At 44.3% G+C, this 143,233-nt stretch overlaps 2 long non-coding RNA genes across 9 annotated transcripts; both read right to left on the bottom strand.

Annotated features, from left to right (window-relative positions):
• Window positions 1–21,912: 21,912 nt before the first annotated feature.
• LOC124691768 lies at window positions 21,913–36,061 on the bottom strand. 8 transcript variants are annotated; one of them, XR_006999146.1, is made up of 14 exons: window positions 35,951–36,061; window positions 35,698–35,856; window positions 35,224–35,330; window positions 34,114–34,670; window positions 32,120–32,185; window positions 31,231–31,409; window positions 28,697–28,811; window positions 28,367–28,588; window positions 27,849–28,079; window positions 25,823–25,939; window positions 24,253–24,384; window positions 23,909–24,030; window positions 23,620–23,823; window positions 22,694–23,224 (listed from the first exon to the last, which is right to left on the bottom strand). It is a non-coding gene; the product is annotated as an uncharacterized LOC124691768 (long non-coding RNA). The 8 variants fall into 8 exon arrangements; XR_006999144.1 differs by lacking the exons at window positions 34,114–34,670; window positions 35,224–35,330; window positions 35,698–35,856; window positions 35,951–36,061 and adding exons at window positions 21,913–22,311; window positions 33,744–33,894 and having other exon boundaries at window positions 22,996–23,224; XR_006999145.1 differs by lacking the exons at window positions 34,114–34,670; window positions 35,224–35,330; window positions 35,698–35,856; window positions 35,951–36,061 and adding an exon at window positions 33,744–33,894 and having other exon boundaries at window positions 22,694–22,927; window positions 22,996–23,224.
• A 22,008-nt stretch (window positions 36,062–58,069) lies between these two features.
• On the bottom strand, window positions 58,070–71,437 carry LOC124691769. Its single transcript, XR_006999147.1, has 13 exons — window positions 71,327–71,437; window positions 71,074–71,232; window positions 70,600–70,706; window positions 69,490–70,046; window positions 67,496–67,561; window positions 66,606–66,784; window positions 64,072–64,186; window positions 63,742–63,963; window positions 61,198–61,314; window positions 59,629–59,760; window positions 59,285–59,406; window positions 58,996–59,199; window positions 58,070–58,600 (listed from the first exon to the last, which is right to left on the bottom strand). It is a non-coding gene; the product is annotated as an uncharacterized LOC124691769 (long non-coding RNA).
• Between the last annotated feature and the right edge of the window lie 71,796 nt (window positions 71,438–143,233).

Raw genomic sequence — 143,233 nt, 5'->3', positions numbered from 1 at the left:
GGCAAGCGGTAGGCTGGGGAAGCCTTAAGTCCCCACGGCACAGTCCGTAGACACTTGTCGTTCGAAGAACAAGCGGTAGGCTAGGGAAGCCTTAAGTCCCCACGGTATTTCGGTCTATGAGGGATTGTAAGGTGTCCGGAACGGTCTATCCATGATGATAGGGGAAGGCATATGAATGCCCGGAACGGTCTCATCATGGATATAGGGGAGGACAATCTTACAAAAGGGTGGGTGTTCGAGGTAGCGGAGGAACATGATTGGCTAGACCTTATACCGGGCCTCACACCGAAGGAAGTGTGAACGGGAAAGCTGCCCGGTTGGCACCAAGGTTAAGATCTCTTATGGGTAAAGCAACACACCTCGCAGAGTGTAAAGAACCGTGACTGTCACTCCCGTTCCGGGATTGAGGAACTGCGAACGCGGCCGGAAAGGAGCTCCATGAAGTTCTAGTAAACCGGTGAAGGCTGACGGACATAGCTCTTTGAAATAAAAGCAATCTCTTGAAGAAATGTTTACCAAAACTTGCATTGGTATTAGACTTTCTGGTCTAATATCGTAGCTAGTGCATTAAACACCTCTTATCTATAATGAACTTGTTGAGTACGCTCGTACTCATACCACTCTTAAATCCCATGCTTAGATTGTCCGAACCGTCCGGAGGAGGACTACGACAACAATGAAGGAGCCGAGGTTATCGGCTATGATGCACCCGACCTCTCGGGAGGAGTTGAAGGCGTAGACTACATCATCGTCTACGGATCCGGAGAGGCTTCCGGGAGAAGAACAAGCCTAGTGATATCTGAGAAGTAGTAGTAGCCGAGCAACACAAACTCTTACCATGTGGCTGCTCGATTAAATAAATGTTTGTTTAATGAGACAATGGTATTGTAAGTTAAGTTGGGTTCACCTCGAACCCGGGAGATATCCTCTTAGGACCCAAGAGGAGCTCCGAGACGACTTGTGTATATGTATTGTAATAATATGTGAATGAGTTATGGACCTTGCTATGTTCTGTTGTACTACTCTGAGGGATGTGATATTTGCGGAATGGTACTTCGCGAATGTTATATCAACGACTGGCATACTACAACATGCAGTGGTATGCAGGGTCACCACACCGGGCCTCAAGGGAATCTACTGGATATTAAGGTACTCCTTTTAATAGAGCACCGGAGCAAAGCATTAACACTCCGTGAAAACATGTGATCCTCATATATAAGCCTTCCCCTCCAGTTGTCCCAATTTCTGTCACTTTGGGGCCTTTGGTTCCGGACAGCGACATGTGCATACAACTTGTAGATACAATCTAAGCAATAAGTATAGAGCTTAAATCTAAGATCATGCCACTCGGGCCCTAGTGACAAGCATTAAGCATAACAAGATTGCAGCAACAATAACTTCATAAACTTTGTAGATAGACAATCATAACGTAACAATCCATCGGATCCCGACAAGCACAACACCGATTACATCAGATGAATCTCAATCATGTAAGGCAGCTCATGAGATCATTGTATTGAAGTACATGGAGGAGAGAATACCAACTAGCTACAGCTAGAACCCGTAGTCCATGGGGGAACTACTCACGGAGCATGATGGAGGCGATGGCGTTGATGGAGATGGCTTCCGGGGGCACTTCCCCGTCCCGGCAGGGTGCCGGAACAGAGACTTCTGTCCCCCGAATTGGAGTTTCGCGATGGTGGTGGCGCCCCTGGAGTCTTTCTGGAGTTTCGTCAATTGGTATCGAGTTTTTAGGTCGAAAGGGCTTATATAGGCGAAGAGACGGAGTCGGAGGCCGGCCGAGGGGGCCACACGCTAGGGCCGCGCGCCCCCCTCCTAGGCCGCGCCGCCCTAGGGTGTGGGGCCCTCGGGCCTCCACCTGACTTGCCCTTCTAGCTCCGTGAGTCTTCTGGGAAAATAGGGCCTTCTGTCTAAATTCCGAGGTTTTTCCTGAAAGTTGGATTTCTGCACAAAAACGAGACACTAGAACAGTTCTGCTGAAAACAGCGTTAGTCCGTGTTAGTTGCATCCAAAATACACAAATTAGAGGCAAAACAATAGCAAAAGTGTTCGGGAAAGTGGATACGTTTTGGACGTATCAGTACTCAACATGCCTTTTATGGAGTAGCACAACATAAATGCTAGGACACCTTCAAAGTTTAGAGGGTGACTAGATACAAGTAATTTAAAAACAAGCAATATCACAATCATGAATCAATCAATAATAATTTTGGGACTATACGCATTGCACTAAGAATGACAACTATGCTCTCTTAATCGGTGCATAAAGTAGAAGATGAAGACTCGACATAATAGTAAAAGAGAGACTCTTTGCATAGTAAGCAAGATTTATAAACCTTCCAAAAAGTATGGTACTTATTAGCTTTGAGCTCTCATTGCCTCTATCATAAGCATTTTTAATGGTTAAAGTTAATGTGAGTCAAATATGAGCTATATGCTTGCAAATCACAAGTTGAAAATCGCATGCCACTTGAATGCGAGTACCTAAACCTCATGGTACTCAACTTAGGTCCCAAATAAGTTCTTGTCATTGTAAGTATATATGTATCACTGAGAACCGCCAACAGGGTACCTCTTGCCCGATGATATGGAGGTACTCTTGTAGGAGCAATCCCATGCCAAAATGACAAGACAAACAAACAATGACTATGTGTATAGCTTTTTATTGCAAATCCTTCATAGAATGCTCACTATGGTTTAGCTGTAAATTTCCACCATGAATGATGCATGGCTTAGATTAGCGGCCCAGGCGTTTCTCTAACTCATATACAAACTCCATGGACTTACAAGTCTCAATTTTATTTCGCACCACTAGGCATCCATAAACAAAAGAACATGACATCAACTAAATATAAGTGCAATGTCGAAAGTATTTCCCATGAAAGCATGGTTATACTAACTCCCAACTTGAAATTTGCAAACATATAAACTTCATAAGATAGGCACAATGATCAAATTTATTAAGTGCAAGAAATTAAATATGCCATCAAGTTCATGAGAGCTTTACTGACTAATTTTCTCATGCCAAATTTTAATTTGGAAGATAAATAAAAACATGATGAATTACTTGGAATAACAATAATGCTCTAGGTAGATATGGTGGACACAATTGGCAAACTTTGTTTCATGGTGGTTGGATGTACGAGTAGAGATCATACTCAGCACAGGCGAAGGCTAGCAAAAGACTGGGAGCGACTAACTAAGAGAGAAATATATAATGGCCATAATCATGCATATCGACAAAACATTATCAATCAAAGCATAAAGTGATATTACAAGTCAAAAACTAAATGATCATAGAGGCTTTTGTTGACTTGTTATAGTCTTAGCATGATATAAGCATGTGCCAAGTCAACCCAATAAAGCATCAAAAGAGAATACCACAATATTATGCTTTTATGATGGAAACAACACATGATTCTTTCAATAGCACATTATGCACTCTCAACTATTTGAGACAAGTCATGCTACAACAATAAATTCTAAGCATATGACAAGAATAACATCCAACATGACATGCCAAAGTCTATACCACAGTCTAGACAAGCTTCATTTTGCATCACTATAAGCATGAAATATTTTACTCGTATCCAACACCAATCAACTTATTTGCAATATCTCTTAGAGATGAAAAATAAATATGGACCAGAGATCTAATCATACATAAATAAAGAATACGAACAAGCTCTGAACAAAATAAGAATCGAAAACCAAGAGCTAAACGCAGTACTAGAAAACTAGAACACTCGTAGAACAATAAGAGTGAAAACTAGAGCGTTCTATGCAATTAAAATGGAGCGTGTCTCTCTCCAAAACAAATATGTCGGGATCCAACCATATGCTACAATAAACAAAACAAATCTAAACTAAACTAAAAACAAAAATAAAGACGCTCCAAGAATAACACATAGCATATGAAGCAATAAAAATATAGCGCATAGAAAGATAACCTGTTGCTTTGTTGATGAAGAGGGGATGCTTTGGGCATCTCCAAGCTTTGACTCTTTTACATCTTGGATATTTCTTGGGGTGCAGGGCATCCCCTAGCTTGAGCTTTTATCCATACCTCATCTCATCACATCATTCTTCTCTCCCTACACTTGAAAACTTCATTCATAACGAACACTAATTCATTGCGTAGGGCTGCAAAAGCAAACCTTAAAGATGTATTACCAAGTAGTAATGAACACCCCACTCCGTCACTTTGAGCATTCATAGGAGGTACTAACACACCACAATTTCATAGAGACATCCAACTCAAATCATAATCCAGTGAACAAGTATTCTGTGAAATATAGCCTAACAAACCCACACGTTGCAAACACCGTCACCTTTACGCACGTGGGACAATGAGTCTCCGGAGATCACTGATGACGCGTGAAGCACACGTCCGTTGGGAACCCCAAGAGGAAGGTGTGATGCGTACAACAGCAAGTTTCCCTCAGTAAGAAACCAAGGTTTATCGAACCAGTAGGAGATGAAGGCCACATGAAGGTTGTTGGTGAAGGAGTGTAGTGCGGCGCAACACCAGGGATTCCGGCGCCAAGGTGGAACTCGCACAACACAATCAAAATACTTTGCCCCAACTTAACGAGTGAGGTTGTCAATCTCACCGGCTTGCTGTAAACAAAGGATTAAACGTATGGTGTGGAGAATGATGTTTGTTTGCAAAGAACAGCGAGAGAACAATGATTGCAGTAGATTGTATTTTAGATGTAAAAGAATGGATCGGGGTCCACAGTTCACTAGTGGTGTCTCTCCAATAAGATAAATAGCATGTTGGGTGAACAAATTACAGTTGGGCAATTGACAAATAAAGAGGGCATAACAATGCACATACATATCATGCTGACTACTATGAGATTTACTTAGGGCATTACGACAATAAACATAGACCGCTATCCAGCATGCATCTATGCCCAAAAAGTCCACCTCCGGGTTAGCATCCGCACCCCTTCCAGTATTAAGTTGCAAACAACAGACAATTGCATTAAGTACTGTGCGTAATGTAAACAATACAAATATCCTTAGACAAAGCATTGATGTTTTATCCCTAGTGGCAACAAGCACATCCATAACCTTAGAACTTTTTGTCACCGTCCCGCATTCATTGGAGGCATGAACCCACTATCGAGCATAAATACTCCCTCTTGGAGTTACAAGTATCAACTTGGCCGGAGCCTCTACTAGCAACGGAGAGCATGCAAGATCATAAACAACACATATATGATAGATCGATAATGAACTTGACATAGTATTCCATATTCATCGGATCCCAACAAACACAACATGTAGCATTACAAATAGATGATCTTGATCATGATAGGCAGCTCACAAGATCTAAACATGATAGCACAAGAGGAGAAGACAACCATCTAGCTACTGGCTATGGACCCATAGTCCAAGGATGAACTACTCACGCATCGGTCCGGAGGGCCGGCATGGTGATGTAGAGCCCTCCGGTGATGATTCCCCTCTCCGGCGGGGTGCCGGAGGCGATCTTCGAACCTCCCGAGATGAGGTTGACGGCGGCGGCGTCTCAGTATGTTTTCTCGTATCGTGGCTCTCGGTACTAGGGTTTTCGCGATGGAGAGATTAAATAGGCGAAGGGGCAGAGTCGGGGGACGCTCGAGGGGCCCACCCCATAGGGCGGCGCGGCCAGGGGTGGGGCCGCGCCCCCTAGGGTGTGGCTGCCTCATCGCCCCTCTTCGTCTCCTCTTCGGATCTGGAAGGCTCCATGGAAAATAAGACCGTGGGCTTTTGTTTCGTCCAATTCCGAGAATATTTCCTGTGTAGGACTTCTGAAACCAAAAACAGCAGAAAACAGGAACTGACGCTTCGGCATCTTGTTAATAGGTTAGTGCCGGAAAATGTATCAAAATGATATAAAGTGTATATAAAACATGTGAGTATTGTCATAAAGCTAGCATGGAACATAAGAAATTATAGATACGTTTGAGACGTATCAATCACATAAGTAAAATCTACTTGAATAGCATAACGCCATCTAGATTACAAAGCTCATGGTCACATAAAGATCACGCCATGGGGGGAGAGAGATAAACCACATAGCTACCGGTAGAGCCCTCATCCCCAGGGGAGAACTACTCCCTCCTCATCATGGGAGTCAGCAACGACGATGGAGAGGGCTCCGGGGAAAATTCTCCGTCCCGGCAGGGTGCCAGAACAGAGACTTATGTCCCCCGAATCTTGTCTGCGGCGGTGGCGGAGCTACGGAACTTTTCGTGGATGGAGGCCGATTCGTTTAGGGTTTTCGCGTCAAAGGGAATTTATAGGCGGAAGGGCAAGGTTGGTGGAGGCCAAGTGGCCCCACACCATGCCTAGGCGCGGCCAGAGGTGGGCCCGCGCCTAGGGGTGGTTTGGCCTCCTCGGCGCCCCCTCCGTCTCTGCTTTGGACTCCGTCTTCGTTACGGTGAAACGTTAACTTCAGATTTTGTTTCGTCCAATTCCGAGAATATTTCCTGTACAAATTTTCTGAAATACAAAACAGCTGAAAACAAGAAACTGGCACTATGGCATCTTGTCAATAGGTTAGTGCCGGAAAATGCATAGAAGTGCCACGAAGTGTAAACGAAACATGTATAAATTGGTAAAACAAGTATGGAGCATCAAAAATTATAGATACGTTTGCAACGTATCACTTATCACACTTCAATGATCTAGCAGCAAACAACAAAGGCCTGATGTCTGGATGAACAACTTCAGCATACTGAAAATGCCACACATTCAGAGCTTGTGCGAGGCACAACATGTTGCACAACTTCCACTCCACCAACATCATGATCCATATTCACCACTTGAGAAACGAGAGGAAGCGAGTGTCAAGAGAACCATCCAGAACAATTTCATCATGCACAATTTCCTCCACAACAGGGTCAAAAACCACTTCATTAAATTGTGCATTGTCTTGCTGTGGTGGAATAGGAGCTGCATGACCCCGATTAGGCCACTCATTCCAGCCCAACTCAGGGAAAGGTGGTAGAACAAAGTTATGCATCATGGGTTGCAGATTTCGTGGCAAGGGGCGAGGATTACCATCCATCGGTTGGATCCTCGTCAGCAGGTGCAGCATCAGCAAAATCAGCCGTGAGTACATAACAAGCTATTGTCCAACCTTGCCTACTCCCACCAACAGTTGCATAATCACCAAAGACTACATCACGAGGAACTGTATGTGGGGAAGGGAACGCTGCATAAAATAGCATTCTCAACTTGAGCGGGTCATGACGATGCAGTCAGTGTATTTCCCAAAGGATGCAACCGCATTAGATATATCAAAATCGTTCCTGAAATCTTGGTGCATTCCCAGAAACATAAGCCACCCTCTTCTGAATCCTTGCACCCCTCTATGATTACCACTTTCATCATGGTTAACAAAATGAACAAAAACCCCCTCATCCATCTGACGCAGCGGGTGCTGATCTAAGATCTGACGCGTGGCAGAACTGCGCATCTCCAACAGAGCAACTCCAAACAGCGATGGCTGACAATCCATGACATCTAGACCCAGATTCTCTTGGACAAAGTCTCTAACCCGATCACGCCAGAAGGCTTCACCTCCAGGTTGCGACCGCTCAATGTGCACGATGCAATAGTTGTCGTGGCGGCGAGGAGGAGGAACCGCCGGAGTGTAATACGTCCTCGGCAAACATGTGGGGCCGCCGTCAATGATCTGATGGCCGAGCGGCAGCCAAGGCGTGGGGTATACGATTGGAGGGTTTTCTTTGGCTGGTGGAGGTGCTTGTGGCGAGCAGGTCGGTGGAGGCGGAGCTACATGTGGAGATTGTTTTGGGTTGCTTTTATATGAATCATCGCTAGAGGACAAGGCAGGCGATTTGCGCTAATCGAGGAGTCCAGTATCTCCACTTGCCTTCTTTGGAACCCAAACACAAGATTTTTTGTCGAGTTTGTTGAGACATTGCTTGGTAATATGACCATAACTGAAACAGGTCCGACAACGTATGTCATTAGGACAGTCCTTGGAATTATGGCCCATACGCAGACAACGGCCACATTCCCAAACCTTGTAGACCATGTCATCAATCATTTTTTCGAATTCCTGGAGCCCATCCGCTGATGCTTCGGCCCAGTAGGAACATCTTGGCCCAAATACAAATTAAAACCTGAATTCAAACTAGACAAGGGCGCCTGATGAACAGGAGTATGCACATGATCCGAGGTAGACGAGCTAGTAGACAGCTACTCAATCGGATGATTCATACTGAACTGAATGGCAGGCTCTATTCGTGTGCAATGTAGAATTGGAACAACGGGCTTGACAATATTCCAAGTGACAGCACTGCCAAATTGAATCATGGGTTCCGCATCAGTCCAATGAGTCACAGGTGCAGGTGGTGCAGGTATCTTTTCAGCTTCAGTCAAAACATAACCCCCTTGCTGCAGGTCTTGAATTTGCTTGGCAGATGCAGGATACCTATACCCTTTACAAGCAGGGTAATTTTCAATCGTTGCAAAGTGCAGCTTTTTACGTGCCAAGGAGCTAGAGCGGATTGCCTATTTCGGTTTGCCTGCTACACGCATTACATTGAATCCCAACTGAACAGTTCTCTTGGAAGGGCTGACAAGAGTCCACTCTTGCTGGCAGTACCTTTTGCCAAGCATCAAATTCACGGCCCCAGTTAGGTCCACCTCTACCCCAAAGATGAAAGTAACACTTGAAATGTGCACAGGAGTAGGACTGTCTTTCAAGAATCATGAACCCTATCTGCTTGCATGAAACAGTGAAAGAGAAAACCCTATCACGTAGAATTGAGACCTTAAGCTCATCACACAACCCTCCAATTACTGATTCCATAGCAAGAGACACATTATCCTCAGATAATCTAAATTTAGATCGACCAAAGGACACCACCATCGTGAAGTGCAGAGAGTTCCTTGTTGGATGAACTGTGGTATAGAACTCAGATCTGGCCTTCCTTGCAAAATTTAAACCCGGAGAAAAATCTAGCCCTAATGCCAACACATCATGGACTGAGGATGAGGGAGCATCACTGATAATCTCATGTTGAGGCAGCACTGAGGCTGAGGACGTAGATCTGACCTCCATCATGGAGGTAGAAGATGGTGCCAAGGAGGGATTAAGCCCTCTAGCCATTTCAGCTGGGTCACTTGTAGGAGATGCGATGCAAGATAAAATCAGGACTCGATGATTTGGAAATTTTACCTCTGATCCATCTCTGATCCATTCCCCCTCTTTTATGCCACGACCAACCAGAGGAGCATGCTTGGCATTCATCAGCAGCAGCCATTCCTTGACCTTCCAGAATTACAGAGTTCCATCGTAGGACTTAGGGCATCCACGATCTTGATCACGTGCAGTGGTGTAGGAGATCTTCCACTTCCAGTCCGAAGGGATCGCCATGCAGATCCAGCGAGCCCAACGTGGAGGCCCCTACAAGCTCGATGCAAAGGCTCTGGCGAGGAAGCCCCGACGGATCTAGGGTAGGAAACCCTAGATCACCAGGAGAGTCGCCGAGATTGGTATACCTCACTCTAGCTCCTAGATTATAGTTTGTAGATGTAGTGGATTTGCTTCTGCTGTTGTTTATGTTGAGCTTGTCCTTCTCCTCCTAGCTTGTACTACTGTTGGTGCTTGATTTATGGCCCCATTTGAGTTGGTGTGAGTTGTTCTTGATGAAGAACAACTACGAACAACTAATGTTGTTCCCGGTGGTTTTTGTTCTGGTGGTTCTGTGGGGTGTGTTGATGGATGAGTTGGTATAAAATGCAATTTATAGGGCTGGTTGGATTCTCCCTTGGTCGACACACAAGTCTGTGAGTCACTTGTTGACTAAGTTGTGTGTAAGTGTTGTCAGACATGCACTGGCCTGAGTAAACTGTGTGGATGTGTCGATACTCGATAGACGCTAGAAGGGGACTCGTCAGTAGGAGTGGCATGCTCACCTCGCTTGGGAACGTGGGACTTAGCGCCAGCAGGCCTTGAATGGGCTGATTTTGGGCACCCTGATGCCCGCACCACATCCAACCCACCTTGATGCACATGCCTTTATAGGATGGTAAGGTGTTCTAAGTTTTTCTTCCGACCCGTATGCGTGTGCATCAGGGTCGGCCTATTGGGCTCCGCCCCTGGGTAGACAACGTTGTAACGTAAGTGTCTTACGGTCTGAAGATGGAAAACAACAAACTTAGCTTGAGCTACATGTAGCTCGTTTTTAAAAAAAGTTAAAAAAATGATATTTTTAAGTTTCAAAAAAAATCTGAAAATAAATTTTGATGTAGACAATCTTGTGTTCTACCAGCATGCAAATTTGCAACTCGAAATATCTTATATTCAAGGCTATGAAAAATGACAAATTCTGATATCTATAATAGTGAATAGTACAAACTCTCACAATCTCAAAATCTTTCTGATTTTGTCATTTTTCTGCTGCCTTGAATATATGGTACTTGGGGTTTAAATTTTACACAATGGTAGAACTCAACATTGTCTACATCTAGATTTTTTGTCAAATTTTTTTGAAATTTAGAATGCCATTTTTGAAATTTGAAAAAAAACGACCTATGTGTAGCCCGTCCTACAAAAGTACACAATCGTCTGAAGATGCCCTATTTAAATTTCTTTAAAATGTTCTACAATATGAACAACAACCGGTCTTGAATGACTTCAGTGAATTGATTTTTTTTTTTTGAGGATACTTCAGTGAATTGGTGTGCATGTTATGTGGAACTATACTTTTTTTTAAAGAAAAAGATGTTTTTTTTTTGAAAATGTGTTACTAGGCTGAAGTAATGCTGTCCATCGAGCCGGGTGTCACGATGAGGCTCGATAACATTTCATACCTCTGTCTTGCTCAAAAAAAAAAAACCCAGCCCGTATAGCTAGGCTGGAGTAACACGTTTTCTTATCAAACATGGGTCGAGCGCTTGAGGAGGCCCACACAAAGGCCCAATCCGTCAACGACAAGCACCGCCCATCATCCTCCTCTAGCCATCGCGGTCCGCCTCCTGTCTAGCGCCGCCCGCCGCCGCCGCCGCCGCCGCCGCCGTCGATCCATGTCCATGTACAACCACTGTTTGGACGAATCCCCGCAGCTTTGCCCTCGGTGACGCCTGGTTAGAGGAAGCCGTCGACGAGCTCAACCGCACCACCGCCGTCAGCAGGGACGGAGATGCAGGTCACCTTGTTCCTCTCCCCGTCTTCGATCGTCTCCTGCTTCGAACTCCCACTCCCCCTCCTCATTGACTTCCTTTAGATCCACCCCGGTTCGCTGATTCTACCCGACGACTAGAACTCCGGCCCTCCCGATTGATTCTCCGAGTCAAACTCCAGTACGGTCCAGATATATCCTCTTCTCCCGGCTGCCTAGATATCACGCGCAAGATTCTGATCAAGTCACAAAAGGATCCATGTTAAGGAAGGGCTATCTGGAAGCCTCCCTGCGGCTGCCGGCTCCGGGGCCCAAGCTCAGCGACGCTTCCACCGTGGAAGAAGCCCTCGTCGACAAGTCCGCCTACATCGTCGACGAGCAGAACCACACCACGGCCTATTCCCTCGCCGGGGACGGCAGGGAGGTGCAGGTGACCTTCTTCCTCGCCCAACCGCCGCGGGTTTTCCATTTCTGCATATCCTGCACCAACAACACGCCCACCGTGTTCAGTTCCGAGCCTAAGCTGGTCGCCACGGAGGGTAACCTCGCGCTGATTGTCTCGTCGCACGGCTATAGCCCCGCCAAGGATGACTACTTCGTCTACCAGGCTGCGTCCGTCGCCGGCGGGGATCCACCGACGCTGCAGCGTATCCCGCATCCTGAACCAGGCCTGTTCCTTCACAATGGCTCGTGCTATTTCGACGACTACGAGGTTGGCTTCCTGCGCTACCGCACCAAGGGCTGTGACGCCTTCAAGATCGCCGCACTCCGTACTCACGATCTGAATCGCCGAGAGAGCCGGTACAATCTCTACACCTACGACTCTCAGACCAACACCTGGGACCGCAAGACTGTTGTCTTTGCGGACCATGACGAGGACCAACTTGCAGCACATCATTGCCTGAGGGTGATCACCATCGGAGGGGATGCTGGCACCATGGGCTGGGTTGACCTTGGGCAGGGCATCATCCTCGGCGACGTCTTAGGAGGGAAGGAGGACAGCTCCACCAGGCGGCTGGTTCGCTACATACCGCTGCCGGACACGGAGCAAGTTGAGGAGGAAGATATTCTTTGTGGCCCTTCCCGGCGTTATCGGACCGTTGAAGCAGTCCATGGCCGCATTGAGTATGTTGAGGTGCAGATGCACGTCAGGCCAGGCCCTCGCCCGAGGCGGCTTCATGGCACCTACTTCTCAGCTGGCTGGACGGTTGTCAGGTGGAGCACGACGGCGGCAGCTGGCAGTTCCGGGCCGGCACATGCACTCTAAGCTCGGTTCTTCCGATATCACCGTCCTCGCGGACATGGCAGCGATGCTGCCTACGTTGCCAAAGGACATTGATGATGACGCCACAACCTTGGAGAGGCTCCACGTTGGTCACCCCACAATCAGCTTGGGTGATGACAGTGACATCGTCTACTTCATGGCCAAGATCGATGAGATGGAGAAGGAGGCATGGGTGATTGCTGTGAACACAAAGACGAAGGTGCTGCAAGGAGTGGCAGAATTCACACCACGGAGTTTGTACAGCATGGAGTTCACCTACATGCCCACTACCATTTCCAAGTATCTTACTCCAGCTCGTACAGAGGTTGTTGACATGTAAAGACCAGTGATGTTGTTTTACGATGGATCCTCTGTAAAGAAGCTGCTTCCTGTGAGCCCTTTGACCAGATATGGCAGTGCATCTGTAAAGAACCTTCATAATGCCCAAGTGGAACGAGGGGACAGAGAATGGAATACTTTTTTTTTCTTTCAACCTCCGGCAAGTATTGCTGCACAAGTAGACATTGCCTAGAAACAGTACGTGCTTCTTAATTAGATGCCTGTTTTTTGTCCAACTCCTGTGTACAAAACGGTACTGAATTTGTTTTCCAGCCTTCCAGGCTGGCCCTTGAAAGAGGCATTTGGATAGCCGGTAAATGCCCGATGTTTATGTCTTACTTTTTTCCTTGATAATAATGACCTTTCGAAGAATTTATATGCTCCCTTCCAGTTATCTTGTTCATGCTTAAGTTTAGTTATTACATTTTTAACATGCAAATGCTATTGAATGGTGCTTGTGGTGCTTTTGTAATTGTATCATTTGGTTGATGTTTCCTTTCAGTAGAAATTCTAGAGTTATTTATCCAGTTGTATCCTTGAATCTGTAGATCATCCAGTGATATTTCCCCTCAAAGGAGCAGGAAGAGGATGGAAAAGGCACTATGCGTGCCGACAGAGGTGTTGACTGGGAAGAGTCAGTTAGGCTTTTCTGACAGTACCAGTCTTCTCTTTGCCTTTTGCATTGTTTGCTGTTACTGATTCAATCACCCTACTTTGATTTCCTTCTGTAATTTGCATGCATGTTTTCAGGCTGCATATTGTGTGTGTGTGGGCATTCAGTAACTTGGCAGTTCTTATCGTCAATACAAACACAACCAAATTTAGTAAGGATACACTGCTAACAAACTAATGGTCATACAGTTGGTTTGCAAGCTATTTACGGCCATGATGAAATCAGCATCAGGGAGCTCTTTACAGCTATATGCTTTTTCCCTCAAATTATTGCCGTATAAGTTTTCTTTCAGATACGTTGCACATGAATTTGTGTGAGTAGGTAGACACTATGTTTGTTTCGTAAATTGTGCTTGCATGATTGTATGTTTTCTTCCTTTGGCTGCTATCGCCCATGGCTTACACATGCGCGGTTACAAGTCGCATTGTCCGGTGGCGCTTCAGTTGGAGATGGCATGCACAAATTCTATTCTATCACAGCATCTACCAAAATATGATCTTTTAGTTCCTAATTTTGTGATCACTCATACTGTGATTAGCTTCTGGCCGTGTAGAAAGTGAGAGGAGATAGACCTGTAAATTGCGGGAAAATACATAAACTGAAGAGGATTCATGTGAAAATAGGGGAATTCCCTCTTGGAATGCTAATTGTTGATTGCTTTCTCTTGCTACACAACGACCTCCTCAATAACTCAATCTGCAGAATGTACCATTATACTTATGTGGCTTTCATACTTAGTGCCTTAGCTTTCCTCGCAATCAAATAGGATTCAATATGATTTTTTTGTCACATATTTTCTGCAAAATAGAAGGTGAGCTATATTAGATCACAAGGTGTCCAGTTACTTTCTTTTCTTTCCGCTATTGATTTTATTTATTTATTTTTACTCACGGGCTGCTGTGTCAGATTAGAAGGTTTAATTAGTTACTTTTGATGGGGATATGCCCATAGGGGGTGGGTCGCCAGTCCCACTCGCCGTGAAGACGAAGGCCCAGGTGGACTGCCAGTCGCCCAAGCGACTGGGCCCAAAGGCGACTGGGCCGCGATCCTAAGGAGAAGATCTGTGCGACTCGGATTAGAAGATTACTTGCAAGGGGGTTAACGAATCCCGGATTAATAGCAACGAATATGATTCGGAGTTATCGCCATGTAACCCTAGGTCGGGGGTGTCTATATAAACCCCCGAGCTTAAACCCTAGAGGACACTTGATTTGAGATCTAATCTCTCTTTGTAAGCTCACGGCGTAGCCGCCGACTGAGCCCCCCATTGTAATTCTCCACTGAGCAATAAGATCTAGCGAGACGTAGGCCTTTTACTCTCCGGAGGGGCTGAACCTGGGTAAAACCCTTGCGTCTCTTGCACCTCGACCCGTAGATGGCGATGTTCCCTTCCCCTCGCATCAACGAAGTGCTACCCCCTGTAGCATCTGCCGTGGCCACATCCACGACAGTGGCACCCACCGTGGGGCATGGGACATCAAGCCTCCGAGCTACGGCGAGGCCCTACTCGCCAGTGCGGCGGCCGGTTGCTTCCGGCAGGATGATCGCCACCGGCAATTTCTTCCACATCCAGCCCGAGCACCTACCGACCCGCCTCGTCGCCTCTCAAGCACGCCCGGATGGTGCCGATCGGCTCCATCAACCTCTTCGTTGGGCTCGCCGGCGTTAGCGACCCCTCCGAGCCTCGCCCCGGCCGCTCGCACGACCCCTTCGCGCCGGGGCAGCTCCTCACCGCTACTCGCCCGGCCACCGGCGAGGTATACGCGGAGGCTGAGGCGGCCCTGGAAGACGATGCCGAGTTGGCGGTCGTGGCACCGACTGCCAACTCCAACATTGCCTCGGCAGCCGCCGACTCCGCCGACACTGCTCCAACCGCCGACTCCATCGACACCATCCCAGTCATCGACTCCGTCATCGCCGCGATCGACGCCGACTTCACCGACATCATCGCTATAACGTCGGTTGCAGGATCCACCGCTGCGTCCCCGACTGCTCGCTCCATAGCCACAGCGTCAACCAAGGACTCTATCTCCATGGTCTCCCACCCGAGTGACTTCGAAGGTGGCTTCGAGGACGACTCCATCCTCTCCCTCTTCGGCACCGACTCCGACTCGGACTCCGTCGAGGCCCCGCGCTACCGCTACCCAACCGCAGTCTTCATGGCAGGGGGTGAAGAAGAGCATCCAGCCGACGCCTTCACCACTCCCCTCCCTGCAACCGCCACCGCAACCGAGATCGAGGCGCACCGGGCGGCCCTCGAGGAGCAAAGGAAAAAGGAGCTCGCCGAAAGGCAGAAATTCCGCCTCGAGCAAGACGAAGTGAGAGCTGTATCCCACTATCGCCGGCAGCGAAACCGCCGGCGCATGGAGCGCGCCCGTGCGAACGACTTTCCCGCAGCGCACGCCTTAACTTCGACGACCCAGACGGAGAAATCCGGGTCGCCCGAGTCCAAAACCCTGACATCCCGGAAGGAAGTCGGGCTGCTGCAGATAGAGCGGCGCACGAAGCACCTCCGCCACCCCCACCACCACCACCCGAAGTTCCTCGGGCAGAAGTCGACGCCAATGGCCTACCACTGCACTCGTCTCCGGCCGACAACGTTGCAGCTGCGCAGGCTGTCCTCGCAAGAATCCCCGAAACGGGAGACGGTGCAATCCTCGTCCAGCACGCCAAGGCTTTGGTAGCCAAGGCATTGGAGCAGCAACACGCCGCAGCCGACTCGCAAGGGCGACTCTATTCGCGCACATCCGCCAGTCGCGCGGCGTCGTTAGATGCGGCAAACCGCGCAATCGTCAACGCCAACAATGGCCCGCCCCCAGCACCGCGCGCGGCCCACTCGTCTAACAACCGAGTCGAGCCGCGCCCGCGCGGGTGATGGTCGCCGCCAACGGGCAGCCGGCCGACGCCCGAACCCACATCGTCAACGATCAAGAATGGCGGGCGCGCAACCGATTGAACGACCGCCACGCCGATGAAGCCCCGCGCCGAGCGCGTTCACCCGAATCGGCCCCGCTTGCTTCGGACCGATGATCGAGGCGAGCCGTACCCCGTGGGGTTCAAAGGACCCCGCGACATCGAGAAGTACGACACACACATCGACCCTACCGTCCGGATCGACTCGTACGCCATGGCAATGGGGATCCAGGGCCACTCCGAGCTACTCGCAAGCACGCTACCTCGCCTCTCATGATGGACGGCGTCAATCGCCACCGGTTCAACACCCTCACCGTCAACGAGCATCGACTCTCGGGAAGAAGCTCGCGCCGCATTCATCCGAGCACTTCGCCGCCGCATACACCCGTGCCACAACCATAGAAGACCCGGATCGCTGCGTCCAAGGCCCGCGCGAGTCGACCCGCCGGTGGGTGCAACGCCGGCGGGATATGTGGACGACCTCCGGCGGCATCAGCACGGACACGGCAATCTATCGCTTTCGACGCTGCTGCCGGTATGAACCATTAAGCGCCAAGCTCCGTCGCGTCGGCCAGGGATAATATCTCAATCTCCGAACTCTTCGACATCGCCACCCGCTACGCCGACGAAGACCCTACAGTCGACTCGGACGACGAGTACGGTCAACGACGCAATCGCCGCCCTGCACACACGGAGCCCCGGCGTGGCGACTACCGATTCGCCGGCCGGTCCAACAACGGCAAGCGTCGCAGAGAGGGAGGACACAACGAGCTGGTCGCCACCACCGACTACGAGCAGCGCGAGCCAAAATCATTCCGGCGCGACACTCGCGCACCTCGGGAGGACCGGCCCCAACCCAAGCGCTTCGACGCCCGCAGCCTCCTAGACGCACCATGCATCTATCACAGGAAGGAGGGCAAGCCCGCCAATCACACGACGGGAAATTGCTACTCCCCGAGCAGATAGAAAGAGCTCGCCGCGCCAAGGAAAACGACGGCGGCAATCAGCACAAAGACCGCGCCAAAGACCAAGATCAGCACAAGGGAGAAGGCTTCGGTCGCAGCGCCGGCTCGCTCCACACCTTCATCGGGGTCGGCGACCGGCGGGACAGGAAGGTCCTCGCAAGGGCTGTGGCGGTACACGCAGTCATACTTTCTGACGTGCCCCGGTGGCTCAACTGGTCCGAGCAAAGCATCACCTGGAGCCGCGAAGACCACGCCCCCGCATCGAGTACCCCGGGCGAGTGGCGCTAGTCGTCGAGCCTAAGGTCGCCGACTACCGGCTACCAAAACCCCGATGGACGGGGAAGCTCCATCAACATTATGTACTACGAAACCTTCCGGCGGCTTGGCCTACCAGACTCACGCCTCGAGAACACCAAGGTTACGTTCCACGGCATCGTCCCTGGGCGGAAGGCCTTCCCGATCGGCAAAGTGACGCTGCCAGTCACCTTCGGCACGCCCGTGAACTACCGCACCGAGCGGATAACGTTCGAAGTGGTGAACTTCCGCAGCTCCTACCACTGCGTACTCGGCCGGCAGGCGTTCGCCCGCTTCATGGCGACCCCACACGCCGCCGGCCAGATCGACGCTGCTCCATGGTGCTCGTCGACGAGGACGGAGCAGGCGATCTGATCAACCCAACTGGACAGAGTGCCTCCTCTCCTCTCCTCTCCGAGCAAGAGTCAAAGTCTAAGTCACACGCGACGCACGCGTAAGATATACCCCTACCTGTATTTATAGACGGGAGGCAGTGATTTTCGTTCGTATCTGGGCGCCAGTTTTGAACTTAGGCGCTAAATTTTCGTCTATAGCCCTTACTTCGGTGGGTCTATATTCATCTTCGTTTGTTTTATTACCATGATATAGAGAATGGACAGTAAAGATGGGTGCTACCACGGATTGGTGACGTGGTATTATTGGCATATGTTCCCGTCAATCAACCTAATTAACCGAATGCATGCGGGGCGGCTCACTTTCTATTCCTCTGAAACATAACTGGCGTCCACTAATGTCTCCACAATCCCTGTATACATATCTGCATTGATTCTCCACTTAAATAGCAGGTTACAGTTGCGCCATGCATGATCATACGTCACTTTTGCATAATGAAAGCATGCTGGCCGTGAAATCCATGCATATACATGCTTCTAATCAGCTCATAAATGACTTTCTCTCAAACCAACTAGGCACAAAAGGGCGTTGGGATGTGGAAAATAGAAAGACATAACTGGAGCGGCAAAAGATGAAAAGTTGGCGCCTAATTTCAAAATTTGAGCGAGCAATCATCCCCGTTCCCAGTGTATAAATAGTAGAGGCAGTCTAAATCACACGCGGCGCACGCGTAATACACACCCCTACCCGTATTTGTAGGCGGGATGCTGCGTTTTTCTTTCGAATACAAGCGCCAGTTTTTGAACTTAGGAAAGCGCCTCTTCTTTCGGTGGGTCTGTAAGACACACCTCTCCGTTCGTTCTGTTGCTTGGCACAGAAAATGGATGGCAAAGATTGATGATACCATGGATTGATGACAAGGCATATGTTTTCCGTCAATCAATCCAATTAACCTAACGTGGGACTAGCTCACTTCCTATTCTTTCGGATCCTGGATACATAACTTTCGCCTATAATCTCTCCACGGTCCCTCAATACTAGCTGGCTTGACTTTCCACAAAAACAGCACGCTACGGTTGCGCCATGCATGCTGCATAATGGCCGTGAAATCCATGCATATGCATGCTGCAATCAGCTCATAGATGATTTTCCTTACTTCTTCTAATTTGTGAGATCAGTCGATCAATTTGGTGCTTAGGATTAACCTCAATCAGCTAGTGCATGACAAATGCCACAAAACCAAATCAAATGTAAAATGGAGCCGAAGCTTCATACATAACAAATGCTAACTAGCAGGTCTCAACTCTGAACGGAATCTAATTTTTTCTGTTCCATTAGGAAGTATTGAGTTTTAGTTCAAACCTCAAATTTAGGTGGGAGGAAGCGTTTTTCTTTCGAATCTAGGTGCCGGTTTTCAACTTAGCAGCTATTTTTGTCCATAGCGCCCCTTGCTTCGGTGGGTCTGTATCCTCTCCATTTGTTTGTTGCTTGACACAGAGATTAGACGGCAAAGATGGGTCATGGGTGCTACCACGGACTGATGACATGCATATGTTTCACGTTAATCAATCCAATTAACCCACCGCGGGACGGCTCATTTCCTATTCTTTCTAGTTCTGGATACATAACTTTCGCCTGTAATTTCTACACAGTCCATGAATACTAGCTGGCTTGACTTTCCACAAAAACATCAGGTTACTGCGCCATGCATGCTGCATAATGGCCGTGAAATCCATGCATATGCATGCTACAAATCAGCTCATATATGATATTCCTTAGACTAGTCACAATGCATAGTATCATATAAAAGTATCATGTGTATGATACTACTACATGTTACTATGTCCACAATACATGGTATCATGTACTAGTATCATAATTTTCTTATATTAATTGATTTGTAGAATCTCAATGTAGATCTATGTACAAGATGTATTTGACATTAAATTTTCTAGTACTACGTCTATGATACGGTATCATCCTATGATACTACAATCTCTCTCATTTTTAATTGCACTGTTTTTGCATGCATGAGATGCATGATACTCCCATTGTGGGTAGTCTGACTCCCTCTAATTTGCTCGATCAATCAATTCATTAGGTACTAAGGATTTACCTCGATCAACTCGTGTTTGAAAAATGACGCCAAAAGAAGACAAATGTAAAATGAAGCCAAAGCTTCACGAAATCTAATTTATTTCTATTCCATTATGCAGTATTGGGTTTTGTTTCCAACCTCGAATTTTATTGACCAATTTTTTTCAACCTTTCCAGGGAGTAATTTGAGCAAAATTACTTGATTTTTTACCCCGTAACTACTGGTGTTAGGCGAGGCCCATGCATGGCCGTAACTTCTCCTCCAACAAAAATTATATTATTGGAAACATTTTTTGAATATGAATCCAGTGGTATAACTTTTGTGGCATATATCTCATATTTTGTTGATCAAATTTGTAGTCAACCTTATTATTTCTTGAAGTGCACAATTGCTCCATAAACCGGTATGGAGGGAGTAGCTGGGTTGATTTTCCTTGTAAATAGAAGGCTACTGTTGCGCCATGCATGTTCATACGAAAAGGAGATTCGTGGCAAAGGGGTAAGATGTTAGAATCAGAGTTATTTTGGAATGCATCAGTTATGTTCGACAAGGTGTCAATGAGGAATCGACGGGAATTTCTAGATATAGTACTCAAAAGAATCGCCACAATCACGTTTGCATAATGGCCGTGAAATCCATGCATATGCATGCTGCAAATCAGGTCATAAATGATATTCCTTACTTAATTACTTCCTCTAATTTGCTGGATCAATCAATTCATTTGGTGCTTAGGATTTGCCTTGATAACCTCGTGCTTGACGAATGACGCAAAAGAAAAAGACAAATGTAAATGAAGCCAAAGCTTCATACGCAAAAGAAAAGGACAAATGCTAGCAAGCAGGTCTCAGATCTGGACGAAACCTAATTTATTTCTGTTCCATTAGGCAGTATTGGGTTTTGCTTCTAACCTCGAATTTTATTGACCAATTTTTCTCAACCTTTCCGGTGAGTAATTTGAGCAGAACTATTTCATTTTTTACCCCATAACTACTGGTGTTAGGCGAGGCCCATGCATGGCCGTAACTCCTCCAACTAATTACGGAAGGAGCTCTCCATTAATGACCGATTCCAACGGAGTCTCTCCCATGGTTTGTTTTTCTTCCAATGGTTGAAATAGTATGTATGGCTTTGTTTCCAAAAGGGATGAATCTGTTCCTTTTCTAAGCAATTGCCGCTTCGGTCCCATGGCCAATGAAACAATAGAATTTATTGACCAATTTTTTTCAGCTTTTCCACGGATTAACCTGAGCAAACACTATTTCTTTTTTCACCCTCGAAACAGTCAAGTCGCATGCATGGCGGTACCTATTCTACGAACTAATTACGGAAGGAGATATATACTCATTAAAGGCCTATTTGTTATGTACACAAACCGAGTCTCCCCATGCATGGTTTGTTGTCGAGAAGATATCTACGGCGTCTTGGTGTGCTACCAGTTTCCCTAGCAATCCAGGCCATTTAATCTGATTCAAGGATAGGATCAAACACACATTTATTTCTATTGACTGCCATGGCACATTTGCATGTCAGTTCTTGTATTGTTTCAAACTGTGGCACTCGGTCCTTGCTTTTTGACCCTTTTGTCTCTCTCATGGGAATCAGTTCAGCCCCAAATGTCCATGTATTTGCTTTACTTTCAAAAAGGCAGATGACCACATGCGTTAAACCTAGGTTACAAGCGATCTGCATTTTATAACATTGTGACCTCAATTTTCCCACTTGTTATCAGTGGAAAAAACATACAATTTCAGTTAGTGCATAACTGCATATGCTGTGAAACAGATGAAGAACATCTCAGTTTCAGAGAAGAACACTAAGCTGACACAACACCCAATCAGGAATACCTCAATCTACATATGGGTGGTGCTTACATGATGAATTAAGCAATTCACTGACCATGTGTCGAGATCAGTTGTTTAGAATGCATGCACATAGTACAATTCGAAATAAAAAGAAAACGAGGGGCGAAAGAAAATTGCCAACAAATACCACCAGGCTTCGTGAAACTCTAGCTGCGGTTTCCAGCTGAAGTTCCATCAGTACTTTCTTCGGCTGTCGGTACACGAGCAGGGATGGGGCTGCCTTGTCAAGCTAGGGTTCAGCGGCGCTGCAGTGACCTTATAGCCTGCAGCTGGTGCATCAGTGGACGCCTGTATTGTCTAACTCGGCGGCGGATCAACCTGCGCTGCATCACTCTTTCCACGAGTCGAGGCCATTGTAAAGGTGGTGCTCCCCTAGTTCTGTTTGGAGACCACTCATGTGATAATAAAGTACTGAAGCAGTCTATGATGCAATAAGAAAGTTCTATTCGTATGACATATGCTACAGATCTAATTTGACAAAGAGAGTGTGGACTGACCGATTGTTGACCTTCACATGTGTTCTATTCCAAGAAGGGGGTTGTGACTACTAGAGCTTTTCTCGCACTTTCGTTTCTTTTCCCCAAAATGAGGTAAGATAATTATTTTTCCATGTGAAGAATTATCTTTGCATGCGATTCTTCATTCATTACCCAGCAACCAAAACACTTGAACCAAGGATGCATTGAAAGCAATTTGTATTGATTGAATCAAAACAGGGATTATCATCATCCATCACAGAAAGCTTCTAATGGTGAACTTATAAATAGAACCAACAAATTTTTTTGGATGACCACAAATATAGTATGTGCACTACAATTAGGAATTCAGGATACAAGCGAGAACACACTCGAGAGCAAGCATACCCTAATTATTACCATCACAAAAAAGTGCTAAAATGTCACTTTTGGTACCATAACCAAATCTTTGTAACTAGTACCACTAAACCTAACCAGTAGGTCATCTGCCCAACGGCCAGAACAAAGTGTAGTGACAGCTGTAATGAAACTTCCCAGCGTCATCACAGAGCACATAGATGAGAAAAATGGGAACTTGAGGACTCACCTATAACACCGAGCCATGTAACAAGGCCCACCATTGCCACGGTTGCGGCCATTATGCACCAGCATGAGCCCAAGAGATAGTCGAGGTAGTCGAAGTCATGGGGCGGCCAGGCCTACCACCTTTGTGTGAGGCGAGGGAAGCAGCCCAGCACCACCACCACCACCAGAGCCAGACAGCCAAATCCGGAGGCTATTGTGACCTCCGGGTCAGATCCAACGCCACTTAACCACTGCTGCCCAGCAAAGTCAAAAAAGATGTCAATAAGCTACAAAACTTAAGTTAAAATGTTACTAGCATCATATAGTGACAGAGGAGAATAAGGATCAACTAGAGGTCCTCATGCATAACACAACGTTTAGAGTTGCCAGTGAGAACTGCATGACTATTAAGTATAATGATTAAATGATTCCAAATAAAGTAAAACTGCCATTAGAAAACATATGCCAACTGTCAAGTATTTTTGCACCGCGGTACATGAGCATCGGTGCTGTGACGCTAACCATTCTCTTACACACTCAGAGTGTTGTCCGCCATGACCTCATGGTCACCAAATGCTGCCATCAGGTTTCTTCACTAGGTTACAAGGAAGACAAATAAAAAGATATGTGGTGGTCAAGCACTTACATATAGGATGACATCCATACCGATAGTACCGGGAGCAACTCCAGCTCCAGGCATATCACCGCCCATTCTGCGAGGCATACCATCTCCCAGTCCTCCAGCAAAGCCATGCCTTCCACCACGCATGCCTCATGGGAAGCCCCTGGAGGCATCTCCTGATGAGCGGCTTGAAAATTGCACCTTCTAGGCCTTCTCATAATTAAATTACTGCAGAAGCACAGGGCATGAATACAGATCTAACCATGCAAAATAGTATGCTAGTAAACTCCACAAGAAGTGGGAATTTTAGTACCAAAATCGCTTTTCCGTCGGCACACCAACAAAGCTAGTCACACTCAAACTTATTTCTTCCGTCTACAGCAGCCTGTCAAGCTTCCTGCGGTGCTCCACATTCTTCAGTGCATTCGGCTCCACCTGCAAGATCACCAAAATCGCAACATATAAGCATTAACTTACATCATGGTCACCTACAAGACATAACCATAAACCATAACGAAAAGAAACAATAGAAAGGTTTCACACCCTCACAACCCCTTTCTGATTTAGGCAAGGATTTTTCTATCATGCAACAGACCAATGTATCTCACCGACAATATTAGTATCTTGCATCTCATGAAGAAAACCTCAAGAAATTACCTTATCTCCTGGCTCGTCTTGGTTCTTGGGGGCTCGGAGACCTCAACATCAGCGGCGCCTTAGTCCTTTGCAGACCTCAACCTTGTCTCAAATTTTTGGACAGCAATGCTACTCCTCCTCGACATCTCACAACTTGTAAAATATTAATAGAATACAATCAGCCCGAGAATTTAAGGGTTTCCCAGAGCAATGCAAGTGAATAGCTACAAAATAAGATACAAACAAGACATACCGCTCTGTATTTTTTTAGCTAATAATTAACTTTGTGGTAAACTAGGAACAAAATGTGAAGGTACAGGAATCACATTGTACACAAACATCTCATAATAATAAACTATAAAATGAAGTGTGAGAAAGACAGAACTGGCCTACTACATAAACAACTAAATACATCTTGCTTGTTGCAACAGTGAGCAATGAACCATTTTTCAGACTATATTTTAAGGTTGGCTTGCACATGAGACAGCCAAGTGCATCGTCCATTTCTGCTGCAAGCAACTTAAACTACTAAATCCAAGCTGTAGCTGATACACTAGACTTCAATACTCTAATATATTCCAGTAATTTGCACTAACATGATTTTTTAGATAGAATTTGATTTTATATGTAACCAACATAACACAACAAAGTGAACATTTTTAACTATCAGCAAGATGAAAGTTGATGGACTATGCGTGGATAACAACATTCTCATGAACCAAGAAGATAAAAAAAGAAGTAAGCTCATATATTTCATCTGGAGTCTATTAACATAACAGTCAAGGTGTGACGTGACGGAGGCCATGGCTCCCTCCTGGCAAGCTCTAATTCTCCCCTGCTGCTCTCCGTAGGATGGATAAATATAACGATCCACTAATGTAAGATTGTGGACAGAGATGAAAAGACAAGCATAGTAAGAATGAGTACCTCCCAAATAATAGCTCGCAAACATAACAAACAACTAGTAATATAATCCCTGACTTGCTCTTGTCGTTTGTTTTATTAAGATCTATATTTGAATCAAGTTTGATCTAATGGTTTATATTTTTCATGGCAATGTGTTTTACAGTGTAATGGAGCTTTTAGAAGAAGCAACATGAAGAAAATTTGTAATGTCATTCACAGCATTGCAACACCACAAGTACTAAACGTACACTTCTCAACTTGCACGGACTTGAAACTCCAAGTAATCAAATGAGTACCTAACTCAAAGACCAAAACACTCCTGCTGAGTGTCATCACTGCATGTTGCTTGTTTAGCCTCTCCATTAATAATATTAAGAATGAGTTCCTCCCAATTAATAGCTCGTAAACATAACAAATAACAAGTAATATCATCCCTCACTTGCTCTTGTCGTTTGTTTTATTAAGATCTATATTTGAATCAAGTTTGATCTAATGGTTTATATTTTTCATGGCAATGTGTTTTAAAAGAAGTAGTTATGGATTAGAACGCGTAATGCAGCTATTAGAACAAGAAACATGAAGAAAATATGTAATGTCATTCACTTCAGCATTGCAACACCACGAGTACTAAACGTACACTTATCAACTTGCATCGACTTGAAACTCCAAGTAATCAATTGAGTACCTGCCTCAAAGGCCAACACACTCCTGCTAGGTGTCATCACTGTCTATTGCTTGTTTAGCCCCTCCATTGTGCAAGAGAATGCCGCAAAGGTGGCGCAGCTCTGATCTTGAGGTGATCCTGTACTAAGAGAAGCAACCACGTAAAAAATGGTGCAACAAAAGTTACACTAACTGACACAAATAGTGATTAATATCCACAAGGGATTCTAAAACAGCTCAGGGTACACACACAAATAATCTCAATGAGCAGAAGTACGAACTTTAAATATCATTTAAGTGTTGGTGCACATCTATCTTCTTACACGATTATGATAATCGATCCTGATCTCAATGAACACTGGGTACATGTGCAAGCAATTTACGATACACGATTACATTAGCCATCAATGCTACTGATATTTCCAGCAAGTGAATTATGCACGAGCACAACATGAAACTGAATAGTGCACTACATCTATAATACACGATTATACTAGCAACATAAATTGTCCTAAGTAAAGTGTGCGAACCAGGAGCACAAGATGCATGAGCAATTCAGCTTCACTGGACCATACAAATGCACATGATGTGCAATCATATATATAGCTGAGATATTTTTCCAATGGGGACCTATCAGTAGGACTCAGTGGGTATAACTAGGTTTATCCCTATTTTGTGAATTTCGTAGATATGATACCCGTCAACAATAGAATTTACTGAAATACTACAACAACCACAAGAAGCAAATGAGTTAAGTATGTGCGGACAAACTGCAGCTTTTGTACACACACCAGCCCTCTAAATAGGGTTTGCCTCAAACCAAATCAATATAACTGGACGCACACCCAAAATAGAACACCCACTCAGCCGACAACATGGATTACAAAGTCCACCAATTACAATCGATTATCCTTATCATAATGTTAAGGAAGGAAGTGGCAGGCATCATGCAAAAACCATGCATAACAAGTCAAAATTGCCAACAGAAATCAGAGATGATGTACTTAAGCAACCCATGAGCATGTAATATGCATACCAATATAATTAACAAAAGTTGTACACAAAACAAATAATAAGTCCACAACTACTGACCAGAAATATCATGATATGTTTCCCAATACCTCGTAGCCCAACAACTGACAGAAATATCAAGAATGTGCAACAGTGGGCTGTGAAAATCAATGAGTGTAATGTAAATATACCTGGAAAGCTTAAAGCAAGGCCAGTGCAAAAGCTAGCGCAATTCTAGCGTTGACAACTGCCAAAGGAACGTGTCAGTTCACACTGCATATTTAAGAGTGTAATAATTGGACAGTGGTAAAGCCGATTTGGTTCTTTCCTGGAGACCATCACTTTGTTTTTTCCAAGTGAAATAAAGTACTGAAGCAGTCTATGATGCAATAAGAAAGTTCAATTCCTATGACATATGCTACATATCTAATTTGACACAGAGAGTGTGGACTGGCCAAATGTTGACCATGACCTGTGTTCTATTCCAAGAAGGGGGCTGTGACTACTAGAGCTTTTCACGCACTTTCGTTTCTTTTCTCCAAAATGAGGTAAGATCATTATTTTTCCATGTGAACAATTATCTTTGCATGCGACTCTTCATTCATAACCCAACAACCAAAACACTTGAACCAAGTATGCATTGAAAGTAATTTGTATTGATTCAATCAGAACATGGATTATCCTCATCCATCACAGAACGCTTCTAATGGTGAACTTATAAATAGAACCAGCGCACAGCAAATTTTGGATGACCGCAAATATAGTATGTAGACTACAATCAAGAATTCAGGATACAAGCAAGCACACACTCGAGAGCAAACAGACCCTAATTCTTACCATCACAAAAAAATGTGCCACAATCATTTTTTGGTGCCATAACCAAATCTTTGTAACCAGTACCAGTAAACCTAACCAGTAGGTCATATGCTCAACAGCCAGAACAAAGTATACTGATAGCTGTAATGAAACTTCCCAGCGTCATCACAGAGCAATCACAGAGAACATAGGTGAGAAACAAGGGGAACTCGAGGACTCACCGAACACACCGAGCGATGTAACAAGGCCCACCATTGCCACATGTGCGGCGATTATGCACCAGCAGGAGCCCAAGTGATAGTCGAGGTAGTTGAAGTCGTGGGGCGGCCAGGCCTACCACCTCGTGTGAGGCGAGGGAAGCAGCCCAGCACCACCACCACCACCACCAGAGCCAGACAGCCAGATCCGACGGCTATGGTGACCTTCGGGCCAGATCCAACGCCACTTAACCCCTGCTGCCCAGCAAAGTCAAAAATGATGTCGATAAGCTACAAAACTTGTAAGTTACAAATGTTACTAGCATCATATAGTGACAGAGAAGAATTAGGATCAACTAGAGTTCATCTCATGCATAACTCAATGTTTAGAGTTGCCACTGAGAACTGCATGGCAATTAAGTATAATGATTACATGATTTCAAATAAAGTAAAACTGCCATTAGAAAACATATGCCAACTGTCAAGTATTTTTGCACCGCGGTACATGAACATCAGTACTGTGACGCTAACCATTCTCTTACCCAATGCGAGTGTTGTCCGCCATGACCACATGGTCACCAAATCTTTGCCATCAGGTTTCTTCACTAGGTTACAACTCCAACTCCAGGGATACCACCGCCCATTCTGCGAGGCATACCACTTCCCAGTCCTCCAGCGAAGCCATGCATTCCACCACGCATGCCTCATGGGAAGCCCCTGGAGGCATCTCATGATGAGCGGCTTGAAAATTGCACCTTCTAGGCCTTCTCTAATCAAATTATTGAAGAAGCACACGGCATGAATCCAGACCATGGAAAATAGTATGCTAGGAAAGCTCCTACAAGGAGTGGGAATTTGAGTACCAGAATCACCTTTCCGTCGACACACTGACAAAGCCAGTCAGGCTCAAAATTATTTCTTCCGTCTACAGCAGCCTTTCAAGCTTCCTGTGGGGTGCTCCACATTCTTCAGTGTATTCGGCTCCACCTGCAAGATCACCAACATCGCAACATATAAGCATTAACTAACATGCATATAGATTTAACATAGCTAATGAAGCAATGCTCCACCTTCTATGAAAACCGAAATGAGAGATAGGCATACAACCAGAATAAAGCAACCAAGATAAAGCTAAATCATGTCCATAATAATGCCAGATCAGCCATACATAATGAAACCTAGCCACGCATCAAGACTGGGATAACAATGCTAAATGTCAAAAGTTATAATACAAAAGGGCACCAAACAGCCAGCCAAGCACATTATATAAATTACCTATTCCATTATCTAAAAACAGCAAGATAACATAAATCGCCATACATAATATGAACGCAGTAAACTGCTTGACAGAGAGTACACGTGGCTAAACATGGTGATTAGTTAATTAGTTCTAGGAAAAGATTTCTTTGCATGCGACTCTTCATTCATAACCCAGCAACTAAAACACTTGAATCAAGCATGCATCAAAAGAAATATGTATTGACTGAACCAAAACAGGGATCAGCCTCATCCATCACAGAGCACCTATACCGGTGAACTTATAAACAGAACCTGTAGCAAATTTTGTATACATACACAATATGTAAACTACAATCAGTATACAAGCTAATACACAGTCGAGATCAAGCATACACTAATTCTTAGCATCACACAAGAATGTGCTACAACAACACTTCTTAGTGCCATGACCAAATCCTTTTAACCAGTGCCACTAAACATAACCAGTAGGTCATGTGCTACAGCTGTAATGATACTTCCTAGCGCCTCACAGAGCATGTAGAAGAGAAACAAGGGAAACCCAAGGACTCCCATAAAATACCAGAGGAAATTTAGGAGGAAAAGTAGCAGTTTAACTAAAAAATATATTAAATTTGAACTACAAACTTTTGACATGACCTTTGTCATTGTTTGGACATTTACATCACACATCAAATATTTGTCAGAGATTTCAATGTATAATTCAATCTATCGCAGGTTTAATTAAAAAGAAAGACAAGCTAAAGATTGGTGGCATCTCTAGCTACCATGCTTATTCACAAAAAGAGATGCAACTGGACTTGAGCGTGAAGCAACACACCACGCAGCGTCACAACAAACACACTCAACCTTCCATGACACCACATCTCTTCATCAAGAAACAAAATCAGCTCAAATAAAAAAGAATACGTTCGGCTGGCAAGATCTTGCTCCACTTCTCTCCCTTGCTGCTGCCTATATGAGTGTGAGCCTAAAGCAACACAACAGTATAACACACACAGGTAGACAGCTATTAACTATGTTAAAGCACAGCATAAGTAACCGCAACCTCAAACTTCCACAACATGCTGCAACACCAGACAAAGAACAAAAGCAACAAAAAAGCATATTCAGCTTGCCGGCTGGATCCGACTCCCTGCCTCGTTCAGGCACCACCAGTTCCCAATTTCTCATGTACAATATCACGGCGTAAATTCCCAGTCACAACACCCAGTCATTCTAATTTTATTTATAAGTAAAGGCTCGAGGCCAGTCTATTAAATAAAAAAAGTTGTATATAAAAAATGAGTGCTATCTTATTCAAGTACAAGCTGAAAGCAATGGCTGGACACAGGAGAAGTTTTATATTGCTGAACATTTTGTTCTTTTAAGTGTCTATTTATTGCTGCAATTAAAGCTGCAGCTAGAAATGAACATGACTAGAATCCTACATAAAATTAGATCCAGGCAAGAGGAAACTGGACAACAACATGGATAACTAAATAAATGATAAACATAGTGTGAAACCATGCACGTAGATCCATTAGCTGCAATCAGGAACCAAATGTTCTATTTGCTAATCTACTAGTGTTTGCACGTGGTAACACAATGAAACAGAGCAGACTAGATCAGAACATGATCATCTTCTCCAAACCAATTAGTGGATATGAAACGACATAGTATCCCTTTTAGACTGATGCCATAACTCAAAAATAAAGTAGGCATTTTGTGATGTATGCGATAGTCAGACTGACTACACTAAAGATAAAACTGATTGTTCTGAATTAATAATATGATGGAAGTAAGCATGGACTATCAAATTAGCATCATATGTGGTTTATTACTTTGCTGTTTAACAGAGATATGAGTTATACCAATTCAAAGCTAGCTCACGTAGCAAAATAGCTACAACAGCAGATAACCAAAAAATGATTAACAAAATAGTGTAAGAAAATACAAATAGCAGTATATCTAATCAATAAGTTGCACTAATTACCTTCACAATTTTGGCTATTTTTAGGACAACCAGATGACACAACAAACAGTAAATGTGCGTAAAACACAACAACTCATGAGACATTCACATATACGATTCAACTCCAGCACAAGTGAAAATAAGAAAAAACATCACAAAGGAAACAAGATTACTGCTTCTGGTTTAGAATGGTACCTATAAATGATGTAGACTATTGAATATTGCAACCGAAACAACATTACATAGACCCTTGCACAACAGCAGCATAAGCACCACCGAGGACCAAAGCAGCTAGAGGCACACGTAGTCGGCCCGGGAGGGACTTCAGTGAATCGGGTGGAGCTACTCGGGAGGCCGAGCCATGTCAACCTACCCTGCACAAGATAAACAAATTTTTAAGACACAAGTCTTCATCATGACAAAAACAACAATACATGCCAATATCATCACCACAACTCGCAAGAAATAGTGACACACTTTACAAACAACTGACAGAAACACCAATATTACTAGTTCAAGGAACAAAGCCGGATAGTATATTCTCAAAGAGGGAAATGACCAAACAAATGACACTTGGTAAGTGGCCGAAACTATTAAAGCCGGATAGTATTATTCTCAAAGAGGGAAATGACCAAACAAATGACACTTGGTAAGTGGCCGAAACTATTAAACAAAAGAGTAGGTAAAATAGTTAGTGACAAGACAATGTAACTAGACTGCCGATTTCTTCAAACTTCAGAAATGAGGTCGGTGAGAACAATGAACCTTCAATACTCGATTCAAATATACAACATGGTATTGAGTACAGTGCTGGCGCATCTTTATCATCAAGAGAGGGACCAGTAAAATCTAGCACAACCTAACCCAATTTACACAAGATTAGAAGGTGCTTGTCTGTATGATTGTGCATGGAAATAAGAGCTATGTTGAAACAAAATAAATAGCATTCAACCAATATCCAGCAAATGCAGTCAAATACACCTAGTGTATATACTCAACCAGACCACCTAGTGTATATACTCAAGCAGACCAAGTCAATAACCGGCAGGCATTATATCCATAACCACTAAAGTTGGAAGCCCACCTAATAAGCCTGGGACCAATGTAGTCAGAGGCCTCCGTAGCCAGTCGGCGAGGGACTTCGGCTGAGCTGCAACCAGATGTAGAAGCAACTTTGTGAAAACGAGTCTACAATAATCCTTACTTGATAATGACAGTAAAACAACAAATGCATGACAATATCATCACCACGGCTCAACAAGAAACAATGACACACTTCACAGACAACAACAGATAGGATCATGAATACTAGTTCAACCAACAAGGTTGAATGGTATATTATCAAAGAGGAAGAGGCCAAAACTATTATGCAAAAGAGTTGGTAATTAATAAATATTAAGAGGTGCTGATAAGGTAATCTAATTAGATTGCAGATACAAGTTACATGACTCCACCCTCGACATCTTCAGACTTAAGAAATGAGGTCAGTGAGAACAAGGAATGTTGCAATACTCGATTTGAATCAACCAACCATAGTACTGAATATAGTGCTAAATGCCCCTCTTTATCATCAATAGAGGGACCATTAAATCTTGCACAACCTAACCCAATTTACACAAGATTAAATTGTGCTTCTGTTTTTGGTGTGACCAAAAACCAATGACACGATGGTGCAAACAAATGAATGTTATGTTGAAACAACATCATGGACAGTGTCCAACTCAGGCTAGCATAGATAAGATAAACTAGAACATAACATCATTGAGATATAGCAATAATTAACCATCCATATCATGTCATTGAACTTATGCGATTACTGGGTATTAGTACATATGGTAAATTACTATCCAGGAACAAGAGGAATGACCAATAACCAGCAGCTACTGGCAAATACACCTAGTTTATATACTCAACCAGACAAAGACAAAGCTAACGGAAGCACGGCATTATATTCACAACCTCTAAAGCCAGAAGCTCACCTAATACGCCTAACTAGTCTAATTTACCACATCAATCAACACTGAATCATAACAAGCATAAGTGCATGTCTAACACGAGATCATGATTAATACGTAGAAGAAAACAATCATGGAATCGATGATCTTGAACATGATATAAATTGTGCCAATCACTAGAAGCCTCCATGCATGAAAACACAGAACTTTCTATACATGGACCCTCCCAACACCTAAAATATCAATTCAACAAAGGACAACACAAATTTTAAAACAATGACATCTTAAAACCCAGTAGGAAATATAGCATATTATATTTGAAAATCATACTTGGAATACAAGTCATCCTAAAATAGAAAGCTCAACCACAAGTCCATTTTATGGCAAGTAGGCAAGTAAATCCATCTTTATTAGATTTAAATAAACGCCTGAGCTAAAGCTCCCACATTCCCTACATATCCTCCGAAAATGAAGTATATCACATCCTAGCTAAACTTGCACAAGAGCAAACTCATACAGCAGACAAGCATTTCGCCAATTAAAATCTTAACCATCACTAAAAAATAGTAAAATGCATACAATGGCATGTAAATTCTAAGTATGCAAAGTAAATACAAAGTGGCGTTAGATGCTAAACAACCAAACACAAAAAAATTACAAGAAAGGAGAGATGACACCTTGTTACCACAAGCATAATGAGCCGATAACCGAAAATATCATATTTTGATTAATAGCCATGCAGTAGGTTTTCACCTTCACTTGGCTTGAACCCGATTGTTGTATGAAGTGCCACGACATGATGAGGTCTTGACAAAGACCTCGTAGTATATCCCAATCCACTAGAGTGCCTCCCCGTGACTCTTGCTCGAGGACAGCAACACTAGAGGCGAAGGTCTCAATCTTGAGCTGCCCCAAAGAAGATGTCACCCACAGACTACCTGCGGAACAGGAAAAAGAACATGAGTTGGAAAAACTCGAATCAAGAAAATCGGCGGTGCATTTATTTTTTTCCCTACATTTGTACAACTAAATTTGTCCTACATCTTCTACACGAGAACAGAAAGTCAGCCCAATTGGCAGTGCATCTTAACAGAGGAAGAAAATCGCTGGGCAAGACGCGGACCTGAGTTGATGTTATCCTGCGGTAGTTGTAGAAGAGGTAGGCAAGCTCCAAGTAGAGGGTAGTACTCCAGTGTCACCAAGAGAACAAAAAACGTGCTTGCATCAGTATATGCATATTGTGAAAAAACTTGTACGGAATATCACAGCAAACTGAACTTTAAGTTTCCTCAACAGTTCTCCAATAGCCAATAATGAGCCACGAATGCAATGAACAGAAGCATAATCCTGAACTAAACATCATGTAGGATGTATGATTTAAAAAGCGAAGGAAAATTATAGAAAATGCAAAGAAGAAAACATGTAACTCATGGAGACCAGGTGTCTAACCTAAATCACCAAAGAACATTCCAGTACCAGAAAAAAAACCTCTTGTTCCTAAACAAATGGACGACTAAGCCATGTTGCCAGAAACAGGGCATGGACTCATTTGCCGAAATAGGAAGCCACAGCTCGAACGAAGGGGAACCTGAGGAATCACCTGAGATAATTGTCGCCGATTCCGAGATAGCACCACCACGGCATGTCCTCGTACAGCTCCAATTCCTCTTCCCTTAATGCCTGCATATAGCAAGATACTTGGACTTAAGAAACAAATTTAACAATTGGGGTTTTCAAGTTTTCATATACAAACGTAGCTGGTTCTGAAGTTGAACAGCTTTTCAATATTTGACAAATGAGGTTCTCGATGATTGTAGTTACATAATTATTACAAGACATATGTAGAGGATAAAATAGGTCTCCAATTCTGAAATTTCACTTTGAAATCCTAGCGAGAAATTTCAAAGCATGGGATGTGCTCAATATAAGGCAAGCCATAAGCTGGTCCTAAAACCTCCAGCGGAACCAGACAATATTGGTAGCCTAAATTCACTCAAAACAGAGAAAAAGAAATTAAATGCAAGCTAATTATAAGTTTCATATTGAACTGAATAAATACGATGACATTACGTGAGTTTGTGCATACAACCATGCAAATACCAAGAATTTTTTCTTAAACTCGCCATGGCAATTTTGTCATAATAAAGCTCAATGCAAATTGCCCAATCATAAAATCAATAGTGAGTAGTACACCATATCAGAAAAGAGTTTGCCAGATATTTTAACTCCTTACCAAGCCATATCAGAATTGTTGGGGACAAGTTGTTGCTGAGGCACAAATCCTGGTAGAGCTATACCAATCAACGGAACACGAGGTCCACCTGGATGCTGGGCTCCAAACTGCATGGACGTATGAAGGATATAACAGTTACTAGCATTAGTTAGATTGATATAAAATTTGTGTAAGAAGAAGACGCTACATGTAGATATAGAAAAACCAATACACGATGAATAACCACGAGTATATGTTTGGGAATACCAAAACAAGTCCCGAATAAACCAGAGACGTTTCTCATATACAAGACCAATCTGTGAGCAGTATCACTGTGAACGGCAACACTTGTAGTGCTACTGGAAGCAGCAATAGTGCTCAGCGAGCCGTGGCTATGGAGCATAAGTGTTCAGCGAGCCGTGATTAAATCCTAAGATTTAGGAAACTACCTAGCTTATATGTGTTCTCTTTATCCAAAAAAAAAAAAGCTCATACGTGTTGTTGAATTGCAGATTGGACGATTGCCGATTGATCAGCATGTTGCCATCTCCGTTGTCTTGACTGCTTGTGGTACACCGGCTCCAGAACCCTTGAACGTGTCGCTGATCTCTGCAGCTCACTGACGAACTATAATTGGCGGCTCCAAGGATTGTACTGCAGTGGAAAAAAAAGTGAATTTATACACTCGTGTCAGCGTCATGCAAGATGGATTCGATTTAGGGTGGGGATAGAGAGACGGGCTTGTTACCGGCGAGCTGGTCAGAGGAGACGACGCCCAGGCAATGCTGCGGCGCACTGTCCTGTTGAGGAGATCGCTGGGGAAGGAGGGCGCTGGATGTCCCTTGCAGAGGCCTTCATCGGCCACCACGCGCGCGGACGCAGGCAGGCGAGCTCGACGGGGCACCGCGCGTCGCACGCGAGCGCCGGCGAGCAGGCCGGCCGCGCCGGTTGGGCGCGAGGTGGTTCGAAATCCCTCCATGGCCGGGTCGGTGACCTTGGAGGTGTGTGCAGCGACGCCCCGGCTGGTGAATCGTCTGGCAAGTCCAAACCGGAGGCGCGCAGGACCGAGCGGCGCAGGGGGCGTCGTCCTCAACGCCGTCCGGCAGCTGAGTCCAGGAATGGATGCTGCGTCGGGGAGGGAGCCATCCGGAGGTGATTAGACGGAGCTGCGGCGGAGGGGGAGGGACGGCGAGGCTGGGGAACGGCGTCGATGGGCTGGCGGCGGCGCAGATGGTGGGTTGGCTTTGAGAAGAATGGCTCATCGCGGGCATTGGATGGTTAGAGGCGAGATTGAGTAGAAAACGACGTGATGTTTCAGCTCGATTCACGCGATGGAGGAATTACCGGACAGGGTAGAATTACCCTACTATACTTAAAACTTGTACAGTATATTTCAGGCATCCAATCAGGGTAGAATTACCGGACAGTTAATGAAGAAATTAAACATTCGGCAATATCCAAAAATCGAGTCCACCAGAAGAAGGGATTAGTCTTCAGAAATGTTGATCAACCATGGGCGACGACAATGAGAAACATCATCTCAGATTTTACACTGGTCACACCGCTTTAGGTAGGTGGAATCGAGGGTACACACCGATCTGTGGCGCGACTATCTTTTCCTATGTAACTTACAAACCATTTCTTCATGCAATATATTTAGGTGGAAATCCTCTCCCCAGGTGTGAAAGCTTCAAAAAACAAAAAGAAGGAATTAGTTGAACGCATGCACAATATTTTGCAATGCATCTCCTTAGTACCAATTTGCATAACTTTTTTTTTTTTGCTTCCAACGCATATTCCATCCACGCTGGAGCTACTCAAGGCATCCATTGTTTTGGTTTTCCATCCCCATTTCTTTCGTTATCATCCTAGAAATGAACAAGTACTTCGACTCGCTGCGGAACCAGACCATGTCGGACAATCTACTACCTCAAACTTTGTGCACTAATTGGAGGTCGATGGTGACCGTATATGGCGGGGCACGACAAATAATACTACATATTGTTGCATGCATGCAATATGTCGATGCCCTCGTCGGTGGCATTGTGAGCTCACCGAGGAAGCTGTCATTGGGAGGATGATCAACCTAGTACGTATTTATTATGTCACGAGACGAGCACGGCGCACCCTCCTCCATCACCAGTACAAGACACCAAATCGACTAAACTAGCACTTCGAGTCCACCCGAGACCAAAAGACAAAGAGCGCAACGCATAAATAGGTCATGTGAACCACCGCAATGAGCTTCTAGGAGACCGGGCTACTACAGAAAGATCATATCTCTCGAACACTTCCTTAGTTGTACATGACCCACAGCTTCGTCCAATGGCATTAGATGATATACTCCCATGCAACACGAGTCCACATAAAAACACACCAATGCATGTCACATCATCAGAGTCACGGTACTACCTATAGCCGGGCCACAACACGGTCAGTCAGACCGTCGGAAAAAGCGGCAATCCTAGACTGGGGAGGAGGTAGCGTCAGAGGCAAGTGGGGGCGTTGACACCAAATATAATCACATGTCATCTGATGAACAAGGTGGTGGCATGTTAGACTGGTAGAAGGTATCGACGGAGGTAGGTTGGGGCGTTGACACCGAGTGTGATCATATGTAGTTTGATGATCAGGGTGGTGGCATGCGAGACTAGGTAGAAGGCAACAATGGAGGTAGGTGGGGGCATTGACACCAAATATGATCATATGTCGTTTGATGATTAGAACAGTGGCATGTCAGACGGGGTAGAAGGAAGACAGAGGCGGACGGGGGCGTTGACACCAAATATGATCACATGTTGTCTAATGATCTGGGTGGTGGCATGTCAGACTGGGTAGCAGTCAGGCAGAGGTTGACGGGGGCATTGACACCAAATATGATCATATGTTGTCTGATGATCTAGGCGGTGGCATGCAAGACTAGGTAGAAGGCAACGCCGGAGGTAGGTGGGGGTGTTGACACCAAATATGATCATATGTCATCTGATGATCATGGTAGTGTGGCATGTTGGACTGGGTAGAAGGCAGCGATGGAGGCAGGTGGGGGCGTTGACACCAAATATGATCACATGTCGTCTAATGATTAGGGCGGTGGTATGTCGGCCTGGTCAGGAGGAGGCATCGGAGGCAAGTGGGGGTGTTGACACCAAATATGATCACATGTCGTCCAATGATCAAGGCGGTGGCATGTCGGACCGGGTAGGAGGCAACGGCAGAGGCGGGTGGGGTCGTTGACACCAAATATGATCACATAGTGTCTCATGATTAGGGCGGTGGTATGCTAGACTAGGCAGAAGGCAACGCCGGAGGCAGCTGGGCCTTTGGCACCAAATATGATCACATGTCGTCTAATGATCAGGGCGGTGGCATATTAGACTAGGTAGAAGGCAGCGACAGAGGCAGACAGTGGTGTTGACATAAAATATGATCACATGTCATCTGATGATCACGGCGGTGGTATGGTGAGACTAGGTAGAAGGCAACGAATGGAGGCAGGTGGCCGCGTTGACACCAAATATGATCATATGTTGTCTGATGATCAAGGCGGTGGCATGTAGGAATGGGTAGAAGGCAGCAGCGGAGGCAGGTGGGGGTGTTGACACCAAAAATGATCATATGTCGTTTGATGATCAAGGCCGTGGCATGTCGGATTGGGTAGAAGGCAGCAGCGGAGGCAGGTGGCGGCATTGACACCAAATATGATCATAGTCTGATGATCAAGGTGGTGGCATGTCGGACTGGGTAGAAGGCAGCGACAGAGGCAGGTGGGGGCGTTGACACCAGATATGATCATATGTCGTCTGATGATCACGGCGGTGGCATGTCGGATTGGGTAGAAGGCGGCGGCGGAGGCAGGTGGGCAGTTGACACCAAATATGATCACATGACGTCTAATGAACAGGGCGTGGCATGTCGACCTGGTCAGGAGGCGGCGTCGGATGCAAGTTGGGGTGTTGCCACCAAATAGATCACATGTAGTCTAATGATCAGGGCGGTGGCATGCCGGCTTGGGTGGAGGCATTGACGGAGACGGATGGGGGCGTTGACACCGATCACATGGTGGCTGATGATTAGGCTGGTGGCATGTCAGACTAGACCGGTGAGGTTAATTTGGTCTCAGTCTAATAAAAATTAAGATAATTATATTTTCGAAGCTATATTTTTTTTCTAAAACCAACCTTTTACCTTTTTTGTTTCATCATTTTCAGATGAATTATGTCCATATCCTTTGCCCGACGTGGCCAACCAAAACTTTAAATATTTATTTAATTGATACAAATTTGAAAAATAAAATTATATATTTGCCAGTAAATGGTGTAGTATAAATGTAGTCTATGTCTGACTTTCTAAAATCTGGCAGAAGGAAGGCTGAAATTAGTGGTGAAATACGCAGAAAGTAAAGTAATGGGATTGCTATCTACCATGAATGAAGGATTCTGTTTTATGCACTCAATACCTGATTAGCCGAGGCATGACACCATTAATTGGTATGATTGGATCTCCTTCCTCTCAAACCTGCTAAGCACAAAATGGTCGTCGAAAATAGAAAGACATAGCAGGATCCGCAGAAGATGAAAACTTGGTGCCTAATTTTTAAAATTCAAATGAAATTAGGTCGATATTGCTCTCCTGTGTATAAATAGCAGGGGTGGTGTAGCTACCGCCTGCGCTTTGCGAGTGCGCCACCTTTGCATGCAAAATGCTGAGAGCTAGCCTAGTTTTCCTGATCCACATATATAAAAGAAAACGCTAGCCAGCTTAGCTTCGAATAGGCAAATAAACACTTGCCATCTAGCTAAGCTTGTATCGATCAAACCTATATCTGAATTTGATCGATTCCAGCAAAACGCTCCTTGGTTTGATAGATTTTTCTGAAATGCAGAGGAAAGGAGACGCAGTTCCGCACCGATGTACACTGTGTGGCAGTGTGGGTTTGTTATATCCCTTAAGTCTTAAGAAAGGTCCTACTCAGCCCTTTTTCATGCCTAATGTGATTAAATGATATATAAATGCTTTATTGGTTGGTATATTTAGCCAAGTGTGACATTGCCTCATTTTTTCTGGTATTTTTAAATCAGCGCATCAGTCCAAATTAATCACGGCCACGCTTCTCGCCTTCTTTGGCGACATGGGAGAACCTAGGTCCTAGCCGTCGGGGCGATGTCTTGTGTCTCCAGCAACTGCTGGGCCTTCCCGGCGACTCATTGTGTGAGGTTTGGTGGGGTGGCGGCTCTTCGGCTGCGGCCGGTGCACCGGGCTCCCGAGGTGCTGCTTGGTTGTGTGTGGTCACTGCTCACTGGATCTGGTTCTCGAGGTTCGGTGGTGCCTATGACATGGCGCAGTCAGCGCGTCGGGGGTGTGTGGTTGAGTGGTGGCATGGGCCAGCTCCAGTTGACCGCATGAGGTGGCTATGAAGAAGCTCCAAGAAAAATATTTGCCCGACCGACCAGAGGTGGCACCTATGGGCGTCGCTTTCTTCTTGTAAGCGCCCACGGCTGTCAGTTTCATCCTTTGTTTTGGTCTTTGTAGCCTCGTAAGTGTTTTAGGTCGTGAAAAGGACTTTGGTAGCCGGGTCTTGTTTTGGTGCGCTTGATGGCCGGGTCTTCCACTATTGTGAAGTCGGAGTTGCGGTTGGTCCTGCGGCGACGATGCCCTGGTGTGCCTTTTCTACTTGTGATGGTCTTGATCGGCACGAGTCTTCCATATATTCTCTTCGAAGCTCATCGTCAAAATTGGAGATAGTACCAGTGTACAACGCGGAGGGTTTAATTGGTTGGCATAGCCGGAAAGTGGGCTTCACAAGGCCACTACGTTGAGGAGGTCTTCTAGTGTGGCCGTTCTCCGATGTTTTGGAGTCGTCGAGCCGTGGATGAGTGATAACGGTCAAAACTTTGCTTTTCGTTTCTTTCGTCTGTTGAAGAAGTTCCCCCGGTGAAATGCGAGAAAATTAAGGCATTCTGATTCATTTTTTTTTAGAAGATAGCTGCGATATATTAATTCACCGAAACATCGGAATCCAAAACACTTACAGTAACAACTGATTGAACACCAAGCCAAGACCTAGACATTTTATTATCGCAACCCTCCTTAGCTAACACATGAGCAACTTCATTTGCCCTTCGACGCACCGCCCGCACCGTGATCTCATCAAACTCAACCATGAGTTCTTTCACCTCTTCCACCAGAGGACCATGGAGCGACCTGTCCTTGTCCTTCTGCCGTAGTTTCGATGCCATCACCATACAGTCCGTCTCCAGTACCACCTTGGTCACTTGCAACTCCCGCGCAAGGAGTAAACCTTCTCGACAGCCCAGGAGTTCAGCCACCTCAGCATCTGCAACATGGGTGAAAAAACGGAATGCCCCCGCAACGAAGCCACCATGGTGATCACGAACGACCACCCCCCCCCCCTCCATTGCCTTCAGCTTGGCGAAAGGCTCCATATGTGTTGATTTTACACCACCCAGCATCCGGCGGTGTCCATTGTTCCTCCCCTCTTGCTGTTATTGCATGTGACCCTGAGTACAGGTTACGCCACTCCTCTACCCCTGCCACTGTTTTTCCAACTACCGCAGCCGGATCTTGTATTTGCCCAGACTCCCGAGCATCATTCCGAGCCAGCCAGAGGATGTAAACCAGAGTGAAGAAAAACTCCGTCTGGCCTTTTTGCTCTTTCCCAAGGATGCATGATTAGCGTCCAAAAAAAAAAGGATGCGTGCTTTGTGCAGGGAACAACTAGTGCATTCGGTGGTGGAAATGATCGAAAATACTAGTACTGTAGATTTTTTTTTTTTGCGAAACACAGTACAATCAAAGACGCTCATACATACGCGCACACACTCACCCCTATGAACGCACACACGCACACCCTACCCCTATGAGCACCTCCAAGAGACTGCGTTGAAGAACTGATCCGGCGGGTCTTGAGATTGGCAAAGTCACCACAGGCGCCTCGCTGTCGACGGGAACGTCGCCTCCCACTGAAGAATATTCCGCCTTTATGAGACATCAAAGTGTCAAATCTAGGATTTGAACTCTGGTGGGCTTGGGGTGCCACTGCCCTCCTAACCATCCAACCACAAATTGGTTCTCTACTAGTACTGTAGATCGATTGCTGCTCTATATGTGCGTACGTGTTTCCGGAAGACACAAGTGGGCATCCGTACAACAATTAATAGACTCATGGATGGATGCTGCTCTCTCTCTTTTCGATCGACAATCCGCGCCCACGTGTATGACCTCGCTGCTGTGTAGGTGTGATGATTGGAACAAAGAGGAGGAGGCCAAAAGAAGGAAAAAAAAGAAATGGATTAGGCAGATGAGATGGATCAGTTCGACCGTAAAAATTCTTTCTGGCGATGATGTCAGATTCACGCGCGCCTGGCCCCAACATGCATGCACGTACCACGTTTAATTAATTCTCTCGGCCGTCGAATTAACTAACTGCCCTCTCCCGCCCTCCTCTTTCGCAAATTGTATGACCAAAAGCTCATCTATCTGAATTAGCTCCGAATAGAAAAAAAAAACTTGCCGGCTAGCTAATTAAGCTTGTATAGATTAAAGCTATATCTGAACTTGATCGATTCCTACAAAATGCTCCTTGGTTTGATCGATTTTTCTGAAAAGGAGAGGAAAGGAGACGCGCAGTTCCTTGTCAGCGCGCCGATGTTACACTGAGTGGAAGTGTGGGTTTGTTGGTATAAATATTTAAAAAAGTCCAACTCGTCCTGTGTCTCCTCCCTTGTGAGGTTTGGTGGGATGGCGGCTCTCCTCCCTTGCCCTGGTGGCAGCGCTTCGGCAACGACCGGTGCATTGGGGTTCCCGAGGTGTTGCGTACCCGTGGGTGGTCGTTGGATCCTGGCGGCTAGATCTTGTTCTCGAGGTATGCGGTTGAGTGGCGGCATGGGGCGGCTCCGGTTTGCTGCGTGAGGTTGCAAAATATTTTCCCGGTCGGCCGGAGGCAGGGCTTATGAGCGTCTCTTTCTCCTTGGATGCGCCTACGAATGCTGCACTAGAGTCACATTCCTCCTTTGTTTGGGTATTCATAGGCGCTTTTGGTCGTGGCAATGACTTTGGTAGTCGGCTCTTGTTTCGGCGTGGCTGATCGGTCAACTTTATAAAACAAAAAACAGCAAGTGTACCGGGGGCATTGCAAGTTTTTAGAGGGGGGGGAGAGAAGGGGCATGGTGAGAGAAAAATGTCCTCATGATAGGTCATAGAAATTACACCAATTATTTAGAGCAGAAGAGGAGGAGGGGGTATTACGTCGGTGAGCCCAAAGCTTAATATCCTCAATGCATCTACGGGGGACTAATTAAGGATATGTCTTGAGAACCACCATTGAAGGTCTGGGCGTTTCTCCTTTTCCAGGCGTTCCAAAGAATGGCGGCAGTGGCGAAGGACAAAAAAAATTTGAGGTCGGGCAAAATTTTAAATCGTAAAAAAAATGACGCAAAAGAATAAACTGTTTTGACACATTAATAGTTTATATGATGGTAAGCACAGTCTCTCAGTAATATGGTAATAACAATATGTTCAAATATAAGTAGAACCTATAGACATACCGATAATGAAGCTTTAATGCCGTACCGATAATGAACCTACAGACATACCGATAATGAAACTTTAATGTCGTATCAACTTGAATGCGAAGTCCGGGATCAAGTTTTATATACTCTACGAAATCAGTTATACCTCCAGCTTCTATAACCACATGCTCCGAAGTCCTCTGTCCTCCTTCCAGTTCTTGTTCTTGCTCTTGTTCTTGGTGTGCTATATCACTTTCATGGGTGCTCAGGTTAGAGCTATTTTCGGTCCTTTCTTCCACTTGCTCTTCAGCTTGATTTGGGATAACATTTGGAGTTTCCTCGTGGGTGTTTGGTTTAGATTGGCTACTACTAGCAATGGGCACAAAATATCTCCTCAAATCTGCAATTGAAATTTGAAAACATAAAATATATTAGTTTGCCCATGTTACCGAGCTCACAATTCACAAATTGAAATTTTATCCAATTGATAAAAACATCTACAATTATACCTCCCCCTTTAGCTGCAGCGTTCTTCCCTTTCCTTGTCCATCTTGGTTCTTCTCGAACCTCGACCACAAAATCACAGCGATAAACTGTTCAAACTTTGAACTGCAAAATCTCGTAGAAACCTACACAAGCGCCGAGTGATCTGTATTCTGTAGCCTGCAGCAGAACAGCGGTAGACGGTTAGGGACGTGCGGACGGAGGCGCAATGAAAAACGTCAAGGAGGACAGAGAGTCGGAGACCCGGAGTGCTGTATCCAGTATCCTGCGGCGTACTCGGTACTCGCCTGATCCGGTGATCGGGTCGAAGAGACGAAGACGAAGACGCGGCGGCAGGCTGTTTCCCTGGAGGCACGCGAGACGCGACTGGTTTTCCTGGAGGCTGGAGCGATCTCGTTCCGTATCGACGTATCGTATATGGCGAGATGACCAGATCGCACGTCCTGGCAGCGATCGCACGTCCGGCCCAGCTAGGTAGCAGCAGCCCAGTTCGCGTCCGTTGAGCCCATTTCCTTTTTTTCCTTTCGTTTTTTCTTCAGAAACGAACACAGCTTGTACAAAACTGTTTGTATATGTATAGATGCATATATATATATGCGATATTTTGCAAAAAATCAAGGTAGGGCAGATGCCATACCTTGCCCAAAGGGAAGCTCCGCCTCTGAATGGCGGTGGTGATGGTGGGTTCCTCGTAGCTCCGACATTGCGAGGTCCACATTTCCAATAGGCAAGAGTAGACCCTGATAGCGAAGTCGTGGTGGAGGAACCTCAAAACTTCATGGGCCTGGGAGCAAAGAAGGAGGAGGTGATCCGTGGCTTCGTATTGCTGGTTACATGAGAGGGACACTACGGGAAAAAAGCTCAGTGCCGTGCACGGGTCTTTGCCGTGTGCTTCCAGCGCCCTTTGCCGTGCGGAAGTTCTTTGCCGTGCGCCTCGCGCACGGCAATGAATTCTTTGCCGTGTGGCTCCGGGGCTACGCACGGCAAACAAACAGCGCACGGCAAAGAGCCGGTTCGGCGCTCGGCAAAGCAAGCAACGCACGGCAAAGAATCCAAAAGCTCACGGCAAAGAAATCTGCACGGCAACGAGAGAGCCAAGGCGCACGGCAAAGCCGCGGGCACGGCAACGATGCCTTTGCCGTGCGTGGCAACCCTTTGCCGTGCGTTTTTGCACGGCACAGAGGGCAGTTTCATTTATTTTCCTTCTTTTGTAGTATTCATATTTATATTAATACTTATATTTGTTGTAAAATTAGTTTTTACTTTTTGTAGACTGTTTGTTAGTGTTACTTAATACAATCTGTATACCGATAAAACAAGTAATCTACTCTGGAGTCGGCAACGGGGCTGAGATGGTTGCGCAGCCCTTATTATTACTAGGCGAGGCGAGGAAGGAGCGAGACAATTAAGGTGTTGTGATTCAATGGATGCATCCTTTATGGTAAGAAAAAAATGGATGCATGCTTTACGCAGGGGAACAGCTAGCTAGTACATGCGGTTGAAAATGATCCAAAATATACTAGTAGTAGTGTAGATTGATGGATTGCTGCTCTAGGTACGTAGTACTTGTTTCCGAAAGACACAAGTCGGCATGCGTACAAGAATTAATCGATTGATTTGCTGCTCTCTCTTTCCGATGGACCGGCCGCGCGCGCGTGTATCCGAAAATGATTGAAACTAACGAAGAGGAGGGCAAAAGAAAAAGAAAAAGAAATGGATTGGGCAGATGAGATGGATCAGTTCCGGTTGTGTTTGACCGTTCGGAAAATGCGTTCTCGTGAGATGTCTCAGCTTCACTTGCGCCGGGCCGCAAAATGCTTCCTTTGTGTGCACGTAAGGCGTAAGTATGAGCAGGCCTGGTTTTATGACCGATCCATCGCGCGCATGGATACGACGCGCTTGCTGGCGACCGAGAGGCTCCGCTCGTTGGTGGGGACCGGTGGCTCGTTGCTGCGAACAAGAGTCCAATTCACGTCCGTAACCACGATGAGGCTCCATAACATTTCAAACCTCTGCCTTGCTCAGGAAAAAAAAACCCAGCCCGTATGGCTAGGCTGCACTAACACGTTTTCTTATCAAACAAAACATGGGTCCAGCGCTTCAGGCCCAAATCCATTAACGACAAGCGCCGCCCATCATCCTCCTCGATCTAGCCATCGCGGTCCGCCTCCCTGTCTCGCGCCGCCCGCCGCCGCCGCTGTCGATCCATGTCCATGTACAACCGCTCTTTGGACGAATCCCTGCAGCTTTGCCCTCGGTGACGGCTGGTTAGAGGAAGCCGTCGACGAGCTCAACCGCACCACCGCCGTCAGCAGGGACGGCAAGGAGATGCAGGTCACCTTGTTCATCGCCCCGCCTTCGATCGTCTCCTGCTTCGACCTCCCACTCTCCCTCCTCATTGACTCCTTCAGATCCACCCTGATTCGCTGATTCTACCCGACGACTGGAACTCCGGCCCTCCCGATTGATTCTCCGAGTCAAACTCCAGTACGTTCCAGATATATCCTCTTCTCCCGGCTGCCCCGCCTAGATATCACGGCAAAAATCCTGATCAAGTCACAAAAGGATCCATGTTAAGGAAGGGCTATCTGGAAGCCTCCCTGCGGCTGCCGGCTCCGGGGCCCAAACTCAGCGATGCTTCCACCGTGGAAGAAGCCCTCGTCGACAAATCCGCCTACATCGTCGACGAGCAGAACCACACCACGGCCTATTCCCTCACCGGGGACGGCAGGGAGGTGCAGGTGAGCTTCTTCCTCGCCCGCCCGCCGCGGGTCTCCCATTTCTGCATATCCTGCACCAACAACACGCCCACCGTGTTCAGTTCCGAGCCTAAGCTGGTCGCGACCGAGGGTAACCTCGCGCTGATTGTCTCGTCGCACGGCTATAGCCCCGCCAAGGATGACTACTTCGTCTACCAGGCTGCGTCCGTCGCCGGCGGGGATCCACCGACGCTGCAGCGTATCCCGCATCCTGAACCAGGCCTGTTCCTTCACAATGGCTCGTGCTATTTCGACGACTACGAGGTTGGCTTCCTGCGCTACCGCACCAAGGGCTGTGACGCCTTCAAGATCGCCGCACTCCGTACTCACGATCTGAATCGCCGAGAGAGCCGGTACAATCTCTACACCTACGACTCTCGGACCAACACCTGGGACCGCAAGACTCGTTGTCTTTGCGGACCATGACGAGGACCAACTTGCAGCACATCATTGCTCGAGGGTGATCACCATCGGAGGGATGCCGGCACCATGGGTCGGGTTGACCTTGGGCAGGGCATCATCCTCGGCGACGTCTTAGGAGGGAAGGAGGACAGCTCCACCAGGCGGCCGGTTCGCTACATACCGCTGCCGGACACGGAGCAAGTTGAGGAGGAAGATATTCTTTGTGGCCCTTCCCGGCGTTATCGGACCGTTGAAGCAGTCCATGGCCGCATTGAGTATGTTGAGGTGCAGATGCACGTCAGGCCAGGCCCTCGCCCGAGGCGGCTTCATGGCACCTACTTCTCAGCTGGCCGGACGGTTGTCGGGTGGAGCACGACGGCGGCAGCTGGCAGTTCCGGCCGGCACATGCACTCTAAGCTCAGTTCTTCCGATATCACCGTCCTCGCGGACATGGCAGCGATGCTGCCTACGTTGCCAAAGGACATTGATGATGACGCCACAACCTTGGAGAGGCTCCACGTTGGTCACCCCACAATCAGCTTGGGTGATGACAGTGACATCGTCTACTTCATGGCCAAGATCGATGAGATGGAGAAGGAGGCATGGGTGATTGCTGTGAACACAAAGACGAAGGTGCTGCAAGGAGTGGCAGAATTCACACCACGGAGTTTGTACAGCATGGAGTTCACCTACATGCCCACTACCATTTCCAAGTATCTTACTCCAGCTCGTACAGAGGTTGTTGACATGTAAAGACCAGTGATGTTGTTTTACGATGGATCCTCTCGTAAAGAAGCTGCTTCCTGTGAGCCCTTTGACCAGATATGGCAGTGCATCTGTAAAGAACCTTCATAATGCCCAAGTGGAACGAGGGGACAGAAGAATGGAATACTTTTTTTTTCTTTCAACCTCCGGCAAGTATTGCTGCACAAGTAGACATTGCCTAGAAACAAGTACGTGCTTCTTAATTAGATGCCTGTTTTTTGTCCAACTCCTGTGTACAAAACGGTACTGAATTTGTTTTCCAGCCTTCCAGGCTGGCCCTTGAAAGAGGCATTTGGATAGCCGGTAAATGCCCGATGTTTATGTCTTACTTTTTTCCTTGATAATAATGACCTTTCGAAGAATTTATATGCTCCCTTCCAGTTATCTTGTTCATGCTTAAGTTTAGTTATTACATTTTTAACATGCAAATGCTATTGAATGGTGCTTGTGGTGCTTTTGTAATTGTATCATTTGGTTGATGTTTCCTTTCAGTAGAAATTCTAGAGTTATTTATCCAGTTGTATCCTTGAATCTGTAGATCATCCAGTGATATTTCCCCTCAAAGGAGCAGGAAGAGGATGGAAAAGGCACTATGCGTGCCGACAGAGGTGTTGACTGGGAAGAGTCAGTTAGGCTTTTCTGACAGTACCAGTCTTCTCTTTGCCTTTTGCATTGTTTGCTGTTACTGATTCAATCACCCTACTTTGATTTCCTTCTGTAATTTGCATGCATGTTTTCAGGCTGCATATTGTGTGTGTGTGGGCATTCAGTAACTTGGCAGTTCTTATCGTCAATACAAACACAACCAAATTTAGTAAGGATACACTGCTAACAAACTAATGGTCATACAGTTGGTTTGCAAGCTATTTACGGCCATGATGAAATCAGCATCAGGGAGCTCTTTACAGCTATATGCTTTTTCCCTCAAATTATTGCCGTATAAGTTTTCTTTCAGATACGTTGCACATGAATTTGTGTGAGTAGGTAGACACTATGTTTGTTTCGTAAATTGTGCTTGCATGATTGTATGTTTTCTTCCTTTGGCTGCTATCGCCCATGGCTTACACATGCGCGGTTACAAGTCGCATTGTCCGGTGGCGCTTCAGTTGGAGATGGCATGCACAAATTCTATTCTATCACAGCATCTACCAAAATATGATCTTTTAGTTCCTAATTTTGTGATCACTCATACTGTGATTAGCTTCTGGCCGTGTAGAAAGTGAGAGGAGATAGACCTGTAAATTGCGGGAAAATACATAAACTGAAGAGGATTCATGTGAAAATAGGGGAATTCCCTCTTGGAATGCTAATTGTTGATTGCTTTCTCTTGCTACACAACGACCTCCTCAATAACTCAATCTGCAGAATGTACCATTATACTTATGTGGCTTTCATACTTAGTGCCTTAGCTTTCCTCGCAATCAAATAGGATTCAATATGATTTTTTTGTCACATATTTTCTGCAAAATAGAAGGTGAGCTATATTAGATCACAAGGTGTCCAGTTACTTTCTTTTCTTTCCGCTATTGATTTTATTTATTTATTTTTACTCACGGGCTGCTGTGTCAGATTAGAAGGTTTAATTAGTTACTTTTGATGGGGATATGCCCATAGGGGGTGGGTCGCCGGTCCCACTCGCCGTGAAGACGAAGGCCCGGGTGGATCGCCGGTCGCCCAAGCGGCCCGGGCCCAAAGGCGGCCGGGCCGCGATCCTAAGGAGAAGATCCGTGCGACTGGATTAGAAGATTACTTGCAAGGGGGTTAACGAATCCCGGATTAATAGCAACGAATATGATTCGGAGTTATCGCCATGTAACCCTAGGTCGGGGGTGTCTATATAAACCCCGAGCTTAAACCCTAGAGGACACTTGATTTGAGATCTAATCTCTCTTTGTAAGCTCACGGCGTAGCCGCCGACCGAGCCCCCCATTGTAATTCTCCACCGAGCAATAAGATCTAGCGGGACGTAGGCCTTTTACTCTCCGGAGGGGCTGAACCTGGGTAAAACCCTTGCGTCTCTTGCACCTCGACCCGTAGATGGCGATGTTCCCTTCCCCTCGCATCAACGAAGTGCTACCCCTGTAGCATCCGCCGTGGCCACATCCACGACGAGTGGCGCCCACCGTGGGGCATGGGACATCAAGCCTCCGAGCTACGGCGAGGCCCTACTCGCCGAGTGCGGCGGCCGGTTGCTTCCGGCGGGATGATCGCCACCGGCAATTTCTTCCACATCCGAGCCGAGCACCTACCGACCCGCCTCGTCGCCTCTCAAGCACGCCCGGATGGTGCCGATCGGCTCCATCAACCTCTTCGTTGGGCTCGCCGGCGTTAGCGACCCCTCTGAGCCTCGCCCAGGTCGCTCGCACGACCCCTTCGCGCCAGGGCAGCTCCTCACTGCTACTCGCCCGGTCACCGGCGAGGTATACGCGGAGGCTGAGGCGGCCCTGGAAGACGATGCCGAGTTGGCGGTCGTGGCACCGACTGCCAACTCCAACATTGCCTCGGCAGCCGCCGACTCCGCCGACACTGCTCCAACCGCCGACTCCATCGACACCATCCCAGTCATCGACTCCGTCATCGCCGCGATCGACGCCGACTTCACCGACATCATCGCTATAACGTCGGTTGCAGGATCCACCGCTGCGTCCCCGACTGCTCGCTCCATAGCCACAGCGTCAACCAAGGACTCTATCTCCATGGTCTCCCACCCGAGTGACTTCGAAGGTGGCTTCGAGGACGACTCCATCCTCTCCCTCTTCGGCACCGACTCCGACTCGGACTCCGTCGAGGCCCCGCGCTACCGCTACCCAACCGCAGTCTTCATGGCAGGGGGTGAAGAAGAGCATCCGGTCGACGCCTTCACCACTCCCTCCCCGCAACCGCCACCGCAACCGAGATCGAGGCGCACCGGGCGGCCCTCGAGGAGCAAAGGAAAAAGGAGCTCGCCGAAAGGCGGAAATTCCGCCTCGAGCACGAAGTGAGAGCTGTATCCCACTATCGCCGGCAGCGAAACCGCCGGCGCATGGAGCGCGCCCGTGCGAACGACTTTCCCGAGCGCACGCCTTAACCTCGACGACCCGGACGGAGAAATCCGGGTCGCCCGAGTCCAAAACCCCGACATCCCGGAAGGAAGTCGGGCTCGCTGCGGATAGAGCGGCGCACGGAGCACCTCCGCCACCCCCACCACCACCACCCGAAGTTCCTCGGGCAGAAGTCGACGCCAATGGCCTACCACCGCACTCGTCTCCGGCCGACAACGTTGCGGTGCTGCGCGAGGCTGTCCTCGCAAGAATCCCCGAAACGGGAGACGGTGCAATCCTCGTCCGGACACGCCAAGGCTTTGGTAGCCAAGGCATTGGAGCAGCAACACGCCGCAGCCCGACTCGCAAGGGCGACTCTATTCGCGCACATCCGCCAGTCGCGCGGCGTCGTTAGATGCGGCAAACCGCGCAATCGTCAACGCCAACAATGGCCCGCCCCCAGCACCGCGCGCGGCCCACTCGTCTAACAACCGAGTCGAGCCGCGCCCCGCGCGGGTGATGGTCGCCGCCAACGGGCAGCCAGTCGACGCCCGAACCCACATCGTCAACGATCAAGAATGGCGGGCGCGCAACCGATTGAACGACCGCCACGCCGATGAAGCCCCGCGCCAGAGCGCGTTCACCCGAATCGGCCCCGCTTGCTTCGGACCGATGATCAGAGGCGAGCCGTACCCCGTGGGGTTCAAAGGACCCCGCGACATCGAGAAGTACGACACACACATCGACCCTACCGTCCGGATCGACTCGTACGCCATGGCAATGGGGATCCAGGGCCACTCCGAGCTACTCGCGAGCACGCTACCCGCCTCTCATGATGGACGGCGTCAATCGCCACCGGTTCAACACCCTCACCGTCAACGACATCGACTCCGGGAAGAAGCTCGCGCCGCATTCATCCGAGCACTTCGCCGGCGCATACACCCGTGCCACAACCATAGAAGACCCGGATCGCTGCGTCCAAGGCCCGCGCGAGTCGACCCGCCGGTGGGTGCAACGCGGCGGGATATGTGGACGACCTCCGGCGGCATCGGCACGGACACGGCAATCTACGCTTTCGACGCTGCTGCCGGTATGAACCATTAAGCGCCAAGCTCCGTCGCGTCAGCAGGGATAATATCTCAATCTCCGAACTCTTCGACATCGCCACCCGCTACGCCGACGAAGACCCTACAGTCGACTCGGACGACGAGTACGGTCAACGACGCAATCGCCGCCCTGCACACACGGAGCCCCGGCGTGGCGACTACCGATTCGCCGGCCGGTCCAACAACGGCAAGCGTCGCGGAGAGGAGGACACAACGAGCTGGTCGCCACCACCGAGCTACGAGCAGCGCGAGCCAAAATCATTCCGGCGCGACACTCGCGCACCTCGGGAGGACCGGCCCCAACCCAAGCGCTTCGACGCCCGCAGCCTCCTAGACGCACCATGCATCTATCACAGGAAGGAGGGCAAGCCCGCCAATCACACGACGGGAAATTGCTACTCCCTGAAGCAGATAGAAAGAGCTCGCCGCGCCAAGGAAAACGACGGCGGCAATCAGCACAAAGACCGCGCCAAAGACCAAGATCAGCACAAGGGAGAAGGCTTCGGTCGCAGCGCCGGCTCGCTCCACACCTTCATCGGGGTCGGCGACCGGCGGGACGAGAAGGTCCTCGCAAGGGCCGTGGCGGTACACGCAGTCATACTTTCGACGTGCCCCGGTGGCTCAAGCCGGTCCGAGCAAAGCATCACCCGGAGCCGCGAAGACCACGCCCCCGCATCGAGTACCCCGGGCGAGTGGCGCTAGTCGTCGAGCCTAAGGTCGCCGACTACGGCTACCAAAAACCCCGATGGACGGGGAAGCTCCATCAACATTATGTACTACGAAACCTTCCGGCGGCTTGGCCTACCGGACTCACGCCTCGAGAACACCAAGGTTACGTTCCACGGCATCGTCCCCGGGCGGAAGGCCTTCCCGATCGGCAAAGTGACGCCGCCGGTCACCTTCGGCACGCCCGTGAACTACCGCACCGAGCGGATAACGTTCGAAGTGGTGAACTTCCGCAGCTCCTACCACTCGCGTACTCGGCCGGCGGGCGTTCGCCCGCTTCATGGCGACCCCACACGCCGCCGGCCGGATCGACGCTGCTCCATGGTGCTCGTCGACGAGGACGGAGCAGGCGATCCGATCAACCCAACTCGGACAGAGTGCCTCCTCTCCTCTCCTCTCCGAGCAAGAGTCAAAGTCTAAGTCACACGCGACGCACGCGTAAGATATACCCCTACCTGTATTTATAGACGGGAGGCAGTGATTTTCGTTCGTATCTGGGCGCCAGTTTTGAACTTAGGCGCTAAATTTTCGTCTATAGCCCTTACTTCGGTGGGTCTATATTCATCTTCGTTTGTTTTATTACCATGATATAGAGAATGGACAGTAAAGATGGGTGCTACCACGGATTGGTGACGTGGTATTATTGGCATATGTTCCCGTCAATCAACCTAATTAACCGAATGCATGCGGGGCGGCTCACTTTCTATTCCTCTGGAAACATAACTGGCGTCCACTAATGTCTCCACAATCCCTGTATACATATCTGCATTGATTCTCCACTTAAATAGCAGGTTACAGTTGCGCCATGCATGATCATACGTCACTTTTGCATAATGAAAGCATGCTGGCCGTGAAATCCATGCATATACATGCTTCTAATCAGCTCATAAATGACTTTCTCTCAAACCAACTAGGCACAAAAGGGCGTTGGGATGTGGAAAATAGAAAGACATAACTGGAGCGGCAAAAGATGAAAAGTTGGCGCCTAATTTCAAAATTTGAGCGAGCAATCATCCCCGTTCCCAGTGTATAAATAGTAGAGGCAGTCTAAATCACACGCGGCGCACGCGTAATACACACCCCTACCCGTATTTGTAGGCGGGATGCTGCGTTTTTCTTTCGAATACAAGCGCCAGTTTTTGAACTTAGGAAAGCGCCTCTTCTTTCGGTGGGTCTGTAAGACACACCTCTCCGTTCGTTCTGTTGCTTGGCACAGAAAATGGATGGCAAAGATTGATGATACCATGGATTGATGACAAGGCATATGTTTTCCGTCAATCAATCCAATTAACCTAACGTGGGACTAGCTCACTTCCTATTCTTTCGGATCCTGGATACATAACTTTCGCCTATAATCTCTCCACGGTCCCTCAATACTAGCTGGCTTGACTTTCCACAAAAACAGCACGCTACGGTTGCGCCATGCATGCTGCATAATGGCCGTGAAATCCATGCATATGCATGCTGCAATCAGCTCATAGATGATTTTCCTTACTTCTTCTAATTTGTGAGATCAGTCGATCAATTTGGTGCTTAGGATTAACCTCAATCAGCTAGTGCATGACAAATGCCACAAAACCAAATCAAATGTAAAATGGAGCCGAAGCTTCATACATAACAAATGCTAACTAGCAGGTCTCAACTCTGAACGGAATCTAATTTTTTCTGTTCCATTAGGAAGTATTGAGTTTTAGTTCAAACCTCAAATTTAGGTGGGAGGAAGCGTTTTTCTTTCGAATCTAGGTGCCGGTTTTCAACTTAGCAGCTATTTTTGTCCATAGCGCCCCTTGCTTCGGTGGGTCTGTATCCTCTCCATTTGTTTGTTGCTTGACACAGAGATTAGACGGCAAAGATGGGTCATGGGTGCTACCACGGACTGATGACATGCATATGTTTCACGTTAATCAATCCAATTAACCCACCGCGGGACGGCTCATTTCCTATTCTTTCTAGTTCTGGATACATAACTTTCGCCTGTAATTTCTACACAGTCCATGAATACTAGCTGGCTTGACTTTCCACAAAAACATCAGGTTACTGCGCCATGCATGCTGCATAATGGCCGTGAAATCCATGCATATGCATGCTACAAATCAGCTCATATATGATATTCCTTAGACTAGTCACAATGCATAGTATCATATAAAAGTATCATGTGTATGATACTACTACATGTTACTATGTCCACAATACATGGTATCATGTACTAGTATCATAATTTTCTTATATTAATTGATTTGTAGAATCTCAATGTAGATCTATGTACAAGATGTATTTGACATTAAATTTTCTAGTACTACGTCTATGATACGGTATCATCCTATGATACTACAATCTCTCTCATTTTTAATTGCACTGTTTTTGCATGCATGAGATGCATGATACTCCCATTGTGGGTAGTCTGACTCCCTCTAATTTGCTCGATCAATCAATTCATTAGGTACTAAGGATTTACCTCGATCAACTCGTGTTTGAAAAATGACGCCAAAAGAAGACAAATGTAAAATGAAGCCAAAGCTTCACGAAATCTAATTTATTTCTATTCCATTATGCAGTATTGGGTTTTGTTTCCAACCTCGAATTTTATTGACCAATTTTTTTCAACCTTTCCAGGGAGTAATTTGAGCAAAATTACTTGATTTTTTACCCCGTAACTACTGGTGTTAGGCGAGGCCCATGCATGGCCGTAACTTCTCCTCCAACAAAAATTATATTATTGGAAACATTTTTTGAATATGAATCCAGTGGTATAACTTTTGTGGCATATATCTCATATTTTGTTGATCAAATTTGTAGTCAACCTTATTATTTCTTGAAGTGCACAATTGCTCCATAAACCGGTATGGAGGGAGTAGCTGGGTTGATTTTCCTTGTAAATAGAAGGCTACTGTTGCGCCATGCATGTTCATACGAAAAGGAGATTCGTGGCAAAGGGGTAAGATGTTAGAATCAGAGTTATTTTGGAATGCATCAGTTATGTTCGACAAGGTGTCAATGAGGAATCGACGGGAATTTCTAGATATAGTACTCAAAAGAATCGCCACAATCACGTTTGCATAATGGCCGTGAAATCCATGCATATGCATGCTGCAAATCAGGTCATAAATGATATTCCTTACTTAATTACTTCCTCTAATTTGCTGGATCAATCAATTCATTTGGTGCTTAGGATTTGCCTTGATAACCTCGTGCTTGACGAATGACGCAAAAGAAAAAGACAAATGTAAATGAAGCCAAAGCTTCATACGCAAAAGAAAAGGACAAATGCTAGCAAGCAGGTCTCAGATCTGGACGAAACCTAATTTATTTCTGTTCCATTAGGCAGTATTGGGTTTTGCTTCTAACCTCGAATTTTATTGACCAATTTTTCTCAACCTTTCCGGTGAGTAATTTGAGCAGAACTATTTCATTTTTTACCCCATAACTACTGGTGTTAGGCGAGGCCCATGCATGGCCGTAACTCCTCCAACTAATTACGGAAGGAGCTCTCCATTAATGACCGATTCCAACGGAGTCTCTCCCATGGTTTGTTTTTCTTCCAATGGTTGAAATAGTATGTATGGCTTTGTTTCCAAAAGGGATGAATCTGTTCCTTTTCTAAGCAATTGCCGCTTCGGTCCCATGGCCAATGAAACAATAGAATTTATTGACCAATTTTTTTCAGCTTTTCCACGGATTAACCTGAGCAAACACTATTTCTTTTTTCACCCTCGAAACAGTCAAGTCGCATGCATGGCGGTACCTATTCTACGAACTAATTACGGAAGGAGATATATACTCATTAAAGGCCTATTTGTTATGTACACAAACCGAGTCTCCCCATGCATGGTTTGTTGTCGAGAAGATATCTACGGCGTCTTGGTGTGCTACCAGTTTCCCTAGCAATCCAGGCCATTTAATCTGATTCAAGGATAGGATCAAACACACATTTATTTCTATTGACTGCCATGGCACATTTGCATGTCAGTTCTTGTATTGTTTCAAACTGTGGCACTCGGTCCTTGCTTTTTGACCCTTTTGTCTCTCTCATGGGAATCAGTTCAGCCCCAAATGTCCATGTATTTGCTTTACTTTCAAAAAGGCAGATGACCACATGCGTTAAACCTAGGTTACAAGCGATCTGCATTTTATAACATTGTGACCTCAATTTTCCCACTTGTTATCAGTGGAAAAAACATACAATTTCAGTTAGTGCATAACTGCATATGCTGTGAAACAGATGAAGAACATCTCAGTTTCAGAGAAGAACACTAAGCTGACACAACACCCAATCAGGAATACCTCAATCTACATATGGGTGGTGCTTACATGATGAATTAAGCAATTCACTGACCATGTGTCGAGATCAGTTGTTTAGAATGCATGCACATAGTACAATTCGAAATAAAAAGAAAACGAGGGCGAAAGAAAATTGCCAACAAATACCACCAGGCTTCGTGAAACTCTAGCTGCGGTTTCCAGCTGAAGTTCCATCAGTACTTTCTTCGGCTGTCGGTACACGAGCAGGGATGGGGCTGCCTTGTCAAGCTAGGGTTCAGCGGCGCTGCAGTGACCTTATAGCCTGCAGCTGGTGCATCAGTGGACGCCTGTATTGTCTAACTCGGCGGCGGATCAACCTGCGCTGCATCACTCTTTCCACGAGTCGAGGCCATTGTAAAGGTGGTGCTCCCCTAGTTCTGTTTGGAGACCACTCATGTGATAATAAAGTACTGAAGCAGTCTATGATGCAATAAGAAAGTTCTATTCGTATGACATATGCTACAGATCTAATTTGACAAAGAGAGTGTGGACTGACCGATTGTTGACCTTCACATGTGTTCTATTCCAAGAAGGGGTTGTGACTACTAGAGCTTTTCTCGCACTTTCGTTTCTTTTCCCCAAAATGAGGTAAGATAATTATTTTTCCATGTGAAGAATTATCTTTGCATGCGATTCTTCATTCATTACCCAGCAACCAAAACACTTGAACCAAGGATGCATTGAAAGCAATTTGTATTGATTGAATCAAAACAGGGATTATCATCATCCATCACAGAAAGCTTCTAATGGTGAACTTATAAATAGAACCAACAAATTTTTTTGGATGACCACAAATATAGTATGTGCACTACAATTAGGAATTCAGGATACAAGCGAGAACACACTCGAGAGCAAGCATACCCTAATTATTACCATCACAAAAAAGTGCTAAAATGTCACTTTTGGTACCATAACCAAATCTTTGTAACTAGTACCACTAAACCTAACCAGTAGGTCATCTGCCCAACGGCCAGAACAAAGTGTAGTGACAGCTGTAATGAAACTTCCCAGCGTCATCACAGAGCACATAGATGAGAAAAATGGGAACTTGAGGACTCACCTATAACACCGAGCCATGTAACAAGGCCCACCATTGCCACGGTTGCGGCCATTATGCACCAGCATGAGCCCAAGAGATAGTCGAGGTAGTCGAAGTCATGGGGCGGCCAGGCCTACCACCTTTGTGTGAGGCGAGGGAAGCAGCCCAGCACCACCACCACCACCAGAGCCAGACAGCCAAATCCGGAGGCTATTGTGACCTCCGGGTCAGATCCAACGCCACTTAACCACTGCTGCCCAGCAAAGTCAAAAAAGATGTCAATAAGCTACAAAACTTAAGTTAAAATGTTACTAGCATCATATAGTGACAGAGGAGAATAAGGATCAACTAGAGGTCCTCATGCATAACACAACGTTTAGAGTTGCCAGTGAGAACTGCATGACTATTAAGTATAATGATTAAATGATTCCAAATAAAGTAAAACTGCCATTAGAAAACATATGCCAACTGTCAAGTATTTTTGCACCGCGGTACATGAGCATCGGTGCTGTGACGCTAACCATTCTCTTACACACTCAGAGTGTTGTCCGCCATGACCTCATGGTCACCAAATGCTGCCATCAGGTTTCTTCACTAGGTTACAAGGAAGACAAATAAAAAGATATGTGGTGGTCAAGCACTTACATATAGGATGACATCCATACCGATAGTACCGGGAGCAACTCCAGCTCCAGGCATATCACCGCCCATTCTGCGAGGCATACCATCTCCCAGTCCTCCAGCAAAGCCATGCCTTCCACCACGCATGCCTCATGGGAAGCCCCTGGAGGCATCTCCTGATGAGCGGCTTGAAAATTGCACCTTCTAGGCCTTCTCATAATTAAATTACTGCAGAAGCACAGGGCATGAATACAGATCTAACCATGCAAAATAGTATGCTAGTAAACTCCACAAGAAGTGGGAATTTTAGTACCAAAATCGCTTTTCCGTCGGCACACCAACAAAGCTAGTCACACTCAAACTTATTTCTTCCGTCTACAGCAGCCTGTCAAGCTTCCTGCGGTGCTCCACATTCTTCAGTGCATTCGGCTCCACCTGCAAGATCACCAAAATCGCAACATATAAGCATTAACTTACATCATGGTCACCTACAAGACATAACCATAAACCATAACGAAAAGAAACAATAGAAAGGTTTCACACCCTCACAACCCCTTTCTGATTTAGGCAAGGATTTTTCTATCATGCAACAGACCAATGTATCTCACCGACAATATTAGTATCTTGCATCTCATGAAGAAAACCTCAAGAAATTACCTTATCTCCTGGCTCGTCTTGGTTCTTGGGGGCTCGGAGACCTCAACATCAGCGGCGCCTTAGTCCTTTGCAGACCTCAACCTTGTCTCAAATTTTTGGACAGCAATGCTACTCCTCCTCGACATCTCACAACTTGTAAAATATTAATAGAATACAATCAGCCCGAGAATTTAAGGGTTTCCCAGAGCAATGCAAGTGAATAGCTACAAAATAAGATACAAACAAGACATACCGCTCTGTATTTTTTTAGCTAATAATTAACTTTGTGGTAAACTAGGAACAAAATGTGAAGGTACAGGAATCACATTGTACACAAACATCTCATAATAATAAACTATAAAATGAAGTGTGAGAAAGACAGAACTGGCCTACTACATAAACAACTAAATACATCTTGCTTGTTGCAACAGTGAGCAATGAACCATTTTTCAGACTATATTTTAAGGTTGGCTTGCACATGAGACAGCCAAGTGCATCGTCCATTTCTGCTGCAAGCAACTTAAACTACTAAATCCAAGCTGTAGCTGATACACTAGACTTCAATACTCTAATATATTCCAGTAATTTGCACTAACATGATTTTTTAGATAGAATTTGATTTTATATGTAACCAACATAACACAACAAAGTGAACATTTTTAACTATCAGCAAGATGAAAGTTGATGGACTATGCGTGGATAACAACATTCTCATGAACCAAGAAGATAAAAAAGAAGTAAGCTCATATATTTCATCTGGAGTCTATTAACATAACAGTCAAGGTGTGACGTGACGGAGGCCATGGCTCCCTCCTGGCAAGCTCTAATTCTCCCCTGCTGCTCTCCGTAGGATGGATAAATATAACGATCCACTAATGTAAGATTGTGGACAGAGATGAAAAGACAAGCATAGTAAGAATGAGTACCTCCCAAATAATAGCTTGCAAACATAACAAACAACTAGTAATATAATCCCTGACTTGCTCTTGTCGTTTGTTTTATTAAGATCTATATTTGAATCAAGTTTGATCTAATGGTTTATATTTTTCATGGCAATGTGTTTTACAGTGTAATGGAGCTTTTAGAAGAAGCAACATGAAGAAAATTTGTAATGTCATTCACAGCATTGCAACACCACAAGTACTAAACGTACACTTCTCAACTTGCACGGACTTGAAACTCCAAGTAATCAAATGAGTACCTAACTCAAAGACCAAAACACTCCTGCTGAGTGTCATCACTGCATGTTGCTTGTTTAGCCTCTCCATTAATAATATTAAGAATGAGTTCCTCCCAATTAATAGCTCGTAAACATAACAAATAACAAGTAATATCATCCCTCACTTGCTCTTGTCGTTTGTTTTATTAAGATCTATATTTGAATCAAGTTTGATCTAATGGTTTATATTTTTCATGGCAATGTGTTTTAAAAGAAGTAGTTATGGATTAGAACGCGTAATGCAGCTATTAGAACAAGAAACATGAAGAAAATATGTAATGTCATTCACTTCAGCATTGCAACACCACGAGTACTAAACGTACACTTATCAACTTGCATCGACTTGAAACTCCAAGTAATCAATTGAGTACCTGCCTCAAAGGCCAACACACTCCTGCTAGGTGTCATCACTGTCTATTGCTTGTTTAGCCCCTCCATTGTGCAAGAGAATGCCGCAAAGGTGGCGCAGCTCTGATCTTGAGGTGATCCTGTACTAAGAGAAGCAACCACGTAAAAAATGGTGCAACAAAAGTTACACTAACTGACACAAATAGTGATTAATATCCACAAGGGATTCTAAAACAGCTCAGGGTACACACACAAATAATCTCAATGAGCAGAAGTACGAACTTTAAATATCATTTAAGTGTTGGTGCACATCTATCTTCTTACACGATTATGATAATCGATCCTGATCTCAATGAACACTGGGTACATGTGCAAGCAATTTACGATACACGATTACATTAGCCATCAATGCTACTGATATTTCCAGCAAGTGAATTATGCACGAGCACAACATGAAACTGAATAGTGCACTACATCTATAATACACGATTATACTAGCAACATAAATTGTCCTAAGTAAAGTGTGCGAACCAGGAGCACAAGATGCATGAGCAATTCAGCTTCACTGGACCATACAAATGCACATGATGTGCAATCATATATATAGCTGAGATATTTTTCCAATGGGGACCTATCAGTAGGACTCAGTGGGTATAACTAGGTTTATCCCTATTTTGTGAATTTCGTAGATATGATACCCGTCAACAATAGAATTTACTGAAATACTACAACAACCACAAGAAGCAAATGAGTTAAGTATGTGCGGACAAACTGCAGCTTTTGTACACACACCAGCCCTCTAAATAGGGTTTGCCTCAAACCAAATCAATATAACTGGACGCACACCCAAAATAGAACACCCACTCAGCCGACAACATGGATTACAAAGTCCACCAATTACAATCGATTATCCTTATCATAATGTTAAGGAAGGAAGTGGCAGGCATCATGCAAAAACCATGCATAACAAGTCAAAATTGCCAACAGAAATCAGAGATGATGTACTTAAGCAACCCATGAGCATGTAATATGCATACCAATATAATTAACAAAAGTTGTACACAAAACAAATAATAAGTCCACAACTACTGACCAGAAATATCATGATATGTTTCCCAATACCTCGTAGCCCAACAACTGACAGAAATATCAAGAATGTGCAACAGTGGGCTGTGAAAATCAATGAGTGTAATGTAAATATACCTGGAAAGCTTAAAGCAAGGCCAGTGCAAAAGCTAGCGCAATTCTAGCGTTGACAACTGCCAAAGGAACGTGTCAGTTCACACTGCATATTTAAGAGTGTAATAATTGGACAGTGGTAAAGCCGATTTGGTTCTTTCCTGGAGACCATCACTTTGTTTTTTCCAAGTGAAATAAAGTACTGAAGCAGTCTATGATGCAATAAGAAAGTTCAATTCCTATGACATATGCTACATATCTAATTTGACACAGAGAGTGTGGACTGGCCAAATGTTGACCATGACCTGTGTTCTATTCCAAGAAGGGGCTGTGACTACTAGAGCTTTTCACGCACTTTCGTTTCTTTTCTCCAAAATGAGGTAAGATCATTATTTTTCCATGTGAACAATTATCTTTGCATGCGACTCTTCATTCATAACCCAACAACCAAAACACTTGAACCAAGTATGCATTGAAAGTAATTTGTATTGATTCAATCAGAACATGGATTATCCTCATCCATCACAGAACGCTTCTAATGGTGAACTTATAAATAGAACCAGCGCACAGCAAATTTTGGATGACCGCAAATATAGTATGTAGACTACAATCAAGAATTCAGGATACAAGCAAGCACACACTCGAGAGCAAACAGACCCTAATTCTTACCATCACAAAAAAATGTGCCACAATCATTTTTTGGTGCCATAACCAAATCTTTGTAACCAGTACCAGTAAACCTAACCAGTAGGTCATATGCTCAACAGCCAGAACAAAGTATACTGATAGCTGTAATGAAACTTCCCAGCGTCATCACAGAGCAATCACAGAGAACATAGGTGAGAAACAAGGGGAACTCGAGGACTCACCGAACACACCGAGCGATGTAACAAGGCCCACCATTGCCACATGTGCGGCGATTATGCACCAGCAGGAGCCCAAGTGATAGTCGAGGTAGTTGAAGTCGTGGGGCGGCCAGGCCTACCACCTCGTGTGAGGCGAGGGAAGCAGCCCAGCACCACCACCACCACCACCAGAGCCAGACAGCCAGATCCGACGGCTATGGTGACCTTCGGAGCCAGATCCAACGCCACTTAACCCCTGCTGCCCAGCAAAGTCAAAAATGATGTCGATAAGCTACAAAACTTGTAAGTTACAAATGTTACTAGCATCATATAGTGACAGAGAAGAATTAGGATCAACTAGAGTTCATCTCATGCATAACTCAATGTTTAGAGTTGCCACTGAGAACTGCATGGCAATTAAGTATAATGATTACATGATTTCAAATAAAGTAAAACTGCCATTAGAAAACATATGCCAACTGTCAAGTATTTTTGCACCGCGGTACATGAACATCAGTACTGTGACGCTAACCATTCTCTTACCCAATGCGAGTGTTGTCCGCCATGACCACATGGTCACCAAATCTTTGCCATCAGGTTTCTTCACTAGGTTACAACTCCAACTCCAGGGATACCACCGCCCATTCTGCGAGGCATACCACTTCCCAGTCCTCCAGCGAAGCCATGCATTCCACCACGCATGCCTCATGGGAAGCCCCTGGAGGCATCTCATGATGAGCGGCTTGAAAATTGCACCTTCTAGGCCTTCTCTAATCAAATTATTGAAGAAGCACACGGCATGAATCCAGACCATGGAAAATAGTATGCTAGGAAAGCTCCTACAAGGAGTGGGAATTTGAGTACCAGAATCACCTTTCCGTCGACACACTGACAAAGCCAGTCAGGCTCAAAATTATTTCTTCCGTCTACAGCAGCCTTTCAAGCTTCCTGTGGGGTGCTCCACATTCTTCAGTGTATTCGGCTCCACCTGCAAGATCACCAACATCGCAACATATAAGCATTAACTAACATGCATATAGATTTAACATAGCTAATGAAGCAATGCTCCACCTTCTATGAAAACCGAAATGAGAGATAGGCATACAACCAGAATAAAGCAACCAAGATAAAGCTAAATCATGTCCATAATAATGCCAGATCAGCCATACATAATGAAACCTAGCCACGCATCAAGACTGGGATAACAATGCTAAATGTCAAAAGTTATAATACAAAAGGGCACCAAACAGCCAGCCAAGCACATTATATAAATTACCTATTCCATTATCTAAAAACAGCAAGATAACATAAATCGCCATACATAATATGAACGCAGTAAACTGCTTGACAGAGAGTACACGTGGCTAAACATGGTGATTAGTTAATTAGTTCTAGGAAAAGATTTCTTTGCATGCGACTCTTCATTCATAACCCAGCAACTAAAACACTTGAATCAAGCATGCATCAAAAGAAATATGTATTGACTGAACCAAAACAGGGATCAGCCTCATCCATCACAGAGCACCTATACCGGTGAACTTATAAACAGAACCTGTAGCAAATTTTGTATACATACACAATATGTAAACTACAATCAGTATACAAGCTAATACACAGTCGAGATCAAGCATACACTAATTCTTAGCATCACACAAGAATGTGCTACAACAACACTTCTTAGTGCCATGACCAAATCCTTTTAACCAGTGCCACTAAACATAACCAGTAGGTCATGTGCTACAGCTGTAATGATACTTCCTAGCGCCTCACAGAGCATGTAGAAGAGAAACAAGGGAAACCCAAGGACTCCCATAAAATACCAGAGGAAATTTAGGAGGAAAAGTAGCAGTTTAACTAAAAAATATATTAAATTTGAACTACAAACTTTTGACATGACCTTTGTCATTGTTTGGACATTTACATCACACATCAAATATTTGTCAGAGATTTCAATGTATAATTCAATCTATCGCAGGTTTAATTAAAAAGAAAGACAAGCTAAAGATTGGTGGCATCTCTAGCTACCATGCTTATTCACAAAAAGAGATGCAACTGGACTTGAGCGTGAAGCAACACACCACGCAGCGTCACAACAAACACACTCAACCTTCCATGACACCACATCTCTTCATCAAGAAACAAAATCAGCTCAAATAAAAAAGAATACGTTCGGCTGGCAAGATCTTGCTCCACTTCTCTCCCTTGCTGCTGCCTATATGAGTGTGAGCCTAAAGCAACACAACAGTATAACACACACAGGTAGACAGCTATTAACTATGTTAAAGCACAGCATAAGTAACCGCAACCTCAAACTTCCACAACATGCTGCAACACCAGACAAAGAACAAAAGCAACAAAAAAGCATATTCAGCTTGCCGGCTGGATCCGACTCCCTGCCTCGTTCAGGCACCACCAGTTCCCAATTTCTCATGTACAATATCACGGCGTAAATTCCCAGTCACAACACCCAGTCATTCTAATTTTATTTATAAGTAAAGGCTCGAGGCCAGTCTATTAAATAAAAAAAGTTGTATATAAAAAATGAGTGCTATCTTATTCAAGTACAAGCTGAAAGCAATGGCTGGACACAGGAGAAGTTTTATATTGCTGAACATTTTGTTCTTTTAAGTGTCTATTTATTGCTGCAATTAAAGCTGCAGCTAGAAATGAACATGACTAGAATCCTACATAAAATTAGATCCAGGCAAGAGGAAACTGGACAACAACATGGATAACTAAATAAATGATAAACATAGTGTGAAACCATGCACGTAGATCCATTAGCTGCAATCAGGAACCAAATGTTCTATTTGCTAATCTACTAGTGTTTGCACGTGGTAACACAATGAAACAGAGCAGACTAGATCAGAACATGATCATCTTCTCCAAACCAATTAGTGGATATGAAACGACATAGTATCCCTTTTAGACTGATGCCATAACTCAAAAATAAAGTAGGCATTTTGTGATGTATGCGATAGTCAGACTGACTACACTAAAGATAAAACTGATTGTTCTGAATTAATAATATGATGGAAGTAAGCATGGACTATCAAATTAGCATCATATGTGGTTTATTACTTTGCTGTTTAACAGAGATATGAGTTATACCAATTCAAAGCTAGCTCACGTAGCAAAATAGCTACAACAGCAGATAACCAAAAAATGATTAACAAAATAGTGTAAGAAAATACAAATAGCAGTATATCTAATCAATAAGTTGCACTAATTACCTTCACAATTTTGGCTATTTTTAGGACAACCAGATGACACAACAAACAGTAAATGTGCGTAAAACACAACAACTCATGAGACATTCACATATACGATTCAACTCCAGCACAAGTGAAAATAAGAAAAAACATCACAAAGGAAACAAGATTACTGCTTCTGGTTTAGAATGGTACCTATAAATGATGTAGACTATTGAATATTGCAACCGAAACAACATTACATAGACCCTTGCACAACAGCAGCATAAGCACCACCGAGGACCAAAGCAGCTAGAGGCACACGTAGTCGGCCCGGGAGGGACTTCAGTGAATCGGGTGGAGCTACTCGGGAGGCCGAGCCATGTCAACCTACCCTGCACAAGATAAACAAATTTTTAAGACACAAGTCTTCATCATGACAAAAACAACAATACATGCCAATATCATCACCACAACTCGCAAGAAATAGTGACACACTTTACAAACAAGCTGACGAAACACCAATATTACTAGTTCAAGGAACAAAGCCGGATAGTATATTCTCAAAGAGGGAAATGACCAAACAAATGACACTTGGTAAGTGGCCGAAACTATTAAAGCCGGATAGTATTATTCTCAAAGAGGGAAATGACCAAACAAATGACACTTGGTAAGTGGCCGAAACTATTAAACAAAAGAGTAGGTAAAATAGTTAGTGACAAGACAATGTAACTAGACTGCCGATTTCTTCAAACTTCAGAAATGAGGTCGGTGAGAACAATGAACCTTCAATACTCGATTCAAATATACAACATGGTATTGAGTACAGTGCTGGCGCATCTTTATCATCAAGAGAGGGACCAGTAAAATCTAGCACAACCTAACCCAATTTACACAAGATTAGAAGGTGCTTGTACTGTATGATTGTGCATGGAAATAAGAGCTATGTTGAAACAAAATAAATAGCATTCAACCAATATCCAGCAAATGCAGTCAAATACACCTAGTGTATATACTCAACCAGACCACCTAGTGTATATACTCAAGCAGACCAAGTCAATAACCGGCAGGCATTATATCCATAACCACTAAAGTTGGAAGCCCACCTAATAAGCCTGGGACCAATGTAGTCAGAGGCCTCCGTAGCCAGTCGGCGAGGGACTTCGGCTGAGCTGCAACCAGATGTAGAAGCAACTTTGTGAAAACGAGTCTACAATAATCCTTACTTGATAATGACAGTAAAACAACAAATGCATGACAATATCATCACCACGGCTCAACAAGAAACAATGACACACTTCACAGACAACAACAGATAGGATCATGAATACTAGTTCAACCAACAAGGTTGAATGGTATATTATCAAAGAGGAAGAGGCCAAAACTATTATGCAAAAGAGTTGGTAATTAATAAATATTAAGAGGTGCTGATAAGGTAATCTAATTAGATTGCAGATACAAGTTACATGACTCCACCCTCGACATCTTCAGACTTAAGAAATGAGGTCAGTGAGAACAAGGAATGTTGCAATACTCGATTTGAATCAACCAACCATAGTACTGAATATAGTGCTAAATGCCCCTCTTTATCATCAATAGAGGGACCATTAAATCTTGCACAACCTAACCCAATTTACACAAGATTAAATTGTGCTTCTGTTTTTGGTGTGACCAAAAACCAATGACACGATGGTGCAAACAAATGAATGTTATGTTGAAACAACATCATGGACAGTGTCCAACTCAGGCTAGCATAGATAAGATAAACTAGAACATAACATCATTGAGATATAGCAATAATTAACCATCCATATCATGTCATTGAACTTATGCGATTACTGGGTATTAGTACATATGGTAAATTACTATCCAGGAACAAGAGGAATGACCAATAACCAGCAGCTACTGGCAAATACACCTAGTTTATATACTCAACCAGACAAAGACAAAGCTAACGGAAGCACGGCATTATATTCACAACCTCTAAAGCCAGAAGCTCACCTAATACGCCTAACTAGTCTAATTTACCACATCAATCAACACTGAATCATAACAAGCATAAGTGCATGTCTAACACGAGATCATGATTAATACGTAGAAGAAAACAATCATGGAATCGATGATCTTGAACATGATATAAATTGTGCCAATCACTAGAAGCCTCCATGCATGAAAACACAGAACTTTCTATACATGGACCCTCCCAACACCTAAAATATCAATTCAACAAAGGACAACACAAATTTTAAAACAATGACATCTTAAAACCCAGTAGGAAATATAGCATATTATATTTGAAAATCATACTTGGAATACAAGTCATCCTAAAATAGAAAGCTCAACCACAAGTCCATTTTATGGCAAGTAGGCAAGTAAATCCATCTTTATTAGATTTAAATAAACGCCTGAGCTAAAGCTCCCACATTCCCTACATATCCTCCGAAAATGAAGTATATCACATCCTAGCTAAACTTGCACAAGAGCAAACTCATACAGCAGACAAGCATTTCGCCAATTAAAATCTTAACCATCACTAAAAAATAGTAAAATGCATACAATGGCATGTAAATTCTAAGTATGCAAAGTAAATACAAAGTGGCGTTAGATGCTAAACAACCAAACACAAAAAAATTACAAGAAAGGAGAGATGACACCTTGTTACCACAAGCATAATGAGCCGATAACCGAAAATATCATATTTTGATTAATAGCCATGCAGTAGGTTTTCACCTTCACTTGGCTTGAACCCGATTGTTGTATGAAGTGCCACGACATGATGAGGTCTTGACAAAGACCTCGTAGTATATCCCAATCCACTAGAGTGCCTCCCCGTGACTCTTGCTCGAGGACAGCAACACTAGAGGCGAAGGTCTCAATCTTGAGCTGCCCCAAAGAAGATGTCACCCACAGACTACCTGCGGAACAGGAAAAAGAACATGAGTTGGAAAAACTCGAATCAAGAAAATCGGCGGTGCATTTATTTTTTTCCCTACATTTGTACAACTAAATTTGTCCTACATCTTCTACACGAGAACAGAAAGTCAGCCCAATTGGCAGTGCATCTTAACAGAGGAAGAAAATCGCTGGGCAAGACGCGGACCTGAGTTGATGTTATCCTGCGGTAGTTGTAGAAGAGGTAGGCAAGCTCCAAGTAGAGGGTAGTACTCCAGTGTCACCAAGAGAACAAAAAACGTGCTTGCATCAGTATATGCATATTGTGAAAAAACTTGTACGGAATATCACAGCAAACTGAACTTTAAGTTTCCTCAACAGTTCTCCAATAGCCAATAATGAGCCACGAATGCAATGAACAGAAGCATAATCCTGAACTAAACATCATGTAGGATGTATGATTTAAAAAGCGAAGGAAAATTATAGAAAATGCAAAGAAGAAAACATGTAACTCATGGAGACCAGGTGTCTAACCTAAATCACCAAAGAACATTCCAGTACCAGAAAAAAAACCTCTTGTTCCTAAACAAATGGACGACTAAGCCATGTTGCCAGAAACAGGGCATGGACTCATTTGCCGAAATAGGAAGCCACAGCTCGAACGAAGGGGAACCTGAGGAATCACCTGAGATAATTGTCGCCGATTCCGAGATAGCACCACCACGGCATGTCCTCGTACAGCTCCAATTCCTCTTCCCTTAATGCCTGCATATAGCAAGATACTTGGACTTAAGAAACAAATTTAACAATTGGGGTTTTCAAGTTTTCATATACAAACGTAGCTGGTTCTGAAGTTGAACAGCTTTTCAATATTTGACAAATGAGGTTCTCGATGATTGTAGTTACATAATTATTACAAGACATATGTAGAGGATAAAATAGGTCTCCAATTCTGAAATTTCACTTTGAAATCCTAGCGAGAAATTTCAAAGCATGGGATGTGCTCAATATAAGGCAAGCCATAAGCTGGTCCTAAAACCTCCAGCGGAACCAGACAATATTGGTAGCCTAAATTCACTCAAAACAGAGAAAAAGAAATTAAATGCAAGCTAATTATAAGTTTCATATTGAACTGAATAAATACGATGACATTACGTGAGTTTGTGCATACAACCATGCAAATACCAAGAATTTTTTCTTAAACTCGCCATGGCAATTTTGTCATAATAAAGCTCAATGCAAATTGCCCAATCATAAAATCAATAGTGAGTAGTACACCATATCAGAAAAGAGTTTGCCAGATATTTTAACTCCTTACCAAGCCATATCAGAATTGTTGGGGACAAGTTGTTGCTGAGGCACAAATCCTGGTAGAGCTATACCAATCAACGGAACACGAGGTCCACCTGGATGCTGGGCTCCAAACTGCATGGACGTATGAAGGATATAACAGTTACTAGCATTAGTTAGATTGATATAAAATTTGTGTAAGAAGAAGACGCTACATGTAGATATAGAAAAACCAATACACGATGAATAACCACGAGTATATGTTTGGGAATACCAAAACAAGTCCCGAATAAACCAGAGACGTTTCTCATATACAAGACCAATCTGTGAGCAGTATCACTGTGAACGGCAACACTTGTAGTGCTACTGGAAGCAGCAATAGTGCTCAGCGAGCCGTGGCTATGGAGCATAAGTGTTCAGCGAGCCGTGATTAAATCCTAAGATTTAGGAAACTACCTAGCTTATATGTGTTCTCTTTATCCAAAAAAAAAAAAGCTCATACGTGTTGTTGAATTGCAGATTGGACGATTGCCGATTGATCAGCATGTTGCCATCTCCGTTGTCTTGACTGCTTGTGGTACACCGGCTCCAGAACCCTTGAACGTGTCGCTGATCTCTGCAGCTCACTGACGAACTATAATTGGCGGCTCCAAGGATTGTACTGCAGTGGAAAAAAAAGTGAATTTATACACTCGTGTCAGCGTCATGCAAGATGGATTCGATTTAGGGTGGGGATAGAGAGACGGGCTTGTTACCGGCGAGCTGGTCAGAGGAGACGACGCCCAGGCAATGCTGCGGCGCACTGTCCTGTTGAGGAGATCGCTGGGGAAGGAGGGCGCTGGATGTCCCTTGCAGAGGCCTTCATCGGCCACCACGCGCGCGGACGCAGGCAGGCGAGCTCGACGGGGCACCGCGCGTCGCACGCGAGCGCCGGCGAGCAGGCCGGCCGCGCCGGTTGGGCGCGAGGTGGTTCGAAATCCCTCCATGGCCGGGTCGGTGACCTTGGAGGTGTGTGCAGCGACGCCCCGGCTGGTGAATCGTCTGGCAAGTCCAAACCGGAGGCGCGCAGGACCGAGCGGCGCAGGGGGCGTCGTCCTCAACGCCGTCCGGCAGCTGAGTCCAGGAATGGATGCTGCGTCGGGGAGGGAGCCATCCGGAGGTGATTAGACGGAGCTGCGGCGGAGGGGGAGGGACGGCGAGGCTGGGGAACGGCGTCGATGGGCTGGCGGCGGCGCAGATGGTGGGTTGGCTTTGAGAAGAATGGCTCATCGCGGGCATTGGATGGTTAGAGGCGAGATTGAGTAGAAAACGACGTGATGTTTCAGCTCGATTCACGCGATGGAGGAATTACCGGACAGGGTAGAATTACCCTACTATACTTAAAACTTGTACAGTATATTTCAGGCATCCAATCAGGGTAGAATTACCGGACAGTTAATGAAGAAATTAAACATTCGGCAATATCCAAAAATCGAGTCCACCAGAAGAAGGGATTAGTCTCTATCTCTACTACTTATAAAGGCACGAAGTGCCGTTGGAAAATTACATCTGCGCCGTACATCCACTCGCATCGTACGGATACGATCTCTCCATTCTCCCCACCCCTTCCTTCCGTCAGACACGGCGTCATCGCTTCAAACTGTCACATCCTCGATCTCCGCCGCAATTAGTCAAAACTGACTCCACTATCCTCGCACCCGTCCGTTTAAGCGTTCTGACTTCTGTGCGTTTGTGCTCTTCGCCCTCCACGATCCCACCGCCACCGATGAGAAGGCCGCTGCCCTCTGCACCCGACGCCCACGCCACTGCGTCATGCCCTACGCCTCTATGCGCGCACACCAGCCGCCCAATCTCGGGGCGCGGAGCCCGCCTCTACGCCTGCATCTCTACTACTTATAAAGGCACGAAGTGCCGTTGGAAAATTACATCTGCGCCGTACATCCACTCGCATCGTACGGATACGATCTCTCCATTCTCCCCACCCCTTCCTTCCGTCAGACACGGCGTCATCGCTTCAAACTGTCACATCCTCGATCTCCGCCGCAATTAGTCAAAACCGACTCCACTATCCTCGCACCCGTCCGTTTAAGCGTTCGACTTCCGTGCGTTTGTGCTCTTCGCCCTCCACGATCCCACCGCCACCGATGAGAAGGCCGCTGCCCTCTCGCACCCGACGCCCACGCCACCGCGTCATGCCCTACGCCTCTATGCGCGCACACCGGCCGCCCAATCTCGGGGCGCGGAGCCCGCCTCTACGCCTGCACTCAAGCCGGGCACGATCTATGTGCCGTCCTCCGTGCCCCACACCTCTATGCCCGCGAGGCTGCCCGCAAAAGAAACACGGATGACCGGCGCCGCAAGCAACAACGTCACCGTTTTCCTACGATGGAGATGCAAAATCCGTCGTGGCCGCTCTGCAGAGGCCAGATATCTTGATGGAATAGGTCGAGCCAATGTGATCCTATAGCACCGTGAGTATACTTCGATCAACAAGTAGCAACTTTGATTACTCGAATCATACATTAGCATCTTATTTCATTTGCAACGTTTGCCATGCTGCAATCGGTACCCAATTCACGCACACAGGACTGATGTATAGTAGAAATATGCTTATGCACTTCTCTGCAGTGTATACTTGTGTTTGGGCACAACAAAAAGAAAGATTAGTTCTTATTCAGTATTGTAAATTAACCACGGCACAACTCCATAGGTAGCACTTGACATTTTTTGATCTACATCATCCAAAAGTTCAGATATGGATCCGTACATGTGTGATGTCTTCTGTTTGGATGGAACGTGGATGTTCATCTTGATGTACCAATTGAATTCTCCAGTAGCCATTTTCTACTGAACCCCTGAAGGACATTTTGGATAGGCTAACCTGAAGACTTGATTTCCCACCAAAGCTACAATACATGCAGGAGTTCCCGGGGCATTATTAGTAGGTCTCGAAGGCGAGGAATCGAACAAGACTATAGGCACATGATATTTAGAGTTTCCATGTCGCACAATTGCTCTGTCTATATATTGTGTGGTATACATCTTATCTGAGCTTTCAAATCAGTCTAACAAATAGATGGTTCAGATCTTTTCTTCTTGGATGAGCTTTGGAAATTTGTAGGAGTAGCTAATTAATACATGATTTTCCTGTGGAATTCCACCATAGCAAATGTTTTATCTGCAACCATTTGCTTATGCAGGTACTATATCCAGTGCTAAATTCCTTTTACATTCTCTATTAGTTCAGCACCAAATTGTTCCTACTAAGTTGTGATATGCTCAGGTTTAGTTTATACTCCCTCTATACTCCCTCCGTTTCAAAATAAGTGTCGCAAATTTTTCGAAATATGGATGTATGTACACACTAAAACACGAGATATATCTACACAAAGTTGCGACATTTATTTTAGATAGGATTTGCATAGCTGATTTAATATAATACATATTGCATTACACAGGTCGTGGGAAGATGAATATATTATTATATCATATTCCACTTCAAATTGGGCATATTCTCCATTGCAGGATATAAGCAACACCCAGTCCTTGGATGGATGAGATAGTTGTGTTCTTCTTTGTGTCTTTTTATTACATCCATTTTGAAGTTAACAACACCTAGAGAGCTTTTACATTTCTCAAATGGTTTTGTATTGTTGTAAATACTGAAGTTAGTAACACCTTGATAGAATTTTACATTCATCTGTTTTCTGTTCTCCTATATTGTTTGAGAATGAATCTGGTATCGCACTAAGTAAGGAGGATGAATCTGCAGAAAGGGTAGTGTTTATGAAGACTACCATTTTGTTAACCCAAGGTTACTGTATTAGTGTTGTATATTGCTCTGGTTATATCTTGATTGTGTTTGGAGGATAAATAATAATACTACTACTATCTCCTTTGCTCTGTTGGTTGTTCCGGGAGATGACTTAACTAGCAGGAAGCAATAAATTTTCTATTACTCATGTTATTGTCAATAATTAGCGGTTCACATATGAACAAGTTGTTTAGCTAAATTTATCATCAGGCAAACAACAGTCTCTCAACTACGATGTACTTATGTTACTGAAGCCTCTCAACTAGGATGTACTTATGTTACTGAAGCTGATCATTTATAGCTTGAAGAATCTTATTTGTTCATATAGTCATGTAGAAGTTGAGTCTACTACTCTCCATTAACTGTGTATCTATGTTCGCAGATTGTGAATTCTGCTTTGCACAATTTCAAGACTACTGAGAAAGATTGAGGTATTGTTGTTGTTTCGAGCTAAATACACAAGTCCTCTTTTCCCGAGTTTGTTTTAACGTGTTGTGCCAGTATGGCGTAGCAGAATTTATGTATCTGCTTGGGGTCTTGCTGTGACCTCAAGCACGCATCAGGACAGGAATGTATATATGTATCTATTGGTATCTTAGTGTGTCCCACGTCCCCAAGTACCTGGCTTTTACATATTTCATGTTGCAAATTATGTGGTTTTGTCATCCGTTATTTGGTAGAAAGTACCACCACACAGCCTTGCGTGTGCTCATATAGCTACATGTTTCAGAGTAGCACTCTATATTTTGGCACTTGGCATCATGATTTATTATTGGTGCTTCATAGGGTGCATACTCACAAATGAACATGCGTACTGACCATAGGCCCAAGCTGAAACTAATTAAGATCATTTTGCCCAGTCTGTGCTACTATGTGCTTACATTTAATCCAGTTGGCAGGTTGGTGTTGTGAGAAAAGAAGATTCTGTTTTCGGAAGACTCAAGAACAGAGGAGATCGATCAACACCTAACAGCCATAAGTGAGTGTGGGTTAGTGGCCATGAAATTGACTACAACGAAGTGTTGCACTCATTGTTGTTCCGTTCCATTACTATCCAAGAAACAAACAGTTAACCATTTCAAGTGTAGCATCCTTTGTGTGGTTTAATTTGCTACGATTTAATTTGATGTTGCTCGCAGTTGCATCTTTGAGCCATTTAAATCTTGTGGTGCAACTGATCATCTGGATAATTGTGAGGAGAAAAATCTTGTTGGTTGCCCTCCTCCACGGTAGCTCTCTTGTGTCTTTTTCATTGGCTACGTTACCACACTGGAGCTCATAGTTTTGATGATGTATTTATTTCAAAAGAACATCAATTGTCTATATTTTCATTATATTGGGTACATATTAGCAGAAACGTGCATTGCACGTGCAAGCTTACATGTGTTCACGGAATGTTAATGCTTTGCTCCGGTGCTCTATTAAAGGGAGTACCTTAATTTCCAGTAGATTCCCTAGAGGCCCGGCTGCCACCGGCAGGTAGGACAAAAGATGTTGTGCAAGTTTCTCATTGCTAGCACGTACGACTAAATATGGAACACATGCCTATGGATTGTTTAGTACTTGGATACCGTTTTATTACTATCTGCAAATGCCCTACCTTGATTGTTACATGAGTTTCTCTCATCCATGCAACGCCCGTTCATCCATCCCTGTGCCTACAGTATTTTAATCCTGCTGTTTACTATAATCACTACTGTTGTCTTTGTTACACTGCTGCTGATATTTCACTACTGCTACTGCTATAAAACTGTTGCTACTGATAAACTCTTGCGAGCAAGTCTGTTTCCAGGTGCAGCTGAATTGACAACTCCGCTATTAAGGCTTACAAATATTTTTTGGCTCCCCTTGTGTCGAATCAATAAATTGGGTTTTACTTCCCTCGAAGACTGTTGTGATACCCTATACTTGTGGGTCATCAAGAACCTCGCAAATTTAAAGTTCTGTAATGTAGCTGAAAATTGATGAACCTCCATGAATATTTTCTGCAGCCTGTCATCCGCCACCTCCTCATTCACACAGTCACGCTCTCGTTCTGCTTTCGCATCTTGTCCTCTACCACCTCGGCGCCCACACCAAGTCGAGGTTTCTGTCCAGATTGGCTAGCTTCATCTTGATTAGATACTTGACGAAAGGAAACTCGCACCAAATTCGATCGAATCAGGATTTGTTTGTCGATCGGTTCTGTTTCTAATAGGTTACAGAATCGGGGGCAACCAGGACATGCAACAGATCGGGACGCAGCGCCAAGCTAACCACCAAATAAGAATCGGCGGTGGACTCTATAGCAGTTCCGGGTGATGGAGGTCTCGTGCATGCGTGGGTCTCTACTCCATCTGGTTTCGTGCGTGGTCTCTGATCGGTCCAGGTTTTTTTTACGTACCAAATGCAAAGTATACTGTGATCCAATTTTCACGGGAAAGACCGCTCCTATCTAGGAGAAGAAAATTAACCTGTTTGGGTAGGAGAGTTCAGTACAAACTCAAGTTCGCTACAGGAGGGCGGAGGAGCACGGAGTCAGGAACAAAGACGACCGCGACATACCACGGTCTCTTTGCTGTTTTATTAGTACATAACGTTTACATACTACAGATTTTCTTACTTTTTTTTCAATCGGTTTGGGTCTTTGTGTTTGGGTTTTGGCCCATATAAAACTGGCCCAAGTGTGACACCAGGCGGTCACCTATTCCAATTTAATAGTAAAGATATGCAATCACAATATGAGAAAAATCAATTGTTTACTAAAACTATGAATGAATAATCTGCCTTGTTGAAAAATATAGGGAATCAACTTGAGAATTTGAATATGGAAATTTCTGGTTTGCAAACTAAGCTTTCAAATGCTGAATACCGAATTTCATACATGTCTGAGTCACAAGCTTCTTTAATTAATAAAATGGCTGCTAAACCTGAGGATAATGATAACAAAATTCTTGCTACAGCAAATGCTATCCAAGTTCTAATTGATGACAATATATATTAGGATGATGGCTGAATTGCATGCTAGGTGGGAAAGAGAAGAAAAACTTGCTAAAGAGAATAATATAGCTAGAGTTTGGACTACTACCACCACTAGTAATGTTGATGCTTCACATGTTGCTAAACCTTCTACTATCAATGGTAAAATAATTGGTGTTGGCAATGTTTCTATTTCTACTACAAAGCGTGCAAAATTGCCTGAAACTGCTGAAACTGTTTGTGATAAAAGTGCTGAAATTTTTCAAAGTGTTGGGGACAATGGTCCCATTGCTTTAGATCATAATGGTTTTGATTTTGATAATTGTCATATTTTTTAAGTTATTAAGTTCTTGCAAAAACTTGCTAGAAGTTCTAATGCTAGTGCTATAAACTTGGCCTTTACAAAACATATTACAAATGCTCTCATTAAAGCTAGGGAAGAGGAATTAAAACTTGAAGCTTCTATCCCTAGGAAGTTGGAAGATGGTTGGGAGCCCATCAATTAAATGAAGGTCAATGATTTTGATTGTAATGCTTTATGTGATCTTGGTGCAAGTATTTCTGTTATGCCTAAGAAACTTTATGATATGCTTGACTTGCCACCTATGGAATGTTGTTATTTGGATGTTAATCTTGCTTGATAATTCTATAAAGAAACCTTTGGGGAGAATTGACAATGTTCACATTACGGTTAACAATAACCTTGTCCCCGTTGATTTTGTTGTTTTGGATATTGAATGCAATGCATCTTGTCCTATTGTTTTGGGAAGACACTTTCTTCGAACCGTTGGTGCTATCATTGATATGAAAGAAGGAAATATTAAATATCAAATCCCTCTTAAGAAAAGTATGGAACACTTCCCTAGAAAGAGAATGAAGATGCCTTTTGATTCTATTATTAGAACAAATTATGGTGTTGATGCTTCTTCTCTTGATGTTCCTTGATTTTCACTTTCTGCGCCTAGCTGAAAGGCGTTAAAGAAAAGCGCTTATGGGAGACAACCCATTATTTTATTTCTGTAATTTTTGTTTTATATTTGAGTCAAGGTGCTTGTTACTACTGTAGCAATACCTTTGTATCTTTATTTTCTTGCATTGTTGTGCCAAGTAAAGTCTTTGATAGAAAGTTGATACTACATTTGGATTTCTGCGCAGAAACAGATTTTTAGCTGTCAAGAATTTGAGCTTTTCTCTCTGTAGAAAAATATAAAAATTCTAAAAAAACTCATGAGTAATCCTCAGATATGTACGCAACTTTCATTTAACTGGAGCTTTTCCATCTGAGCATGTTAAGTGCTTCAAAAAAATTCGTCTTTACGGACTGTTCTGTTTTTTGCAGATTCTGCCTTTTATTTCGCATTGCCTCTTTTGGTGTGTTTGAGTGGATTCCTTTGCTCCATTAAATTTCAGTAGCCTTGGGTAATGTCTAGAAGTGTTGGGAATGATTGTGTCCTTGCTGAACATGTGAATTTTTGATTATGCACTAACCCTCTAATGAGATTGCTTTGAGTTTGGTGTGAAGGAAGTTTTCAAGGATCAAGAGAGGAGGATGATATAATATGATCAAGAAGAGTGAAAATTCTAAGCTTGGGATGCCCCCGTGGTTTATCCCTGCATATTTCAAGAAGACTCAAGCGTCTAAGCTAGGGGATGCCCAAGGCATCCCCTTCTTCATCAACAACTTATCAGGTCACCTCTAGTGAAACTATATTTTAATTCCGTCACATCTTATGTGCTTTACTTGGAGCGTCCGTGTGCTTTTATTCTCGTTTGTTATTTTAATTTTCTTAAGAAATCGGATCCTAACATGCTTGTGTTGGAGAGAGACACGCTCCACTTTTTCATTTGAACACTTGTGTTCTTCGTTTTACTTTTAATGTTCATGGCGAAAGCTGAAAGCCGCAGCACTTATTGTTATTTGGTTGGAAACAGAAAATGCTTCATGTGGTAGTTGGTATATTGTCTTGAATAATTTGATACTTGGCAATTGTTTTGAGCTCTCAAGTAGATCATGTTTAAGCTCTTGCATCATGTAGTTTAAACCTATTAGTGGAGAACTACCGTAGAGCTTGTTGAAATTTGGTTTGCATGATTGGTCTCTCTAAGGTCTAGATATTTTCTGGTAAAAGTGTTTGAGCAACAAGGAAGACAGTGTAGAGTCTTATAATGCTTGCAATATGTTCTTATGTAAATTTTGTTGTACCGGTTTATACTTGTGTTTGCTTCAAACAACCTTGCTAGCCAAAGCCTTGTACTGAGAGGGAACGCTTCTCGTGCATCCAAAACCTTGAGCCAAAAACTATGCCATTTGTGTCCACCATAACTACCTACTATGTGGTATTTTTCTGCCATTCCAAGTAAATACTTCATGTGCTACCTTTAAACAATTCAAAACTTTATTACTCCTTATTTGTGTCAATGTTTTATAGCTCATGAGGAAGTATGTGGTGTTTTATCTTTCAATCTTGTTGGGTAGACTTTCACCAATGGACTAGTGGCATATACATCCGCTTATCCAATAATTTTGCAAAAAGAGCTGACAACGGGGTGCCCAGCCCCAATTAATTAACTTTCATTAATAATTCTCTTCACATGTTTTGCCCTGATTTATCAGTAAGCAACTTAATTTTGCAATAGACACTCCTCCATGGTATGTGAAATGTTGGAAGGCACCCGAGGATTCGGTTAGCCATGGCTTGTGAAAGAAAAAGGTTGGGAGGAGTGTCATGTATAAATAAAACTAAAATACATGTGTAAACAAAAGAGAAGAGGGATGATCTACCTTTGTGATAGAGATAACGTCCTTCATGGGAGCTGCTCTTTGAAAGTCTGTTTGACAAGGGGGTTAGAGTGCCCACTACCATTCGTTGACAACAACAAACACCTCTCAAAACTTTATTTTTATGCTCTCTATATGATTTCAAAACTTGAAAAGCTCTAGCACATGATTTAATCCCCGCTTCCCTCTGTGAAGGGCCTTTCTTTTACTTTATGTTGAGTCAATTTACCTACTTCTTTCTATCTTAGAAGCAAACACTTGTGTCAACTTTGTGTGCATTGATTCTTACATGCTTGCTTATTGCACTTATTATATTACTTTGTGTTGACAATTATCCATGAGATATGCATGTTGAAAGTGGAAGGCAATTGCTGAAACTTAAATCTTCCTTTGTGTTGCTTCAAAACCTTTTATTAAGAATCTATTGCTTTATGAGTTAACTCTTATGCAAAACTTTTTGATGCTTGTCTTGAAAGTACTATTCATGAAAAGTTTTTGCTATATGATTCAGTTGTTTAGTCATTATCTTTTTGTTAGCAACCTATAGACCATTGCTTTGAGTCACTTCATTCATCTCATATGCTTTACAATAGTATTGATCAAGATTATGTTGGTAGCATGTCACTTCAGAAATTATTCTTTTTATCGTTTACCTACTCGAGGGCGAGTAGGAACTAAGCTTGGGTATGCTTGATACGTCTCCAACGTATCTATAATTTCTTATGTTCCATGCTAATTTTATGACAATACCTACATGTTTTATTCACACTTTATAATGTTTTTATGCATTTTCTGGGACTAACCTATTAACAAGATGCCACGAGTGCCGGTTCTCGTTTTCTACGCTGTTTTCGATTTCAGAAAAGTTGTTTTACAAATATTCTCGGAATTGGACGAAACAAAATCCCACGGCCCTATTTTCCACGGAGTGTTCCAGAAGACCGAAGAGGAGTCGAGGAAGGCCAGCAGGGGGCCCTCCCCATATGGCGGCGTGGGGGGGCCCACTGACGCGCCGTGACGTGGGGAGGGAGCCCCCTGGCTCCCCCGATGATGCCCCTTCGCCTATTTATTCCTTCGTCCCCGAAAACCCTAGTACCGAGAGCCAAAATACCAGAACAGTTCCAGAGACGTCGCCGTCATCAACCCTAACTCGGGGGGTTCAGAAGATCTCCTCCGGCACCCTGCCGGAGAGGGGAATCATCACCGGAGGGCTCTACATCACCATGCCCGCCTCCGGACTGATGCGTGAGTAGTTCATCCTTGGACTACGGGTCCATAGCGATAGCTACATGGTTGTCTTCTCCTATTGTGCCATCATGTTTAGATCTTGTGAGCTGCCTATCATGATCAAGATCATCTATTTGTAATGCTACATGTTGTGTTTGTTGGGATCCGATGAATATGGAATACTATGTCAAGTTGATTATTGATCTATCATATATGTGTTGTTTATGATCTTGCATGCTCTCCGTTGCTAGTAGAGGCTCTGACCAAGTTCATACTTGTAACTCCAAGATGGAGTATTTATGCTAGATAGTGGGTTCATGTCTCCATTGAATCTGGGGGAGTGACAACAACCCCTAAGGTTGTGGATGTGCTGTTGCCACTAGGGATAAAACATCAATGCTTTGTCTAAGGATATTTGTATTGTTTACATTACGCACAGTACTTAATGCAATTGTCTGTTGCTTGCAACTTAATACTGGAAGGGGTGCGGATGCTAACCCGAAGGTGGACTTTTTAGGCATAGATGCATGCTGGATGGCGGTCTATGTTCTTTGTCGTAATGCCCTAAGTAAATCTCATAGTAGTTATCATGATATGCATGTGCATTGTTATGCCCTCTCTATTTGTCCATTGCCCAACTGTAATTTGTTTACCCAACATGTTATTTATCTTATTGGAGAGACACCACTAGTGAACTGTGGACCCCGGTCCATTCTTTTACATCTGAAATACAACTTACTGCAATCATTGTTCTCTTTTGTTTTCGGCAAGCAAACATCATTTTCCACACCATACGTTTAATCCTTTGTTTTCAGCAAGCCGGTGAGATTGACAACCTCACTCTGTTAAGTTGGGGCAAAGTAGTTTGATTGTGTTGTGCAGGTTCCACGTTGGCACCAGAATCCCTGGTGTTGCGCCGCACTACACTCCTTCACCAACAACCTGCACGTGATCTTCATCTCCTACTGGTTCGATAACCTTGGTTTCTTACTGAGGGAAAACTCGCTGCTGTACTTATCATACCTTCCTCTTGGGGTTCCCAACGGACGTGTGCTTTACCGTCACAAGCATACCCCTGTGGAAGCCACACTGCTTTTATTTTGAGATGCGTCGGCGGTACTATCGAACCTAGGATATTGCTGCAGCTCAACAGTTGACCCCTTTTGGGTCACTTGCTATTGTAAGTTCTTTATCATGTCATACAGTTCCACGTTACTTGTTTCTAGCTTCTTCTGCAACTGCTCCAGCTCCCGCTCCCGCTTCTTTGATCTAGCTCGAGTTTTATAAGTTTCCTCGTCCTCGGGAAACCCAAGGATCCAAGGAACATCCGGCCCAAAGCCTCATGTTCGTCATGGGTGCTCCTTATTTTTGAGGGCCTTTGTCAGCTCGTCATTCTCTCTGTCGGGTTTGAACTTGCCTTCTTCAACCTCTTTGATTGCTTCAAGAAGCTAATCGTGGGGTACAATAATTATTTCATTATTGTGTATAAGCTGTCCTGTTTGTGGGTCATACGATGACCGGTGCGCAAGTATCCAATTTCTTGCCCTCAAGGGCCAACCCTCTGTAGCTGGCGTGATCCCTGCAGCGCGCATTTCGGTCTTAGCTTGATCCCACTCAGGCACGGCAGTCTTGTAGCCACCTGTCCCCAGACGATGGTGATATATCTTGTTCGAAGCATTCTGCTTATTTGTTGCCGACCTCTTCTTTGTAGGATTACGTTGCATAGAAAACAAAAATTTTCCTACCGCGAACACGCAATCCAAGCCAAGATGCAATCTAGAAGACGGTAGCAACGAGGGGATGATCAAGACTAACCCTTGAAGAGATTCCAAACCCTATAAGAGTAGGCTCTTATTGCTGCGGTAGACGATCACTTGCCGCTTGCAAAAGCGCGTAGAAGATCTTGATCACGATCGCTTCCGGCGCCACGAACGGGCAGCACCTCCGTACTCGGTCACACGTTCGGTTGTTGATGAAGACGACGTCCACCTCCCCGTTCCGGCGGGCAGCGGAAGTAGTAGCTCCTCTTGAATCCGACAGCACGACGGCGTGGTGTCGGTGGTGGTGGAGAAATCCGGCGGAGCTTCGCTTAAGCGTGCGGGATATGGTGGAGGAGAGAGACCGCTAGGGTTTGGGGAGAGAGGGGGGTTGGGCGCCGGCCCTCTAAGGGGTGCGGCCAAGGCTGAGCCAAAGAGTGGCTGCCCCCTCCCTCTCCTCCTCATTATATAGGTGGAAGCCCCAAGAGTTCTAGTCCAAGTCTTTGAATAAGACCCCAACACTAAAAACTCCCATATGTGGGGAAACCTACCTAAGGTGGGAATCCCACTTGGGGTGGGATTCCCCCTTCCATGAGGGGGTTGGCCGGCCACCCTAGGGGAGTCCACCTTGGACTCCTCCCCTTTAGGGTTGGCTGGCCATGCAAGGTGGAGTCCCTCCGGGACTCTACTTTCCATGGTGATTTCTTCCGGACTTTTCTAGAACCTTCTAGAACCTGCCATAAATGCACCGGATCATTTCCAAACTTGGAATATGACTTCCTATATATGAATCTTATTCTCCGGACCATTCGGAACTCCTCGTGATGTCCGGGATCTCATCCGGGACTCCGAACAAATATTCGAACTCCATTCCATATTCAAGTTCTACCATTTCAACATCCAACTTTAAGTGTGTCACCCTACGGTTCGCGAACTATGCGGACATGGTTGAGTACTCACTCCGACCAATAACCAATAGCGGGATCTGGAGATCCATAATGGCTCCCACATATTCAACGATGACTTCGGTGATCGAATGAACCATTCACATACGATACCAATTCCCTTTGTCACGCGATATTTTACTTGTCCGAGGTTTGATCTTCGGTATCACTCTATACCTTGTTCAACCTCGTCTCCAGACAAGTACTCTTTACTCGTACCGTGGTATGTGGTCTCTTATGAACTCATTCATATGCTTGCAAGACATTAGACGACATTCCACCGAGAGGGCCCGGAGTATATCTATCCGTCATCGGGATGGACAAATCCCACCGTTGATCCATATGCCTCAACTCATACTTTCCGGATACTTAATCCCACCTTTATAACCACCCATTTACGCAGTGGCGTTTGGTGTAATCAAAGTACCTTTCCGGTATAAGTGATTTATATGATCTCATGGTCATAAGGACTAGGTAACTATGTATCGAAAGCTTATAGCAAATAACTTAATGACGAGATCTTATGCTACGCTTAATTGGGTGTGTCCATTACATCATTCATATAATGACATAACCTTGTTATTAATAACATCCAATGTTCATGATTATGAAACTAATCATCCATTAATCAACAAGCTAGTTAAGAGGCATACTAGGGACTTCTTGTTGTCTACATATCACACATGTACTAATGTTTCGGTTAATACAATTATAGCATGATATATAAACATTTATCATAAACATAAAGATATAAATAATAACTACTTTATTATTGCCTCTAGGGCATATCTCCTTCAGTCTCCCACTTGCACTAGAGTCAATAATCTAGTTTACATTTGTAAAGATATAACACCTTGGCCTTATGGTGCTTTATCATGTATTGCTCACGGGAGAGGTTTTAGTCAACGGATCTGACACGCTCAGAAACGTATGTATTTTGTAATTCATTTGCGTCTCAACGCATCACTCATTTCCAAATGAGTCGTCATTAAATATGTTTGGTCTTTCGGTGGAACCTTAATTCCGCGGTCTGAAATATGTCACTAATATTGTCATACACAATATAGCTTCAAAGTTCTGATTCCGTCGGAACTACACCAAGCTCTCAAAGAACCTCTTGACTTAACATCCTTTGTCATTGTCAAAACAATGACATACTCTGCCTTCTTTTGTAGAATCCGTCACGATATTTAGAACTCTTCTAAATCTAGCATAGACAACTTCTAGCTCATTGTGCTACCTTTTAAAACAACACTTAGTCTAATTTGAGATTTGAAATTTTATTTTCATATGTGACAAAACTAATATCGGTGCAACACCTTACAGCGATTTGTTTTGTCATTTCTCCATATAAAACTATATATATATATCCTTGGTTCTTCTCAAGTACTCAAGAATATTCTTACTCGTTTTTCAATGATCATCACATGAATCATTCCGGTACATGCTCATAACATTTTTATGAGCACATGACATCCGATTGTGTACATATTATTTGTGATCTATAATCACTCATGTGTTTTTACTCATTGAGTGTCAGATACACTCAAGTCTTGTTAAACCTTTACATGACAAGAACATTTTCTTAATATTTCTATATTGAACTACTTCAATATCCATTCTATGTACTTTGACTTAAACTTATTATGTGTTTCAATCTATCTTCATAGATTTTGACACTAAATATGTTTCAGTCCATATGCTTTCATTGAAGTTAATTTCTCAATGAAACCTTTTTAATCAAGTATATAATTACATCATTTATAACCAACTATATGTCATCTACATAAAGTATTATAAATATGTCTCAGCGCTCCCACTTAATTTCTTGCAAATGCAAGTCTCTTTATCGTTTCTGATGAAATCAAAAACTCTTTGACTATTTCATCTGGTGAAGATTCCAACTCCATGATACTTACTTCATCCGATTGAAGTTTGTATACCTATCTAGTATTTTACGGACTAGCAAAACTTTTGGTTGTATCTTGTATACACCTTTAATACACACTTCTTATAAGCAATGTATTTTGCCATCCTACTAGCATATCTCATAAAAGAAATATGTAGTGATTACTAGAATAATCCACATAGACTATAAGCATTGCTACGGAAGATCTAATCTTATCGTAGTCAACTCTTTGAACTTTGTTGTAAACAACTTTTCAACAAGTCAAGCTTCCATCATTTTTTATAGATCCATTTACTTTCAAAAAGTATTCATCTATCTTGGATTTCATGGCGTATAGCCATTTTAACGGAGTCAGGGCCCATCATAACTTCTTTGTTTGTAGTTGGTTTATCATTGTTCAAAATCAATCCTTTGTTTACAAATCATTTATTTGATCACAAAGTAAACCATACCTACAAGGTTCAATATGTACTTCGATCTCCATGGCTAAAACACTTTTGTAGTCATGGGAGCCATGATCGTCATGGCCGCTTCCGAAACCATTTCCGATGCTGCGCTACTCTGATCATTATGCTCGGGTTCATAAACCTTATCAAAATATATTGTCCTCCCACTCAAATACTTCACTAGAAACAATTTCTCGGAAATAAGAAACATTGACAAACACTTTTGTCTTTGTCTTGTGGGAAGAATTCCCAATTAAATCTCTAGGATAACCAACAAAGACATTCATCCGATTTTGGTTTGTAAACTCTTAGACCAAAATTTAAAGAAATGACTATTAGGGTTTATACCCATGCCATAACTCGTATGGTGTCATTTCTACGGATCATGATGATGCTCTATTCAGTGTAAAAGCGGTAGTCACTAAAGCATAATCCACAAAAATATAATGGCGTCATAATATTTTATCTCATCATTAATCCAACAAGGCTTGGATACATCTCTCGGATACTATATCATCATTATGATGCTCCAAGAAATGTGAGTTGTAGAACAATTTCATGACTCTCTTAGATGTTCGCTAAAACTCGTAATTCAAATATTTTCACCATGATCCAATCATAGATATTTGACTTTTCTATTACGATGATTTCCACTTCATGCTGAAATTTATTTGAATCCATTCAAATGTTTCAAACTTCTTCCTTATTGAATATATCCACATATATATACTCAATTCATTGTTGAAAGTTTTCATGAAGCAGAAGAATCTCCCGCACACAACTATGCCCAGTGAACCACATACATCATCATGTATTTTTCCACTAAGTTAGTTGCCCGTTCAACTTTTGGCCTATGAACGGTATTTTAATCATTCTCTTTAGAAAAGATTTACAAGCGCCAAATGATTCAAAAATCAAATGACTCCAAAAATCCATTTGCATAGAGTTCCTTCATGCGTTCCTTTCTAACATGACCTAAATGGCGGTTCCACAAATAAGTGGAATTCAAATCATTTGCCTTATGGCATTTTTAGCGTCAGTGTTATGTATGTGTGTTTCACCATTAAGATTTATAATAACTTATCCATTGTACATGGAGTAATGTCATAATTTAAACAACTCATTGTTTTCATTTGACCGGAGCAAAATAACAATTATTAAGTTCTTTATTATAAATTCTAAGGGCTAGATAGAATGCTAACGACGAACATAATAACACTTTATTTTGTTCCAGGCGTGCATTTTTATCATATTCCCTGTCAGTCACTTAGGCCATTGTATTCTTGTATTGCGTTGTTTTGTATGACACTTCATACCAACCAATATGGTACAAATACCCAAGAATTTCATTGAGTGACAAAACTAGGAATACAACCATAACATGTATATTATGTATATACACCTGAGCTAGACTTTCTAGTCTTCTCTTTTCTTTTGCCAAAATATCTTTTGCAGTTTCTCTTTTAGCTTTCCTCATTATTCAGAAAAACACTTCAACATCAATAACTTCTAGGTTTGTTGGTCTAATACCAATAACCTTGAGGTTCTTACTTTGAAGTTGATCATCATATGACAAGTGTTCTAGATTTCACTTATTAGTAACTTTGTAATACGATGAACAATTTCACTCATAATTTTATCCATCAATTCATGACAACTTTTTGAGACCATGTCTGTACATGCTAGGCTCATAAAGTTTAACCTTAGTATTCGTATGTGCAAATCTGGCTTGCACCCGTTGTATGCACACGTAGAATCTATCACACCCGATCATCACGTGATGCTTCGAAACGACGAGTCTTAGCAACGGTGCATACTAAGAATGATAACTTCATGGATATGCGAATATTATTAGTGCCCCAATAGTTGGAGGATTGTGACGCCTGGCGTCTTCAACCTTCATACATTCCCATAAAACTTATGAGTTTATGTAGTCTCACCAAATTATATTCTATCATCTTGCAATAAGGTCATAGATATCACATATATCTCATACCTTGATTATTTCGAAAACTAAATTTTCAGCTCCTTACTTTTCAAACAGATTTGAACTTCAAGTTTCACGGAGACAAGATAACTTTAGGTACTAATTGAAACCATAGTTCTTTGAATCAACAATGTGAGGTTTACTAAAAGTTTGCAATAGGACTTAATCAATTCTTGATTCTTTAACAATACGGTACCAAACCGTAAAGTTTCTTGTCAGATTTTAACAGTATTTCTATCTCAATTACAAGACTAGCGCATAGTAGTAAACGGATGCCAATACTACAAAATTAATTCAAAATACTACTCAAACTATGTTTATGATAATTAGTTCATGTTTTAATCTAATTACTAATGAACTCCCACTTAATACAACATCCCTCATAGTTGTTAAGTGGTACACGATCCAAATTCACTACACCAAAAACCGATCATCACGTGAGATGATGTAGCTTCAATGGTGAACATCAACATGTTGATCATATCATCCATATGACTCGTGTTCAACCTTTCGGTTTCCATTGTCCCGAGGCCATGTCTGTACATGCTAGGCTCGTCAAGCAAACCCAAGTATTCCGCGTGTGCAACATGGCTTACACCCGTTGTATGTGAACGTTGAGTCTATCACATCCGATCATCACGAGATGCTTCGAAACGACGAACTGTACAACGGTGCATACGAGGGAGAACACTTTATTATCTTGATATTAATGTGAGGGATCATCTTATAATGCTACCGTCGCGATCTAAGCAAAATAAGATGCATAAAGGATTAACATCACATGCAATTTATATGTGATATGATATGGCCCTTTTGTCTTTGCGCCTTCGATCTTCATCTCCAAAGCATGTACTCCATCATCAACGGGCATGATCTCCATCATCGTCGGCGTAGTGTCAAGGTTCATGGCGCCGGCTTCATGGTTGTTCACCTCATGTAGCAACTATTACAACTACTTTGAAATACTACTCAACATGAAAATTAAAGACAACCATAAGGCTCCTGCTGGTTGCCACAATACAATAATGATCATCTCATACATATTCATCATCATATCATGGCCATATCACATCACCAAACCCTGCAAAAACAAGTTAGACGTCTCTAATTTGGTTTGCATATTTTACGTGGTTTAGGGTTTTCGAGTAAGATCTAATCTACCTACGAACATGAACCACAACGGTGATACTAGTGTTGTCAATAGAAGAGTAAGTTGAATCTTCACTATAGTAGGAGAGACGAGACACCCGCAAAGCCTCTTATGCAATACAAGTTGCATGTCGAACGAGGAACAAGTCTCATGAACGCGGTCATGTAAAGTTAGTCCGGGCCGCTTCATCCCACTATGCCACAAAGATGCAAAGTACTCAAACTAAAGATAACAAGAGCATCAACGCCCACAAAACCATTGTGTTCTACTCGTGCAACCATCTATGCATAGACACGGTTCTGATACCACTGTAGGATTACGTTGCATAGAAAACAAAAAATTTCCTACCGCGAACACGCAATCCAAGCCAAGATGCAATCTAGAAGACGGTAGCAACGAGGGGATGATCAAGACTAACCCTTGAAGAGATTCCAAAGCCTATAAGAGTAGGCTCTTATTGCTGCGGTAGACGATCACTTGCCGCTTGCAAAAGCGCGTAGAAGATCTTGATCACGATCGCTTCCGGCGCCACGAACGGGCAGCACCTCCGTACTCGGTCACACGTTCGGTTGTTGATGAAGATGACGTCCACCTCCCCGTTCCAGCGGGCAGCGGAAGTAGTAGCTCCTCTTGAATCCGACAGCACGACGGCGTGGTGTCGGTGGTGGTGGAGAAATCCGGCGGAGCTTCGCTTAAGCGTGCGGGATGTGGTGGAGGAGAGAGACCGCTATGGTTTGGGGAGAGAGGGGGGTGGGCGCCGGCCCTCTAAGGGGTGCGGCCAAGGCTGAGCCAAAGAGTGGCTGCCCCCTCCCTCTCCTCCTCATTATATAGGTGGAAGCACCAAGAGTTCTAGTCCAAGTCTTCGAATAAGACCCCAACACTAAAACCTCCCATATGTGGGGAAACCTACCCAAGGTGGGAATCCCACTTGGGGTGGGATTCCCCCCTTCCATGAGGGGGGTTGGCCGGCCACCCTAGGGGAGTCCACCTTGGACTCCTCCCCTTTAGGGTTGGCTGGCCATGCAAGGTGGAGTCCCTCCGGGACTCTACTTTCCATGGTGATTTCTTCCGGACTTTTCTAGAACCTTCTAGAACCTGCCATAAATGCACCGGATCATTTCCAAACTTGGAATATGACTTCCTATATATGAATCTTATTCTCCGGACCATTCCGGAACTCCTCGTGATGTCCGGGATCTCATCCGGGACTCCGAACAAATATTCGAACTCCATTCCACATTCAAGTTCTACCATTTCAACATCCAACTTTAAGTGTGTCACCCTACGGTTCGCGAACTATGCGGACATGGTTGAGTACTCACTCCGACCAATAACCAATAGCGGGATCTGGAGATCCATAATGGCTCCCACATATTCAACGATGACTTCTGTGATCGAATGAACCATTCACATACGATACCAATTCCCTTTGTCACGCGATATTTTACTTGTCCGAGGTTTGATCTTCGGTATCACTCTATACCTTGTTCAACCTCGTCTCTGACAAGTACTCTTTACTCGTATCGTGGTATGTGGTCTCTTATGAACTCATTCATATGCTTGCAAGACATTAGACGATTCCACCGAGAGGGCCCAGAGTATATCTATCCGTCATCGGGATGGACAAATCCCACTGTTGATCCATATGCCTCAACTCATACTTTCCGGATACTTAATCCCACCTTTATAACCACGCATTTACGCAGTGGCGTTTGGTGTAATCAAAGTACCTTTCCGGTATAAGTGATTTATATGATCTCATGGTCATAAGGACTAGGTAACTATGTATCGAAAGCTTATAGCAAATAACTTAATGATGAGATCTTATGCTACGCTTAATTGGGTGTGTCCATTACATCATTCATATAATGACATAACCTTGTTATTAATAACATCCAATGTTCATGATTATGAAACTAATCATCCATTAATCAACAAGCTAGTTAAGAGGCATACTAGGGACTTCTTGTTGTCTACATATCACACATGTACTAATGTTTCGGTTAATACAATTATAGCATGATATATAAACATTTATCATAAACATAAAGATATAAATAATAACTACTTTATTATTGCCTCTAGGGCATATCTCCTTCATTCTTAGCTAGATCTGACTCCTTGTACTTCAGAAATGCGTCCCAATGTTCTTTCTGCTTCTCTAGATAGCCGGTGAATTTTGGAACTTTCTTGTCCTCTTGATAAGTCTTGTATAACCTTTTCTTGAAGGTCTGGAATTGTGTGGCCATCTTCTTAAGAGCCACTCCTTGACTTTACGCCTCATGGCGTCTGTGGGCGCTGTGGTTGCCAAGACCGGTAGGGTGAAATGTTTCATTAGAGATTCCCAAAGTTCCTCTTTCATACTGTTGGAGACAAAAGTAACTCCGTCTGCCTTTGGATTATTCCAGTACCGAACGGTGATCGGGATGTTCTCCCGAACAACAACCCTGCATTGATTTGTAAATGCTTTTGCGTTTGCTTTTGGAAGCAACGGTTCGCCAAGTCGGGAGATTTCTTCAATTGATAGATGCACATTATTACCAAGAGGACATGAGGCGGGGACAAAACCTCTTGGGGCACCAATGAGCCTGGGCACCATGCATCGTCGCCATACGATGGGGCATCTTGATCGTACAACCCGAGCGGGTTTGTTTTATCAGGTTTGACCCATTAGCGTAGATACATTTTATGGAAATATTTGCATGCACGGTGCATGAGAATAGAAATAATATTTGTAATTATCAACAAATTTATTTTCTTAATTTGATGCATTAGGTTTTCCAGGATAATATTACTTGTAGAAAGGTATGTGCAGTTTTGGTAGGCGGGATCTAAGGTATGTGGTGGGCTACCATTTTCTGATTTTGAAGATTGCATCGTCCCTCATTAGTGGGCTTTTAATAGGAGGAATTAGGAAAGTACAACGGAGATTCAGGAACTTTGGTGGCCCAACGTTTCTAATTTTGCAAGTATTCTCAAGAACTATGATATTATTGGGCATACGTGTACTTACGTATTCATATGTCATGGTACTCAGTATGTACGTGGTTGTCAACATACTCTGGTACTCTGATACCTAGATACCTACAAGTACTATCATACACCTCATACAATATGATAGGACCTGATTTACTCAAGATACTCATCATATAGGTATCAGTATTTCCAACTAGGTATTTATACGAAACTTTGAAACCCTGCATATGTATTCAGATGCCATGGTAACCAGTATAAAGGTGACGACATCCAGTACAACATAGGTCGCCATCCCCATCCCCGTGAGCTATTTTACTCCTCGGACAATATCTCGATACCTCGATACCCCAAGGTGTTATCATGAACTATCATACTCCTCGGACAGTACCTTGATACCTCCATACATGTGGAGTGTCGATATGTACCGGTCCCTTGATACCTTGATTCCAATACATTATGTAAGATATGATCTAAGTTACAGTTCTTCAAATGTAGGTATCGGTATTGCAACATACGCTCATACCCCGCGGTATCATCATGACCTACAAGAACTCTCATGCACTAGGTATCGAGGTAAGATCCAGGGAGTTTGATAGTTTAAAATGTTCATTTCGGTGTTTCCAACGTACTTTGTTATGGAAGTTATTCATGAACATCATATTCTTCGTACAATAACTCGATACATTCATACCTCGTGGAATCCTCATGACATATCGTACTGCTTGGACAATATGTCAATACCCCAAGGTGTTATCATGAACAATCCTGAAAATACCTTGATACCTCCATAACTGAGGAGTCTCGATATATACCGGTCCCTAGATACCTTCATACCGATACCTTATGTAAGATATGACCTGAGTTACAATTCTTCAAATGTAGGTTTCAGTATTCGATCATACACTCATACCCTGCGGTATCATCATGACCAGCTATACTTAGAGAATAGCTAGATCACTCACAATACCTACAAGAATACTCATGTACTAGGTATCGATGTATCGATGTATGATCCAGGAAGTATGATAGTTCAAAATGTACATTTCGATATTTCCAACATACCTTGTTATGGAAGTTATTCTCAAGAACTATGATATTTTCAAGATATATGTATGTATGTATGTATATGTATATATATATATATATATATATATATATATATATATATAGGGCTGAACTATTCTAAAATCAGTGCTCAAAATAATATTCTGAACACCATCAGCCCTATAAGCGCCGCGTGTCCCCGGTCCTCCTGGTCGCCGCCGTGGTTCCTACCGTCGTCACTGCTCATTTAATGACCATGATTCCCATCCGAATTTATGGATTGTTCAATATGAAAGTGATGGCTTAATTTTAGCTATGATAGTAATTCTTATTTTATATGAGTTTTTTTTATGACAATGAATGTATAATTTCATGTGTATTGCAGGCGTTTGAGTGGATATTATGATATATTAATACTATACAGTTTGGATGCAGGTATAAGAAAGGCTAAGAGTTGAGAAAACGTTTGTCCCGAACTATCGAATCAAACTTTGTGTATTCCTTTTCTTTCCCTTCTCAAATGGAAAGAGTTAATAATCCGTCTCCAAATGGAAAGAGTTATCTTTCCACGGCGGGAGGCTCCCCTTGCAGGGAAATTTCCTGCGAGATTTGCTGCCTGGGTATTTCCATCCCCAACAACCAAACAAGCTTATAGGCAGTCCTCACCGAATACTTCATTCCTTTCTCTTCTCCTCCATGTACAATTTTTTATTTTTGAGCATCACACCCCCCTTTTATTTAATTATTAGTGATGCAACTAGGAATAGACATGTTCAGAGGCGGCGTTAAAAGCTAGATCATTCTACCTTCTACCTACGTCCAGTGGCGTACCAAAACGAGCTAACAGATGAGCTTCTTCGTTACACCTTCGCGCTTAAATCTCTTGAGATTGTTTCGCCCGCTCCTGGCACTCACGCACAATCCTCTATCAGCTTCTATAGCATCAAGGTTATTGGCCACTTCGAGGCAATCTGTAGCGACTTTTATGTGATGGAGATTTAAATCGCTCGCCAGAGCAAGCCTTGCAGGGAAGCTCTTGCTTTGACGAGAGAGGATATTTTCTTGCAGGCTCTGACTGGAGAGAGGCTATTTTTCCACGGCAAGAGATACTTCCGTGTGCGCATGGAAATTCCATGTGAGGTTTGCTACTGGGTATTTTCATCCCCAGCAACCAAACAAGCTCTCGAGCCGCAGCCTAGGCATATGGCCCGATGCATGCAGCAGGGCTAATAAGGCCCGAGTGCTGGGCCTAGCCCGTGACAGGCTTGGCACATGTGCCCATGGGCCCGCGTAAGAATGGCCCATTCACCAGCTTTAGTGTTGTGTGTGACAAAAAGCTAGACACGTTTTCTCGCCAACAAGGCTAGGGTTCGCAGGCACGAAAGGAAGAGCCACCGATAGACGAGGGCCGCCCGCGGCCAGCTATCCAACGGCCAGCGGGAAGAGGAGAAACATTGGATGGGTGTTTCCTCCGCCGCCGCCACCTTAACAATCTCTGCTCCTTTCTACCACCCAATCTGCTTCACTCCCCGACGATTTACACAAAAATAACCTTTTTCTAGAAGAAAAGCACAGGCTGACCCTCGGGCCAAACTATTTCACCCATCTAACCCTTTTGTGTGGCGCCCCTTACGTCGGCGCCACACCTCACCGTGTGGCACCCGTTCTGGTTGCGCCACTTGCCCATCGGACGTGGCGCGGTCGACGCCGATGTGTGCTCCGCTCTGACGTGGCAGGATGTGTGGTGTCGCTCCATCGGCGCCACAAAGTGAAACTGTGGCACCGCTCGGAAGGGCGCCACACATCCACTTATGTGTGGCGCCTGAGCCGCCCCCAGCCCGACCCAGGGATTTCTCTCTCTCTGTTTCGCATGAAGAAAGGAGGCGGCCAGCGGTTCCTCCTCCCCCCTCTCCCCCCACCAAATCATCAGATCTGTCCGACCAATCTCTTCCCCATTGATACGCGTACAGCACGCGACCGTTGGGAACCCCAAGAGGAAGGTGTGATGCGTACAGCGGCAAGTTTTCCCTCAGTAAGAAACCAAGGTTTATCGAACCAGTAGGAGCCAAGAAGCACATTGAAGGTTGATGGCGGTGAGATGTAGTGCGGCGCAACACCGGGGATTCGGCGCCAACGTGGAACCTGCACAACACAACCAAAGTACTTTGCCCCAACGAAACGAGTGAGGTTGTCAATCTCACCGGCTTGCTGTAACAAAGTATTAGATGTATAGTGTGGATGATGATTGTTTGCGAGAAAACGATAGAACAAGTATTGCGGTAGATTGTATTCGATTAAAAGAATGGACCGGGGTCCACAGTTCACTAGTGATGTCTCTCCCATAAGAATAAGCATGTTGGGTGAACAAATTACAGTTGGGCAATTGACAAATAGAGAGGGCATGACAATGCACATACATGATATGATGAGTATAGTGAGATTTAATTGGGCATTACGACAAAGTACATAGACCGCTATCCAGCATGCATCTATGCCTAAAAAGTCCACCTTCAGGTTATCATCCGAACCCCTTCCAGTATTAAGTTGCAAACAACAGACAATTGCATTAAGTATGGTGCGTAATGTAATCAATAACTACATCCTCGAACATAGCATCGATGTTTTATCCCTAGTGGTAACAGCACATCCACAACCTTAGAACTTTCTGTCACTGTCCCAGATTTAATGGAGGCATGAACCCACTATCGAGCATAAATACTCCCTCTTGGAGTTAAGACTAAAAACTTGGCCAGAGCCTCTACTAATAACGGAGAGCATGCAAGATCATAAACAACACATAGATAATAGATTGATAATCAACATAACATAGTATTCTCTATCCATCGGATCCCAACAAACACAACATATATCATTACAGATAGATGATCTTGATCATGTTAGGCAGCTCACAAGACCCGACAATGAAGCACATAAGGAGAAGACAACCATCTAGCTACCGCTATGGACCCATAGTCCAGGGGTGAACTACTCACTCATCACTCCGGAGGCGACCATGGCGGTGAAGAGTCCTCCGGGAGATGATTCCCCTCTCCGGTAGGGTGCCGGAGGCGATTTCTGAATCCCCGAGATGGGATTGGCGGCGGGGTCTCTGGAAGGTTTTCCGTATCGTGGCTCTCGGTACTGGGGGTTTCGCGACGAAGACTATATGTAGGCGGAAGGGCAGGTCAGGAGGCGTCACGGGGGCCCCACACGCTAGGGTCGCGCGGGCCCCCCTGGGCCGCGCTGCCCTAGTGTGGCGGTGCCCCGTGGCCCCACTTCGTCTCCTCTTCGGTCTTCTGGAAGCTTCGTGGCAAAATAGGCCCCTGGGCGTTGATTTCGTCCAATTCCGAAAATATTTCCTTACTAGGATTTCTGAAAACAAAAACAGTAGAAAACGACAAGCTGGCTCTTCGGCATCTCGTTAATAGGTTAGTGCCGGAAAATGCATAAATATGACATAAAGTATGCATAAAACATGTAGGTATCATCAATAATGTGGCATGGAACATAAGAAATTATCGATACGTCGGAGACGTATCGGCATCCCTAAGCTTAGTTTCGCTCGTCCCGAGCAGGTAAATGATAACAAAGATAATTTCTGGAGTGACATGCCATCATAACCTCGATCATACTATTGTAAGCATATGTAATGAATGCAGCGATCAAAACAATGGTAATGACATGAGTAAACAAATGAATCATATAGCAAAGACTTTTCATGAATAGTACTTTCAAGACAAGCATCAATAAGTCTTGCATAAGAGTTAACTCATAAAGCAATAATTCAAAGTAAAGGTATTGAAGCAACACAAAGGAAGATTAAGTTTCAGCGGTTGCTTTCAACTTATAACATGTATATCTCATGGATATTGTCAATGTAAAGTAATATAACAAGTGCAATATGCAAGTATGTAGGAATCAATGCACAGTTCACACAAGTGTTTGCTTCTTGAGGTGGAGAGAGATATGTGAACTGACTCAACATAAAAGTAAAAGAAAGGCCATTCGCAGAGGGAAGCATTGATTGCTATATTTGTGCTAGAGCTTTGGTTTTGAAAACAAGAAACAATTTTGTCAACGGTAGTAATAAAGCATATGTGTTATGTAAATTATATCTTACAAGTTGCAAGCCTCATGCATAGTATACTAATAGTGCCTGCACCTTGTTCTAATTAGCTTGGATTACCTGGATTATCATCGCAATACATATGTTTTAACCAAGTGTCACAAAGGGGTACCTCTATGCCGCCTGTACAAAGGTCTAAGGAGAAAGCTCGCATTGGATTTCTCGCTATTGATTATTCTCAACTTAGACATCCATACCGGGACAACATAGACAATAGATAATGGACTCCTCTTTTATGCATAAGCATTCAACAACAATTAATTTTCTCATATGAGATTGAGGATATTTGTCCAAAACTGAAACTTCCATCATGGATCATGGCTTTAGTTAGCGGCCCAATGTTCTTCTCTAACATTATGCATGCTCTAATCATTTAGTAGTAAATCTCCCTTACTTCAGACAAGACGGACATGCATAGCAACTCACATGATATTCAACAAAGAGTAGTTGATGGCATCCCCAGGAACATGGTTATCGCACAACAAGCAACTTAATAAGAGATAAAGTGCATAAGTACATATTCAATACCAAAATAGTTTTTAGGCTATTTGTCCCATGAGCTATATATTGCAAAGGTAAAGGATAGAAATTTAAAGGTAGCACACAAGCAATTTACTTTGGAATGGCGGAGAAATACCATGTAGTAGGTAGGTATGGTGGACACAAATGGCATAGTGGTTGGCTCAAGGATTTTGGATGCATGAGAAGTATTCCCTCTCGATACAAGGTTTAGGCTAGCAAGGTTATTTGAAACAAACACAAGGATGAACCGTTGCAGCAAAACTCACATAAAAGACATATTGTAAACATTATAAAACTCTACACCGTCTTCCTTGTTGTTCAAACTCTTTACTAGAAATTATCTAGACCTTAGAGAGACCAATTATGCAAACCAAATTTTAGCAAGCTCTATGTATTTCTTTATTAATAGGTGCAAAGTATATGATGCAAGAGCTTAAACATGAGCACAACAATTGCCAAGTATCACATTATCCAAGACATTTTACCAATTACTACATGTATCATTTTCCGATTCCAACCATATAACAAATTAACGAAGAAGATTCAACCTTCGCCATGAATACTATGAGTAAAGCCTAAGGACATATTTGTCCATATGCAACAGCGGAGCGTGTCTCTCTCCCACACAAAGAATGCTAGGATCCATTTTATTCAAACAAAACAAAAACAAAAACAAACCGACGCTCCAATCAAAATGCATAAGATGTGACGGAATAAAAATATAGTTTCACTAGAGAAACCTGATAATGTTGTCGATGAAGAAGGGGATGCCTTGGGCATCCCCAAGCTTAGACGCTTGAGTCTTCTTGAAATATGCAGGGGTGAACCACCGGGGCATCCCCAAGCTTAGAGCTTTTACTCTCCTTGATCATATTGTATCATCTCCCTCTCTTGATCCTTGAAAACTTCCTCCACACCAAACTCAAAACAACTCATTAGAGGGTTAGTGCACAATCAAAATTTACATGTTCAGAGGTAACATAATCATTCTTAACACTTCTGGACATTGCACAAAGCTACTGAAAGTTAATGAAATAGAAAAATCCATCAAGCATAGCAAAATAGGCAATGCGAAATAAAAGGCAGAATCTGTCAAAACAGAACAGTTCGTAAAGACGAATTTCTAAGAGGCACCAGACTTGCTCAAATGAAAATTCTCAAATTGAATGAAAGTTGCGTACATATCTGAGGATCACTCACGTAAATTGGCATAATTTTCTGAGTTACCTACAGAGAATTAGGCCCAGATTCGTGACAGCAAAGAAATCTGTTTTTGTGCAGTAATCCAAATCTAGTATGAACCTTACTATCAACGACTTTACTTGGCACAACAATGCACAAAACTAAGATAAGGAGAGGTTGCTACAGTAGTAACAACTTCCAAGACTCAAATATAAAATAAAAGTACTGTAGTAAAAACATGGGTTGTCTCCCATAAGCGCTTTTCTTTAACGCCTTTCAGCTAGGCGCAGAAAGTGTATATCAAGTGTTATCAAGAGATGATGCATCAATATTATTTTCACAATTTATCCCATTGCGTATCTTAGATGCTCCCTTATCTATAGTGGTTTTAAGAGTTTTATCAATTTTAGGCCTATAATAGCTTTTTGGTTTAGGCCCCTTAGAGACATACATGAACCTTTGGTCCTTTCCCACATAAGCTTTCTCTCTAAACTTTATAGATGAAAAGGTTGAAACCAATGTTCCCATAGCCTCTTCAAGTTCGCTAATCCTTTGGGTTTGATTATCACGAATAGCACAAGATTCTAAGATAGCAATTCTCTCATTAATTCCACCTAGAGATTTATCAAGTTTATCAGTACTATCAAGTAATGCTCCCAAAGTAGTATCAATACTTGGAAGGTTTTGCTCTATGGTTTCCAACTTTTTCATGACATCTTCAAGAGAGGTTTCAATTTTAACTTCATTAACAGGTGGTATTCCAAATAGACTCTCAATAATGCAACTAGCTTCTAAGGCAGGAGCGCCTAGGAAGTTACCTCCCGCGAGACAATCAAGGACATACCTATTCCAGCTAGAGATACCAACATAAAAATTCCTGAGTAGGATAGTGGTGGAGTGTTTCTTAGTGCACCTATTATGGGCATCACTAATTCTATACCAAGCATCTTTTAAACATTCTCCCCCTTGTTGCTTAAACGAACGAACTTCAACTACAGGATTACTCATTTTAACAGTAGTAAATAAAGCAAACTGGATAAAGTAAATGCAAGTAACTAATTTTTTTGTGTTTTTAATATAGCGTATGCAAACAAGACAGTAAATAAAGTAAAGCTAGCAACTAATTTTTTTGTATTTTGATATAATGCAGCAAACAAAGTAGTAAATAAAAGTAAAGCAAGACAAAAACAAAGTAAAGAGATTAGATTGTGGAGACTCCCCTTGCAGCGTGTCTTGATCTCCCCGGCAACGGCGCCAGAAAACAGTCTTGATACGCGTACAGCACGCGACCGTTGGGAACCCCAAGAGGAAGGTGTGATGCGTACAGCGGCAAGTTTTCCCTCGGTAAGAAACCAATGTTTATCGAACCGAGTAGGAGCCAAGAAGCACGTTGAAGGTTGATGGCGGCAAGATGTAGTGCGGCGCAACACCAGGGATTTCGGCGCCAACGTGGAACCTGCACAACACAACCAAAGTACTTTGCCCCAACGAAACAGTGAGGTTGTCAATCTCACCGGCTTGCTGTAACAAAGGATTAGATGTATAGTGTGGATGCTGATTGTTTACAGAAAACAGTAGAACAAGTATTGCAGTAGATTGTATTCGATTAAAAGAATGGACCGGGGTCCACAGTTCACTAGTGGTGTCTCTCCCATAAGAATAAGCATGTTGGGTGAACAAATTACAGTTGGGCAATTGACAAATAGAGAGGGCATGACAATGCACATACATGATATGATAAATATAGTGAGATTTAATTGGGCACTATGACAAAGTACATAGACCGCTATCCAGCATGCATCTATGCCTAAAAAGTCCACCTTCAGGTTATCATCCGAACCCCTTCCAGTATTAAGTTGCAAACAACAGACAATTGCATTAAGTATGGTGCGTAATGTAATCAATAACCGCATCCTCGGGCATAGCATCGATGTTTTATCCCTAGTGGCAACAAGCACATCCACAACCTTAGAACTTTCTGTCACCGTCCCGGATTTAATGGAGACATGAACCCACTATCGAGCATAAATACTCCCTCTTGGAGTTAAGAGTAAAAACTTGGCCGAGCCTCTACTAATAACGGAGAGCATGCAAGATCATAAACAACACATAGATAATAGATTGATAATCAACATAACATAGTATTCTCTATCCATCGGATCCCAACAAACACAACATATAGCATTACAGATAGATGACCTTGATCATGTTAGGCAGCTCACAAGACCCGACAATGAAGCACATAAGGAGAAGACGACCATCTAGCTACTGCTATGGACCCATAGTCCAGGGGTGAACTACTCACTCATCACTCCGGAGGCGACCATGGCGGTGAAGAGTCCTCCGGGAGATGATTCCCCTCTCCGGCAGGGTGCCGGAGGCGATCTCCCGAATCCCCCGAGATGGGATTGGCGGCGGCGGCGTCTCTGGAAGGTTTTCCGTATCGTGGCTCTCGGTACTGGGGGTTTCGCGACGAAGACTATATGTAGGCGGAAGGGCAGGTCAGGAGGCGTCACGGGGGCCCCACACGCTAGGGCCACGCGGGCCCCCCCTGGGCCACGCCGCCCTAGTGTGGCGGCGCCCCGTGGCCCCACTTCGTCTCCTCTTCGGTCTTCTGGAAGCTTCGTGGCAAAATAGGCCCCTGGGCGTTGATTTCATCCAATTCCGAGAATATTTCCTTACTAGGATTTACGAAACCAAAAACAGCAGAAAACAACAACCGGCTCTTCGGCATCTCGTTAATAGGTTAGTGCCGGAAAATGCATAAATATGACATAAAGTATGCATAAAACATGTAGGTATCATCAATAATGTGGCATGGAACATAAGAAATTATCGATACGTCGGAGACGTATCACCCATCCATTCCTCAAGGTAATCCCCTTCGAATCCTTTCCATTCATCCACTAATTTCATAGGTCTTGCTAGATTTGGACATGAACCCTAGACATGGAATTTTTTGTTGGTGGACTCTATATTGTAGTGTATGTGTTGGAATTCATAGCCTCATGTATGCATGTGTTTGAACCATAGATTTGTTGGAACCCTAGATATGAAATTTTATATGTATGTGTTGAAACCCTATGTATGTATGTGTTGAAATGTCTAATATTTGCTTAGCAAATGCATTCAAATTTGTTGCATATGCCTAGTATTTGCATTGGAATAACTCATATTTGTTAGGAATAGCTCATAATATGGTGTTTTATGTAAACATGTAGGATGGTGTATCTCATAGATGATGAGTATGACAAGGATCACCGGGCTTTTCATATGACGGAGAAGAGAACGGTTCTTCACCCCTTGAAGATTTGTTACTGATGGCGTGTAACTCACACGTTCGTTGGGAACCCCAAGAGGAAGGTATGATGCGCACAGCAGCAAGTTTTCCCTCAGAAAGAAACCAAGGTTTATCGAACCAGGAGGAGCCAAGAAGCACGTTGAAGGTTGATGGCGGCGGGATGTAGTGCGGCGCAACACCGGGGATTCCGGCGCCAACGTGGAACCCGCACAACACAACTAAAGTACTTTGCCCCAATGAAACAGTTGAGGTTGTCAATCTCACCGGCTTGCTGTAACAAAGGATTAACCGTATTGTGTGGAAGATGATTGTTTGCAGAAAGCAAGTAGAACAAGTATTGCAAGTAGATTGTATTTCCAGTAAAGAGAATTGGACCGGGGTCCACAGTTCACTAGAGGTGTCTCTCCCATAAGACAAACAGCATGTTGGGTGAACAAATTACAGTTGGGCAATTGACAAATAAAGAGAGCATGACCATGCACATACATATCATGATGAGTATTGTGAGATTTAATTGGGCATTACGACAAAGTACATAGACCGCCATCCAACATGCATCTATGCCTAAAAAGTCCACCTTCAGAGTTATCATCCGAACCCCTTCCAGCATTAAGTTGCAAAGCAACGGACAATTGCATTAAGTATGGTGCGTAATGTAATCAACAACTACATCCTTAGACATAGCATCAATGTTTTATCCCTAGTGGCAACAAGCACAACACAACCTTAGAACTTTCTCATCATCGTCCCAGGTGTCAATGCAGGCATGAACCCACTATCGAGCATAAGTACTCCCTCTTGGAGTTACAAGCATCTACTTGGCCAGAGCATCTACTAGTAACGGAGAGCATGCAAGATCATAAATAACACATAGGTATAACTTTGATAATCAACATAACAAGTATTCTCTATTCATCGGATCCCAACAAACGCAACATATAGGATTACATATAGATGATCTTGATCATGTTAGGCAGCTCACAAGATCCGACAATGATAGCACAATGGGGAGAAGACAACCATCTAGCTACCGCTATGGACCCATAGTCCAGGGGTAGACTACTCACACATCACACCGGAGGCGACCATGGCGGCGTAGAGTCCTCCGGGAGATGATTCCCCTCTCCGGCAGGGTGCCGGAGGCGATCTCCTGGATCCCCCGAGATGGGATCGGCGTTGGCGGCGTCTCCGGAAGGTTTTCCGTATCGTGGCTCTCGGTCCCGGGGGTTTCGTCACGGAGGCTTTAAGTAGGCGGAAGGGCAAGTCGGAGGGGGCACAGGGGCCCCACACCATAGGCCGGCGCGGCCAGGGGGGCCGCGCCGCCCTAGGGTTTGGGCACCCCGTGGCCCCACTTCGTTTCATCTTCGGACTTCCGGAAGCTTCGTGGAAAAATAGGCCCCCGGGCGTTGATTTCGTCCAATTCCGAGAATATTTCCTTACTAGGATTTCCGAAACCAAAAACAGCAGAAAACAAGAACCGGCACTTTGGCATCTTGTTAATAGGTTAGTTCCGGAAAATGCACGAATATGACATAAAGTGTGCATAAAACATGTAGATAACATCAATAATGTGGCATGGAACATAAGAAATTATCGATACGTCGGAGACGTATCAGCATCCCCAAGCTTAGTTCTCGCTCGTCCCGAGCAGGTAAAACGATAACACGGATAATTTCGGAGTGACATGCCATCATAATCTTGATCATACTATTTGTAAAGCATATGTAGTGAATGCAGCGATCAAAACAATGTATATGACATGAGTAAACAAATGAATCATAAAGCAAAGACTTTTCATGAATAGCACTTCAAGACAAGCATCAATAAGTCTTGCATAAGAGTTAACTCATAAAGCAATAATTCAAAGTAAAGGTACTGAAGCAACACAAAAGAAGATTAAGTTTCAGCGGTTGCTTTCAACTTGTAACATGTATATCTCATGGATATTGTCAACATAGAGTAATATAATAAGTGCAATAAGCAAGTATGTAGGAATCAATGCACAGTTCACACAAGTGTTTGCTTCTTGAGGTGGAGAGAAATAGGTGAACTGACTCAACATTGAAAGTAAAAGAATGGTCCTCATAGAGGAAAAGCATCGATTGCTATATTTGTGCTAGAGCTTTGATTTTGAAAACATGAAACAATTTTGTCAACGGTAGTAATAAAGCATATACATCATGTAAATTATATCTTATAAGTTGCAAGCCTCATGCATAGTGTACCAATAGTGCCCGCACCTTGTCCTAATTAGCTTGGACTACCTGGATTATCACCGCAATACATATGCTTTCACCAAGTATCACAAAGGGGTACCTCTATGCCGCCCTGTACAAAGGTCTAAGGAGAAAGCTCGCATTTGGATTTCTCGCTTTTGATTATTCTCAACTTAGACATCCATACCGGGACAACATAGACAACAGATAATGGACTCCTCTTTTAATGCTTTCAGCATTCAACAACAATTAATTCTTTTCTCATTAGAGATTGGAGGATGTTTGTCCAAAACTGAAACTTCCACCATGGATCATGGCTTTAGTTAGCGGCCCAATGTTCTTCTCTAACAATATGCATGCTCAAACCATTCAACTCAGTGTAGATCGCCCTTACTTCAGACAAGACGAACATGCATAGCAACTCACATAAAATTCAACAATGAAAAGTTGATGGCGTCCCCAGTAAACATGGTTATCGCACAACAAGCAACTTAATAAGAGATAAAGTGCATAATTACATATTCAATACCACAATAGTTTTTAAGCTATTTGTCCCATGAGCTATATATTGCAAAGGTGAATGATGGAATTTTAAAGGTAGCACTCAAGCAATTTACTTTAGAATGGCGGAAAATACCATGTAGTAGGTAGGTATGGTGGACACAAATGGCATAGTGGTTGGCTCAAGTGTTTTGGATGCATGAGAAGTATTCCCTCTCGATACAAGGTTTAGGCTAGCAAGGCTTATTTGAAACAAACACAAGGATGAACCGGTGCAGCAAAACTCACATAAAAGACATATTGAAAACATTATAAGACTCTACACCGTCTTCCTTGTTGTTCAAACTCAATACTAGAAATTATCTAGACCTTAGAGAAACCAAATATGCAAACCAAATTTTAGCATGCTCTATGTATTTCTTCATTAATGGGTGCAAAGCATATGATGCAAGAGCTTAAACATGAGCACAACAATTGCCAAGTATCACATTACCCAAGACATTTATAGCAATTACTACATGTATCATTTTCCAATTCCAACCATATAACAATTTAACGAAGGAGAAACTTCGCCATGAATACTATGAGTAGAAACCAAGGACATACTTGTCCATATGCTACAGCGGAGCGTGTCTCTCTCCCATAAAGTGAATGCTAGGATCCATTTTATTCAAACAAAACAAAAACAAAAACAAACCGACGCTCCAAGAAAAAGCACATAAGATGTGATGGAATAAAAATATAGTTTCAGGGGAGGAACCGGATAATGTTGTCGATGAAGAAGGGGATGCCTTGGGCATCCCCAAGCTTAGACGCTTGAGTCTTCTTAATATATGCAGGGGTGAACCACCGGGGCATCCCCAAGCTTAGAGCTTTCACTCTCCTTGATCATGTTGCATCATACTCCTCTCTTGATCCTTGAAAACTTCCTCCACACCAAACTCGAAACAACTCATTAGAGGGTTAGTGCACAATAAAAATTAACATATTCAGAGGTGACACAATCATTCTTAACACTTCTGGACATTGCATAATGCTACTGGACATTAGTGGATCAAAGAAATTCATCCAACATAGCAAAAGAGGCAATGCGAAATAAAAGGCAGAATCTGTCAAAACAGAACAGTTCGTATTAACGAATTTTAAAATGGCACCAGACTTGCTCAAATGAAAATGCCCAAATTGAATGAAAGTTGCATACATATCTGAGGATCATGCATGTAAATTGGCTTAATTTTCTGAGTTACCTACAGGGAGGTGGACCCAGATTCGTGACAGCAAAGAAATCTGGAACTGTGCAGTAATCCAAATCTAGTACTTACTTTTCTATCAACGGCTTAACTTGGCACAACAAAACACAAAACTAAGATAAGGAGAGGTTGCTACAGTAGTAAACAACTTCCAAGACACAAAATAAAAACAAAGTACTGTAGGTAAAAACAACATGGGTTGTCTCCCATAAGCGCTTTTTTAACGCCTTTCAGCTAGGCGCGAAAGTGTGTATCAAGTATTATCAAGAGATGAAGTGTCAACATCATAATTTGTTCTCATAATAGAATCAAAAGGTACCTTCATTCTCTTTCTAGGGAAGTGTTCCATACCTTTCTTGAGAGGAAATTGATATTTTATATTACCTTCCTTCATATCAATAGTAGCACCAACGGTTCGAAGAAAAGGTCTTCCCAATATAATGGGACAAGATGCATTGCATTCAATATCCAAGACAACAAAATCAACGGGAACAAGGTTATTGTTAACGGTAATGCGAACATTATCAACCTTACCCAAAGGTTTCTTTGTAGAATGATCAACAAGATTAACATCCAAATAACAATTTTTCAGCGGTGGCAAGTCAAGCATATTATAAATTTTCTTAGGCATAACAGAAATACTTGCACCAAGATCACATAAAGCATTACAATCAAAATCTTTAACCTTCATCTTAATGATGGGCTCCCAACCATCCTCTAGCTTTTTAGGAATAGAGGCTTCACGCTCTAGTTTCTCTTCTCTAGCTTTTATGAGAGCATTTGTAATATGATGTGTAAAGGCCAAATTTATAGCACTAGCATTAGGACTTTTAGCAAGTTTTTGCAAGAACTTTATAACTTCAGAGATGTGGCAATCATCAAAATTCAAACCATTATAATCTAAAGCAATGGGATCATCATCCCCAATGTTGGAAAAAATTTCAGCAGCTTTATCACAGAGCGATTTCAGCAGTTTTAGCAGTTTCAGGCAGTTTTTCGCGCTTTGCATTAGAAGTGGAAACATTGCTAACACCAAGTATTTTATTAGTATTAGTAGGAGGTGCAGCAACATGTGTAGCATTAACATTACTAGTGGTGGTAATAGTCCAAACTTTAGCTACATTCTTCTCTTTAGCTAGTTTTTCATTTTCTTCTCTATCCCACCTAGCACGCAGTTCAGCCATTAATCTTATATTCTCATTAATTCTAACTTGGATGGCATTTGCTGTAGTAACAATTTTATTATGATGATTTTCATTAGGCATAACTTTCGATTTCAAAAGATCAACATCAGCGAGCAAGACTATCAACTTTAGAAGCAAGTATATCAATTTTCCCAAGCTTTTCTTCAACAGATTTGTTAAAAGCAGTTTGTGTACTAATAAATTCTTTAAGCATGGCTTCAAGTCCAGGGGGTGTGTTCCTATTATTGTTGTAAGAATTCCCATAAGAATTATCATAGCCGTTGCCATTACTATAAGGATATGGCCTATAGTTGTTACTAGAATTGTTCCGGTAAGCATTGTTGTTGAAATTATTATTTTTAATGAAGTTCACATCAACATGTTCTTCTTGTGCAACCAATGAAGCTAATGGAACATTATTAGGATCAATATTAGTCCTATCATTCACAAGCATAGACATAATAGCATCAATCTTATCACTCAAGGAAGAGGTTTCTTCGACTGAATTTACCTTCTTACCTTGTGGAGCTCTTTCCGTGTGCCATTCAGAGTAGTTGATCATCATATTATCAAGAAGCTTTGTTGCTTCACCAAGAGTGATGGACATAAAGGTACCTCCAGCAGCTGAATCCAATAAATTCCGCGAAGAAAAATTTAGTCCTGCATAGAAGGTTTGGATGATCATCCAAGTAGTCGATCCATGGGTTGGGCAATTTTTAACCAAAGATTTCATTCTTTCCCAAGCTTGAGCAACATGTTCAGTATCTAATTGTTTAAAATTCATTATGCTACTCCTCAAAGATATAATTTTAGCAGGGGGATAATATCTACCAATAAAAGCATCCTTGCATTTAGTCCATGAATCAATACTATTCTTAGGCGAGAGATAGCAACCAATCTTTAGCTCTTCCTCTTAATGAGAAAGGGAACAATTTTAATTTAATAATATCACCATCTACATCTTTATATTTTTGCATTTCACATAGTTCAACAAAATTATTAAGATGGGCAGCAAGCATCATCGGAACTAACACTGGAAAATTGCTCTCGCATAACAAGATTAAGTAAAGCAGGTTTAATTTCAAAGAATTCTGCTGTAGTAGCAGGTGGAGCAATATGTGTGCATAAGAAATCATTATTATTTGTGGTTGTGAAGTCACACAACTTAGTATTTTCAGCATTGGCCATTTTAGCAACAGTAAATAAAGCAAACTAGATAAAGTAAATGCAAGTAACTAATTTTTTTGTGTTTTCGATATAGCAAACAAGATAGCAAATAAAGTAAAACTAGCAACTAATTTTTTTTGTATTTTGATTTAGTGCAGCAAACAAAGTAGTAAATAAAACTAAGTAAGACAAAAACAAAGTAAAGAGATTGAGAAGTGGAGACTCCCCTTGCAGCGTGTCTTGATCTCCCCGGCAACGGCGCCGTAAAATATGCTTGATGGCGTGTAACTCACACGTTCGTTGGGAACCCCAAGAGGAAGGTATGATGCGCACAGCAGCAAGTTTTCCCTCAGAAAGAAACCAAGGTTTATCGAACCAGGAGGAGCCAAGAAGCACGTTGAAGGTTGATGGCGGCGGGATGTAGTGCGGCGCAACACCAGGGATTCCGGCGCCAACGTGGAACCTGCACAACACAACCAAAGTACTTTGCCCCAACGAAACAGTGAGGTTGTCAATCTCACCGGCTTGCTGTAACAAAGGATTAACCGTATTGTGTGGAAGATGATTGTTTGCAGAAAGCAGTAGAACAAGTATTGCAGTAGATTGTATTTCAGTAAAGAGAATTGGACCGGGGTCCACAGTTCACTAGAGGTGTCTCTCCCATAAGACAAACAAGCATGTTGGGTGAACAAATTACAGCTTGGGCAATTGACAAATAAAGAGAGCATGACCATGCACATACATATCATGATGAGTATTGTGAGATTTAATTGGGCATTACGACAAAGTACATAGACCGCCATCCAGCATGCATCTATGCCTAAAAAGTCCACCTTCCGGTTATCATCCGAACCCCTTCCAGTATTAAGTTGCAAAGCAACAGACAATTGCATTAAGTATGGTGCGTAATGTAATCAACAACTACATCCTTAGACATAGCATCAATGTTTTATCCCTAGTGGCAACAAGCACAACACAACCTTAGAACTTTCTCGTCACCGTCCTGGTGTCAATGCGTGCATGAACCCACTATCGAGCATAAGTACTCCCTCTTGGAGTTACAAGCATCTACTTGGCCAGAGCATCTACTAGTAACGGAGAGCATGCAAGATCATAAATAACACATAGGTATAACTTTGATAATCAACATAACAAGTATTCTCTGTTCATCGGATCCCAACAAACGCAACATATAGGATTACATATAGATGATCTTGATCATGTTAGGCAGCTCACAAGATCCGACAATGATAGCACAATGGGGACAAGACAACCATCTAGCTACTGCTATGGACCCATAGTCCAGGGGTAGACTACTCACACATCACACCGGAGGCGACCATGGCGGCGTAGAGTCCTCCGGGAGATGATTCCCCTCTCCGGCAGGGTGCCGGAGGCGATCTCCTCGGATCCCCCGAGATGGGATCGGCGTTGGCGGCGTCTCCGGGAAGGTTTTCCGTATCGTGGCTCTCGGTCCCGGGGGTTTCGTCACGGAGGCTTTAAGTAGGCGGAAGGGCAAGTCGAGAGGGGGCACAGGGGCCCCACACCATAGGCCGGCGCGGCCAGGGGGGGGCCGCGCCGCCCTAGGGTTTGGGCACCCTGTGGCCCCACTTCGTTTCATCTTCGGACTTCTGGAAGCTTCGTGGAAAAATAGGCCCCTGGGCGTTGATTTCGTCCAATTCCAAGAATATTTCCTTACTAGGATTTCTGAAACCAAAAACAGCAGAAAACAAGAACTGGCACTTCGGCATCTTGTTAATAGGTTAGTTCCGGAAAATGCACGAATATGACATAAAGTGTGCATAAAACATGTAGATAACATCAATAATGTGGCATGGAACATAAGAAATTATCGATACGTCGGAGACGTATCAGTTACCATGGCACAGTAGATATGGCGTATGACGAGAGGTACACGGAGTTCATCCAGCCTACCGGTCTTCTCCCGTTCATCACGCTTGTAAGCCAGGGGGGACATGAACACCGCAGCACTCACAGCCCTTGTCGACCGGTGGAGGCCGGAGACGCACACCTTCCACTTGAGGGCCGGCGAGATGACCCCTACTCTTCAGGATGTTTCCATGATACTTGGACTTCCTATTCAGGGCGAGCCACTGTGTATGAACACAGCTTCTGATGGGTGGCGCGAACAGATGGAGGACCTTATTGGCATGGCTCCTCCGGCGCCAGAAGATCCAAAGGAGAGAACTCCCGCCGGCACATCTTTCTCTTGGATCAGAACTCACTTTGGAGAATGCCCGGAAGGGGCCAATGAGGACACTATCAGGACGTACACCCGTGTGTACTTGTGGTATATGATTTCGAGGACTCTCTTTGCTGACAATGGTGGGAAGTTGGCCCATTGGTGTTGGCTCAAGGCGCTTACGGTGTTGGAGCACCCGTGGAGTTGGGGAACAGCAGCACTTGCCTACCTCTACCGGCAGGTGATGATTTGTTGTATGTACTATTCTTCTATAGTAGTTTTCTAGACAAAGTACTAACCAAATGTCTTATTTTCGCAGTTGGACGAAGCTTGTCGCATGACTGGGAAGGGTGGTATTGGTGGATGCTTGCTCCTACTTTCCGTATGGAGCTGGGACCGCCTATCAGTTGGGCGGCCTAGGATACTCAACGAGAGGCCATGGCCTCATTACCGGAACAACCCTGATCGGGAGCCCACTTGGGCATACCTTTGGGACAATGTCTTGGAGATGACGAGCGATCCAATGGTCATGTACAAGCACTACACTGAGGAGTTGGACACTCTTACCTCTGAGAAGGTAACCGATTTTAAGCCATCACTCTTTTGCTATCCTATTTCATAAGTTTCATTGTCATGTTGTAAATTTTGAAATATTTGTATGCTGCAGGTGGATTGGGAGCCATGTGGTAACTTTTACCGTATTGGCGCAGCGATGGCTGACCTCAACCCCAAGTGCTTAGAGGAGGCGCGTTTCTGGCGTATGCGGTGCTCACTCATATGCATGTGGCTTGTTGAATACCACCAGCCGCACAGAGTGATGGGAAAGTTTGGGCTGTTTCAGGAGACCCCACCTCAGTGGCAAGACACGGACCACACGCTCCATAGGTAAACTTCTTGAATCATGCGATGGAAACTTGTTGATCATAGGTAGCGATATAACCTAAGTTTATCCATTGTGCTCAATATCTTGCAGGCTTGATAGGCAGCGGTAGAGGAAGATCACGAATTGGCCTGTCCATCATAGGATTCCCGTGACAGCGTTCCAACACTGTTTGGAAGCAACACGGAATGCTGGACATGTTGAGATTGTCCCTCACGACTTGGTCGCTTTCAACAACTATCTCCAATAGTTTCATCAAAACACGCGTATTGAGTTAGTGAACCACACGTATGATGAAGACATCTTGGACGACCCCATCGCGTTCGATGAGGTTGCGCAAAGCCAGTACGACAGGACTGCTTGAGTAGGCCGTGCGACTTCTATTGATTCCTCCCTGAACTTCGTGGTAATGTATTCTCTCATTAGCTAGTACATCATCTATATTGGCATGTGCTCTCTCAAATTGTGTATAATATGTTTTTCACAGTGGACCGAGATCCAAAAAACAGTTGAGGAGTGCGAGGTTGTTTGGGATCAGAGCCATAGAGATGAAAAGCCTATCGGACCGATGCGACATTTCATTAAGGTATGATCACCAACTTTGAATGTAAGCTATTATGTTCGGGTGGCTTTGTAACCATTAATTCCATGACGCAGAACACTGCATGGAAGATGCGGCGGTTAGCTAACTTGCTAGGTTGCCGCCGAGGAGAAATTGTTTCATCCTCTTCTGAAGAGGCGGAGGTTTGGACTATTTTGTTACCCTCAAACATGTGCATAGTAATTTCAACTTTTGCAATCTCATGTGTTCATGTTTATGAAGATTCCTGACGACACCATTCTGAGTCAAAGCATTAGTCGAGGCAAGAAGCAAGCCACACGGTCTGCGTACCAGTTGAAGCCAAGGGGCAAGGCTCAAAACCGTTACACTCCAGACGATTATATCAACCGAGGAAAGAAGGTTGTGGTTGAGTCCGATGAGGAGCTGGCGCGGAGATCCGATTTGAGGAGGATGAGGAACGATGAGCCGTCATCTTCAGAGGAGGAGGAGCAGGAGGTGCAGCAGCAACAAGAGCAACGACAGCGGATGAAAAGGATGGCCGTCCGGAAGCAGCCCGTGAGGAGGGGACGTCGAGCTTAGATGGATTTGCTATGTGTTATGAACTCGAGATTCATTGTTACGTGTTGTGAACTCTATGTCATTTCGAACCATGTCGTCATTGCTACGTGTTGTTTGAATCTATGTGCTACGATGTGAGCTACGATGTGTGCTATGTGTATGATGTGTGTATAAAATTGCTATTGAAATTTGCTATTGTTGTATTGAAAACTGTTGAAATAAGGTAGGAATTTTCATGGTTTAGCAAAAGTCAACGTGTGGCGCTTTGCCATGGGCGCCACAATTCACTGTGTGACGCCGATGCCATAGGCGCCACACATGTCAATTTATATGTCGAAAACATCCAGGGGCTTCGGACGCTTAGTCTTTAGCCGTTTTGGCGAGCCTGTTTGTGTGGCGCCGATGCCAACGGCGCCACACAAACAGGCTCGCCAAAACGGCTAAGTCTCACGCGGATTGTCTTACAGTATGTTTTGGACAATTATAAGTGGATGTGTGGCGCCGATGGGAGCGGCGCCACACATCCTGCCACGTCAGAGCGGAGCACACATCAGCGTCGACCGCGCCACGTCGGATGCCAAGTGGCGCCGCCGGCACGGGCGCCACACAGTAAGGTGTGCGCCAACGTGAGGATGAGCACCACACAAAAAGGTTAGATGGGTGAAATAGTTTGAGCCAAGGGTCAGTTTGTATTTTTTTTCTAGAAAAGGGTTAGTTTTGTGTAAATCGCCTCACTCCCCACCCCAAGTTAATTCGTCGTCCACTCCCCCTCCTCGCTCTCCCTCTTCGATCCAACCTGGTTGTACCCGACTAGAACTCCGCCCTCCGGACTGATCCTCCAAGTCCAACTCCAACTCCAACTCCACTACGATCCAGCTCGCCTTTTAAATAGTACCTAGATCGACCGCAAGCAGATATCCTCTTCTCTTGACTGCCTAGATCCACAGGAAAAGTTCGATCCTCGCCTTTTTAGAATTTTAGGCAAAGTTCGATTGAGGACGAAAGGATCCATGTCCACGAAGCGCTATCTGGAAGCCTCCCTGCAGCTGCCGGCTCAGGTTCCCGAGCTCGGCGATGATTGTACCGTTGAAGAAGCCCTCGTCGACAAATCCGCCTACATCCTCGATGAACAGAACAATACCACCGCCGTTTCCCACACCAGGGACGGCATTGAGATGCAGGTCAGCTTCTTCATCGCCCACCCGCCGCGCGTTTCCTATTTCTGCGTATCCTGCACCAACAACCAACCCACCCAGTTCAGCTCCGAGCCTAAGTTGGTCGCTACGGAGGGTAACCTCGCCCTATTCCTCTTGACGCACGGCTCCTTCCGCAGCAAGCACGACTACTACGTCTACCGGGCCCCCGTCGCCGTCGATGGGGTGCTGCCAATGCTCGAGAAGGTCACCCCTCCCGACCCAGACCTGTTCCTTCACAATGGCCCATACTACTTCCATGATAATGAGGTTGGCCTCCTTCGCTACCGCGCCAACCACCCTGATCGCCCCCGCGGTGACTTGGATGCATTCAAGATCGCCACTCTTCGTACTCATGATCTTAATCTCCGAGGGAGTCGGTGCAATCTCTACACTTACGACTCTCGTTCCAAGACTTGGAACCGCAAGGCTGCTGCCTTAGTGGACCAGCAGTTTGAGGACCAACTCGCAGCACATGATTGCCATATGGTGATAAACATCGGAGGAGATGTTGGCACCATGGGCTGGGTTGACCTTGGCCATGGCATTATCCTCTGCGACGTGTTAGGAGGGAAGGAGGACAGCCCCACCACTAGCCAGCTGATTCGCTTCATCCCACTGCCTGACGAGGAGCCAGTTGAGGACAACATTCTGCGTGGCCCGGCACGGCGTTATCGGAGCGTTGCAGCAGTCCATGGTCGCATTGAGTATGTCGAGGTGCAGATGCACGTCAGGCCAGGCCCTCGCCCGAGGCGGCTTCATGGCACCTACTTCTCAGCTGGCTGGACGGTTGTCAGGTGGAGCACGACGGCGGCAGCTGGCAGTTCTGGCTGGCACATGCACTCTAAGCTCAGTTCTTCCGATATCACCGTCCCTGCGGACATGGCAGCGCTGCTGCCTACGTTGCCAAAGGACATTGATGATGACGCCACAACCTTGGAGAGGCTCCACGTTGGTCATCCCACAATCAGCTTGGGTGATGACAGTGACATTGTCTACTTCATGGCCAAGATCGATGAGATGGAGAAGGAGGCATGGGTGATTGCTGTGAACACAAAGACGAAGGTGCTGCAAGGAGTGGCAGAATTCACACCACGGAGTTTGTACAGCATGGAGTTCACCTACATGCCCACTACCATTTCCAAGTATCTTACTCCAGCTCGTACAGAGGTTGTTGACATGTAAAGACCAGTGATGTTGTTTTACGATGGATCCTCTGTAAAGAAGCTGCTTCCTGTGAGCCCTTTGACCAGATATGGCAGTGCATCTGTAAAGAACCTTCATAATGCCCAAGTGGAACGAGGGGACAGAGAATGGAATACTTTTTTTTTTCTTTCAACCTCCGGCAAGTATTGCTGCACAAGTAGACATTGCCTAGAAACAGTACGTGCTTCTTAATTAGATGCCTGTTTTTTGTCCAACTCCTGTGTACAAAACGGTACTGAATTTGTTTTCCAGCCTTCCAGGCTGGCCCTTGAAAGAGGCATTTGGATAGCCGGTAAATGCCCGATGTTTATGTCTTACTTTTTTCCTTGATAATAATGACCTTTCGAAGAATTTATATGCTTGTTCATGCTTAAGTTTAGTTATTACATTTTTAACATGCAAATGCTATTGAATGGTGCTTGTGGTGCTTTTGTAATTGTATCATTTGGTTGATGTTTCCTTTCAGTAGAAATTCTAGAGTTATTTATCCAGTTGTATCCTTGAATCTGTAGATCATCCAGTGATATTTCCCCTCAAAGGAGCAGGAAGAGGATGGAAAAGGCACTATGCGTGCCGACAGAGGTGTTGACTGGGAAGAGTCGGTTAGGCTTTTCTGACAGTACCAGTCTTCTCTTTGCCTTTTGCATTGTTTGCTGTTACTGATTCAATCACCCTACTTTGATTTCCTTCTGTAATTTGCATGCATGTTTTCAGGCTGCATATTGTGTGTGTGTGGGCATTCAGTAACTTGGCAGTTCTTATCGTCAATACAAACACAACCAAATTTAGTAAGGATACACTGCTAACAAACTAATGGTCATACAGTTGGTTTGCAAGCTATTTACGGCCATGATGAAATCAGCATCAGGGAGCTCTTTACAGCTATATGCTTTTTCCCTCAAATTATTGCCGTATAAGTTTTCTTTCAGATACGTTGCACATGAATTTGTGTGAGTAGGTAGACACTATGTTTGTTTCGTAAATTGTGCTTGCATGATTGTATGTTTTCTTCCTTTGGCTGCTATCGCCCATGGCTTACACATGCGCGGTTACAAGTCGCATTGTCCGGTGGCGCTTCAGTTGGAGATGGCATGCACAAATTCTATTCTATCACAGCATCTACCAAAATATGATCTTTTAGTTCCTAATTTTGTGATCACTCATACTGTGATTAGCTTCTGGCCGTGTAGAAAGTGAGAGGAGATAGACCTGTAAATTGCGGGAAAATACATAAACTGAAGAGGATTCATGTGAAAATAGGGGAATTCCCTCTTGGAATGCTAATTGTTGATTGCTTTCTCTTGCTACACAACGACCTCCTCAATAACTCAATCTGCAGAATGTACCATTATACTTATGTGGCTTTCATACTTAGTGCCTTAGCTTTCCTCGCAATCAAATAGGATTCAATATGATTTTTTTGTCACATATTTTCTGCAAAATAGAAGGTGAGCTATATTAGATCACAAGGTGTCCAGTTACTTTCTTTTCTTTCCGCTATTGATTTTATTTATTTATTTTTACTCACGGGCTGCTGTGTCAGATTAGAAGGTTTAATTAGTTACTTTTTTTTCTTTTTCCACTATTATTCAATTTTTGCTTACAAGCTGGCATTATTTATTTGTTTTAGGCACATCTCTCTCACAGTCTTCACTTCAGTACAAAAAATATCTGGCCTTGCTGAGGGTTATTTTATTTAGAGGTGAGCTATGATTGAATGAATTGATTATATATTTATTTAAGGATAGGGTCAATGAGAACATGTTGCTTGAATTTGGTGATGAGTTATTCATTGATCTATATGATCATATTTTTAATTTTTGATACTTTAGGCTTCGCAAGATTCAACATTTTGTAACCATTCTTAGCATAGACTTGGGAAGGATTATGCGCTGGAATCTAATAATTCTATGTAATATGTAAACTCACATATCATTTACTTATGGTTTACTTACAAGACGCAAGGTATGGCACTTTGTAAAGAACATATTTAAAGCGTATGTAAGTACATACATACTGATAATGAACATGTTTTTAAGCGGTAAACTGTTTTTACTCAATGAGGAGAATATGCCGAGAGCTTTTGTGTAGAAGCCCTTCATTTAGCCTCTAATGAATACAACATGATTGTGCTATTTGTAGGAATGACCGTTACCCAGTTTTGATGTATCTGAATTTCAAATGGTTACAAAGACAACTTATATTGATCGATTTTGCTATTTATGTATCATCTCACCACTTATAGTATCACAGGAATCTTGGTGCGTTTTGCGCGTGCTCTCGAAAAAAAGGAAACCACTAAAGGGTGAGCCAACTTCCTCCCTTCTGCAATTACCAATACATTAGGCAAACGATGTGTTGTCGTCGCGAAAGTCGCAGGAAGCTATCGATGCCGAAAATGTAATTCCCCTCTCCGGCAGCATGCGGAGGACGGCCGGTGGTTCTGCCCAGGGCCGGGGCGGGTGTGGCGGCCATGATGGAGATGGGCGGTGAGGGTTGAAGGTGGGTCTGGCCAAAAGCACGAAGCAGGATGGCGCGACAAGCTCCGGGCAAATGCCTTGTCCTCGGTGGCTGGCCGGACGGCGATGGCGACGGCTTCGGGCGCCGCTTCCTTCTTGAAGGCATCGCCGAGGTGATGTTTTGCCATCCTGTCTGGGAAAGCTCCGGGGAAATCCCTAGATCCGCCGTGATCGGTCGATGGCGGCGCTCTTGTGTCGTCTTCCCTCTTGAGGGCATCGATTTGGAGCTGCTTAGGTCGGAGGGACCCGTGGAGGATGGTTGGTGTTGGTGTTGTGGGCTGGGTGGCAACGATGACAGTGGTGAGCGGATCGGAGCTGCGGCATGTCCTTCGTCACCCTTGCCGTGATGGTGAAGTCGGAGCTGCGAGGCGACTTGTGGCAACGATGCCACTTGATAGGTCCTTGCGTCGGTGCAAGGCGTGCAACTTTCTCCTATGAAGGTCGCGGTTGAAGTCGGAGCTGCCTCCTCCTCGACGTTTTTGGGGGTTGACTGTTTGGCATGGGAAGTTGGATGGTGTTGGCGTCATGGGTTGCGTAGCGACGATGACAATGGTGAGAGGATCGGGGTTGCGGCATGTCCTTCGTCACCCCTGCCGTGATGGTGAAGTCGGAGCTGCGAGGCGACTTGTGGCAACGATGCCACTTGATTGGTGCTTGCGTCGGTGCAAGGCGTGCAACTTCTCCTATGAAGGTCACGGTTGAAGTCGGAGCTGCCTCCTCCTCGACGTGCTTGGGGGTCGATTGTTTGGCATAGGCTCACTTGGGTTCCGATGTCGTTTGCGGCGAGGGTCTTGATGGCGGTTGTCTAAGGTGAAGTCGGAATCACTATCTCGTGGAGGAGTGACGACGATGATGCTTGTTGACATCCTCAACGATGGTCTTTCCCCTCGATGACGTATGTGCTTCATGTGGGTAGCCAGGTTGACCGGGGTGCTATGTGTGTGTTGTTGGTTTTCGCCCGATTTTCTCCTAAAAATTGGGCACTTTCTTCTTAATTAATAGATTGAGGCAAACCTTTTGCCTCCGTTTCAAAAAGAAAAAAATCTCAAAAAATGAATGATCAACACCACAGGACCAACAGAGCCCATCCTCCAGTCACTTTTTTACCCTCCCATTTAAAAGCCTATCAGTGTAACGCATATATCTCCCCTCATGTATAACCCATGTATCTCCCCTCATGTATCACCCTTTATTGTACTTGCTCCTGCGTGTAACTTCGCCTCGCACTGTTGCACAGGAACCTTATGCAAACAAACCAATTCCTCTATGATATAAATAAATCCACCACAGCAGCAGTCTCTTCTTTCTTAAAACTTATCTATGCTTTGTCTCTTATATCATCACTAGTAGAATGCCCGTGCTTCGCCACGGCCCTTTAACGTAGTGTCAAATGCATAAGCGTGTAAATAATGCAGGTAAATATTAAAATATATAAAATAAATATATAATACATAAAATATTTAAAGATCCACTTCGCACAATTCATTTTGTAGAAAAGAAATGACTGAATACACTATTTATTAAAGCCATGGTCCGTGTACGCGTCTAAGGTATTCTCGCACGATCTCAGAAATGTTGTCTTCAACTTCATTAGCCTGATACTTGGGTATGTGTATCAGAAACTTTTTCCTTAGCTCGTAACCATCCTGCACAATTAATCTATCATGTTAACATGAAGTTTTCTTCCCACCAAAAATATAAGATTGTAAAAATAGAGTACTCACGCTGCAAACTGGATGAACAAATCTTTTACCATCCCATGAAAGCATAAAACTAAATACTAAGTATCCATACAACTTTCTGCAAATAAATGGAACATATCATTATCTTGGTCATTAGAATGACGATAAAATAAGCTGCTTGTAAAGATAACCTGAGAAAAATCACCTGTCGGGGCTTGTTGGTATTGGGATATTGTGAGGATATTTACGTGGCCATAAATAAATATCGGAATTCCAGCCAGGTTGCGCTATCTCAAGAGCGTCATTTAGAATGAACACCTTTGTAATTTTAGTTGGTACCTCTTTTCTGATAGAGGTTAAGAACATGGGTCTAAATACATACATGGCACTCATGTTTGTCGATGGTGAACAAGATGAAGTTGTCAAGAAATGTGTGTGGCAAAAAAATCTGCAAGTGGTGAGCATTAAAACACATAAATCATGTTGATAATGGAAAAGAGACCTAACTTACCATGTTGCATGATGATATATTATGGTCTATCCCAGGCCAGCTATGAAAAATGTCAAGAGGAGATCATGATCAAATAACTTACCATAAACGTGAGGTCACTTCTACCCATTCCAGGACCAAGCAAGTCTAATACTTGTATCAAATGTTTCTTCGCATTGATGACCGCTAAATACCAGTGGGTCTTACTAATATTTATCGGTAGGAATATCTAAAATAAAATATTATATAAGTAGGTATACACATGTTAAAAATATAATAAATAAGATGCATAGGTAGGGATTTAGTTCCTGACCATGTCATGCTTTAGATAAATATATGCCTGCTCTATGATATGGCGATATATTTTCACGTCTTTCTTCAGCATATTGGAGACGTATGTTTTATCCATATATACCTTATCGCCAGCTCTCGTTAGCGGATGATCACATGCACTCATGCAATATATGTAGGCATTTATCACCTACAATTGAACACGTAAAATACATTTAAATTAAAAATAGAAACAAATTGTGTAAATAGTGATTTCTTGTTGACTTACATCATCAGGCAGAAATCCATCATTACATGTAAGACACTTTAAATGGTCATTAGATAGCGATGCATCACTGATCTCCACAAAGTTGGTATTTTTAGGTGCAAACATTATTGATTCAATGACGGTAAAATCTTCTGCGGTGCAAACATAGTCTGGCAAGATATATAAGTGTGCCACATTAATTACGTAAAAAGTAATATAGCAAAAAGGAAAGGGCGGAACTAAGTACCTTTTGGGATAACGTTTGTGTTTTCTTTTTTTGGTTTATTATGACGTGAGTCCTTTGAATTTGTAAGAGTCGGTGAGTCTAGGGTCCCTTCCATCAAGGTAGCCTCGAGGCCTTTGGTGATGGCCTCTTTTAAAACATCGACATCCATTTTTATATTGCCCATGACCCGCAAAAACGAAATTAATTATAAACATCTTTTTATCTAAGAAATGGGTTCAGAAAAACATAATCAAAATCACCTTGGTTGATTCGGTAAAACTCGTCTCTTCCACCAACATTGTATCTGAACATATGTCTTTCAAAGCATCTGTAGTATCTGTCTCAGTTCCGTCCATGATCTACAATAGTTAATACATATTGTAAGAGATAAATATTTACGAACTTAGAAAAATCAAAACATAATTAATTTATGAGAATTTGTAGACAAGATCGCTTGTTAGAGAGGCGGAGGCTGCATACTCCTCTCAGTCAACAGGGCAAACCGGCAAAGGAATTTATGCTAAGAAAAATTATGTCAAAAAAATGTATGCTAAGAAAAAAGAAACAAGAGCCGGACAGGTCTGTCACTACTCTATTCTTCCACACGCCTCACGACCCACCCTATCTCTTCCCCAATTACGTTCTGTACCAGCGCCGCCTCCTCACTCACGCCGCCATGGCCATGGCTCGCTGCCTCCTCTCCCAGACTCCCCACCTCCCGTCCTTGGCCCGCGCTCTCACAGCTACCCACCCTCCGGTGCCGAGCCAACCCGCCTCCCTCCAGCGCTATAACAGCCACCCTCCCACCGGTGCATGGTTCCGGCTGCCGGCTGCCCCGCCCGCCGGCGCCGAGCCACCCCTCCATCAGCCAGATCTCATGGCTGCCCCTCCCTCCGGCGCTGAGCCAACCCGCCATCGGGCGCAAGGTTCCAGCTGCAGGCCGCCCCGCCTCCGGCGCCGAGCCACATCGCCATTGGCTGCATGCGGCCCCTACTCCGCCGTGTCCGCGGCAGCTGCGTTCGGGCTCCCACCGCGCGCTTAGACCCACCCGCTTCCATGGCTTTGCTCCTCCTCACCTCCCGCTAGGCAATGGCGGGCGTCGGCGTTCCTCCAAAAGAGCTGCTCCCGCACGTCTTGCAGGAGGATGGGGACACGACACCACGTGTGTCCACCCCAACCTGGACCGGCTCACCGTGGTGCATCCCCGCGGCTCTCTCTGTATGACGATATCAATTGGATACAGACACAACTTTTGTCAGCGAGATAAAGAAGACGGCTGACAGTGACTTTGGTCAGTGCGAAGAAGACGACGGCCAGCAGCGACCCTGGTTTTGGTCAGCGAGATGAAGAAGATGGCTGACAGCGACTTTGGTCAGCGCGATGAAGACGACGGCCAGCAGCGGCCAGCAGCGACCCTGGTTGTGGTCAGCGTGATGAAGACGACGGTGCCATTTCAAAAGCTACGCCTAATGGCGTGTTAGTTGAGAAATAGTAGGTGTTTGTTGTGCCATTTGAAATTTTGAAAAGCTACGCCTAATGGTGTGGAGTTGTTTGTTATCCACGGGCTGGTATTTCTCCTCTTAATTAGTTGAGAAATAGTAGGTGTTTGTTGTGCCATTTGAAATTTTGTAAAGCTACGCCTAATGGTGTGGAGTTGTTTGTTATCCACGTGACACGGGCTGGAGTTGTTTTGTTAGTTGCGTTTTTTTTTAAGATTGCGTTGTGTTGAGATAAGATGTGGGGGTTATTATTGTCCATCCTGAAAATGTGACACCAGACATTCACCAGTTTGCTCTTAATAGTAGAGATTAGTGTTCCTCTTCAAACGATAAATGCCATCAACAATAAAATCCTCCTCCCGCACTGTATTCCTAGTTAATTGTGAGATGAGGATTGAATTGAATTGAGATCACGATGGAAGAGGATCCAGCTGGTATTTACTGGGCCGAGATGTATGATTGGCTTTTGAGTATACAGGCCTCATTTTCCCCTGGACCCAACACGAGACCTCAGCCCACACCATTACACCAACAGGTCGCACTCTTTCCCATCGCTCGGAGGCGGAGAAGGAAAATACAAGGCCGCCGCCGCCGGCGAGGGTTCCTCCGCCTCCTCAGGTGCCCCATTTCTTGTCTAGAAGAGGCGGGAGAAGTAGGAGAAGCCGAGGCAGCGACGAGGACGAAGAGAAGCGGAGGAGGAAGAAGAAGCCATCGCCGGTCCGCCCCCACGTCAAGCGCCGCCCGCCGCCGCCACCGCCCTAACCACCGTGGACGAGCGCAACCGCACCACCGCGTACGCCCTCACCAGGGACGGCAGGTCACCTTGTTCCGAGCGTCTCCTGCTTCGTCCTCCCACTCCCCCTTCTTTCACTCATTTAGATCCACTCTGATTCTATCCGACTAGAACTCCGCCCCCTCCCCTCCCGATTGATTCTCCGAGTCCAGCTCCCCGTTTTGAACATCACCTACATCGACAGGAAGCAGATATCCTCTTCTGGAAAAATCTTGATCGAGGACGAAAGGATCCATGTCCATGAACCGCTATCTGGAAGCCTCCCTGCGGCTGCCGGCTCCGGCTCTCAGACTGAGCAATGTTTGCACCGTGGAAGAAGCCCTCGTCGACACATCCGCCTACATCGTCGACGAGCAAAACAACACCACTGCCTCTTCGCTGACCAGGGACGGCAGGGAGGTGCAGGTGAGCTTCTTCCTCGCCCAGCCGCCGGGCGTCTCCTATTTCTGCGTAGCCTGCACCGCCAACACACGCACCGAGTTCAGTTGGGAGCCTAGGCTGGTCGCGTCAGAGGGTAACCTCGCCCTACTTCTCCTGGCGCACGGCTCTCACCGCTCCAACCAGGACTACTACGTCTACCGGGCCCCTCGGGCATTCGACACAGCGCTGCCGGTGCTCGAGAAGGTCTGCCATCCAGGGCCAACCCTGTTCCTTCACACTGACTCATACTACTTCCATAATGATGAGGTTGGCCTCCTACGCTACGGCGCCAACCGCCCCGATGGCCGCGGCGACTTGGATGCATACAAGATCGCCGCACTTCGTACCCATGATCTGAAACCCCGAATGAGTCGCTGCAATCTCTACACGTACGACTCTCAGAGTAGGACTTGGGACCGCAAGGTTGCTGTCTTGGCGGACCAGCAGTTTGAGGACCAGCTTGCAGCACATGAGAGCTCTGTGGTGATAAACATCGGAGGAGATGTTGGCACCATGGGCTGGGTTGACCTTGAGCGCGGCATCATCCTCTGTGATGTGTTGGGAGGCATGGAGGACACCCCCACCAGCCGGCTGGTTCGCTACATCCCGCTGCCCGACGCCGGGCCAGTTAAGAAGAAAAACATTCTGCGTGGCACTTCACGGCGTTATCGGACCGTTGCAGCAGTCCATGGTCGCATCGAGTATGTTGAGGTGCAGATCCACGTCAGGCCAGGCCCTCGCCCAAAACGGCTTCATGGCACCTACTTTTCAGCTGGCTGGACGATTGTCAGGTGGAGCATGACGGCAGCAGCTGGCAGTTCCGGCTGGCACATGCACTCTAAGCTTAGGTCTTCCCGTATCACCGTCCCAGCGGACATGGCAGCATTGCTGCCTACATTGCCAAGGGACATTGATGAAGACGCCACAACATTGGAGAGGCTCCACATTGGTCACCCCACAATCAGCTTGTCTGAGGACAGTGACATTGTCTACTTCATGGCCAAGGTCGATGAGATGGAGGAGGAGGCATGGGTGATCGCCGTGAACACGAAGAAGAAGTTGCTGCAAGGAGTGACTGGATTTGCACCACGGTGTAGGTACAGCATGGAGTCCACTTACATCCCCACTACCATCTCCAAGTATCTTACTCCAGCTCGTACAGAGGTTGTTGACATATAAAGACCAGTGATGTTGTTTTACGATGGATCCTCTGCAAAGAACCTGCTGCCTGTGAGCCATTTTACCAGATATGGAAGCGCATCTGTAAAGAACCTGCAGAGACAGAGAATGGAATGTTGTGGTTTTTTTGTTTTTTTTTGTTTCAACCTCCGGCAAGTATTGCTGCATAAGTAGACATTGCCTAGAAACAGTATGTGCTTAGATGCCTTTTTTTTGTCCAACTCCTGTTTACAAAACGGTACTGAATTTGTTTCCAGCCTTCCAGGCTGGCCCTTGAAAGAGGCATTTGGATAGCCGGTAAATGTCTGGGTAATTACGAGATATTGGGATATTAGTGACACATTTTTATGCCTTATTTTGCCCTTGAGGATAATTACCTTTTTAAGATTATGCTCACTACCACTTTGTTCATGCTTAAGTTTAGTTATTACTACTACTTCTTTTAACATGCAAATGCTATTGAAGAGTTCTTTTGTAATGGCATTCATTTGGATGATGTTTCCTTTCAGTAAAAATTCTAGAGTTCTTTATCCAGTGATATTCCTTAAATCTGTAGATCATCCAGTGATATACTGATATTTGTATCTCTTTTTTTTTCATTGTGCAACAAAATTTGCAGCTGCTGTCCGCTGGCATAGTCTTCCTTAAGCACCAGCTTCATTACATAAATGCTACCAGTCTAGATTTTGTACATTGATTTGTGATTGATAGCAGTGTATTTTCCTCTCGTAGTACTGTAACCGAGATAGGATGGGTGGAGTATTATGGCTATAATCAACTTCATCTGTGATTGATAGTAGTGTTCCAGATAATGAGATTATTCAACGTATTTCTTTTCCATTTTGGTGTGCACAGTTGTTCTCGGCAAGCTGTAAAATATGTGCGTAAAAATGACTTGTATTATGGTAATGCACCTTGATTTATGATTACGAGCCTTTGCTCCCCTTTTTGAGCTTTGAAAGATTGGATAGGTCATGTTGGAAGAGGAGGGGTTGGGATTCGAGATGCGGATTCAGGTTTTCCACCCCTGTCCCCTTTCTCTTTTACTTATATTGGATTATAATCCATGCTAATCTTCTTTGCATTTTGGATGTATATGGGAGAATAAAAATTGAAGTCATAATATGAAGTTCACCAACAACAAATACCTTATCTTTTTTTTTAGTTGGTATATGTTCAACTCAACTGGTATTTTAGATATTGATATTGTTTTGTATTACTTTGGTAAATATAAAACGAGTTCAACTTAGGAGAATATCTAAATGCCTTGTGAACCCAAATGTAGGGAAGTGTTACTCAAAGGAAACATCTCCTTTTTAATATTTTAGAACCACTAACAGAATCTTGTGGAATTGATTAACACATGAAAGAAAATCATGCAGCTAGAGTTACTTTGCGACTATGATTTATGGGCATATATGATTGTGACATACTATGTAAATTGTAGCTTTAATGAAGCTTCTTGTGGTCATAATTAGGATATGGTGCTTCTGATAATGGTAATGGTCATATAGCCCTGATACAATAAAATTTATTGCGACCAAGGTTATATCTAGCTCCAAAACTTCATTGTTCGACGAACCTCCCAGATATACTTTTGATTCACCCAGTCTCACAAAACAAGGCAGATAAGCGAACTGTCATGCATCGGCCTTTCAAAGATTCCCCAGGCCAGTTTACAGCTTGCATCGTTACCTCTTGTTTACTTGTACTACTGCTGCAATGCATGACTGTCTAATTAGCACCAAATTCTGGGCTGATAGCTTGGTAGTTGGGATGCCAAGTTACATTCCTCTCGTTTAAATTGATGGGCCTTCTCCCTTGAAACTTGAAATGCAACGGTGCATGGAGGAATGCATTGTATTAAGTGTTCACTTGTGTTTTGGTGAAGCTCTGAGGGCAACAATCAGGAATGGGGATGCTTCATCTTCAGATTCTGTTGCTTTCCTGGACAACTACTGGAATTCCTTGCAGGGCTGCCACGTTCTGCTTTTGATGCAAAACAGAAGAAATGTGAGGGTGATCCTTTCTGGATGATCATCAGTTTGTGTCCACAAGTGCTATGCAGTGTGTTCCTCCATCGCACGGGTCGATTAAGATAAATGTTCCTTTGAGATGGATTAAGATCGATGTTGACACTGGGTTTGATGCCTCTACAGCGAAGGCAATATAGGTATGGTTGGTCGAGTGCTCGCCCGGGAGTCATCTTAGATTCTGGAGTTAAGTGATGGTCTGCTAAAGAGTAAAATGCAATGTAGTACCGAAACTTGGGAACCCAAATCAATACGGTCACCGACCTTAGGAATACGTCATATACAGATACTAACTATGGTGTAGCGCTCATCTAAGTCACTGAGTTACCGCTTTAGTGAGCTTGTTAATTTTATCTTGAGGCTCTTCAAGATTTTCTAGCCTCTCTTCAAGAGAAGCTATAGTTTCTTGACTTTCCTCAAGAGCATTTTTAAGAGCATGAATTTCAAGAGAATCTTCTCTCTCTATTTGACATTTTTTCTCAAGAGTATCATTTAGTTGAGCCATACGAACCATGAGATTTGAAACATGCTTTTTAGTGTTACCTTGTAAGTTAAGAATGAACTCATCAAAATCAAGCATTTCTTGTTTCACTTTTAAACTAGCATGATTAACCCCTAGATCATTTGATATGTTAGGCATAGAGGGGTTAGGAGATGATACCTCGGAGGATTTAGCCATGAGGCAACTTTCTTCCTCCACATGAATGACTTCATTGGGGGATTCGCTTGGTGATGAAGAGTTGGTGGAGAGGGAGGCAAGAGCAACCAATCCGTTTGAAGCATCATCTTCTTCATCATCAACATCATCATCTCCGGAGGAATATTCTTCTTGAGTAGATAGCACAATAGATGTATCCAAGGTGGACCTTTCCATGAAGCAATGTGCATTCTTGATAGGAGGATTCTCATTGGGGGATTCAAAGAGAGATGAAGAGGGAATGTTGGTAGTGACAATGGCGGCCACTTCTTTTGAACTTTCTTCTTCTTCATCATCACTAGAACTTTTAACTTCATCGGAAGAATATTCTTTCCTAGTCACTAGCACAATCCTTGGGGGCCTCTTGCCCTTCTTGCTCTTGTTGTAGAATTTCTTGTTGGGGGCCTTTGAATATTTGCCCTTTGAGTCTTTGCTCTTGTCCTTGGGAATGAGCCTTCCACCATGAGTCTCCCTATTCTCATAGGGGCACTCGGCAATGAAATGGCGCTTGTCATCACAGTTGTAGCATGATCTTGTTCTTGGACCAAAGCTAGTGAACCCACTTTTGTTGTTTCTCTTGATGTTGTCTTCCTTGGCCTTGGAAGGATCAACCCAAAAAGATTTTGCATGGAAGGTCATGTGATCATTGTAGTGGAGTTCCAAGTCTTCCGGATAGGACATACTCCAAGATGCCCTATATTGATCTTGAGGGTTTACTTCTTCTACGGAATTGACCGTTAAGGCAAGATTGTTCCCTTTTGACATACCAATGGCCCGATTGCGAGAATCATGAGAGTTCTGCTCGAGCACCTTGAGGACTTGCATCTCGTGCACCGCTTGTTGAGAGGTGAGAGAGGCAAAGCATTCTCTCCCAACAAGAGTCTTGACATCAACGAGTTCAAACGGCATCATGCAATCGATGTACTTATCCTTGATCCAAGAGTCATTGATGTGAGTGGCACCCACATTCCGGAAAGCATCGGCAACGGTGAGAAGTCTTCCATACATGGCTTCATGATCTTCATCCGGTAGCCTCATGAATCCTTCGGCTTGATTCCAAAGAGAATTGTACTTGTTCCTTCTCATGCTATCACTTCCAATGCAACTAGCGGCCAAACCATCCCAAGCTTCATTGGCGGTGGTGAAATTCCGAACACGAGACAATTCCTTTGTCCCCACACTAGTTTGAATCATGTGCAAGGCGGTGTCATTGAGTTGACTATCAACCGCTTCTCTTCTAGTCAACTTGTCGGGGTTGTATGGCTTGAAGCCTTCCACGATGATTCTCCAAAGTTCATTGGAGGCACTGCGAACATGAGAACGAAACTCAAATTGCCAAGTATCGTAATCTTTAACATTAAACTTAGGTGGGTCGCCCCGAATGTTTAAATGAGGATGGGGAACCGGGATATCGGGAGATAGGAAAGGCGGAGCCACTTGATTGTAGCTAACACCTCCACTAGTTCCCCTAGGAGAAGTAACATGGGGTTTGATAGTGTTTAAGTTATCACCATTCAAGGGATTGATAGAGAGGGGTGATGTCGAAGCATCTCCCCCTTCTACCGCACCCTTGTCCTTTTTCTCTATGGCGGGAGCCTTGGGAGGGACCGGAGTCAAAAGCTCGGAAATCATTTTTCTCATGCTTTCCATTTGAGCTTCCATGGAGGACCTCAACGAATTGAGATCATTCATGGAGACCATCTTAGCAGCCCCTTCCGCAGGCTCTTCGTTCGGCATACTCTTAGGCGGTTAAGCCCGAAATAAGAGCATAGGCTCTGATACCAATTGAAAGGATCGTATGCCGCACCTAGAGGGGGGGTGAATAGGCACTAACCAATTTTTAGTTCCTTTTCAATTTAGGCTTGATACAGAGGTAAATTCTCTAGATATGCAACTAAGTGAATTTACCTATATGACAAGGTTACCAACTAAGCAAGATATAGCTACGCAATATATAGGAGATAGAATAGGATATAGGTAACCGAGAGTGGAGCACGCGATGACACGAAGATGATTCCCGTAGTTCCCTTCCTTTGCAAGAAGGTACGTCTACGTTTGGAGGAGTGTGGTTGCTACGAAAGCCAAACCAACAGCCACGAAGGCTTCACTCAGATCTCCTGTGGGCAACGCCACGAAGGCCTAGCCCACTTCCACTAAGGGATTTTCTCGAGGCAGAAACCGGGCCTTTACAAAGTTCTTGGGGCACACATCCACAACCGAATTGGAGGCTCCCAAATCTGTAACAACACAACAATCAACAACAATACATCAACACAAATCAACTAGGGATCCAAAGAGGAACACTAGCAAGGGGTCCCTCAAGCATAAGAGGGGGAAATGTGTGGTGAACCTGCATACCACTGCATGTTGTAGTATGCCAGTCGTTGATATAACATTCGCGAAGTACCATTCCGCAAATATTACATCCCTCGCAGTAGTACAACGAACATAGCAGTGGTCCATAACTCATTCACATATTATTACAATTAACATACACAAGTCGTCTCTGAGCTCCTCTTGGGTCCTGAGAGGATAACTCCCGGGTTCGAGGCGAACCCAACTTAACTTACAATACCATAGTCTCATTAAACTAAACATTTATTTAATCGAGCAGCCTACATGGTAAGAGTTTGTGCTGCTCGGCTACTACTACTCCTCGGATATCTCTAGGCTTGTTCTCCTCCCGAAGCCTCCCGGATCCGTAGACGATGATGTAGTCTACGCCTTCCACTCCTCCCGAGAGGTCCGGTTCCTCGTAGCCGATGATCTCGGCTCCATCATTGCCGTCGTAGTCCTCCTCCGTACGGTTCGGACAATCTAAGCATGGGGTTTAAGAGTGGTATGAGTACGAGCGTACTCAACAAGTTCATTATAGATAAGAGGTGTTTAATGCACTAGCTACGATATTAGACCAGTAAAGTCTAATACCAATGCAAGTTTTGATAATCATTTCTTCAAGAGATTGCTTTTATTTCAAAGAGCTATGTCCGTCACCCTTCACCGGTTTACTAGAACTTCATGGAGCTCCTTTCCGGCCGCGTTCGCAGCTCCTCAATCCCGGAACAGAGGAGTGACAGTCACGCTCTTACACTCGCGAGGTGTGTTGCTTTACCCATAAGAGATCTTAACCTTGGTGCCAACCGGGCAGCTTTCCCGTCCACACTTCCTTAGGTGTGAGGCCCGGTATAAGGTCTAGCCAATCATGTTCCTCCGCTACCTCGAACACCCACCCTTTGTTGCATGCCCCGACCCTGGGTCCTCGTCGGTCCCATTATTCCCACTCACGGGTGGACCCCGACCACGACGACAGTTTGGGATCGAACCAAACTCCTTCGCCGGTAGCCGCAACCCATCATAGACCGCAATACCGTGGGGACTTAAGGCTTCCCCACCCAACCGCTTGCACTTCGAGCGACAAGTGTCTACGGACTATGCCGTGGGGACTTAAGGCTTCCCCACCAACCGCTTGCCCCGACGGATACAAGTGTCTACGGTAAAGCGCATCCGTTGATGAACGAGAGGTGGAAACACTTTTGACTACTCCGTCCCACTCCGGATCTTATGGTTAACACGGGTATTACGGCACAAGAATCACTGGCGACATTTGTTGTTTAATCCTAGATGGATATAAACCCGTGCAATGGAACCTCCACCATACCAACACAATCCATGGTTCCATTGCCCACCACATAGTCATATTCATAGTTATGAAAATAGTGGTTTTGTTTTTCATGCAATAGTGATAAATATAGTATTTTGCAAGTAATTTGGTAAAAATACTCAAATGACATGAGCAAGCGATGAACTTGCCCGAACACCGCAAAGTTCTGCAGCTTGGAAGGTGTGGACCGACCCTTGTCCTCTTGTTCTGAAAAATAGCATCATTGTCCGATAAGGGCAATGGTTAAAGAAGCAATTATGCATGATTCCTTTTTAGGGTTTGTTTCCCCCTTCCGATGTCGTTATTATTTTATGTAAGAGGTTAATACTAAGAATCATTTGGGGATACTTGATTTAAAGTAAAATACAACCTTGAAATGTTGTCAAGGTGTTTTTAAAGTCCAAATGCATTATTGGACTATTTTCATTATTGAAAATAATATGTGTGCTTTAAACCATTATTTTAATTCATCAAATTAAGACTTATTCTTCATTGCCTTCAAAAATTCTCTTTGATATTTTATTTGGATAGAGAATTTTATGCTGATCTATTTTCATATTTTTAATTATTTTTTTAGAGCTATCAATCATTTTTTTTAAAATTCCAAAGTTTCTGTATTTAATGTAATTATGAGAAGACATATTTGCCCCTGGGCCCACCTGTCGTGGTGGCCCAGACGGGTTAACCCTAACCCGAGCCGCTCGTCCGGCTCGGCTCGGACGCACCCGTCCCCTTCCTCTCGCGCACGCGCTAACCCTAATCCTCCGAGCTCCGGCGACTCCCGTGTCGCCGCCGCCTTCGACGATTTTCTCCGCCGATTCCGGCCATCGCCGCCGGCGAGATGTGGCGCATCTGAACCGCCACTCGACGGCGATTCAGATCCACCGCGTCGATCTGTGCTTCGCCGCTTCCTCGACGCGCCCCCTTCGCCTCTGCTCGTCTACCGTGGAGTTCCGCGGCGATTCGTCGCCGCCGACGTCCCTGGCGTCACGGCGCTGCCGTGGATTCGCCTCCGTGTGCGCGAACTGCCGTGGCACCGGCTTGGCCTGGCGCCACCGTGCTCCGGCGCGTGCCGCCGTAGCCGCCATGGCCGAGCTTCTCTCCGCTCACCAGTAAGTGCTCATCTCCTCCGTCCTTCTCTGCTACTTGTTCTACTGCTTCTCTGTCCCTTCGTCTAGCTTGGCCACTGGCCTCATCCCCCATGTGGAGATGTTGGCCGTGCCGATGCGCTGCTGCGACTTGCTAGCTTGTGCGTATGCTGCTATGCTGTGTGACTGTGCTGCTGCGGTGCATTGGCCATGGTTCTAGCTAATGTGCTTGCTCTACAGCTATGCGTATGCTGCTTACTGTGCTGTTACTACCATTCTTCTGTGCTTCCTAGCTATTTCTGTTCATTGCAATCTCTGGCTGTGGCCCTCCTGTGATCGCTCATGAGCATCCAGTGATGCTCATGGCCTACTGGCATGCTCCTATTATTTTTACTGTCACTTGGGCATACTGTGTGTGCTTAATTCTGTCCCTGGCTTGATTGTTGTAGTTAATCCTTGCATATTTGCAAGTGCCAGTGCCTCTGATGAGATCCTATCTGTGCTTCAATTCATGGACATGCTCATTTGAGCCTATCTGTTGCATTATCAACTCCATCACTTGATGGAGTGCTTCCGGATACAATTATAATGCTCGATGCCCTTATCTCGTGATACAATTGTTCAGCTTATTTAGTTATCTCGTTCATGTGTTAATTGCTTAGAATGAGTTCTAGCATGCGTAGCATGCTCTAGCAAGCTTCGGTGTTCATATGATCACCAGCTTGCTTGCAACAAACTGCTTCTTTGGTGTCTCGTGCTCTCACCGTTGCTCACTCTATGTCGTGTGTGTATCACACAGCGCTTGGCCTCGATGTGTGCCGTTGCTTGCTTAAGCATCAATTGATGCCTGTCATGATCCATTTGATCATTTGCAAGACCCCGGTGCATCAATTGCTTGTCTCGTTTCATTTATCTCGTTTGTCCTTGCTTGATTAGATGGATAAATGATGTGAACTGTGATTCCAGTGATGATCATTTCAATGAATTTGTTAGGGCTAGCTGGATGCCAACCACTGGTTGGGTACCCTAGCCCACTACTGAACCTTTCTGGTGATGATGTGGTGGTTCTAAGTGTTGGCTTGTGGGTTGAGGTAGCCCTGGCAGCACTGTGATGCTGCCAAGGGTAGCTCCCCTTTTCTATGGCTGGTTGTGGCTTGGTGAATACATCTCTGGGCAATCCTTGTTGGATTTCCAGTATTCTTTGCTGTTGACAAACTAGATTAGGCACAAGTGCCTATCTGTATGATGGTTAGCCAACCATGTAGTGCTAGGTGAGTTGGGTAGGCTAGCTGTGAATCTTTCCCTTGCTGGATGCTTTGGTTTACCTCAGTGTTAATACAGTGGTTTGACCATTTCTTCCCTGGGATGATTTCTTCTGGCTTAATTCCCTTTTTGCCAGCATCAAATGGTTTGATCACCAAATGATGATTCACACAGTGGTAACCACACCTCTCGGCTTGTGTATATGTTATGCACATGCTTATTTATGAGCAAAACAAAGTTTTGCTCGGGTTGATCTTGTTTATACCTCACTCCAGACTTCCTAGAAAATGAGTGTTGGTGTAGAGGATTGCTTCTGTGTTGTTCTTGTGGTTGATTTACTTGCCCTGCTCCTCCTGGTGATCTTGTTTTGATTCAGTGGTGAGGTTGAATAGATGGAACAGCACTGGCTGTTCTTCTTGTTCTAACTGTTCTTGGTGTTCTTGGTAACTTACCACTGCTGCCTGTCGATGAATGGAGCAATTGGCTAGGGTTTGGCTATGAAAAGGTTTTATATGGTGCTCACTGGCTCTCCCTGGTCGACAGCTCTTGCTTGTCACCTTAGTGACTCACCTGTGTGTGTGTGTGCGGCATGCACACGCACCCGTGAGCAGTGCCGTGTGTGTGTGTCGTCATGTGTCGTGCACTCCGAACCTCGGAACTTGGCTTGGAAAGGATCAGCTCGTCAGCCTGATCATATCCCCTTCATTTGCTTTATTTTTTAACCTGCCAGGTGGCTTTGCCACTTGGCTTACTTCTGTTTTTGCTTTGTTTTGTGCAGGGATCATCAATTGAGCAAAAATGGACATGGAATTCATCAAATCCAAGATCAAGTGAAGATGATCTTGTAGAATCTAGACTAGGATTATTAACTTGTAATTTTTCTTTATTTTCCTTTTTTCTATTCTGCCCATTTATGTAATGTGTTGTATTATTCTTTTATTTCACTTATGAATATTGTAATGACTTTGTAATTTGTGTGATGATCAATAAAGCTCAAAGTTTTCTCTAATGAGCTTTACTTTATTATAATTGTTCATCTTGTTTATTATTGATTATTTACTTAATGAATTTCCTCAACTGAATTATTTAGGGTAATTATTTAATATTTGAATTTGAAATTCAAATTCAACCTTGGTTTGCATTCAACCATGTCATATTATTTACAATTCAATCATGCAAACTCTCCCCTCTCTTCTCAAAACCCTAGACTAGTGAAATGAGATGCAAGTTTGTCGCACTCTCGAAACCCTAACCCTGTAAGGTGTGGAGAGAGAAACTTGTCCCCCTTCGATGCAGCTTTTGTTTAAAAGCGCGAAATTTTCCCTGAATTTACTATGCAATGCACATCCCTTTCTAAAATCTACCCCTCGTTTGTCTCTAAACCCGGGACATTACAGCCTTTCCCTTAAAGAAAACTTCGTCCCGAAGTTGTGGTTGTAATACCCGAACAGCTCGGGGTATGTTTTCCTCAGGTCTTCCTCTTTTTCCCAGGTGGCTTCCCTCTCGGGGTGATGCTTCCATTGTATCTTACAATACTTGATCGCCTTATTTCTGAGTTGTTTCCAGCTCTCCTCGAGAATTTTGGCTGGCTTCTCGATGTATGTCAAGTCTGGTTGTAACTCGAGCTCATCATGTGATATTGGTTCATCTGGGGTCTTTAAACATTTCCTAAGTTGTGACACATGGAATACATTGTGAACTTGATCTAACCTTCCTGGTAAATCCAATTCAAAGGCTAAACCTCGATTCTGACTCAGTATCTTGAAAGGTCCTATATATCTAGGACTGAGTTTCCCTTTTACTCCGAACCTCTGGAGTCCTTTCATCGGGCTTACCCTAAGATAAACCATGTCTCCAACTTGTGGTTCCCATGTCCTTCTCTTCTGATCGGCATAACTCTTTTGCCGACTCTGGGCTATCTTGAGCCTGTCTCTGATAATGTCAATGATTTGTTGTTTTTCCTTGACATAATCAGGGTTGAACTTTTTGCTTGCTCCGGCTTCATACCAACATATTGGTGATCTACACTTCCTTCCATACAGAGCTTCAAATGGTGCCATCTTGATGCTGCTTTGGTAACTATTGTTATATGAAAACTCTGCTAGTGGCAAGTGCTCTTCCCATGATCCTCCGAAGTCTAGGGCACAAGCCCTAAGCATATCCTCTAGGATCTGGTTAGTTCTCTCGGTTTGTCCACCTGTCTGGGGATGATAAGCGGTACTATAATCCAACTTGGATCCTAAAGCTTCGTGAAGTTGCTTCCAGAATGCTGATGTGAACACGGATCCTCGATCCGACACTATCTTCTTAGGCACTCCATGCTTACTCACGATCTCTTTGATGTAAAGATCAATAAGTTTCTCTCCTTTATCCTGCTGGTTTACCGCTAAAAAGTGTGCACTTTTCGTCAAACGGTCCACGATTACCCATATCATGTCCTTCTTTTTATTGGTCATGGGTAGTCCGGTGATGAAATCCATCCCTATTTCCTCCCATTTCCATTCTGGAATAGGTAAAGGTTGTAACTTCCCTGCCGGACTCTGGTGTTCTGCTTTCACTCTTTGGCAGGTATGGCATTCTGCCACATATTGTGCTATCTCCCTCTTCATGTTATTCCACCAGAATAGTTCCTTTAGATCCATGTACATCTTTGTACTTCCCGGATGTATGGAATATGGTGTTTGATGAGCTTCCCGGAGTATTACTTCATTAATTTCAGCAATATCCGGAACGCAAATCCTCTTCTGGAACCACAAAGATCCAGATTCTCCTCGGTGAAATTCTGATGGTCTTCCCTCATCTATTCTCCTCATCTCTTCGACAATGAATGGATCGTCCAACTGACCCATCATTATCTCATTCTTCAGGTTGACATTCAACTCATCGGCTACTTGCAACGCCGATAATCCTTCATGGGCTTCCTTCTCCCAAAGTTGAATTTGGGCTTGACTTATTTCCTTCCTCAACTCCGGTGATATTTCTTGTTCAACTCCTCCGTACTCTTCCTACTCGGGGCATCTCGCTACAACATTAGCCTTCCCTGGTGTGTAATTGATTGTCAGATCGTAATCCTTGATCAATTCTAGCCATCTTTTCTGTCTCATGTTGAGTTCCTTCTGAGTGAAGAAATATTTGAGGCTTTTATGGTCTGTATAGAGCTCACACTTCGCTCCATAGAGAAAATGTCTCCAAGTTTTGAGTGCAAATACGACCGCTGCTAATTCCAAGTCATGTGTTGGATAGTTCACTTCATGAGGTCTGAGTTGCCTCGATCCATAAGATATCACTTTCCGATCTTGCATGAGTACGCAACCTAATCCATGTTTGGATGCGTCACAGTACACGGTGTAATCCTTGCCAGCTTCCGGAACTGCTAACACCGGTGCCGTGGTGAGTTTCTCTTTTAGAGTTTGAAAGCTCTTCTCACACTCCTCGGACCACACGAATGGTGTGTTCTTCCTTAGCAACTTTGTCATTGGTCCTGCTATCTTAGAGAATCCTTCAATGAATCTCCGATAGTATCCTGCCATTCCAAGGAATCCTCGGATTTCCTTGACAGTCTTGGGTGCTTCCCATTCTAGAACTGCTGCTACCTTACTCGGGTTGACAGCGATTCCATCTTTACTGATGACATGACCAAGAAATTCCACTTGATCCAGCCAAAATTCACACTTGCTGAATTTGGCGTAGAGTTGGTGTTCCCTTAGTGTTTGCAACACTAACCTTAAATGTTCAGCATGTTCAGCCTTGTTCTTGGAATATATCAAGATATCATCGATAAATACGATGACAAACTTGTCTAGATATGGCATGAAAATCTTATTCATGAGATTCATGAATATTGCTCGGGGCATTGGTTAATCCAAAAGGTACTACAAGGTATTCATGGTGTCCATACCTTGAGACAAAGGCAGCTTTCGGAACGTCCTCCTTCTTGATCTTTATCTCGGTGATATCCCGATCTTAGATCAATCTTGGAAAAGACTCCCGCGCCTCTCACTTGATCAAATAGATCTTGTATTCTTGGAAGTGGATACTTGTTCTTGATTGTGACGTTGTTCGATTCCTGTAGTCTCCGCACATCCTTCTTCCTCCATCTCTTTTATCCACGAAGATCACAGGTGACCCCCATGGTGAAACACTCTCTTGAATGAATCCCTTTTGTTCCAAGTCATCCAATTGCTCCTTAAGTTCTTTCAACTCCTTAGGCCCCATTTTATATGGTGCCTTGGCAATCGGAGCTGTTCCTGGGATTAGGTCGATAGTGAATTCTATCTCCCTATCTGGTGGCATACCAGGTAATTCCGCAGGAAACACATCCTGGAATTCATTAACTACAGGTATATCTTCTAACTTCACCTCCTTCATGCTGTTCAGCTGTAGCTCAACTTCAATCTTTGTATGTTTGTCACCTTGGTAGATCACTCTACTTCCATCGGGACTTTTCAAAGACACTGTTTTGTTCACACAGTCGATCAATGCTCCATTAGCTTCTAACCAGTTCATACCAAGAATGACATCAATGTCCTTCATCGGTAAAATGAACAGGTCCGCGTCAAACGCGCACTTATTGATCATAATGACTTGTCCTTGTTTGACATGGGTTACTACTATCGTTCCCCCCGCAGAAAGTATGGTTATGAGTGTATCTAATTTAGTGCATCTAATCCCATGTTTGGTGATGAATTGTTGAGAAATGAATGATGTAGTTGCACCAGTATCAAAAAGTACTTTGCCAGGATGAGTGAGTATCTGGAGCGTACCTATCACCGCCTGGTCAGAGTTGACCACCTCCTCCAGACCGGTACAGGCTCAGCTTGCCGAAGGGCTTCTTATTCTTCCGATTGCCTCCGGTGTTTCCTCCTCGATTTCCTCCTCCTCCTGACTGACCTCCTCCACTATTCTTCTTGGGGCAATCCTTCAGCATGTGCCCCTCCTGGCGACAACCAAAGCATATTACCCTTGGCTTTCTACAGTCCTTGGCAAAATGCCCTGGAAGTCCACAGATTCGACAGACCATTGGATTGGCGGTCTGAAAGGCTTGATTCTTCCTACTACCGTAGTAGTTACTGTTGTTGTTGTTGTTGTTGTTGTTGTTGTTGTATCTGGGCTTGAAACTCAAGCTGGTGTTAGGCTTGTTACTAACAAACCTCTTAGGCTCATACTTGGCCTTTTTCCTCTTTTCTTCTTGCAGTTGTTTGAAATCATCTTCAAGAGTGATGGCTGCATCCACCAACTCTTGGAATTCCGTTGCTCTCATCATCCGTAGCTGTACCTTGAACTGGGGACTTAACCCCCTCAGAAATCTCTTTTTCTTCTTGTCCTCGGTGTTGACTTCCTCAACAGCGTACCGGGACAGCTTTGAAAACTCCCTGACATAGGTCAGGATTGCCTTGTCCTTCTGCTCGAGACTCTCGAACTCTCGACGCTTCGGCTCCACAATACTTTCGGGGACATTGGATTCCTCGAACTTCCTTGCGAACTCCTCCCGTGTAAATACCTTTCCGACGGGTAAACGGCTACAATATTGTCCCACCATGATGCGGCAGGTCCACATAGCAGATGGGTAACATATCGAACCTTCTCTTGATCGTTGCATCCAACAGTGTTGAGCTTGCGCTCAGTATCCATCAGCCAATCTTCCGCGTCCATTGGCTCGGGCGCGTATGCGAAAGATATAGGCTTGGTGTTTTGGAAGTCTGCTAATGTGACTCCCGGGTTCTCAGGTCTCTCCACCCTGTTTTGCTACATCAGATCCTGAAAGAATTTGTTCTGCAGCTCCAGTGTTACACGCTGCCTCTCTTCCGCCAGCTGCATGTACTGGATAAAGTTTTGCTGCGTCATGGGTGGTGGTGGTGGTGGTAACTGATCTCTGGCTGCACCCTCAGCCTCTTCCTTTTCCTTGGCTTCGCGCTCCATGCGCTGCGCTTCAGTCTCGTTTCCTAACGTTCCCGACATAATCCCCCTAGTTCTGCAACACAAGATGATACTCATAATTACTCCATGCGCAAGTTTTCTGAGCTCAACTTTGTGCACAGAACTAGTCACGCAATGGAAATCAAGAAGCAAATCCAAATCATACAAAACATATACCATGTATATACATACATAAGTGGTCTTATTACAATACTCAAGTCGATGTGAGTATGCAAACTCACTTATTAAAGTATATGTACAAATTTATACAAATATTACAAACTATAATACACGTGGTACTTGTGTATTATAGCCACGCCTCCCTTGGTGGACTTCTAATCGGTCTTCACTCCCGGTACATCCCGAGCTTCCATCCGGTCGAACGTGTCGTTCTCCCGATAGACCCCGGAACATAAGGTCTCCCCGTTGGCTTGTAATCCGAATCCGATGATGATCCTAAGGAGAAATCGGTGTTCACAAACCGATCGTTGAGTGCATCATAGTCCACCCATCGGGTGTACTCTCCTGTAGTCCCACCATAAGGGTTACCAAAACCCATACCCGACTCAACCCTGTGTCGGATATCCTCCATCCACTCCTTCATTACTAGGATAGCCTCGGTTCCGGGTTGTTGCGTCATCATTCATCTCTCCATCATAATACTCAGTAGTACTATGGGTTCCAGTATCATCTCCCCAACGCCAACCCCTGGAATTCTCGATTGGAGTCTCGGAACGCTGGTTGTTTCCGGATTCCTCGCCGCCTTCGTATCCCCCATAGGAACTACCCAAATAGTTCCCAGGTGTAGCAGGTGTAGGTTCACGTGCAAGTGGATCAAAACTGATGTAGTCACCAGCTGAGTAAACTGGTGTGTGAACTACATTCTCCATAGGTTCTTTCCCCCTACTCTCCTCCTTGGGTTCAGTAAATTCCTCAAGCATCGTATCAATTGCTCCTATCAGATGATGGTTCAGCTGAAAGAGTAATGATATGAAGTTACGGCTATTATCCATATATTTTGCCCCTGCTATGGGTTTGCGTTTGGCGTATTTGTAGTGGTTGAGCAGGGGATCTTCTTCCTCCTGATTATGAGGAATATGGGAAAACTCGGAATCCATAAGCTCTTTTGTCTTATGTTCCCGTATGTCGGTTATGGCTCTCATAACAGCTATATGATAGGCTGTATTGGTTGTCCTAGCTTCTCCAGCTGGCATGACTACGCTCATTCCCAAAGATTCGGGAAGTCGCAGTCCTACTCTGCACTTGGCCAACACCGGTCCATCATAGAACATGTACTTCTTTACTGGAATCTGGGGATCACACCCAAATTCCAATAACATGGCTCGTAGGATATCAGCAAGTCCTCCTTGGTATTCGTTCAGTGTGGAATCCATAACTTTCACGTTTCTTCCCGGTCGTGAACTTGCCATGTTGGCTGTAGAAATAGAAAGATTATAAGATTAGTAATAATACATCATAATAGAGATAATAAAGAATTATCGCACTAAAAGATATGATTGTTGTATTCTCAATTGAATATACACCATATTTTTAGAGAATTCTTTACTAATCCTATTTGACTCCTAACGTTTGGTCCCAATTACTAGGTTCCAACCTAAGGTCAAAGCTTTTGCTCGATACCAACCTGTGGTGACCACCGCATACCACCGCATGTTGTAGTATGCCGGCCGTTGATATAACATTCGCGAAGTACCATTCCGCAAATATTACATCCCTCGTAGTAGTACAACAGAACATAGCAGGGTCCATAACTCATTCACATATTATTACAATTAACATACACAAGTCGTCCCGGAGCTCCTCTTGGGTCCTGAGAGGATAACTCCTGGGTTCGAGGCGAACCCAACTTAACTTACAATACCATAGTCTCATTAAACTAAACATTTATTTAATCGAGCAGCTACATGGTAAGAGTTTGTGCTGCTCGGCTACTACTACTCCTCGAGATATCTCTAGGCTTGTTCTCCTCCGGAAGCCTCCCGGATCCGTAGACGATGATGTAGTCTACGCCTTCCACTCCTCCCGAGAGGTCCGGTTCCTCGTAGCCGATGATCTCGGCTCCATCATTGCTTGTCGTAGTCCTCCTCCGGACGATTCAGACAATCTAAGCATGGGGTTTAAGAGTGGTATGAGTACGAGCGTACTCAACAAGTTCATTATAGATAAGAGGTGTTTAATGCACTAGCTACGATATTAGACCAGAAAGTCTAATACCAATGCAAGTTTTGATAATCATTTCTTCAAGAGATTGCTTTTATTTCAAAGAGCTATGTCCGTCAGCCTTCACCGGTTTACTAGAACTTCATGGAGCTCCTTTCCGGCCGCGTTCGCAGTTCCTCAATCCCGAACGAGGAGTGACAGGTCACGGTTCTTACACTCGCAGAGGTGTGTTGCTTTACCCATAAGAGATCTTAACCTTGGTGCCAACCGGGCAGCTTTCCCGTCCACACTTCCTTAGGTGTGAGGCCCGGTATAAGGTCTAGCCAATCATGTTCCTCCGCTACCTCGAACACCCACCCTTTGTTGCATGCCCCGACCCTGGGTCCTCGTCGGTCCCATTATTCCCACTCACGGGTGGACCCCGACCACGACGACAGTTTGGGATCGAACCAAACTCCTTCGCCGGTAGCTGCAACCCATCATAGACCGCAATACCGTGGGGACTTAAGGCTTCCCCAACCAACCGCTTGCACTTCGAGCGACAAGTGTCTACGGACTATGCCGTGGGGACTTAAGGCTTCCCCGACCAACCGCTTGCCCCGACGGATACAAGTGTCTACGGTAAAGCGCATCCGTTGATGAACGAGAGGTGGAAACACTTTTGACTACTCCGTCCCACTCCGGATCTTATGGTTAACACGGGTATTACGGCACAAGAATCACTTGGCGACATTTGTTGTTTAATCCTAGATGGATATAAACCCGTGCAATGGAACCTCCACCATACCAACACAATCCATGGTTCCATTGCCCACCACATAGTCATATTCATAGTTATGAAAATAGTGGTTTTGTTTTTCATGCAATAGTGATAAATATAGTATTTTGCAAGTAATTTGGTAAAAATACTCAAATGACATGAGCAAGCGATGAACTTGCTCGAACACTGCAAAGTTCTGCAGTTGGAAGGTGTGGACTGACCCTTGTCCTCTTGTTCTGAAAAATAGCATCATTGTCCGATAAGGGCAATGGTTAAAGAAGCAATTATGCATGATTCCTTTTTTAGGGTTTGTTTCCCCCTTCCGATGTCGTTATTATTTTATGTAAGAGGTTAATACTAAGAATCATTTGGGGATACTTGATTTAAAGTAAAATACAACCTTGAAATGTTGTCAAGGTGTTTTTAAAGTCCAAATGCATTATTGGACTATTTTCATTATTGAAAATAATATGTGTGCTTTAAACCATTATTTTAATTCATCAAATTAAGACTTATTCTTCATTGCCTTCAAAAATTCTCTTTGATATTTTATTTGGATAGAGAATTTTATGCTGATCTATTTTCATATTTTTAATTATTTTTTTAGAGCTATCAATCATTTTTTTTAAAATTCCAAAGTTTCTGTATTTAATGTAATTATGAGAAGACATATTT

The sequence above is a fragment of the Lolium rigidum genome, chromosome 2 (assembly GCF_022539505.1).
Source record: "Lolium rigidum isolate FL_2022 chromosome 2, APGP_CSIRO_Lrig_0.1, whole genome shotgun sequence".
Lineage (NCBI taxonomy): Eukaryota > Viridiplantae > Streptophyta > Magnoliopsida > Poales > Poaceae > Lolium > Lolium rigidum.
The sequence above is the reverse complement of the archived record's forward strand: the minus strand, read 5'-3'. Positions and strand labels throughout refer to the sequence as shown.